The following is a 114,619-nucleotide window of genomic DNA, read 5'->3' as shown; positions in this document are numbered from 1 at the left end:
TTAGCAGCCGAGGAGAGAGAGGAAGGACAGCTGTGAAGACAACAGCTGGAAAATGAGTCGGAAGCACAGTAGCATGTTAGAGCATAGTGTAGAACTTGCCAAAACAAAATCTCATATAAAGCCGGTTATACGCACAACCTACATCGGCATATGTGCATCCAACTGTGAAGCTAGCTGTAGCAGAGTGTCAAGAAACTAGCGGGCCTGCTAGTGATAGTGATGGAGCCAGCACCTCCACACATGGAGATGTATCCACCCAGTCAAGGAGGCCTACTCCGCGACCAACAGCAGCGCAGTCTTCTATGGACCAGTTTATGCCAAAGTCTATGTCTGTATCAAAACAAGACCAAATTGATATTGCATTGGCTAAAATTATTGCCACCGATTTCCAGCCATTTTTGATCGTGGAGGACAGAGGTTTTAGAAATTATAGTTTCTCTTTATGGGGTAATACCCCCTGGTGTTTGGAGTTGTGGAAATAAAGAGAGAAATAGAGGTGAAAGATGATAAGGAGACTCTGTGCCCTCTTAGGTCAAATAAAAGGAACTGGAAAGGAAAGGGGAGACAGAGCAAGGTGCAGGAAGGAAACCAGAAAAGTTGAACTGTTATGAAAGATTATGTGGAAATAGGAAGACAAGTGTGAATGGTTTTGGTAACATGGGTTATCAATAATAGTGATATTTGATGCGATATACTGGAATAAGACATTAAGTCATCTGTATTATCTAGTAATACATTTGCAGACATTATAGTATAGATTCTAATACAAGGTGTTAAGTGCCGTGACTAATTAATTATTGTCAGGGGAAGTGGATAGCCCTACCTTGGAAAATACTTAATAGAAGGATTGGATTATAGAAGGGAGGGGTAAAATAATTAGCAAAGAGGTTACTAAACCTAAAATGAACTTTAAAATGTTTTAGTTCGTTTATGAACATTGTAATGGTTGGCAAAACCATCAGAGACAACCACAGGGCCCTGTGAACCCATGGGTGGGGCCTAATCAGGGATACTAGGGGTGCCCAGAGAATCCTACAGGGGAGGCTCAGTTTTCAATGATATCCACGAGAGCTGATCAAGAACTTATGCTGCAGGTTCAAATAGAGAACAGAGGCACACCCATGATGATAGATACTGGAGCCACTTACACATGTGTAAATCCAAATTATGCCTCTCATCTCCCCATGTCTGGCAAATATGCCAAAACTATAGGATTCTCAGGACAAACACAGTTAATTCCAGTGACGGCCCAGTTCGTTTAACAGCTGATGGCAGATCAGCAATACTCCCTATTCTAGTGTCAGAACAAACTCTGATTAATTTAAGGGAAGAGATGTAGACTAGTGAAGGTAACAAAATACAGTCATTTGGAGAATAAGAATTTCAAATTTGAATTGATTAAGAATTGGCTGATGTATTTTCTACATTAGGCACATTACAGGTTCATCTTAAAATAATAGATGTTTACTGAGTGTGAAGCAGTGGTTAGTGATAACAAATATAGTCATTGATAAGGAGGATTGATGTAAACATGATGAGCATTGACAGTATGTGAATAGTAATATGTTATTAGTACCTTTTAGTAATTTTAGTAATTTGATAGGCTGAAGTTTCAATACAAGGTTAAAGGATGAGTAGAGGGATTGAACCTTGACATTGGAAAAACTATTAGCTGCGGTTGAAAGCAAGCAGGTAGTGGGACATTTGAAGTAGAGGTATGAGAAACATTCTTTGACAGTTTTTGATTATTGTTGCTTGGTTTTATAGTTAGGTAACTTCAGTGAATTTGAGCAGGAAGCTAATGTATTATAAAATTATAATCTGTTTCCATTACTTGGAGCAGTGTCCAGTAATATACAAGCAGAATTAAATAAGTATTGACTGCCAAGCTGATAAGACAGCACCAACTTTTTGAAGGTTCTACATTTGTGAAACAACAGTTTTGTATTTTACTAAACTAATGCAACAGGATAAACTGATAGGATAACTGGAAAGGGGCTCTGGAATTGTTTATTTTAAAATGGGGTCAATTCCTCTTAATGGAACACTGTATTATCAGATGGGTCTTGAATAGAATTCTTGCTTCCAGGAAAAATGGAAGTCCAATGTATGTTAATTAAGGGAGACATAGGTGACCATGTCTAAAACAACTTTTTATTAGATGCCTAGGATCTTCAGCTGAGAAATTGCCTACATTTGCGACAGGAAAAAGTATTACATTTAGAATGGTTAACAGGAACAATCTAAGTGTCACGATCGTCGAAATAACATTCGGACCAAGGCGCAGCGTGATATGGGTTCCACATATTTTTATTCGTGAAACGCACAAAACAATAAAATAAGCAGCCGATACGTGAAGCTATGGAGTGCTCACAGGCCACTACACATAAACAAGATCCCACAAAAAAACAGTGGGGAAATGGCTGCCTAAATATGATCCCCAATCAGAGACAACGCTAAACAGCTGCCTCTGATTGGGAACCATACCAGGCAAACATATAAATAAAGCAACCTAGATTACCCACCCTAGCCACACCCGACCTAACCAAAATAGAGAATAAAAAGTCTCTCTATGGTCAGGGCGCAACAGTACCCCACCCCCCACCCCCCACCCCCCCACCATAATTTGCAAATAAATTCATAAAAAATCCTACAATGTGATTTTCTGGATTTTTTTCTCATTTTGTCTGTCGTAGTTGAAGTGTACCTATGATGAAAATTACAGGCCTCTCTCATCTTTTTAAGTGGGAGAACTTGCACAATTGGTGGCTGACTAAATACTTTTTTGCCCCACTGTACATACATACCAACATATGGATTTTCTCATGAGTCTCACCACAGTTTATAACCACTCAGCTGACAGTTCCAGTCTCCCCCAGATACTAGAGCTCTGGAGGGGCTCTCCCTGTCCTATCTTATCTCTCCAGATTTACAGCCAGGTCGGTTCAAACATAGGTTAATGCCCCTCTTCATTCTCTTTCTACACCCACATACATTCCTTTCTTCCTAGATCTATGCTACATAACCCCTTCCTAATGAACAAACATTATTTAACATTACTAAAAAGACAGGGTAAAATTATATTAGTTATAATTCTACGTTAAATGTATACATCATTTAGTCATTACTCATAAAAATCCCATAACAAGGATGTACCGGACTGGGAAAGCGCACTGGAGGCCTGGTGCGTGGAGCCGTCACAGGTGGCACGCACTTCAGGGCGAGTGCGAGGAGCAGGCACAGGACGTACCAGACTGGGGAGGCGCACTGGAGGCCTGGTGCGAGGAGCCGGCACAGGTGATACCGGACTAGTGGCACACACTTCAGGGTAAGTGCGAGGAGGAGACACAGGACGTACCGGACTGGGGAGACGCACTGGAGGCCAGATGCGTGGAGCCGGCCCAGGTTTCACCGGACTGATGACACATTCCTCCAAACGCCTGCAGTGCCGCATACTCCTAGCCAACTCCATTCTCTAGTATCCCTCCTCACACTGTTCCAACTAATCCCATGCAGGCTCTGGTACTCTCCTTGGGTCGACCGACCACCTCTCTATCTCCTCCCAGGTGGTCTCTGGCTCTCTCCGTTCACTCTCCTCCAATTTCTCCATCTTCTCCCAGATGGGCTCTGGTTCCCTCCTCAGCTCCGCCGACCACCCCGTGTCCTTTGGGGGTGTCCTTTGGGCTTCCGTTGTGGCCGCGAACCCCGGCGTCGACGCTGTCCTCCCTTCTCTCCTTGCGTCTGCCGCCAAGGAAGGCGATCCTGTCCTGCCAGGATTTCCTCCCAAGTCCAGGATAACTTCTCCTCCCTGGCACGCTGCTTGGTCCTGATGTGGTGGGATCTTCTGTCACAATCGTCGAAATAACATTCGGACCAAGGCGCAACGTGATATGGGTTCCACATCTTTTTATTTGTGAAACGCACAAAACAATAAAATAAGCAAACGATACGTGAAGCTAAGGAGTGCTCACAGGCAACTACACATAAACAAGATCCCACAAAAAAAAGAGTGGGGAAATGGCTGCCTAAATATGATCCCCAATCAGAGACAACGCTAAACAGCTGCCTCTGATTGGGAACCATACCAGGCCAACATAGAAATAAAACAACCTAGATTTCCCACCCTAGTCACACCCCGACCTAACCAAAATAGAGGATAAAAAGGCTCTTTATGATCAGGGCGTGACACTAAGGTGAAACAGATGTTAAATGTGTTGATTGGAAATTGGTCTATTAACAATACCAAAATATTTGTACATGATTATGACAGTGAGAGACCAATCATATAATATCATATGGGTGTGTACTGGGACTAAGGGTACTGCATGCTGAATAAAGCATGGGAAGGCCTGGCCATTTCTGTTGATTTTCGACAAATGGTTTAACACACACATACACCAGCACGCACATACACACCAATTTACTGGTTATGAATATGGGTTAGTGGTGTTGACACTGTGGGATTTATTTTGTATGGGGTGTTTTCAATTCAGTTTCACATTGGGTATGCAGGATGATGGGAATGTTTTTGAAAGGTATTTAAATGGTTTCAGAAGGTCAGGGAAAGAAGAGGGAGAGGAAATATTTTAATGGTGTCGATTACTTTCCTATGAGACCTGATCAATCTCATTAGAAATGATCGAAACAGGTGGGATTCAATTATAAAATGAATGAAAAACACCAGTCTCTATTCAAATCGTACCATTACTTTGAAATTCTATTATTTTGTTAGGAAATTATAAGGAGTTGTAATCTAAGCTGACTAGTTATTGGAATATTGTTTATTTTTTAACATGTTGTTTTTGAATCACGTGTTCAAAGGGACAATTGCCAGTTCCCTGTGGTTATGTAAATATACAAATATACTTTGTTCAGTCTGCATATAGAAGGGAAAATATATGTTAACAAGGGATGACAGTTACTCCAAATGGATTGTGATACCATGTATTGATGATTTCATTTTTTATTTTTGTTTCGATACAAATTTCACCAGATTGGGATTTATGGAGTATGGGATCCTAGGAGGGGTTAGGTCGATAACTTCATGATCTGGTAACTCTTCTGAGAGGTAGCCAGTAGAATAAAGGAGTTATCATGGAAGGTGACGTCAGATTGTGTCTTAATGCCTGGTAGGAATAATTTGACCACAAACAGTGTGTGTTCACCTCAAAGCCCTCCGTAACCGGCTGGAGAAAGAGCGTCAAGGGCGTGCAATACGACAGTGACTTTTAAGCACTTCTGAGTCTACACAATGCCAACAGTTTGGACTAAAGTATGCATTGAGTTACTGATCTGTCATTACCAGGCCACCCATGACAGGAAAACAGGGACAAAGGGGGCTGTAAATGAGAATAGTTATTACTTGTACTAAAAGTTTTATTTTTTAGTTTATAAATGTACATTTTAATAGGGATGATGTGTGCTAAAATGAGAAGTTTGAATTTGAGTTCAAGTAAGCACTAAGGACTATTATTAACTAAAACATTTTAAAACATTATATGAATTATCCAGCCCAAATTCATAAAATGTTTTAGATATGGTTTGGATAAAGCAAGAGAGAGTTGCTTTTGAACAGGTGAGGGTTATTGGCACTGTTTAAATGTATTAGGCCTAGGGAAGCTCTGGAAACGTTATCTCTAAATTGTTAGAACTTACTGGATGATAGCTTGGGTTAACATAAAGGTTTTTGTTTCTTTTGTTTTATTATGTCTTTATAATTGTAATGTTACATTGTATTGATAAACAGAGATGTCTGGGTGATAGAATACAAGTAATTGCATAAGGTTTATAGTCTGTATTTTGTAATAACACCCAAGGATGGAGATGAAGGAGACGGCATGAAGACCAGCATAACATGGACATAGAACGTAACGGATGGACGTTTCCCCCCAGTTTTAGTTGCATTAAGGAAGTTATTAAACAAATATTTATTTCGATTTTTTTCTCTTTTCTTGTTAAGTCAATGTGTTTTAAGGTTTTGTGGAACATGAGAGTGATCATTGTTCCAGAGGAGGGATTGATTTATATTGACTTAATGATTTGAGAATGTATTAGTATGTTTATAACTGTAGAAGTGCATTAGGAGTAGTGACTAGTGTGTTATGGGTTAGATGGAATGATATGTATGTTGAATATTCTTCCAACTCATTAATCTCTTTCCCAATTTCTAACAGCCGGCGAACACTTGATAGATTACGGGCAGTAGTTATTCTCACAGCAGTTGCCGAAGGGATCGCAATTGAAGGAGATTATAGGCACGGGTCATGTTAGTAGTAGCAGGGGTCACTTTAGTAGCATTGTTGGGATATCAGTTTATGAAGACTCATGCCACATGGATTGGTAACTGGTAACTGGGGGACCGATGGGAGGACAGGGGATGCGGTTATTCAAATGTCACAAATGATGTTGTCAGGAAATAACCCATGTGTTGCAGTGTGTATATCCTCAGGTAAAAGCAGAGATAATCAAGGGCGTGGGCTGAATTCCGGAGATTGAGGGAACATCCAGATACACCGGGAGGGGGTGTTGGGATAGATTTGGTCTGGTCCACACATACGGTACTCCTTACAGCACCTGCAGTGGTAAAGATTGTCATGTCTCTCTTCGGTGGGTAAGGTCCAGCTGCATAATGGATGAGCTTGAAAACACCATGTAATGGATGAGCTTGAAAACACCATGTAATGGATGAGCTTGAAAACACCATGTAATGGATGAGCTTGAAAACACCATGTAATGGATGAGCTTGAAAACACCATGTAATGGATGAGCTTAAAAACACCATGTAATGGATGAGCTTGAAAACACCATGTAATGGATGAGCTTGAAAACACCATGTAATGGATGAGCTTGAAAACACCATGTAATGGATGAGCTTGAAAACACCATGTAATGGATGAGCTTGAAAACACCATGTAATGGGTGAGCTTGAAAACACCATGTAATGGGTGAGCTTGAAAACACCATGTAATGGGTTAGCTTGAAAACACCATGTAATGGATGAGCTTGAAAACACCATGTAATGGGTGAGCTTGAAAACACCATGTAATGGGTGAGCTTGAAAACACCATGTAATGGGTGAGCTTGAAAACACCATGTAATGGATGAGCTTGAAAACACCATGTAATGGGTGAGCTTGAAAACACCATGTAATGGGTGAGCTTGAAAACACCATGACAGAGGAAGTGGAGCTAAAGAGAGAGAGACTAGATTCCACTGTAGACATACATGCAGATGGGTTAAATCTAGGAGCTACTTGCTATATTTGTTCATGTGAAAGTGGATAGATGTTAGGGTAATTGTACTCTAAACAACATGTTGAAGGCATTGATGTGAAAGCATACACAGTGCTGAGTTACCTCAGGAGGATGTAACGTTGATTAGGGATATGCACTTGCCTATCAGGTGATGTGCCTATTAGGTGGCAATAAAAAAGTTAAAATGACATGGCTTGGGAACACCTCTCAGAACCTGGGGCCGAAAGGGGAAGACTAGCCGAAAGTATGAGGAAGCTTCTTTAGGGCTTATTTTTTGTGGAGTCCAGCAGAAAAGTATCCTGGAGGCATAGAGTCAGGTGAAGAGAGAGTGGGAATTGTCATGGTCTCAGACTTCGGTTTTCATGAATATACTTATGCGTAACTTTCCACATTATTAATACTGTTATGTTTTGCAAGTCTTATGCTATCACTCACTTAGGAATCAGAAGTAGAAAGTGGAGAAACTAAAAGCAGCTCATCTGAGGTGAAGGAAGTCACCAGCTTCAGCTGGAATGGCATTTTGTTGTATGATTTGAGATGGAAATAAGATGGTGTATTGTGTAATCATAGAACAGAGGCCATACGTCTCTGAGTTTGAAAACCTCACGGAAACAGCCTGAACCAGGACCAGAGGATACACTTCCGGTGATCCCAGGGGACCAGGACTACATCCGAGTGTTCCGGAGGAAGTGGAACAAGCCAGGGCGAGAGGGTCCCTACGGTGTGGTCCTAGCAACACCAACAGTCGTCCAGGTGAAAGGAAGCAACATCTGGTACCATCTAAACCACTGCACCAGAGTCCCGGCGGGGAGAAGGAGAAGGTGACCACCGAGCCATGAGAATGTTGATAAACCAGGCGGGTGTCCGGAGGGAACGGGAGCAGTGCGCCAGGTAGGAGCCAAGATGTCGATGAGCCAGGAAGAAGCCGAAGGAGAGGTGGATCAAGGAGCATCTTCTAACAGCCAACAGATGCTCTCTCCTGAATATCCAGAGAGTCCAGGGATGAAGAGGAGGGACATGCCGGTTGCTCCTGATGACATACCTACTCTGGCAGATACCCCTGACAGAGGTGCTGTCCGAGGGGGCGGAGAAACAAAGACAGGAGAATAGGAAGGAGACTTTCTTACCATCAACTTCTCTGCCCTCACATGGTCTTTCTAACAGAGTGAAAACCAGGACAGATGAAGAACGGTAGAATGGCCTTGACAGCAACAGCGACAAACCTAGAATAAATTGTAAAATCACCTCCAACATGCACTAGTACACTAACTAAGTCAATGGAAAAACCACAAGAAAGTGGTTGATGCAGAAATTCTGGACATCTGTTAGCAACTGGTGTAGCCGCAATGAAGGAACTACCCCAGAATCAAACATTGACTAAATTTGTGTCTCTGAGGAAGAGTAATATGTTTAGGTATCATATTGAGAATGAAATTATAAGGGTTTAGGATGTTTAGTTTATTGATTATATTGTTTACTATTTTTCTTGTATTCAACTGAGATAACCTCAGGTAAGGCTAAGAAATGCACATGCTTTAACACTATATGTACAAGAAGATGTTTGGTCCTGACTCACCAGTGTGAATGAGAAACTGGAGCTAAGGTTGTTGAAATGAATGAAAGGTAGATTGCCTCAATAGCATTACAGAAGGTGCTCCCCTTCCTGGACATTTTTGTTGTGTGGAACTGTGACAGTTCCATAGTGGGGATTATGTGGGAGGATTTTCCAGTCATCTGGTATATCTCAGTAACTATACTATTCTCTTTGAAGTAGAATTAATAATCGATATAAGTTTAAATATTAGACATGTGTAAACAGAATGAAGGCTGAGCCCATGTGAGTGTACAAAGCTGGATCAACATCGAATTGACCATTGGACATGTAAAAAACAGAACGTAAGAAGAATTTGTGTGGATTAGGCAAGGTTAACCAACAAGACGTGTCTGGTCAGCAAGAGGTGTGCAGAGTCCTGGAACCCTTTCAGCAGGTCACTGTGGAGATCAGTGGAGAGAGGTACAGTAAGCAGTTATTACTACATCATTATTTAATCCAGTATTATATATGTATATTAGCATTAGAGGAGTATGTAGTATCAGTAGACAAAACATAAACCTGAACTAATAAGTTACTCCTGTGTAAGGGTCTGCCGCCAATCACAGCCAGCCGCCAGAGAGGAGCAAATGTAACCACAGGACATGTGACAGAGTTGATGGACACCCTGTGTTCATCAATGGACAAAAAGTTCCACCGAATGGAATATAATCACGTGCTATCAGAAACCGCAGCACTTGACCCTAGGTTTATTAAGAAGTTAGCCTTCAGTGATGCCAGAGTGAGTGATGAGGCTCTTCAAAGAATAACCTCAGCAGCAGGGAGGGACAGCCCCAGCAGTCAGCTGGCTCAGGCACCAGGGCAACAGGAAGCATTGCTGTGTGTTGCTGGTTATAACATGGCAATAAAGAAGAGAGAGAAAAGAGGGACCAGTTTAATGTTTTAAGTGGGATGCTGCAGTTTTGCACATTGTTATTCATTTTTCTTTGATATTGTGCAATATTATATTATTATGCTGTTCAGATTGTATTATTGTTGAATGGTTAGATTTATATGTACTTTGTTTATATACATGAAACGGTTATACTTTAAATGCAAATGTTTAATAGCATTCTTTTTCATAACAAACCTATGCATTTTTAAATATATTGTGGTTAAGGTAGAGTATGATTTCATTTAATAATTTAATTAGAATTGTTTTAACACCAATCATAGTCAAACTATCGCAAACTGTTTGACTTGAAAAAATATTAAACTATTTTTTTTTAAGTGTCGTTTGGGAGTCAAAAGAGCCAGCTCTTTTTGGTGAGCTGAGCCGAACGAGCCGGCTCACTGAAAAGAGCCGGAATGAAAAAAGGATTACAACAATGAGATGTATCCACCAATCCAAAGAAAAGATCGGCAGGAGCTAGGCAGCCCTCCGCGCCGCTTTGTGGACAACGACTTCCATTGTTAGGGCAACGAGACATGTATCTTATCAGTATATTCATAATCTTTGTACAATCTCAATTGCATACTGTGGTGGAAATTCAACACCAGGGACACCTGAAGTCAACATTAAATGAATCACTCTTTGTTATCAGTTAACTGTTGAGGTTACAACAAACACACATACAAAGTACAAGTCTGCCACAAGCTCCGCCAGGGTGGTACCTTCAGTACTCTTATATACTGCTACACAAAAATGCTACATAGGCATGGTTTATAAGGGTTGGTTCTTGCATGTGGCTCGTGGTAATGGTGGAGCGGAATAGGTGGAATGGTATCAAATACATCAAACACATGGTTTATATGTGTTTGATGCCCTTCCATTCGCTCCATTCCAACCATTAATATGAGCCGTCCTCACCTCAGCAGCCTCCACTGAGTTATGGATATAGATTCTCCCTATGTAAATTCAAATGGCAAAGGCCACTTTTCAGTACACTACACACTGACATCACACACAGATGCTCGCGGCTTTTGACTGCAGTATTTTGTAGATGTGCAAACAGCGATTTGCAAACAAGGAGAGAGAGAGCGAGAGAGAGCTCTGGGAGGTGGGACCTGTATCTTCTAACCAATTTGTTGATGGAAGTTATATGAATGACTAGAATAATCCACTCTGAACCCTGAAGCTGTATAATCGTATGAGTATGAAATTGATTAGAATTATGTATGACCATAGTCTCTACAATATGTCTATAAACCTTATTTGAATAACACATTGGTTGTCTGAGCAAGATTCAGTGCCGACCTTGGCTGGGGACACTGAGAGTCTCCCTATCTTGAGGGAGGAGGGGGAGTAAGTCTCATGTAATCCCCTTATCTTTGTCGGCTGGGTAGCAGGACATTGTGTGCTATGTTAGTGTGAATGTGTGTGAGTATGTTTGTGTGAATGTGTGTGCGGGAGAAGCCAGTATAAAATTAATTGTTTTGTACAATAGAGCAGCGTGCTCTCATAAATACATTTTCTGACTATTGTAGCTGGGCCTCCGTCTGATTCATTTCAACCAGTTTCTTACAAATTCTGCGTTTCAGGCTTAGTAATTAATTCAATTGGGTTTATGAACATTGAGAACATAATTCTCATGACAATTCAATTAGGTTTTCATAGACCAGCGGACTCTACACTTTTTGGTTGGTGACAGCTCACATGGGCCGTGTTGTGTGGCACAACCACCTGTCAAATCAACACAATGCTTTACCAGTTTACCGCTGAGACTGATTGTCAATGTCCACCAATGAATCCCAGCTGTTAGCTGTCATGGCAGGTACATTTAAACTAAAATGATGGATATACCGAGAAGACACATGTCCCTGTCTCTCCACCCTAACAATGGGAGTCGTTGTCCACGAAGCGGCACGGCAGGCTGTCTGGCTCCCACCTATCATTTCTTTTGATTGGTGGATACAACTCACTATTGTAATCCTTTTTTTAATATTCAATGAGGGTTGTTGACGTCAACCGCCAGTGTTCAATGCTATGCTACTAGCCTCATGCCATGTATTTGCATAGGCATCTCAAGACAATATAGTCCTCAAAGTTGTCGGGATGTTATGTGTCAGTACACTCATAACAACTTAATGAAACATTTATTAGATCAAATAAACCTCACGTAGCAAATAATCCATTCATTTTGGGGGGGGAACAAATTCGACACTCATTGGGCCTCTTCCTCTTCCTCTCTGGTTTAAAAGGTGAATGGTGCAGAAATCGCTCCGCCATTGTGAACTGCATGACATAGATAGGGGGAGATATAGAGAGTCTGGACGGGGTTGGGGTTCGGGTGGTGTAGTGGGGGGAGGAAAGGGAAGGGAAGTGGTGTCCAGGGCTCTATTTCACTTTCTTAGAGGAACAGGACTAATTGAGAGAATGTAATGTACAATAGGTAGGCCGTGACTGGCCCCACACTCCATTACAGTAAGTGGCTGTATATGCACCTTAAACTTGGATGCGATCCGCCAATCCAATCCCAAAGAAGAAGAATCTCTCTGCCATTTCCTCATTGCAAAAATTAGAATAGTTCCCCTAATTTCAGTTTATGTTACAAGACAAGCAAGTATGTATAGAGAATCATTTTAGCATCTAAACCGCTGTGAAATATATTTTACATAACCAACAAATATTGTTTTTTCAGCTGTTTGAAGCTGATGTACAAATCCAAAAGTAAGACGTAAAAACTAAATTTAAGAATGGGAAACATATAAATAGTCTACATAGAACAGATCTACTGCTTAGACTTGCTTTCAATGAGTGACAGATCTATAACTCACATTTCTATGTGAATTTAGTTGGGTCACCCAAAAAGTTACATATTGCAGCTTTAAATGTCTTTCTTTTATTGCTAGGTAGCAAGCTTTTCGGTTCTTTGTAGTAGATTTTTGGAAGCTATCTTCCAAGTCATTGTTATTAAGAGTTTGTAACTGTAATGTAGTCTGATACTAGCTACCAAAATCGATAAGGTAAAGTTATTTTGCAAGCAATTGTTAAACTAGCTAGTTAGCTTGATTCTGTGTGGAGCCACAGCTTGATAGCTAGCATAATCATTATTTATTTTTTTTATTCACCGGCTAACCTCGCAAATAACATACAGTAGCTCCCATGATTTATTGATCACCCAGAAGCACGACTAAAAGTAGAAGATAATTTAGCTTTGACATTGCCTGCATTCTGTGCTGCCCTTTGATTAATGTAAAACTCTATCTAAATAAACCATTTACAATTGTCTGTCCCCACTTTCCAGGCTGCAATCCACTCCCAGTCAGAGTGTCCGTTCAGGCCTCCGTCAGTCCGTTCAGGCCTCCGTCAGCTCCACAATGCCTTGGAGGCCGTGAAGGACATCCAGAACTCCCTGGCAGAAGTCAGCAATGACTGGAGGCAAAGCATCAACACCATTGAGACCCTGAAGGACGTAAAATATGCAGGGATGGCACACAATCAGCTAGCCTCAGCCGTGGAGAACCTGAAGAATATATTTTCAAGTATGTTCAGCTGCACCATTACATACCACTTAATTGGGAACTATTATTGTTGGCTTACATTGTATTCGATGTGACACTGTACAGTTGCAATGTATTTGTGTATTAATATTTCTTCTCCCTATGCAATGCCTGAGACTCTCCGTTAATGATAGAGCAAGCCAAGCTGCTGGAGGGCCACCACAAGCTGATGAACCTGGAGTGCTCATGGAATGACCTCTTGTACGATCAGTACCGGTATGGGCAGCAATAAACACGAACAACATCAACCTCATTCAAAACTACTTTGGCAAGGTGCAGGGCCTGTCGGATGACCTGGACAAGCAACTGTTGATAGTGCTGCAGAGCGTCATGGGCAAGGCTGGAGGCCACAGTGAGCGGTGCTTCTTCTTCAAACTCTACCACAACATGGTGTCCGTGAGGGTGCAGGAACTGGCTGCAGAGGACCTGACGGCCAACAAGATCGTGTCCCTCCTCACCTTGGTCCTCAATTAATACTTAATAAAAGTAAGTCTGTACTGCCCTCTCTGTTACTCATGTAGCTTTAGTGATATCTGGGCACTAGTCCAATCATACCTTTCTATTCTAATGTTGCTGACAGTGGTTTGAACTATACTGAACAAAAATGTTGGTCTGTCATGTGGTCTGTCATGTGTTGGTCTGTCATGTCTTCTCCGGCGCATTACGCACACCTGCACCTCATCATTTGCAACACCTGGACTTCATCACTTCCCTGATTATTTCCCATTTATTTAGCCCTCTTTTGTCATCAGGAGGTGTTATTGTTTTTTCTCTCAGATTCAGTACGTGTCCCATGTTTGTTCTTTTGTATCTGTTCAGTATTAAAACTCACCATCTGCACCTGCTATCTGACTTCCAGTGTATATGTTACATGGTCCAATGTTTCATGAGCTGAAATAAAAGATCCCAGAAATGTTCCATATGCACAAAAAGCTTATTTCTCTCTAATTTTGTGCACAAATTTGTTTACATCCCTGTTAGTGAGCATTTCTCATTTGCCAAGATAACACATCAACCTGACAGGTGTGGCATATCAAGAAGCTGATTTAACAGAATGAAAATTACACAGGTGCACAATGAAAGGCCACTCTAAAATGTGCAGTTTTGTCACAGAAGTTTTGAGGGAGTGTGGTGGAATATTGAATTCAAGTGAGAGAGACTTTGTCATTTCTTCAAACAATCATCTTTATTCAATATCGATTTATTATTGCAATGATGAAACCTTCGACCCCACACTCCCAAGTGTGTTACCGAGTGCTTAACTGATCATGAAAAACAGATGTTATAAAGAACCTAAAAATGCTTATTCAGCCTGGTTAAAACCTTCCCATTAGCCACCTTGGTTATTGTCAGGAGTTAACCTAGGGGTCATGATAGGGGCTGTACCAAATGTTTGATGTATTATAATAATTGATTACGCTTATGTTGTATTAATAGAAGGGGAGGGGTTATAAGACCCTGCCCTCCTTACATTTATAGGATCCTAGACTACAGATGAACAATATATATATATATATATATATATATATATATATATATATATATATATATATATATACATACATACATACAGTGGGGCAAAAAAGTATTTAGTCAGCCACCAATTGTGCAAGTTCTCCCACTTAAAAAGATGAGAGAGGCCTGTAATTTTCCTCATAGGTACACTTCAACTATGACAGACAAAACGAGAAAAAAAATCTAAAAAATCACATTGTATGATTTTTTATGAATTTATTGGCAAATTATGGTGGAAAATGGTATTTTGGCCCATTCCTCCATGCAGATCTCCTCTAGAGCAGTGATGTTTTGGGGCTGTTGCTGGGCAACATGGACTTTCAACTCCCGCCAAAGATTTTCCATGGGGTTGAGATCTGAAGACTGGCTAGGCCACTCCAGGACCTCATCTTTTTTAAATGGGAGAACTTGCACAATTGGTGGCTGACTAAATACTTTTTTTGCCCCACTGTATATATATATATATATATATATATATATATATATATATATATATATATATATATATATATATATATATTCATTATATAGGTTTAGTATCGTTCCATAGTTGTTTTCTAGTCTCTCTGCCTCTTATAAAGAGACCCTTCTGAGAAATGTGTGACTGAGACAGAACTCTGCAGGGAGTGTAGGAAATAAGAGACTAGTCAGACATTCCACAATAAATCAACTTTATGGCGTGGACATTTATTGCCTAGGCCTTAGAAAACACTGAAACTATTGTATCTCTCTTGCAAGTTTATATATCTGTGTATGCATGGGCTTGGTCTGATGAGTAGAAGGTAATGACGTATGCAGTGACATCACAAGGGCTGGACTTCGGGTTTAATAAAATAACTTGGGACCTTTTATATTTTGCAGAACTTACTCGGAAACATGCGTTATGTTCCTGTTATCAACTTCTGTCTGCAATTGCATTAACAAAGATTTCTGAATGATTTAATTAAAGATATTGTCATATTGCTAATTTCACCAATGAGCCAATGATTGACAAGGAACAAGGAAACGAACCCCAACATTATCTACACGGGATGTTGTTTACTTCCAACCCGGCTTAGTTTCACAGATGCCAGAATGATGAGACAATGAGGGATTGTTCTAAACTCCTCCAGGCTCTCTCTATCTTGGGTCACACACACCACATCTTGTCTATGGAATATCAGCTTTTTTATACCAACCAGTATAGAGTACGCTGGTCTATGAAAATCTCATCTAATTGGTTAGAAGAAACAACGAACATATCAAGACTGTTTCAAGGAAAGCTTTTTTCCATTTACGTAACATTGCAAAAATCAGAAATGTTCTGTCCAAACATTATGCAGAAAAATGTATCCATGCTTTTGTTACTTCTAGGTTAGTCTACTGCAATGCTCTACTTTCCGGCTACCCGGATAAAGCACTAAATAAACTTCAGTTAGTGCTAGCCTCCCTACACTGGCTTCCTGTTAAGGCAAGGGTTGATTTCAAGGTTTTACTGCTAACCTACAAATCATTACATGGGCTTGCTCCTACCTATCTTTCCGATTTGGTCCTGCCGTACATACCTAATCGTACGCTACGGTCACAAGACGCAGGTCTCCTAATTGTCTCTAGAATTTCTAAGCAAACAGCTGGAGGCAGGGCTTTCTCCTATAGAGCTCCATTTTTATGGAATGGTCTACCTACCCATGTGAGAGACGCAGACTCGGTCTGAAGACTCATCTCTTCAAAAGGTCCTATGACTGAGTGTAGTCTGGCCCAGGAGTGTGAAGGTGAACGGAAAGGCACTGGAGCGACGAACCGCCCTTGCTGTCTCTGCCTGGCAGGTTCCCCTCTCTCCACTGGAATTCTCTGCCTCTAACCCTATTACAGGGGCTGAGTCACTGGCATACTGGTGCTCTTCCAAGCCGTCCCTAGGAGGGGTGCGTCACTTGAGTGGGTTGAGTCACTGACGTGGTCTTCCTGTCTGGGTTGGCGCCCCCCCCTTGGGTTGTGCCATTGGGGAGATCTTTGTGAGCTATACTCGGCCTTGTCTCAGGATGGTAGGTTGGTGGTTGAAGATATCCCTCTAGTGGTGTGGGGGCTGTGCTTTGGCAAAGTGGGTGGGGTTATATCCTGCCTGTTTGGCCCTGTCCGGGGGTATCATCGGATGGGGCCATAGTGTCTCCTGACCCCTCCTGTCTCAGCCTCCAGTATTTATGCTGCAGTAGTTTATATGTCGGGGGGCTAGAGTCAGTCTGTTATATCTGGAGTATTTCTCCTGTCTTATCTGGTGTCCTGTGTGAATTTAAGTATGCTCTCTCTAATTCTCTCTTTCTCTCTTTCTTTCTTTCTCTCCCTCGGAGGACCTGAGCCCTAGAACCATGCCTCAGCATGATGACTCCTTGTTGTCCCCAGTCCACCTGGCCGTGCTTCTGCTCCAGTTTCAACCGTTCTGCCTGTGGCTATGTTCACTGTGATTACTATTATTTGACCATGCTTGTCATTTATGAACATTTGAACATCTTGGCCATGTTCTGTTATTATCTCCACCCGGCACAGCCAGAAGAGAGCTGGCCACCCCTCATAGCCTGGTTCCTCTCTAGGTTTCTTCCTAGGTTTTGGCCTCCCTAGAGTGTTTTTCCTAGCCTCTGTGCTTCTACACCCGTATTGCTTGCTGTTTGGGGTTTTAGGCTGGGTTTCTGTACAGCACTTTGATATATCATCTGATGTAAGAAGGGCTATATAAATAAATTTGATTTTATTTTATTTGAAGAAACATGTCCCACCACCCAGAGCTCCTGCTCTTTCTCTTTCTCTCTCTCTCTCTCTCTCTCTCCTCTCTCTCTCTCCTCTCTCCCTCTCTCTCTCGCTCTCTCTTTCTCTTTCTCTCTCTCTCTCGCTCTCTCTCTCTTTTTCACTCTCTTTTTCTCTCTCTCTTGAAATTGACATGCGCAGGTGTACAGATGCACTTATTGCTTTCAAATAGTTTGCAAATGCGATTACAACTACACATAACTTTTTTCATGTTTACAACTCATCAGTTACACATTTGAAAAAATTGCGTTTACAACTATACATATTTTCAATTTGCTCCATTCAAATTGTGACAACTTCCACATGCTTGATTTTCTCATCTTTCATTAAAATAAGAAAAGAGTATCAACCTCTGATACAATAAACATTGCAACGTATTAAACAGTAATCCCTCATCAGGGAACATACAGACTACAGAAATACATACAGTGCAGTTCATGCAAAAACTATATTCACAAAAGGATAATGAACAGTGCAACTCAGCTGCCATTGTGGAAATTATTCTGATTCAAGTTTCAAGTTTTATTAGTCTTATGTGGCTTACGGGATAAGCATTGTATACATCGTCCAACGAAATGCTTACCTGTCGACAATGCAACAACAATAAGAAATAATAACAGATAAGATTACAAACATAAATGGAATGGCAGTAGAATAGAAAAATATATTTTAGCATAGGTATAATACAGGAGGGCACAATTTAGTGTCCAATATTTACATGTGAATTATGGAAGGGGGGGATGAGGGCAAGCGTATAAATCGAGGAGTATAATAAGAGTCTGGCAGTAGCAGCAGTTGTGATTTGTGTGTAGCATGAATGTATATGTGTGGGTATGTTTGTATGAGTGAGTGCATGTGTGCTAAGGTGCAGAGAATCAGGGGGGTCCTTTATGATGCTGCATGCTTTCCTCAGGCACCGTTTCGAGTAAATGTCCTGGATGGGACGGAAGCACGGTCCCAGTGATGTACTGGGCAGTCTTCACCACATGCTGGAGGGCCTTGCGGTAGTGGACGGAGCAATTCACGTACCAGGCCGTGATGCAACTGGTCAGGAGGCTGTTGATGGTGCAGCAGTTGTATTTGGAGAGGATCCGAGGTGGCATGCCGAATTTCAGTGGTGATCATCTTGTATTATACACTGGCCTAGCTATTTTTTCTGTATCTCCCAAATAAACCAAAGTTTGTTGCTAATTTAACTGACATCCCTAATTTAGGCTAAGGAATTTATGCTGTATATCTCCAGCATGGTGTTGTGGCAGAATCAGAATTCTTTAGGTAACATTGATGTTCATAAGCATGCTTATGTGGGAAAGTTACTTGGGCCCAGAGAGGGGAGAGGTCGGGTTAGTCTTATCTGTGAATGTGTCTGTAACTATTCCTAAACCATGTGAAGGGATGGTGTGATAAATGGGGAACCAGTTAGGTGGCTCCACAATGTCTGTGTGCCAGTCACTCCTCTCCGTAAGCTTGTCCAGGAGGGGGTGTATTTGAGATGGGAGTATCTAGAATTGACAATTGATATATGCCATTGGGTGAGGTAATGTTTTTGTCCTAAGTGGTACCAAGAACGAGATAGGAACCTCGTCTAAGAGGGCAAACGGAACGATAATTTATAGCTAATGTTGTCTGGCTATAGGATAACCTTTTACCAGAAAAAAAGGAGTCTTTGTGTAATGTTCCTAAGATCTGTTATTTGTCATGTAAGTTTAGAGGGGTGTGTCTTGGCTATAAATTATACTAAGAACTGTTTTGTAAGCACTCTCAGAGAATTCATTTATAGACACTGAATTGATCTGAGAGTCACAGGGCTATGGTGAAGCTCATATAATTAAAGATGGACTTTATGATAACTCTTGTGTGTGACTTGTGTGTGGTTTGCTCTCTCATGATTTGGTAATACAGGAAATTTCCATGACATTATGGTGAGTGGCAGAATGTCAACTCTCTCCAGCACATGATTTGTGAGGGCCTCTCTTTTGTGGGGGGCTCTCTTCTTAATTGGTGATCTGTTCCTCTTGATAGGTGGAGGTTGAGATGGCTCCGTAAGGGTCCACCACTGTCTGAGCGCAGCACACCACCGTCAGTAGCAGGAAGAAGAAGAGGAGGGCGAGAAAGAAGAGAGCAAAGCCCAGGTCCACCTCCAGCTTGGACAGAGTGGGAGTAGGCTGGTGCTGGTTCATGTGACTTAACGAGGTACGGGTCAGTAGTAGGTTGAGAGATGCTTGTATGCTTGTGTTACAGGTTCCAGGTGTGGGACGCCTTAGGCAGATAATAGTTGTCCTGGATGAACAGGATAAATTAAGAAAACGGAGAGTTATCTGCTTTTCCTATGACTTGTCTTCCAATGTATATTCACTGTATGTTGAGATCAGTTCCCAGGTAAGTTGTCGTCTTCTCAGGTAGGTAATGACTTGTTATGAAATTGCAATGCAAATCATATGATTAGAGGATATCTCATTAGATAAGCTTAAGTGAACACCACATTGGCTCCCGGTGTCCTCCTACGGGAGAGGAAACATCACTATCAGTCTAACCTGAATCAAGCACACTCACTGGCGCTGAGGTGTACATGTACCCTCGTTAATTTTTGCTCAGTGAAACAAAGAAGACATACATTCATACAAACATATTCATACAAACATACTATTTCAAACAGTGCTAAGGATTTAAAACTCACAGTCCCTGCTTATGTCTTTCGTATGAAGAAATGACACCTGACTCTCCGTTGTTTCACCAAACTTTTCATTACCTGTCTGAACCCCTTTCAACATGAACCTAACCATCAAAGCTCTCAGGGATCTCTCCATTTGAGCTCCTCCCTTAAGTTCTCTTATTGCTTTTTCTTATATTACACTGTCCCTCTATTACAAATCATCCTCCCACAATCAGAGGAAAAATTAGCACTGCACAAAACAGTCCTCTACACATACACATGCAAATAGATACACACTCGGGGACACACACATCCGTGGGCACACGCGACATCCCCCAGGTGCTAAAGCCTTTATAAATAGTTTCACAGGAGTTGAATAAGGGTCCCTGCAGTTCACATGTGAATCAAATACCACCATCCTTTGTTTCCCTGTCAGGAAGACCTTAACCATGGTCACCTGCTAGATTCAACACCTCGATAACTCCAGCCACATCAGGCGTCAATGTACGTGCCTTCATCACGGAAGATTGAAAGGTGAATAATGAGGCAGGGAAGGCTTGACGCGAATGAAGGCAAAGATTGAGGAGGCGCAAGAGACAGAGGCGTGCGTGACGTTGGGGAGTGTGTGCCAGAGAGAAAGACAATACACTGTAGCCGGGGGCATGAACAGGATGAAATTGAGATTGCTTCGGTTAGGCTGCCAGTCGAGAGGAACGATATACAGTATACAGTAGAGGCTGAGGGTGCCGGCATGAAGTGATCTCGATCGTATGCAATGAACTGAGGCCTTTAGGCTGCAGCCAAACAAAGGGAGCAAGAGGTAAGAGAGAGTATGGTATCTAGTTTCATTGACATATGGATAAGAAAAAATATCAAAACAATAGTCTTCAATAGTCCAACCACTATCTTTTGGCTAGATCGGCATCTACTCAATTTGCCACTCAAATGCGGACAAGCATTTCATACTTGACTATACCATTGTTAGGCAGGCCTAGCCTAAGGATCCAAAACGTGTCTTATCTGCCCCACTGACTCCTTAGCATTTATGTGCATACTTAATCCTTAGACTACTGGAGCCACCACCAACAGAGAAACATTACTCTTATCTTCAAAGGAACAGTAACGTTTGGTCATGCAAACAAACCCAGAATAACATGGCCAAAGGCATATTCATTCATTAATTCATTCCTCCATTCTAATTAAAATGTCTGAAATAGCCCAAGTACAAATAAAGTAGGTAGAAAAGGGGCAGTAATGTTGGTGAATAAGTGACCTCGTCCCCAGGCTCAATTGCTTAGCATTTAGGTTCAACAGAAAAAGAGAGCCAGCTGGAGGATGAGCTTAGTGAAAAAGATCATTTGATCCACAAACTGTATGGAGGACTAGTAAGAGAAGATTGGGAAGGCGGAGGCAGCAGTGATCATTCACTAAAGATCACAGCTTATTTTATTGTCCTAATGTGGGCCAGCTACAGTCATATCAGCTGGTGGGGGGGGGGGAAATCACCTTCATTTGGAGAATCTCAGTTGCATACTCCTCACGGTCACGCTCCTTGCATCCTTCTCAAAACCCTCTGGCTTTCTCTTCCTGAGGTACCGACCCTCTGACCTTCTCTTCAAATCAAATGTATTTATATAGCCCTTCTTACATCAGCTGATATCTCAAAGTGCTGTACAGAAACCCCCAAACAGCAAGCAATGCAGGTGTAGAAGCAAGGTGGCTAGGGAAAAACTCCCTAGAAAAGCCAAAACCTAGGAAGAAACCTAGAGAGGAACCAGGCTATGAGGGGTGGCCAGTCCTCTTCTGGCTGTGCCGGGTGAAGATTAGAACAGAACATGGCCAAGATGTTGAAATGTTCGCAAATGACCAGCATGGTCAAATAATAATAATCACAGTAGTTGTCGAGGGTGCAGCAAGTCAGCACCTCAGGAGTAAATGTCAATTGGTTTTTCATAGCCGATCATTCAGTGTCTCTACCGCTCCTGCTTTCTCTAGAGTTGAAAACAGCATGTCTGGGACAGGTAGCACGTCCGGTGAACAGGTCAGGGTTCCATAGCCACAGGCAGAACAGTTGAAACTGGAGCAGCAGCACGGCTCTTCCAATGGGTTTTGAGAAGGATGTGACCCCCCAGCTGACATGACTGTAGCAGGCCCGCATTAGGACAATGACACTATAATTAGTACGAGGAATTAGGAATGGAACGCAGACGGGACCATTCAGTCATTTTACCTAATTTCTACGGTTTGTACTTTGCTTTGAACTAGAGAGACAAAACTTATAAATAAAGAAATAAATCACAGGAGACGACCATTAAATTCACAATAACCTTTATCCTATCTTTGCAACATGACAAAATAAGAAACTAGTTGGGGAAAAGCTAGGGATAGGGCTTTGCGCTAAGACATGAAGTGAAGGGGAACAAAGGACCTGTTACAGCACTGCAGGGAGATCATATGCATCCCAAATGGCACACCATTTGGGTCTAGTCAAATGTAGTGCACTATGTAGGTAGTAATAGGGTGCCATTTGGGACATACCAAATAATCCATATTGGAGAGTTGAAAAAAGAAAGATAGCGCAAGATGGTAGACAGGAAATTAAAAAGAGACATGGTGAGAGATATATATATATATTATTTTACACGTAACATAAGGCACAGGCAAAACTAAAACATACTTTGGTGTCCATTTTATTTTAAAAAAACGTAATGAATTGAACCAAACGCTTTACAAAGAAATGGAAAAGGACTCCATGAAAATGAAATAAATAGGAAATGAAAACTGTAGTGTAATTGTAAACCCCAATCATAATCCAACTGACTGTATGGCCTGGACGGTCATTTTGCTTTATGTTGTATTGGGTCTATGCTGACCCATAACTGAAACCCATAAAGTGCCTCTTTGGATGAATGGGCAGAAAAAAAAACAGATTTTAATGAATATATTCTCCTCCAGTCTGGTTGAATTAAGTGTTGGACTGGTTTGGGTAAGTTGGACCATTTCTCTGAAATGTGTCTGGATAAATGACTGGACTTTTTAAATAAAAAAATAAAACAAAATCAAATCTGACAACTAAAAAGTTATTTTCAAAACATGAACATTTAAAAAGTATTATTTCAAGCTGTGTGCTTTCTGCTCCCCAAGAGCCATTGCATTTGGAGACCGGCATAAACTAAGACAAATATCCACACAATGCAAACCCAACTCGTCAGCTTTTAAACCATTAAAACAACTTAATTATTAACCGCCATATTTTTTTCAACAAAATCTTAACCAAGAACATTAACAACAATGGCACATTCCAGGTTGAATAAGAATGCCATGGCAACAATAGTAGTGCCTGATCCAATAACAAAATGGCAGGGGCAAAAACCAATGACAAATTTTCCATTATCGCTACTGTATGCTTTAGTGGTCTGACATGGTGATTTGAACACTTCTACTGACCTGTACCATGCTGTGGTCATTAAGAGCACCTCATCTCTCTTGGCAGTTTTAAGTGTTGGCACATTGCATGTCATTTACCTCAGTGTGTCATTATTTGGGAAGGGTGTCAGTGTACTGAGAAGGCAGCATTTGAACAGTCAAGTTTAAGTCTAGCAATACTCAGAGCGGGGACCCAGGACCCAGTTTGGGGAAACTCTGCCTTAGTGAATGATTTGCAATGTAAGGACTCAGAACAGTAAGAAATAGAGGGGGATGGATAGAAATGATAGGGAATAACAGTTTGTTGCTAAGGCACTGGACAGCTCAGACCATGCACACAGTTTTACTGTGTGTTTGGGTCCATTGCAGTCTTTCCTGAACTCTCCCCTCCCTCCTTCAACTAGTGTGATCTACAGAGCAGTGAAACCCATCTGGGCCTTGTAAGGAGTGTGATCTTTAGCATTATTTGTGTATATACCATTCAGTGGTGTGTGTGTGTGTTTGTGTGTGGCTTTTCCACCATCTATTCTGCCATACTTTGGCCTCATGGCCTGAGCCACATGGGAGTTGTTCTTCCCCATTCCTGACACATCCTCCTTGGTCTCTGTAACAAATCACTCCATTTTGCTGTGGTGGTGGTTGTTGTTAAGCACTGTGTGGCCATTGCCATTCTGCACAAAGCCATTTTTTGTTTTCTCCCTTTTCTCATGGTCATCATCCTCCTCGTCTGACTCAGTCTCTTCCCTGTCGCTCCTCTCATCCTCAACGATATCCTGATGGGAGAGAGAGTGTACATTTAGGTAATTTTGTAAAATGTAGGTCAAATTAAGTTAAGGCAGAGGCTGCAGAGCCAACTTTTCTGGACCCCGCTTCCTAGCAGCTGGAGGTCCCGGGGCTTCTTCTGCGCATGTGCAGGACTCGACTTTACGCATATTCTCTGAACGTCCATGCAGCATCTGCATACCAACCAATCAGTTTCATGGGGATGTGTATTTAGATCGTCAGTTAAAGGCTACTTTGAAACTGTAGACTATAAGTCAACCACAACATTTGTACAATCTACATGAGTCATTGTATTTTAGAAAGACCTGTCGCTTCGTAAACATGCCTGGGCGAGAATAAATAATACTAGCAAGTAGGGTCGACCCCATTTAGTCGACAGGTCGATTGTTTGATCGATAGGCTTTAGGTCGACCAAGATTTTAGTTGAGCAGTGGCAAATTTATATATATATATATATATATATATTAAAAAAATGTATTGTACACAAGACACCGGTCTGATTCACACCTGTCTCCGCCTGTCAATCAGACAGGCGGAGGCCGTGGGGAAGGCACACCAGTATCACCAGTAGTACATTTACCATGAATTCCCATCATTTCTACAATGTTTGGTTACGGTAATTTCTGTTAATATATTGAATGCATTATTACAACAATCTTAACATTGCAGGAGTGGACACGTTGTTTGCAGAGTGCACAACCTAAGCTACACTTGTGAGAAGTGGCTTATTTCATTCCATTTACAAGTTGTCAATTTATTCATTGTCTTTTGTTTGGAGCGCTCCTGTCAATTTTGAGTAAGGACACACACCTGATTTGACTGGAGACTGGAGTGTCGGCCTTCTCGCCCGCTCCAATTTCACTCCAGTAGCACTCACTTCACCAGCACAGGTCATGACCGCCCCAGCATGCATTTGTAGTCTACTTGTGTGCTGCTAATAGCTCCATGCTTTAGCTACTGTCATGGAGTTCGCTAAATATTTTCATAATGAAACTGATAAAACACACAGGTGCTAAAAGGTGACTTACAAAGATGAGGACCAACAGCAAGAGAGGGAGTGCAGTGATGTCGTGTCCACAACTAAATAATCATTGTGGAATCTGAAAAGACACATATCCTGAAAGCAGCATGGCGTACTTACTACATGCACATGCTAAAAGAAAGGAACTAGGCGGGTAGATCACTAAGTGTGTCATTGTAGCAACGTATTTAGAAACAAGAAATCAGATCTCTTAAACGTGTCATTCATTTTTGGTCTATTATATTTACAAGAGGCCAAAATAGATTTTGGACCAATAGGCCCTGCATATTCCCACGTTCAAGCTTTCCATTTTGGTTGTGTTATTTTGCCTAAAAACAATCAGGCCTACCTATAGAAAAATAAAATAAACAACTCTACATCTCTGACCAGCCTGGCAAGAGTGGCCAAAAGGGTGTTGAGCATCCCCAGTGGCTCTGCAGGTGTGGAGATGATATTCTCTGCTGCTGACCTGCTCTCCAGGGACCAGACTGGCCAAACTAGTGTTTCTAAAAATGAATTTAAAAAGGCAAGTCATTTTTCATTTAATTTGTATTTCCTTATAAGTAAGTCACAGCCTATTAGCACAATTTATAGACTATAATAATTTAATACAACAAAATGTTTAAATGCAGAGTGCCCTATGTCCCTACCAGCCTATTGTGTCGCACTCGAAAATGCTTCACAAAGTATTTTGTTGTAGGCTATAGCCTTGAAATAAAGCCAAAATAATTCATTTTCGTTCCTTCTTTAGGCTCCCTGTCTGGCTCCTGACCTATTTAATATGACATGTAGTCATCTTTATTCAAATAATTTTTATTCAAATCCATATGGTTTGGTTTAAATGCTTCAAAACCAAATGGTAGCTCCAGGTAGTCAGAAAAACAGATGGGTGCAGTTAATTTTTATTTTTCCGGTGAGCGCGGAGTGGTTTTTAGCAGAGCGGTTGGAAAGGAGCTTGTGCACAGCTCCACGAGCAGGATTTCCAACATCACAACTCAGCTCACATGCTCTGGTGGGAGGAGTAGCATGTAACAGTTTTTTTCCCCCCTTCTTCTGTTAAGGATATATTGATTTCTGGCTCCCACTTTAGTCATTTGTGTGTCATCATTTTTAACTGCAGTGCTTAAAACATCAGACAAGCGCAGTACCCTACATATAATAGATATTTTCAATCATAGGGTGTGTGTCTAGATATGTATTTTATTTGTCATGGACAGCACTACTAGCAAGCAAGCATCACGACAGACATATCAGCAATGGAATAATTATACAGACAAAGTAGCCCTACTAAACAACACCATGTAGACAGACAAAAACAACCATATGGCCTCAGCAAAGTCTAAAGGAAATAACTAGATTGAACAACAAGAAGACCGTGTCCCCTTTTTGGTCAGTGGCAGCAGGAGGAAAGGAAGAGCGGCCCTCAGTTTCTTGCAGTCTCCCCCCGCTGAGACTGACCAGAGGCAGGTGCCATCAACCCAGTAAAATAAAAACAAGCAAATGATATTCATTTATCAAAATCAAATCAAATCAAATTTTATTTGTCACATACACATGGTTAGCAGATGTTAATGCGAGTGTAGCGAAATGCTTGTGCTTCTAGTTCCGACAATGCAGTAATAACCAACAAGTAATCTAACTAACAATTCCAAAACTACTGTCTTGTACACAGTGTGAGGGGATAAAGAATATGTACATAAGGATATATGAATGAGTGATGGTACAGAGCAGCATAGGCAAGATACAGTAGATGGTATCGAGTACAGTATATACATATGAGATGAGTATGTAAACAAAGTGGCATAGTTAGTGGCTAGTGATACATGTATTACATAAGAATACAGTCGATGATATAGAGTACAGTATATACGTATGCATATGAGATGAATAATGTAGGGTAAGTAACATTATATAAGGTAGCATTGTTTAAAGTGGCTAGTGATATATTTACATCATTTCCCATCAATTCCCATTATTAAAGTGGCTGGAGTTGAGTCAGTGTCAGTGTGTTGGCAGCAGCCACTCAATGTTAGTGGTGGCTGTTTAACAGTCTGATGGCCTTGAGATAGAAGCTGTTTTTCAGTCTCTCGGTCCCAGCTTTGATGCACCTGTACTGACCTCGCCTTCTGGATGATAGCGGGGTGAACAGGCAGTGGCTCGGGTGGTTGATGTCCTTGATGATCTTTATGGCCTTCCTGTGACATCGGGTGGTGTAGGTGTCCTGGAGGGCAGGTAGTTTGCCCCCGGTGATGCGTTGTGCAGACCTCACTACCCTCTGGAGAGCCATACGGTTGAGGGTGGAGCAGTTGCCGTACCAGGCGGTGATACAGCCCGCCAGGATGCTCTCGATTGTGCATCTGTAGAAGTTTGTGAGTGCTTTTGGTGACAAGCCGAATTTCTTCAGCCTCCTGAGGTTGAAGAGGCGCTGCTGCGCCTTCTTCACAATGCTGTCTGTGTGAGTGGACCAATTCAGTTTGTCTGTGATGTGTATGCCGAGGAACTTAAAACTTGCTACCCTCTCCACTACTGTTCCATCGATGTGGATAGGGGGGTGTTCCCTCTGCTGTTTCCTGAAGTCCACAATCATCTCCTTAGTTTTGTTGACGTTGAGTGTGAGGTTATTTTCCTGACACCACACTCCGAGGGCCCTCACCTCCTCCCTGTAAGCCGTCTCGTCGTTGTTGGTAATCAAGCCTACCACTGTTGTGTCGTCCGCAAACTTGATGATTGAGTTGGAGGCGTGCGTGGCCACGCAGTCGTGGGTGAACAGGGAGTACAGGAGAGGGCTCAGAACGCACCCTTGTGGGGCCCCAGTGTTGAGGATCAGCGGGGAGGAGATGTTGTTGCCTACCCTCACCACCTGGGGGCGGCCCGTCAGGAAGTCCAGTACCCAGTTGCACAGGGCGGGGTCGAGACCCAGGGTCTCGAGCTTGATGACGAGCTTGGAGGGTACTATGGTGTTGAATGCCGAGCTGTAGTCAATGAACAGCATTCTCACATAGGTATTCCTCTTGTCCAGATGGGTTAGGGCAGTGTGCAGTGTGGTTGAGATTGCATCGTCTGTGGACCTATTTGGGCGGTAAGCAAATTGGAGTGGGTCTAGGGTGTCAGGTAGGGTGGAGGTGATATGGTCCTTGACTAGTCTCTCAAAGCACTTCATGATGACGGAAGTGAGTGCTACGGGCGGTAGTCGTTTAGCTCAGTTACCTTAGCTTTCTTGGGAACAGGAACAATGGTGGCCCTCTTGAAGCATGTGGGAACAGCAGACTGGTATAGGGATTGATTGAATATGTCCGTAAACACACCGGCCAGCTGGTCTGCGCATGCTCTGAGGGCGCGGCTGGGGATGCCGTCTGGGCCTGCAGCCTTGCGAGGGTTAACACGTTTAAATGTCTTACTCACCTCGGCTGCAGTGAAGGAGAGACCGCAAGTGTTCGTTGCAGGCCGTGTCAGTGGCACTGTATTGTCCTCAAAGCGGGCAAAAAAGTTATTTAGTCTGCCTGGGAGCAGGACATCCTGGTCCGTGACTGGGCTGGATTTCTTCCTGTAGTCCGTGATTGACTGTAGACCCTGCCACATGCCTCTTGTGTCTGAGCCGTTGAATTGAGATTCTACTTTGTCTCTGTACTGACGCTTAGCTTGTTTGATAGCCTTGCGGAGGAAATAGCTGCACTGTTTGTATTCGGTCATGTTACCAGACACCTTGCCCTGATTAAAAGCAGTGGTTCGCGCTTTCAGTTTCACGCGAATGCTGCCATCAATCCACGGTTTCTGGTTAGGGAATGTTTTAATCGTTGCTATGGGAACGACATCTTCAACGCACGTTCTAATGAACTCGCACACCGAATCAGCGTATTCGTCAATGTTGTTGTCTGACGCAATACGAAACATGTCCCAGTCCACGTGATGGAAGCAGTCTTGGAGTGTGGAGTCAGCTTGGTCGGACCAGCGTTGGACAGACCTCAGCGTGGGAGCCTCTTGTTTTAGTTTCTGTCTGTAGGCAGGGATCAACAAAATGGAGTCGTGGTCAGCTTTTCCGAAAGGGGGGCGGGGCAGGGCCTTATATGCGTCGCGGAAGTTAGAGTAACAATGATCCAAGGTCTTTCCACCCCTGGTTGCGCAATCGATATGCTGATAAAATTTAGGGAGTCTTGTTTTCAGATTAGCCTTGTTAAAATCCCCAGCTACAATGAATGCAGCCTCCGGATAAATGGTTTCCAGTTTGCAAAGAGTCAAATAAAGTTCATTCAGAGCCAACGATGTGTCTGCTTGGGGGGGGATATATACGGCTTTGATTATAATCGAAGAGAATTCTCTTGGTAGATAATGCGGTCTACATTTGATTGTGAGGAATTCTAAATCAGGTGAACAGAAGGATTTGAGTTCCTGTATGTTTCTTTCATCACACCATGTCACGTTAGTCATAAGGCATACGCCCCCGCCCCTCTTCTTACCAGAAAGATGTTTGTTTCTGTCTGCGCGATGCGTGGAGAAACCTGTTGGCTGCACCGCCTCGGATAGCGTCTCTCCAGTAAGCCACGTTTCCGTGAAGCAAAGAACGTTACAGTCTCTGATGTCCCTCTGGAATGCTACCCTTGCTCGGATTTCATCAACCTTGTTGTCAAGAGACTGGACATTGGCAAGAAGAATGCTAGGGAATGGTGCACGGTGTGCCCGTCTCCGGAGTCTGACCAGAAGACCGCCTCGTTTCCCTCTTTTTCGGAGTCGTTTTTTTGGGTCGCTGCATGGGATCCCCTCCGTTGTCCTGTTTGTAAGGCAGAACACAGGATCCGCGTCGCTCACTCAGCCCGGCCTCACAAGCAATACAACAACTGATATATTACCAATGTTGAAATATATCTGATGGTCTGAGGAGAACAATGCATTGGCAGGGCAATTCAAGCATAGCCAACATATGGTGGTAATCTATTGGGCCTAAAGCCTACTGAACAAACCCATTGCTACAGTAATGTTTTTAATAGGTTAATGTTGCATAGGCTTAACATGATTTATTTTAAACATGTCAAAAACATGTTTTATCTGAGCGGTAGAACTCAGCTTGCCTTTTGACTCAAAAAGTGATCTTGACTCATAAAAAGGTTGGTGACCACAGTCTTTATATCCACCAACCAATGGCATTTCTTAAAGTAGGTCAACCACTAGAGGGATATTTTAAACCTACAAATTCAAGTTTTATGTTTGTGCCGTTGTGTGCCAACATTGCATCGACGCATCCTTGACTAGGCTACTAGCACCAACCAGGGGTGAAAGTAAGGCGGTATGGCAAAATAAATAGTGGTTTACCGATATGCCATATTGGTAAACCGTGATCCTATAATGAAAACAAAAATGTCAAGAAAGCTGTAAGCTATTACACCATTATTTATCATTACTGCGTGTCAGAGGCATGAAATGTGAGCAAATGGACTTGAAAACAGGTGGTATAGTCTACAGTCCAAAATGCGATGTGGTTCGAAGAGAGCACTGACATTTTGCCAAGGCAGTTATGAGTGGCTGAGACGCGCAAGGATAGCAGTTGACGCATAAATCCTGGCCTAATGACAATCGCCAAATGTCAGTACACTTTTTGGTGTTTTGTGTAACAACTGTTTGGAGGCTGGTAATATGTTGCGTGTTGTTGAAGGGTAGCCTAGTAAAGAAGCCCTTTGAAGTGATTGTTTATGCCATAACAAAAGGTACGACGTTTTTTTTTTAAGCCGCAGTGCCTTTAAAAATGATTAACATCCCTTGACTTATTCCACATTGTTGTCACAGCCTGAATTGAACATTGAATAAATATTGGGTAAGTCTAAGCGCTTTGCCCACAAAAGGTACAATATTTGCACATAATTTTTTTTTTTAAATTCTTCAAGCTCGGTCAAATTGGTTGTTGATCATTGCTAGACCGCAATTTTCAAGTCTTGCCGTAGATTTTCAAGCCAAAACTGTAACTAGGCCACTCAGGAACATTCAATGCCATCTTGGTAAGCAACTCCAGTTGATATTTTGTTCTCTGGCCCATGACAACACTTTTACAATTGCTTCAAACTTGCTTCAAAACAAACATTTTCTCTTTGCCCCATGGCAAAATGTGCAGAATTGCAGGAAATTAAGTTTTTTTTGCTGTCAAGAAAATGTTTTTGCTTGCAAGGTGGTGGGTGGGCCACTGCGGCCACTCTTCATGAGTTCCGTTTTTTTGTGGAACCCACCCCCATCAAAGTTGCCCATCCTGAACTACAATGTTGCTTATCCATCCTCAGTTGTTTTCTGCTATCATAGCCATTAAACTCTTATTGATTTAAATCCCTGAGCGGCTTCTTTCCTCCGGTAATTGAGGTAGGAAGGATGCCTGTATCTTTGTAGAGATTTTTTTTTTCCAACTACCAATAGGTGCCCTTCTTTGCAAGGCATTGGAAACCCTCACTGGTATTTGTGGTTGAATCTGGGTATGAAATCAGGGACTTTACAGATAATTTTGTGTGTGGGGTAAAGAGATGAGGTAGCTATTGAAAAATGTTAAACTAACTACATGTCTTTGGTTAAAAAAAAAGTTTACCCCTTTTTCTGCAAGTCCCGTACGGACTCGGGAGAGCCGAAGGTCAAGAGCCGCGTATCCTCCGAAACACAACCCAACCAAGCTGCATTGCTCCTTGACACAATGCCCACTTAACCCCGAAGCCAACCGCACCAATGTGTTGGAGGAAACACCGTACACTTGCGATCTTGTCAGCGTGCACTGAACCTGGACCCCCACAGGAGTTGCTAGTGCGCAATGGGACAAGGACATCCCTGCCGACCAAACCCTCCCCTAACCCGGACGATGCTGGAACAATTGTGCGCTGCCCCATGGGTCTCCCGGTCGTGGCCAGCTGCGACAGAGCCTGGACTCAAACCCAGAATCTCTAGTGGCACAGCTAACACCGTGATGCAGTGCCTTAGACCACTGAGCCACTCAGGAGGCCTAAACACTATTATTGCACACAGAGTGAGACCATGCAACTTGTTAAGATTATTATTTATATTTTTTACTCCTGAACTTATTTAGGATTGCCATAACAAAGGGGTTGAATACTTATTGGACTCAAGAAATGTCTGCTTTAAATTAAATTACATTTGTAAAAATTTCCAAAAAAATAATTCCACTTTGACATTATGGGGTATTGTGTGTAGGCCAGTGACCCAACATTCGGAATTGTATCCATTTTAAAATTCACAACTAAATGTGGAAAAAGTCAGGGTGGGAATACTTTCTGAAGGCACTGTATATACACCCCCCCCCCCCCCCCTCTCTTTTACACCACTACTACTCGCTGTTATCATCTATGCACAGTCACTGTAATAACTCTACCTACATGTACATATTACCTCAGGTTACCCCGACTAACCGGTTCCCTCGCACATTGACTCTGTACCGGTACCCCCCTGCATATAGTCTCGCTATTGTTATTTTACTGCTGTTCTTTAATTACTTGTTACTTTTACTTCTTATTCGTATTTTATATTTTTAAACTGCATTGTTGGTTAGGGCCTCATAAGTAAGCATTTCACTGTAAGGTCTGATGTATTCGGCACATGTGACTAATACAATTTTATTCAATTTGTTTTATTTGATAAATGCTTCATGAGCATAGTTAAACTGTGTTGTGTCAGAATCAGAATTCTTTAGGTAACATTTATAAATAAGATGTTTGATTAATTTTCATAAGCATGCTTATGTGGGTAAAGTTACTTGGGCCCAGAGAGGGGAGAGGTCAGGTTTGTCTTATATGTGAATGTGTCTAACTATTCCTAAACCATGTGAAGGGATGGTGTGATTAATGGGGAACCAGTTAGGTTGGCTCCACAATGGCTGTGTGCCAGTCACTCCTCTCCGTAAAGTTGTCCAGGAGGGATTGTATTTTTAATGGGATTATCTAAAATTGACAATTGATATATGCCATTGGATGAGGTCATGTTTTGGTCCTAAGTGGTACCAAGAACGAGTTAAGAACTTTGTTTAGGAGACCAAACTGAACAATAATTTATAGTTAATGCTATAAATTGTAGGATACTCCTTTTTCAAGTAAAAGGTTCTTTGTGTAATGTTCCTAAGATCTGTTATTTGTCATGTGAGTTGAGATAGTATAATTTATAGCCAAGACACACCTAAGAACTGTTTTGTAAGCACTCTCAGAGAATTAATTTATAGACACTGAATTGATCTGAGAGTCACAGGGCTATGGTGAAGCTCATATATAATTAAAGATGGGACTTTATAATATACTCTGACTTGTGTGTGGTTTGCTCTCTCATGATTTGGTAATACAGGAAATTTCCACGACAACTGTCATACCACATTAGAACCCAAAATACAAGCTTATTTCACACCAATGTGTATAAGCTAAATAAAAATCTAAATGTAAACAAACAGTAATAAACATGGTTAAAACCAAAACAATTATATCATGGATGGTCAGTCCTTGCATCCATAACCCCGTCTATGAATTTGAGAGTGGCTACATTTCTCCAGGCCCATCCCTAAACTTTTTACCAAAACAGAGGTGGGGTGTCGCTTTGTTATTGTTTCAATGGAGGACGCTAGGTTTAAGTTAGCTAGGTAAGACAACCACATCAAAATAATTGCAATGTCAAACAGTAGGTTTACATGTACAGTTGGGTGATAGAAAGTAGAGCAGTTTGACATAGGGGTGGGGTTTCCCAGACACAGATTAATCCTCACCCTGGACTACAAAGCACATTCAATGGAAATTCTCCATTGAGTTTGCTTTTTAGTCCTTAGGGGCATTAGGGTTTTCTAAAGCTAGCCAGCTTCAGTTAGCTTCATATTCCAGAGCCCTATATTACGTACGTAGTTTGAGTACCTTTTTCTCCACTCCCATCGATAAAATAATTTGCACACAAGTTTGACTATACGTGAAGATTCAAATGCATTCTGTCATTACTAAATGTGCAACGTGCTAGGTATTTTTAACACGACTATTTTTGAACACAAAAAAAAACATTTGGCTAATAAAATATTGAATAAGTTGTCTTACTCAAATTAAGGTGATGGATGATGATGCAACCTTTGCGAAAGGTAATATGATTTTATTTGTCCTCAACTCGCAGCTCAGACATTTCATTCAGGATAAATAGAGTTAGCCCTGAGTTAACCTGCCCGGGAGCAGATTAGCAGATTGTGCAGATTGTGTTTAAGGTTATTGTCCTGCTTAAAGGTGAATTTGTCACCCAGTGCATGTTGGAAAGCAGACTAAACCAGGTGTTCCTCTTGGATTTTGCCTGTGCTTAGCTCAATTCCTTTTCACCCCCCCCCCCAAAAAAAAAATGATGGGTATGCTATGGGTGCTGGGTATGCTATGGGTATGCTGATGACAAGCATACCCATAGCATGATGCAGCCACCACCATTCTTGAAAATATGAAGAGAGGTACTCAGTGATGTGTTATTTTGGATTTGCCACAAACATAACACTTTGTATTCATGACAAAGTTGATTTCTTTGCCACATTTGTTTGCAGTCTTACTTTAGTGCCTTAATATAAACAGTCTTCAGTCTCTTGTCTTCAGTCTTTTAGGTTAGTATTGTGGAGTAACTACAACAGGGATGGGCAACTGGGGGCCTTTTTGTAGGCCCATGGACCAATTAAAATAACGTTTAAAAAAAAAGATTGGTATGTTAGTCTAGCGTCCAGCTATCTAAACTTGTAGTGAGCATGGTAAAATTACCGACCAGGGTGGGGTCCATTGATCATCAGTTATCATATTAAAAACCGCACCCTATTGCCTCCACCCTATTGCAAAATGTGTAGAATTGCAGGACATCAGCTGTAAAACTGATATTTTGTTCTCTGGCCCATGACAACACTTTTACAATTGCTTCAAACTTGCTTCAAAACAAACATTTTCTCTTTGCCCCATGGCAAAATGTGCAGAATTGCAGGAAATTAAGTTTTTTTTGCTGTCAAGAAAATGTTTTGCTTGCAAGGTGGTGGGTGGGCCACTGCGGCCACTCTTCATGAGTTCCGTTTTTTTGTGGAACCCACCCCCATCAAAGTTGCCCATCCTGAACTACAATGTTGCTTATCCATCCTCAGTTGTTTTCTGCTATCATAGCCATTAAACTCTTATTGATTTAAATCCCTGAGCGGCTTCTTTCCTCCGGTAATTGAGGTAGGAAGGATGCCTGTATCTTTGTAGAGATTTTTTTTTCCCAACTACCAATAGGTGCCCTTCTTTGCAAGGCATTGGAAACCCTCACTGGTATTTGTGGTTGAATCTGGGTATGAAATCAGGGACTTTACAGATAATTTTGTGTGTGGGGTAAAGAGATGAGGTAGCTATTGAAAAATGTTAAACTAACTACATGTCTTTGGTTAAAAAAAAAGTTTACCCCTTTTTCTGCAAGTCCCGTACGGACTCGGGAGAGCCGAAGGTCAAGAGCCGCGTATCCTCCGAAACACAACCCAACCAAGCTGCATTGCTCCTTGACACAATGCCCACTTAACCCCGAAGCCAACCGCACCAATGTGTTGGAGGAAACACCGTACACTTGCGATCTTGTCAGCGTGCACTGAACCTGGACCCCCACAGGAGTTGCTAGTGCGCAAATGGGACAAGGACATCCCTGCCGACCAAACCCTCCCCTAACCCGGACGATGCTGGAACAATTGTGCGCTGCCCCATGGGTCTCCCGGTCGTGGCCAGCTGCGACAGAGCCTGGACTCAAACCCAGAATCTCTAGTGGCACAGCTAACACCGTGATGCAGTGCCTTAGACCACTGAGCCACTCAGGAGGCCTAAACACTATTATTGCACACAGAGTGAGACCATGCAACTTGTTAAGATTATTATTTATATTTTTTACTCCTGAACTTATTTAGGATTGCCATAACAAAGGGGTTGAATACTTATTGGACTCAAGAAATGTCTGCTTTAAATTAAATTACATTTGTAAAAATTTCCAAAAAAATAATTCCACTTTGACATTATGGGGTATTGTGTGTAGGCCAGTGACCCAACATTCGGAATTGTATCCATTTTAAAATTCACAACTAAATGTGGAAAAAGTCAGGGTGGGAATACTTTCTGAAGGCACTGTATATACACCCCCCCCCCCCCCCCTCTCTTTTACACCACTACTACTCGCTGTTATCATCTATGCACAGTCACTGTAATAACTCTACCTACATGTACATATTACCTCAGGTTACCCCGACTAACCGGTTCCCTCGCACATTGACTCTGTACCGGTACCCCCCTGCATATAGTCTCGCTATTGTTATTTTACTGCTGTTCTTTAATTACTTGTTACTTTTACTTCTTATTCGTATTTTATATTTTTAAACTGCATTGTTGGTTAGGGCCTCATAAGTAAGCATTTCACTGTAAGGTCTGATGTATTCGGCACATGTGACTAATACAATTTTATTCAATTTGTTTTATTTGATAAATGCTTCATGAGCATAGTTAAACTGTGTTGTGTCAGAATCAGAATTCTTTAGGTAACATTTATAAATAAGATGTTTGATTAATTTTCATAAGCATGCTTATGTGGGTAAAGTTACTTGGGCCCAGAGAGGGGAGAGGTCAGGTTTGTCTTATATGTGAATGTGTCTAACTATTCCTAAACCATGTGAAGGGATGGTGTGATTAATGGGGAACCAGTTAGGTTGGCTCCACAATGGCTGTGTGCCAGTCACTCCTCTCCGTAAAGTTGTCCAGGAGGGATTGTATTTTTAATGGGATTATCTAAAATTGACAATTGATATATGCCATTGGATGAGGTCATGTTTTGGTCCTAAGTGGTACCAAGAACAAGTTAAGAACTTTGTTTAGGAGACCAAACTGAACAATAATTTATAGTTAATGCTATAAATTGTAGGATACTCCTTTTTCAAGTAAAAGGTTCTTTGTGTAATGTTCCTAAGATCTGTTATTTGTCATGTGAGTTGAGATAGTATAATTTATAGCCAAGACACACCTAAGAACTGTTTTGTAAGCACTCTCAGAGAATTAATTTATAGACACTGAATTGATCTGAGAGTCACAGGGCTATGGTGAAGCTCATATATAATTAAAGATGGGACTTTATAATATACTCTGACTTGTGTGTGGTTTGCTCTCTCATGATTTGGTAATACAGGAAATTTCCACGACAACTGTCATACCACATTAGAACCCAAAATACAAGCTTATTTCACACCAATGTGTATAAGCTAAATAAAAATCTAAATGTAAACAAACAGTAATAAACATGGTTAAAACCAAAACAATTATATCATGGATGGTCAGTCCTTGCATCCATAACCCCGTCTATGAATTTGAGAGTGGCTACATTTCTCCAGGCCCATCCCTAAACTTTTTACCAAAACAGAGGTGGGGTGTCGCTTTGTTATTGTTTCAATGGAGGACGCTAGGTTTAAGTTAGCTAGGTAAGACAACCACATCAAAATAATTGCAATGTCAAACAGTAGGTTTACATGTACAGTTGGGTGATAGAAAGTAGAGCAGTTTGACATAGGGGTGGGGTTTCCCAGACACAGATTAATCCTCACCCTGGACTACAAAGCACATTCAATGGAAATTCTCCATTGAGTTTGCTTTTTAGTCCTTAGGGGCATTAGGGTTTTCTAAAGCTAGCCAGCTTCAGTTAGCTTCATATTCCAGAGCCCTATATTACGTACGTAGTTTGAGTACCTTTTTCTCCACTCCCATCGATAAAATAATTTGCACACAAGTTTGACTATACGTGAAGATTCAAATGCATTCTGTCATTACTAAATGTGCAACGTGCTAGGTATTTTTAACACGACTATTTTTGAACACAAAAAAAAACATTTGGCTAATAAAATATTGAATAAGTTGTCTTACTCAAATTAAGGTGATGGATGATGATGCAACCTTTGCGAAAGGTAATATGATTTTATTTGTCCTCAACTCGCAGCTCAGACATTTCATTCAGGATAAATAGAGTTAGCCCTGAGTTAACCTGCCCGGGAGCAGATTAGCAGATTGTGCAGATTGTGTTTAAGGTTATTGTCCTGCTTAAAGGTGAATTTGTCACCCAGTGCATGTTGGAAAGCAGACTAAACCAGGTGTTCCTCTTGGATTTTGCCTGTGCTTAGCTCAATTCCTTTTCACCCCCCCCCCCCAAAAAAAAATGATGGGTATGCTATGGGTGCTGGGTATGCTATGGGTATGCTGATGACAAGCATACCCATAGCATGATGCAGCCACCACCATTCTTGAAAATATGAAGAGAGGTACTCAGTGATGTGTTATTTTGGATTTGCCACAAACATAACACTTTGTATTCATGACAAAGTTGATTTCTTTGCCACATTTGTTTGCAGTCTTACTTTAGTGCCTTAATATAAACAGTCTTCAGTCTCTTGTCTTCAGTCTTTTAGGTTAGTATTGTGGAGTAACTACAACAGGGATGGGCAACTGGGGGCCTTTTTGTAGGCCCATGGACCAATTAAAATAACGTTTAAAAAAAAAGATTGGTATGTTAGTCTAGCGTCCAGCTATCTAAACTTGTAGTGAGCATGGTAAAATTACCGACCAGGGTGGGGTCCATTGATCATCAGTTATCATATTAAAAACCGCACCCTATTGCCTCCACCCTATTGCAAAATGTGTAGAATTGCAGGACATCAGCTGTAAAACTGATATTTTGTTCTCTGGCCCATGACAACACTTTTACAATTGCTTCAAACTTGCTTCAAAACAAACATTTTCTCTTTGCCCCATGGCAAAATGTGCAGAATTGCAGGAAATTAAGTTTTTTTTGCTGTCAAGAAAATGTTTTGCTTGCAAGGTGGTGGGTGGGCCACTGCGGCCACTCTTCATGAGTTCCGTTTTTTTGTGGAACCCACCCCCATCAAAGTTGCCCATCCTGAACTACAATGTTGCTTATCCATCCTCAGTTGTTTTCTGCTATCATAGCCATTAAACTCTTATTGATTTAAATCCCTGAGCGGCTTCTTTCCTCCGGTAATTGAGGTAGGAAGGATGCCTGTATCTTTGTAGAGATTTTTTTTTCCCAACTACCAATAGGTGCCCTTCTTTGCAAGGCATTGGAAACCCTCACTGGTATTTGTGGTTGAATCTGGGTATGAAATCAGGGACTTTACAGATAATTTTGTGTGTGGGGTAAAGAGATGAGGTAGCTATTGAAAAATGTTAAACTAACTACATGTCTTTGGTTAAAAAAAAAGTTTACCCCTTTTTCTGCAAGTCCCGTACGGACTCGGGAGAGCCGAAGGTCAAGAGCCGCGTATCCTCCGAAACACAACCCAACCAAGCTGCATTGCTCCTTGACACAATGCCCACTTAACCCCGAAGCCAACCGCACCAATGTGTTGGAGGAAACACCGTACACTTGCGATCTTGTCAGCGTGCACTGAACCTGGACCCCCACAGGAGTTGCTAGTGCGCAAATGGGACAAGGACATCCCTGCCGACCAAACCCTCCCCTAACCCGGACGATGCTGGAACAATTGTGCGCTGCCCCATGGGTCTCCCGGTCGTGGCCAGCTGCGACAGAGCCTGGACTCAAACCCAGAATCTCTAGTGGCACAGCTAACACCGTGATGCAGTGCCTTAGACCACTGAGCCACTCAGGAGGCCTAAACACTATTATTGCACACAGAGTGAGACCATGCAACTTGTTAAGATTATTATTTATATTTTTTACTCCTGAACTTATTTAGGATTGCCATAACAAAGGGGTTGAATACTTATTGGACTCAAGAAATGTCTGCTTTAAATTAAATTACATTTGTAAAAATTTCCAAAAAAATAATTCCACTTTGACATTATGGGGTATTGTGTGTAGGCCAGTGACCCAACATTCGGAATTGTATCCATTTTAAAATTCACAACTAAATGTGGAAAAAGTCAGGGTGGGAATACTTTCTGAAGGCACTGTATATACACCCCCCCCCCCCCCCCTCTCTTTTACACCACTACTACTCGCTGTTATCATCTATGCACAGTCACTGTAATAACTCTACCTACATGTACATATTACCTCAGGTTACCCCGACTAACCGGTTCCCTCGCACATTGACTCTGTACCGGTACCCCCCTGCATATAGTCTCGCTATTGTTATTTTACTGCTGTTCTTTAATTACTTGTTACTTTTACTTCTTATTCGTATTTTATATTTTTAAACTGCATTGTTGGTTAGGGCCTCATAAGTAAGCATTTCACTGTAAGGTCTGATGTATTCGGCACATGTGACTAATACAATTTTATTCAATTTGTTTTATTTGATAAATGCTTCATGAGCATAGTTAAACTGTGTTGTGTCAGAATCAGAATTCTTTAGGTAACATTTATAAATAAGATGTTTGATTAATTTTCATAAGCATGCTTATGTGGGTAAAGTTACTTGGGCCCAGAGAGGGGAGAGGTCAGGTTTGTCTTATATGTGAATGTGTCTAACTATTCCTAAACCATGTGAAGGGATGGTGTGATTAATGGGGAACCAGTTAGGTTGGCTCCACAATGGCTGTGTGCCAGTCACTCCTCTCCGTAAAGTTGTCCAGGAGGGATTGTATTTTTAATGGGATTATCTAAAATTGACAATTGATATATGCCATTGGATGAGGTCATGTTTTGGTCCTAAGTGGTACCAAGAACAAGTTAAGAACTTTGTTTAGGAGACCAAACTGAACAATAATTTATAGTTAATGCTATAAATTGTAGGATACTCCTTTTTCAAGTAAAAGGTTCTTTGTGTAATGTTCCTAAGATCTGTTATTTGTCATGCGAGTTGAGATAGTATAATTTATAGCCAAGACACACCTAAGAACTGTTTTGTAAGCACTCTCAGAGAATTAATTTATAGACACTGAATTGATCTGAGTCACAGGGCTATGGTGAAGCTCATATATAATTAAAGATGGGACTTTATAATATACTCTGACTTGTGTGTGGTTTGCTCTCTCATGATTTGGTAATACAGGAAATTTCCACGACAACTGTCATACCACATTAGAACCCAAAATACAAGCTTATTTCACACCAATGTGTATAAGCTAAATAAAAATCTAAATGTAAACAAACAGTAATAAACATGGTTAAAACCAAAACAATTATATCATGGATGGTCAGTCCTTGCATCCATAACCCCGTCTATGAATTTGAGAGTGGCTACATTTCTCCAGGCCCATCCCTAAACTTTTTACCAAAACAGAGGTGGGGTGTCGCTTTGTTATTGTTTCAATGGAGGACGCTAGGTTTAAGTTAGCTAGGTAAGACAACCACATCAAAATAATTGCAATGTCAAACAGTAGGTTTACATGTACAGTTGGGTGATAGAAAGTAGAGCAGTTTGACATAGGGGTGGGGTTTCCCAGACACAGATTAATCCTCACCCTGGACTACAAAGCACATTCAATGGAAATTCTCCATTGAGTTTGCTTTTTAGTCCTTAGGGGCATTAGGGTTTTCTAAAGCTAGCCAGCTTCAGTTAGCTTCATATTCCAGAGCCCTATATTACGTACGTAGTTTGAGTACCTTTTTCTCCACTCCCATCGATAAAATAATTTGCACACAAGTTTGACTATACGTGAAGATTCAAATGCATTCTGTCATTACTAAATGTGCAACGTGCTAGGTATTTTTAACACGACTATTTTTGAACACAAAAAAAAACATTTGGCTAATAAAATATTGAATAAGTTGTCTTACTCAAATTAAGGTGATGGATGATGATGCAACCTTTGCGAAAGGTAATATGATTTTATTTGTCCTCAACTCGCAGCTCAGACATTTCATTCAGGATAAATAGAGTTAGCCCTGAGTTAACCTGCCCGGGAGCAGATTAGCAGATTGTGCAGATTGTGTTTAAGGTTATTGTCCTGCTTAAAGGTGAATTTGTCACCCAGTGCATGTTGGAAAGCAGACTAAACCAGGTGTTCCTCTTGGATTTTGCCTGTGCTTAGCTCAATTCCTTTTCACCCCCCCCCCCCCCCCCCAAAAAAAAAAAATGATGGGTATGCTATGGGTGCTGGGTATGCTATGGGTATGCTGATGACAAGCATACCCATAGCATGATGCAGCCACCACCATTCTTGAAAATATGAAGAGAGGTACTCAGTGATGTGTTATTTTGGATTTGCCAAACATAACACTTTGTATTCATGACAAAGTTGATTTCTTTGCCACATTTGTTTGCAGTGTTACTTTAGTGCCTTAATATAAACAGTCTTCAGTCTCTTGTCTTCAGTCTTTTAGGTTAGTATTGTGGAGTAACTACAACAGGGATGGGCAACTGGGGGCCTTTTTGTAGGCCCATGGACCAATTAAAATAACGTTTAAAAAAAAAGATTGGTATGTTAGTCTAGCGTCCAGCTATCTAAACTTGTAGTGAGCATGGTAAAATTACCGACCAGGGTGGGGTCCATTGATCATCAGTTATCATATTAAAAACCGCACCCTATTGCCTCCACCCTATTGCAAAATGTGTAGAATTGCAGGACATCAGCTGTAAAACTGATATTTTGTTCTCTGGCCCATGACAACACTTTTACAATTGCTTCAAACTTGCTTCAAAACAAACATTTTCTCTTTGCCCCATGGCAAAATGTGCAGAATTGCAGGAAATTAAGTTTTTTTTGCTGTCAAGAAAATGTTTTGCTTGCAAGGTGGTGGGTGGGCCACTGCGGCCACTCTTCATGAGTTCCGTTTTTTTGTGGAACCCACCCCCATCAAAGTTGCCCATCCTGAACTACAATGTTGCTTATCCATCCTCAGTTGTTTTCTGCTATCATAGCCATTAAACTCTTATTGATTTAAATCCCTGAGCGGCTTCTTTCCTCCGGTAATTGAGGTAGGAAGGATGCCTGTATCTTTGTAGAGATTTTTTTTTCCCAACTACCAATAGGTGCCCTTCTTTGCAAGGCATTGGAAACCCTCACTGGTATTTGTGGTTGAATCTGGGTATGAAATCAGGGACTTTACAGATAATTTTGTGTGTGGGGTAAAGAGATGAGGTAGCTATTGAAAAATGTTAAACTAACTACATGTCTTTGGTTAAAAAAAAAGTTTACCCCTTTTTCTGCAAGTCCCGTACGGACTCGGGAGAGCCGAAGGTCAAGAGCCGCGTATCCTCCGAAACACAACCCAACCAAGCTGCATTGCTCCTTGACACAATGCCCACTTAACCCCGAAGCCAACCGCACCAATGTGTTGGAGGAAACACCGTACACTTGCGATCTTGTCAGCGTGCACTGAACCTGGACCCCCACAGGAGTTGCTAGTGCGCAAATGGGACAAGGACATCCCTGCCGACCAAACCCTCCCCTAACCCGGACGATGCTGGAACAATTGTGCGCTGCCCCATGGGTCTCCCGGTCGTGGCCAGCTGCGACAGAGCCTGGACTCAAACCCAGAATCTCTAGTGGCACAGCTAACACCGTGATGCAGTGCCTTAGACCACTGAGCCACTCAGGAGGCCTAAACACTATTATTGCACACAGAGTGAGACCATGCAACTTGTTAAGATTATTATTTATATTTTTTACTCCTGAACTTATTTAGGATTGCCATAACAAAGGGGTTGAATACTTATTGGACTCAAGAAATGTCTGCTTTAAATTAAATTACATTTGTAAAAATTTCCAAAAAAATAATTCCACTTTGACATTATGGGGTATTGTGTGTAGGCCAGTGACCCAACATTCGGAATTGTATCCATTTTAAAATTCACAACTAAATGTGGAAAAAGTCAGGGTGGGAATACTTTCTGAAGGCACTGTATATACACCCCCCCCCCCCCCCCCTCTCTTTTACACCACTACTACTCGCTGTTATCATCTATGCACAGTCACTGTAATAACTCTACCTACATGTACATATTACCTCAGGTTACCCCGACTAACCGGTTCCCTCGCACATTGACTCTGTACCGGTACCCCCCTGCATATAGTCTCGCTATTGTTATTTTACTGCTGTTCTTTAATTACTTGTTACTTTTACTTCTTATTCGTATTTTATATTTTTAAACTGCATTGTTGGTTAGGGCCTCATAAGTAAGCATTTCACTGTAAGGTCTGATGTATTCGGCACATGTGACTAATACAATTTTATTCAATTTGTTTTATTTGATAAATGCTTCATGAGCATAGTTAAACTGTGTTGTGTCAGAATCAGAATTCTTTAGGTAACATTTATAAATAAGATGTTTGATTAATTTTCATAAGCATGCTTATGTGGGTAAAGTTACTTGGGCCCAGAGAGGGGAGAGGTCAGGTTTGTCTTATATGTGAATGTGTCTAACTATTCCTAAACCATGTGAAGGGATGGTGTGATTAATGGGGAACCAGTTAGGTTGGCTCCACAATGGCTGTGTGCCAGTCACTCCTCTCCGTAAAGTTGTCCAGGAGGGATTGTATTTTTAATGGGATTATCTAAAATTGACAATTGATATATGCCATTGGATGAGGTCATGTTTTGGTCCTAAGTGGTACCAAGAACGAGTTAAGAACTTTGTTTAGGAGACCAAACTGAACAATAATTTATAGTTAATGCTATAAATTGTAGGATACTCCTTTTTCAAGTAAAAGGTTCTTTGTGTAATGTTCCTAAGATCTGTTATTTGTCATGTGAGTTGAGATAGTATAATTTATAGCCAAGACACACCTAAGAACTGTTTTGTAAGCACTCTCAGAGAATTAATTTATAGACACTGAATTGATCTGAGAGTCACAGGGCTATGGTGAAGCTCATATATAATTAAAGATGGGACTTTATAATATACTCTGACTTGTGTGTGGTTTGCTCTCTCATGATTTGGTAATACAGGAAATTTCCACGACAACTGTCATACCACATTAGAACCCAAAATACAAGCTTATTTCACACCAATGTGTATAAGCTAAATAAAAATCTAAATGTAAACAAACAGTAATAAACATGGTTAAAACCAAAACAATTATATCATGGATGGTCAGTCCTTGCATCCATAACCCCGTCTATGAATTTGAGAGTGGCTACATTTCTCCAGGCCCATCCCTAAACTTTTTACCAAAACAGAGGTGGGGTGTCGCTTTGTTATTGTTTCAATGGAGGACGCTAGGTTTAAGTTAGCTAGGTAAGACAACCACATCAAAATAATTGCAATGTCAAACAGTAGGTTTACATGTACAGTTGGGTGATAGAAAGTAGAGCAGTTTGACATAGGGGTGGGGTTTCCCAGACACAGATTAATCCTCACCCTGGACTACAAAGCACATTCAATGGAAATTCTCCATTGAGTTTGCTTTTTAGTCCTTAGGGGCATTAGGGTTTTCTAAAGCTAGCCAGCTTCAGTTAGCTTCATATTCCAGAGCCCTATATTACGTACGTAGTTTGAGTACCTTTTTCTCCACTCCCATCGATAAAATAATTTGCACACAAGTTTGACTATACGTGAAGATTCAAATGCATTCTGTCATTACTAAATGTGCAACGTGCTAGGTATTTTTAACACGACTATTTTTGAACACAAAAAAAAAACATTTGGCTAATAAAATATTGAATAAGTTGTCTTACTCAAATTAAGGTGATGGATGATGATGCAACCTTTGCGAAAGGTAATATGATTTTATTTGTCCTCAACTCGCAGCTCAGACATTTCATTCAGGATAAATAGAGTTAGCCCTGAGTTAACCTGCCCGGGAGCAGATTAGTTCTGAAGTATTCGTTGCCATAGAAATGTACCTGGCTAAAAGGTGAGCCACGTTCGTAGTACCGGTTACCGCGAGTTGAACGCAGTTACCTTGCTAACTCCTCAAACCACATACGTAGTATAGGGCTCTGGACTAGGCTCAATCTCTGTCCAGGAAACCACCAGTGATTAGGTTTGGGAATACATACATTTCCAGGTAGGAACTTGATGGCCATGCGCAGGATGAGGCCAGCCCAGAAGATGTGCAGACACTGCAGCACAAACAACAACCCGTTGAAGAAGTAGAACCCAAAGAAAGGGGGATAGAGGGTCAATGGGTACACCCACGTAGTATGTATGATCCTGGGGGAAGAAACAGACAGATCCAGTCAATACAGATCTACATTAGCAGTCAAAAGCATTTTTGACAAAGACTTAAGCAAATCACTAGAATGCATTGTATCCTGTATCACTGACAGAAAATAATACTTCACACATACGGAGGCAGTTTCCCAGACACAGATTAAACCTAGTCCTGGACTAAAAAGCAAGCTCAATGTAAAAGCTCAGTTGAAAAGGCTTCTTAGTCCAGGATTAAGCTTAATATGTGTCCGGGAAACTGCCTCTAGGAGGCAGATGAGTGTCATCCAAGATCTGAGCGTCTTACCAGAAGGGGAGTATGACAAGGCGGGTAAGGATGAACACAGCTGCAAACAGGATGAAGATGTAGTTGCAGGTCTTTCTCCATCCTGCATAGTTGAACATCTTTGCTGACTTAAAAAGGAACAGGAGAAAAATAAGGAAAAATAAATAAATAATAAATATATGGTTGCTGTTTTCTATATTCTCCTCTAGATGGCAGGCTTAACAGTATGACCAGTTCTGTGAGTAGAAATTCTATATGCAGCATTTATTATTATAATAATAATACAATGACTTTCTGTACAGAAATAACACTCACTCTTCTATACTTATCATGGAATGGATATACTTTCTTTAGGATTGTAATGGTGAAATAGCTGGATGCCTTTTTGCTTGACATTGTATTGCATTGTTGGGGAAATAAGATTGGGTATGGCGGAGGGCTGTACCTCCAGTAGGTAGTCTGAGGCATCGTGCACCAGCATGATCAAAGTCCCGGCACGAATGTAGTTGACCAACCACGAAAAACTGATCAGCAGAATAGTGGCCACATGGTGAACAATCTGCTCCTTAAAATCCTTGAAGAGAGCGAGAGAGGGGGAGTTTGTCAGTTATGCAAATGTTTAGTTTACTTTGTGCACTGCACATCAGCTTCAGTCATAACAGAGGTGGTGGTAGTTCCTTTTAAAATCTTGTTGAAACTGGTTCTGATGGATATGGCACCATGGTCGTGACATTCCTCGCTCGTAACTTGATCATCGAGTTTCTTTTGGATGCGTCGTTCTGAACTACAGTTATTTTAAAATTAGAGCTTTAACACTGCGGAATATCAGCAAAACGTTCAAAGATTTAAATGTCTGGAGGGACACCTAAGCTACGGTTACAGACACCTGGTTTCAACACTGAGTCATGTAGGTCTCAAATGTTTCCAATGATCCAGGTTTATTCGACAAAGTCAATGTCACGAAAATGTGTCATGGAAATGGCAGCTATAGGAGAAATTATCTTTTTTTTTAATCTGTTCGACAGGGGTTGATTTTTCTTTCGTCTAACTTTCTTCGTGACAAATGGTAATGGAAACTGTTTTCAAATAAATGATGATTAGGGAATCATTTTGAAGGTAGGCCTATGCATGGCACGTGGTTATAAAGAGTCACCACATTTAATTCTAAATGCCTACTGTTTGCTCAATTTTTAAAAATGCAACTATAAAAATAAATGTTTCTTTGCAGGACAAAGACTGTCTTGACTTTCAAGAATGCCTGAATGGCTTTGCCTTGCTTTTCTGGTTGGCTGGATGCAAGTTTCACCAGCCAATTATTTCAGCTTTACAGAAGAGCAAGTTTCACCATGGTTTGCACATGGTAAATTAGTACATACGTGCATTCTATCCAGGCTGGCCTTCGCGGGCAACTTGAGACATGTAACAGATAGTTGGGAAGTCATACAGGCTGACGCTGATTTATTAATGTGCAATTTTCATAAATGGAAACACTGAGTGCATGTAGCCATGTGCACTTTACAATTACAACTCAACTAAAAACCCTACAAAAAAAAGCCTGAACAAAAAACAAACAAGCCCAATTTGGAATTCCACTGCAATTACAGCTAACTTAATGACACCATTGTTTTGGATCTGCCCCATTATTTCATTGTGTCTGTCAAATCAACCGACAAACAGGACTGGATTTCAGACAAGTCTGCTAACTGTTTTGAAGAGTTGCCCCCTTTCATTTGGACTCGCCGGCTGGAAAATAAATACGTCTGGAGAACATGGTCAATCAGTCTCCACTGCCATACCTTTCCACAGTGTGCCGGTCACACATTAACCCACAGATTCCCTAGACAAAATAACACCCCTCCCTCCCTAACTTAGTTGTGATTCCCTAACTGACATTTGCCGAGATATGGTTAGCTGTCTTATCGCTCTCTCTGCCCTCTTGACAACAATCTCTCCTGTTACCACTGTAATGGTACTGAGTGTAAATTGTCGATGTTTCTGAATTAGGCTCCACTTACTTTGCGCTTGACATCCGTTGCCACACTGAATAGTAGCGAGATGTAGAATCCCAACTCAATCATGTAGTACCAGTACTGAGAAGGCAGCAGTGGCTATAAGAGGGAAGAACAAACATTGAATATAAAAAATATGGTATTTAGCAGACACTTCTAAAGCTACTTAAAGTATAGTGCATGCTTACATTTTCATAACATTCATAAAAGGTGTCTAGAAATACCAAACTGGAATCTTCAAATCAGGCAGCTCATTGAATTTGATAAACAAGCATCATGTACTGGGAACCTTAGAAAAATAATTTGCTTGTGACTCTCCCATATTGTGGCAGACACTGACTTTGTAAAGATTTTAAACCAACTAAACATTTAAAACCAATGAAAATTTAGAGACCAACAGTCTTATAGAAAAGTGGGTGAAAACAGGTGGCACAGAATGTACATACCAGTGTGGGGAAGCCATTCCACATCTCCTCCATGTCATAGAACCATGGTTTCTAGGAAGAGATTTCAGTGTCAAACACAAAATGGCACACGCAAAGGTATAAAACATTACAAAGGCAAAGCATTGCTAGAGAAAATATATGCCAACAGTAAAATGGTGATACTCACGTCAATTAGGGCACCCAGGCCAGCAATGAAAGCAAGAACGTAAAAGGTAAATCTCCAACTGTAAGAGAACGCACAGCAACCTCAGAAACCCCATTTGAACAGAACACAATTTCACACAGCTCACAACAATTTCACATGTTCACACAACAGATCGCCAATAAACTATGGCTCCTTCAACTATTCAAGGGAGCTTATATTTTGATCAGGTGAATAAGACTCACGTCAAATCACGGTAAAGACAATAGCAGGTACTTTTACAGAAGGCACATAACATGTTACACAGTAGAAATACGCCCACATCGGAAATAAATAAATAAAGGTTGTTTAATTAATTAAAATGTGGACAAGTGCAAGTTCCATTCAACCATGTTCATCTGCTCCGCTACTATTCATTTCAGTTAGCGGTACTATACTTTCTTTGCTAAAACAATTGATTTCAACCATATTCAGTACAGAAATGAGTGTAGCCTCTGACTGTATAACCACAGATAGAAAAATAAGGCTTGTGGGTTTGCACTTGGCTGCTAAGGGTACCAGGCTTCCCGGAACTTCTTGATCTGGCTCGGCCGTTCCTGGTTCCTCCGCCGTCGGAACCACCTCTGGACCTGCCGCACCGAGCAGGCCGACTGTTTAGTTAACTCCTCCACTGAACTCTGACAGAGAGAAACAAGGGTTAAGAGCAATATACACTTAAATTAAAGGGATAATCCACCCCCCCCCCCCCCCCAAAACAAATACAAACATGAAACTCCTGTCAATTTGCTGAAGGCCTATGTTTCATTAGTGTACCAACGCAGTGGCTTTGTGGTTAGTGTCTGCCCTGAGACCTTAAAGTTGGGAGTCCAGACTGCAAATAGGGGGTAAGGCCCTGAACTAGACTAACATCCTGTTCAGGGGGTGAACTTGTACATCAAGCTGCCTTTCGCTACAGAAACAGGCTCTTATGAGTCATTCCAGATCACACAATGACTTAACCTCGATGTGGTCTTTCTGTGAAATCCGGAAATCCTGTAGGAACGTGTCCTAGCTACCTGGTTCACGCTTTTAAAATAATTACCTGCACTCCAGATCGCCAAATCAGCCAATAGATGGTGTGGGTGGGTATACTTGACGATATGAACGGATGGATGTGTTCTTGACGTGACGAAGTACATAATATATTTCGCTTAGATGTGCTCAATCTAAACAGTGTCCCAAATGATTCAACTCAGGGTTTGTTTGTAAAGTCACTGTGGAGTGCCCGAGTGTGCTCAGAGTGCGCTCTGGGCGTTCGTAAATTCAGAGGGTTGTCAGATTGTCCAGTAGGGTTGATCTGAGCGTTCTGACCTCACAACGGCAGTCAAGCACCTAAGCTAACTTACTGAAGTTGTCTAGATTGCTAGCTACTTCCAGACACGAATGAGAGAACACCTCCCTCTGACCATTTTACTCACCTTAGCCGAGCTGGTTAGGTTGTCTACATGTTATCTAGAGCATTGGTGACTAACTGTGCTGCTGGCAACAATTATTTGTTGTTGTTGTTGTTGCCAACAACGTTGACTGACACCCATCGTATTCAACGAGTGTTGCGCGTTTGCAAATTCCTCAGGTATTTTGCTCCCTGGCACACTCAGACGAGAATGCTCTGAAACCGGAGTTGATAGCCAGAGTGAATTTACGAATGCACCCTCAGTTTTTCCAAGTACCATCTTGCAATGCGCTGTGTGTGTCTGTGGGAAACGGCTGTTGTTGCCATAGCAATGTACTCTGCACTCGTTTGTTCAGGTGATTTTACAGCTAGCTAGCTACTTCACCTACTGATATTGACTTTGGTATTATTGTGTGTAGTGTAGCTACGTTTGCTAACTAGCTAGCCAACCAGCCCAGAGAGAGACATGTTTTGTAGTCGACTTCAACTGCAGATTTCAAATGACTTTCACATTTCTACCAGCCTTGTTATAACAACAAAATGTGTTCACAAAAAAAATTGTTTTTACATATTAGTGTTATTTAACACAGTTAATCATAGAAATTAATGGTTTGGGCTGGATTATCCCTTTAAAATCTTATGTGCTACTGTCTCCTTCAATTATTGTTTTACTTTAAAGTGTGCTGCAATTTTGAATTCACTTTAAATAATGGTTGATTTAACGTAGTAATCGTGCATGGATTTGACTAAGGAGTTGTGCAGTGTTTGTGTGAGCTATTGAACTGTGTGGTCATTTGGATTTGGTCAGTGGAACTGTATGGTAGTTTACTACATGTGGGATTAGGAAGGTGTTGGCGTTTGACCCCAGTATGTAGCATTACAGTTATGCTGTGCAATTACCTGTGAGGGGAACTTTGATGCATTGCAGAAATAGGATTCCAGTGTGGTGTTGGGAGCAGCTCTGACACGCGGTTTCTCCCTCACTCTAAGTAAAGAGGCAAGTTGAACGGCCACGGTCCTGGATAGTCAGAGGAAGCAAAGGAGGAGAGGAAAGTGTTGTAGGGACTGTAAATCAGTTATGATGGTTGTAGTGAACACAAGTCAACAAGGCTAGATGAACAGGAAAACGAGATTTGAGCAATACTGGTTAAAAACAACAGCAAACTAATGGAACATAGCAAGGCCATTGCAAAGTGAGGAGGGGCAGGAATAGGGGGTTCCTACTTCTGACCAAGGATTCTTGGTCTTGGGCCTGGAGTACTGACCTCTCAAATATCTGTCTTATAATCAGGAAGCATACTGCGATGGGGAAGATGACCCAGAGATCCCTTCCTTTAGCGAAGACTTGGCCATCCCGGTCCTTGAGGTTGGCCCAACCCAGGCCCGCTGGGAACCACAACCGGTCCTGCCAGATCCAGTCACTAAGCACTCTAAGCCAGGTCAGCATTCTGAGAAAGAAAGATTCAGACAAAGGGGTAAAGGGACAATGCTTTTTTGGTGTCAGGTACAGTCTGACGTCAATACATTTTTGTTAGATCACATACCAAAATAAAATCCAAAACGATTCAAGTAAAGGAAAACTGCCTCAAATATTTGTACGGAATGTATTGTTGTGTTAGTGAATTTAAAATGTGGGGGTGTCGTGCCAAATGGTGTCCCCCTGCCAAAAAAGTATCCCCCCGGCTTCACAATGGGATTTGATGAGTTCTAGCTTCTGTTGCTAGGGCTGTTCCTAGAACAAAATTCTGACCGGATTACGTAATGAACCAAAGCGTCTGTTGCTATGCTGGTTGCTTGGCTCTCATAGCGGTCCGGAAGGATGGAGGACGCGGGGAGTTCTAGTTCCATTTCGCCTCAGTCCGCGCAAAATTATTACCTCAGAATTGCTCTCCAAGGACGGTTGGTGTTTTTAACGGTGACAACCTGCCTACTACCTGCTGCTTCAAAGGATTGAAAAGATGGGAAAGAGAACACTTTCTTAAACATATATGTCTTTATAAGAAAATATTGTTAAAGAGGAATAAATCATTTAAGCTGTTTTTAGACTGACGTTGTTAGCTAGTGTACTTATTTACCTCAGCCTGCCTAGTCAGCTAGCCAGCTAGCAAGCCAGACAGTTTTATTTAGCTAACGTTAGCTAGCTAGCTACTGTTTAAATATCATTAGGTAAAAGAGGATTACTATTTGCATCCATAACTTTTATGCGATAATTTGTGATGTGATTATTATGTCATGTTGATCTTGGTGTGCTGGTGCATCCATCCATATTTGCATAGTCACTCAGCCATGAAAACATGAGCGAGCTGGTGACACTTAATACACTGACAACCTTATCTGACCAATCAACATTTCCAACAATGCGTTGGCCTGGTGTATAAGAATGTATAACACAATCTACAGATGCTTCAAACACCTACTGCAGGACTTCCTGACATTCCCCAGATGAATCCATTAGCGTTCTGAATACAAGCTTTGACAGTGCAGAGCAGCTGTTGTGGCATAGATGCAGCCATTGATACTAGTTGAGTGGGCAAGATGCTGTGTAGGTTTAATTAAAACACAGGCAATGCGATATGCTGTGAAAGACTCAAAGCCAATATGACATCACTGCTACTGTCATTACTGGCAGGTTTACTCGTTTTGTTAGAAATGGCGTATAAACAAGAGGGCCTGATTCTCATTTTACTGAGGCACCTTTGTGTCTTAAGTCTGTCAGAGGGCAAGAGGCCAGCATGACAACACTACCCGCTTGGTTATTTTAGAACACACACCGACTGTGACACTGATAGTTGTGCAAAGCCAGATCATCAAATTAATGCAGAGAGAGAACAGATCTGTGCCCAACATCACACAATCCTAGGCACAGGAGATGCCTTGTGTTTTTTTTTTTGGGGGGGGGGGGGGTATTTTCACTTACGATGACAGTTCTTGGTACAAAAGGGTTTAAGAGTACTCACATAGGGAAGCCTCCGTGCCAGCTACACTAGAGAGATGCTCCGAACAAACCAGTCACTGTGTGACACCCAGTGCCCCTCTCCTGTCTGTTGATTGATTGTTTAACAGGGATTGCATGCATGGACTTTGAACACTCCTATGCTTACTGTGAATTAATAGGGCTGTGGCGCTCTGGCGCCTTTGTTTGCACAGGAGGATGGACCATTCTTGCAGTTTTCAGAGAAAGCTGTTTTTTTTTTTTTTAAACAGTCGAGTATGTATGGGAAACATACTGACAATAGTATGCCACTAACTTAATTCATTGATGGAGTAGTTGGTCAGTATAGCACGGATATGCATGGTGTTTGTCACATTTGCTTAAAACAGCAGATCCTGGAATCTCCTTTAAATCAAATCAAATTTATTTATATAGCCCTTCGTACATCAGCTGATATCTCAAAGTGCTGTACAGAAACCCAGCCTAAAACCCCAAACAGCAAGCAATGCAGGTGTAGAAGCACGGTGGCTAGGAAAAACTCCCTAGAAAGGCCAAAACCTAGGAAGAAACCTAGAGAGGAACCAGGCTATGTGGGGTGGCCAGTCCTCTTCTGGCTGTGCCGGGTGGAGATTATAACAAAACATGGTCAAGATGTTCAAATGTTCATAGATGACCAGCATGGTCGAATAATAATAAGGCAGAATAGTTGAAACTGGAGCAGCAGCACAGTCAGGTGGACTGGGGACAGCAAGGACAGCTTTACCCTCCAGCTGACTTATGAACTTACTTACAATGTCAAAGGACATGGAGGGAAACTTCACAAATAACACCGCAAAATGAAACATTGTAGTCAGAGGGTGAAATGAGATGAATTGATTGAATACAGAGTAGACTGTCATCACCCCAGAGAGGAAACAATGTTGCGAGCATTCCAATAGTGTGTGCTTTTTGTGGCCTGTGATTTTAATGCAGGGAAACTGAAATCAATTTAACCTCATTTTTACCAGCATGTCACCTGTGCAACTGGAGGCGACAAAACTCTTGAACACCTTTACTCCACACACAAGGCTCTCCCTCACCCTCCCTTCGGCAAATCTGACCATAACGCCATCCTCCTGATTCCTGCTTATAAGCAAACAGGAAGTACCAGTGATGCACTCAATACAGAAGTGGTCAGATGAAGCGGATGCTAAGCTACAGAACTGTAGAGTCACAGTGGGGAGGACACTAAATGGAGGGCAGAGCACGCCCCCTCCACAAGACTATAGTGGAGCGGGTTGACAGCTTCAAGTTCCTCATTGTCCACATGACTAAGGAATTAACATGGTCCACACACACCAACAACAATGCCTTTTCCCACCCAGGAGACTGAAACGTTTTGGCATGGGTCCTCAGAGCCTCAAAAAGTTCTACAGCTGCACCATTGAGAGCATCTTGAATGGCTACATCACCGCTTGGTATGGAAATTGCTTGGCATCCGACCGCAAAGCACTACAGAGGGTAGTGCGTACAGCCCAGTACATCACTGGGGCCAAGCTCTGCCATCTAGGACCTCTATACCAGGCGGTGTATGAGGAAGACCCTAAAAACAGTCAGACTCCTGCCATCCAAGTCATCGACTGTTCTCTACTACTGCACGACAAGCAGTACCGATTCACCAACTCTGGAACCAACAGGAACCTGAACAGCTTCTATCCCCAAGCCATAAGACTGCTAAATAGTTAACCAAATAGCTACCATACTATCTGCATTGACAAGCTAATCACATACGCTGCTGCTACTGCTTATTATCTATACTGTTGCCTAGTCACTTTACTCCCACCTATATGTACATACCTACCTCAATTACCTCGTACCCCTGCACATCAACTCGGTACTGGTACTCTGTGTATATAGCCAAGTTACAGTTACTCATTGTGTATTTATTCCTTGTGTTATCTTTATTATTGTTGTCTCTGCATTGTTGGGAAGGTTCCGTAAAATAAGCATTTCACTGTTAGTCTACACCTGTTGTTTACAAAGCATGTGACAAATACAATTTGATTGGATTTTGATTGTGGCCTGCAATGTGGGACGATCCTGCAATTGGGCTTTCCTACACCTGTAGGAACGCGCCCCCTCAAGCATCCCAATGTGGGCATCTGCTCAGTGAAAATTACTTTTAAGTTAATATTCTGTTAACTCATATCCAAATAATGTTGTTGACTCATCCTATACTTGTATGTGGCCAAAGCATAAATTGGAGAAAAAACACTTTTTCAAACCCCTCCTCAAACTTGTATCTCAAACAGCCCTTTTCAAAAATGCTTCCTATTTCCTCTTAGAAAATGATGTAATCTCCCCCAGGAAGGTGAGCTGTCCAATCAGTCTACTTGCACAAATATATATATCACCTTTATTTAACCAGATAGGCCAGTTGACAACAAGTTCTCATTTACATCTGCGACCTGGCCAAGATAAAGCAAAGCAGGGCGACAAAAACAACAGAGTAACACGTTCATTAACACGGTACTTAATTTTGTTTATCTGTCGGCCCCAGCCTCGAACTTAGGCCGTGTGTAGCTAACTGACACTCTACCCATTCATCGCCATCTACCCATGTTGTGGTCTTAGATGTTTACCCATTGTTGTCTTAGCCCTCCCAATCAACATCGGTGATTACTTTATTCCTCCCTCTAATGGCAATATGCCTTGTATACCGTTGTTTAGGGTAGCTCTCATTGTTTTGTTTTACTGCGGAGCCCCTAGTCCTTTTCTACATGCCTCAGTTAACTCCCTTGCCCCCCCCACACACATGCTGAGACAGTACATAGCTTAACTGGCACCTCCAGAGATGCAGCCTCTCTCATCGTCACTCAATGCCTAGGTTTACCCCCACTGTACTCTCACCCTACCATGCCCTTGTCTATGCATTATGCCCTGAATCTATCCTACCACGCCCAGAAGTCTGTTCCTTTTACTCTCTGTTCCGAACGCACTAGACGACCAGTTCTTATAGCCTTTAGCCGTACCCTTAACTCCTCCGCTGTTCCTCTGGTGATGTAGATGTTAACCCAGGCCCTGAGTGTCCCCAGGCGCTCTCATTTGTTGACTTCTGTAACCGGAAAAGCCTTGGGTTCATGCATGTTAGCATCAGAAGCCTCCTCCCTAAGTTTACATTATTCATTGCTTTAGCGCACTCCGCCAACCCTGATGTCCTGAATCCTGGCTTAGGAAGCCCACCAAAAATACTGACATTTCCATCCCCAACTACAACATTTCCCGTCAAGAAAGAACTGCCAAAGGGGGAGGAGTTGCAATCTACTGTAGAGATGGACAGAACGCCGCAGGCTTACTATCCAGGTCTATGCCCAAACAGTTCGAACTACTACTTTTAAAAATGAATCTCTCCAGAAATAAGTCTCACTGTTGCCGCTTGTTATCGACCCCCTCAGCCCCCAGCTGTGCCCTGGACACCATATGTGAATTAATTGCCCCCATCTATCGTCAGAGTTGGTACAGTTAGGTGACCTAATCTGGGATATGCTTAACACCCCGGCCGTCCTGCAATCTAAGTTAGATGCCCTCAATCTCACACAAATGATCAAGGAACCTACCAGGTACAACCCCAAATTCATAAACATGGGCACCCTCATAGATATCATCCTGACCAACCTGCCCTCTAAATACACCTTTGCTGTTTTCAACCAGGATCTCAGCGATCACTGCCTCTGCCAGCGTCCATTATGGGTCCGCGGTCAAACGACCACTCCTCATCACTGTCAAACTCTCCCTAAAACACTTCTGTGAGCAGGCCTTTCTAAATCGACCTGGCCCGGGTATCCTGAAAGGATATTGACCTCACCCCATCAGTAGAGGATGCCTGGTTGTTCTTTAAAAGTGCCTTCCTCACAATCTTAAATAAGCATGCCCCTTTCAAAAAAATCATAACTAAGAACAGAAAGCCCTTGGTTAAATCCAGACTTGACTGCCCTTGACCAGCACAAAAACATCCTGTGGCGCACTGCACTAGCTTTGAATAGTCCCCGCGATATGGAACTTTTCAGGGATGTCTGTAACCAAAAAACACAGTCAGTTACAAAAGCAAAGGCTAGCTTTTTCCAAACAGAAATTTGCATCCTGCAGCACTAATTCCAAAAAGTTATGGGACACTAAAGTCCATGGAGAAAAAGAGAACCTCTCAGCTGGCCACTGCACTGAAGCTTGGAAACACTGTCACCACCGATAAATCCACGATAATCGAGGATTTCAATAAGCATCTCCCCACGGCTGGCCACGCTTTCCACCTGGCTACACCAACTGACCCAAGCCCCCCCTCGCTTCTCCTTCACCCAAATCCAGACAGCTGATGTTCTGAAAGAGCTGTAAAATCTGGATCCCTACAAATCAGCTGGGCTAGACAATCTGGACCCTGTCTTCCTAAAATTATTTGCCGCCATTGTCGCAACCACTATAACTAGTCTGTTCAACTTTTCTTTCATATCGTCTGAGATTCCTAAAGATTGGAAAGCAGCCACGATCATCCCCCTCTTCAAAAGGGGGAGACACTCTAGACCCAAATTGTTACAGACCTATATCCATCCTGCCCTGCCTTTCTAAAGTCTTCGAAAGCCAAGTGAACAAACAGATCACTGACTATTTAGAATCCCACCGTACCTTCTCCGCTATGCAACCTGGTTTCCAAGCTGGTCATGGGTCACCTCAGCCCCGCTCAAGTTCCTAAACGATATCATAACCACCATCGATAAAATACAGTACTGTGCAGCCGTCGTCATTGACCTGGCCAAGGTCAATCACCGTATTCTTATCGGCAGACTCAAAAGCCTTGGTTTCTCTAATGACTGCCTCACCTGGCTCATTAACTACTTCTCAGATAGAGTTCAGTGTGTCAAATCGTAGGGCCTGTCGTCTGGACCTCTGGCAGTCTCTATGGGGGTGCCATAGGGTTCAATTCTCGGGCTGACTCTTTTCTCTGTATACATCAATGATGTCGCACTTGCTGCGGGTGATTCTTTGATTCACCTCTACGCAGACAACACCATTCTGTATACATCTGGCTCTTCTTTGGACACTGTGTTAATAAACCTCCAAAAAAGCTTCAATGCCATACAACAAACACTCCTTCCATGGCCTCCAATTGCTCTTAAAACGCTGGTAAAACTAAATGCATGCTCTTCAACCGATTGCTGCCCGCGCCGGCCCGCCTAGCATTACTACTCTGGACAGTTCTGACTTAGAATATGTGGACAACTATAAATACCTAGGTATCTGGCTAGACTGTAAACTCTCCTTCCAGACTCATATTAAGCATCTCCAATCCAAAATTCAATCGGCTTCCTATTCCGCAACAAAGCATCCTTCACTCATGCTGCCAAACACACCTTCGTAAAACTGACTATCCTGCCGATCCTGGACTTTGGCGATGTCATTTACTAATTAGCCTCCAACACTCTACTCAGCAAATTGGGTTCAGTCTATCACAGTGCCATCTGTTTTATCACCAAAGCCCCATATACTACCCACCATTGCAAACTGAATGCTCTCATTGGCTGGCCCTCAATACATATCCATCACCAAACCTACTGCCTCCAGGTCATCTATAAGACTTCACTAGGTAAATCCCCGCTCACTGGTCACCATAGCAACACCCACCCGTAGCACACGCTACAGCAGGTATATTGCACTGGTCATCCCCAAAGCCAACACTTCGTTTGGCCTCTGCCAATGACTGGAACGAATTGCAAATATCACTGAAGTTGGAGACTTATCTCCCTCTCTAACTTTAAGCATCAGCTGTCAGAGCAGCTTACTGATGGCTGCAGCTGTACACAGACAATCTGTAAATAGCCCATCCAACCAACTACCTACCTCATCCCCATATGTTTTTTTCTGCTCTTTTGCACACCAGTATTTCTACTTGCACATCCTCATCTGCACATATATCACTCCAGTGTTAATTTCTAAACTGTAATTATTTCACCACTATGGCCTATTTATTGCCTTACCTCCTTACTTCATTTGCACATACTGTATACATAATTTATATTGTGTTATTGACAGTACGTTTGTTTATCCCATGTGTGTTGTTTTTGTCGCACTTGTCGCACATTTGCTTTAACTTGGCCAGGTAGCAGTTGTAAATGAGAACTTGTTCTCAACTGGCCTACCTGCTTAAATAAAAGGTGAAAAAAAACATGTACAGTCAATAACAATAGAAAAGGAAAATAGAAAAATATATGTACAGTGTGTGCAAATGTAGAAGAGTAGGGAGGTAGGCAATAAATAGGTCATAGAGGCGAAACAATTAGAATTTAGCATTAATACTGGAGTGATAGATGTGCAGATGATGATGTGCAAGTAGAGATACTGGTGTGCAAAAGAGCAAGGAATAATATGGGGATGAGGTAGTTAGTTGGGTGTGCTATTTACAGATTGGCTGTGTACAGGTACAGTGATTGGTAAGCTGCTCTGACAGCTGATGCTTAAAGTTAGAGAGGGAGATAAGTATCCAACTTATGTGATTTTTGCAATTCGTTCCAGTCATTGGCAGAGGCCAAAGGAAGTGTTGGCTTTGGGGATGACCAGTGCAATATACCTGCTGGAGCATGTGCTACGGGTGGGTGTTGCTATGGTGACCAGTGAGCGGGGATTTACCTAGCAAAGACTTACAGATGACCTGGAGCCAGTAGGTTTGGCGACAGATATGTATTGAGGGTCAGCCAACGAGAGCATACAGGTCGCAGTGGTGGGTAGTATATGGGGCTTTGGTGACAAAACAGATGGCACTGTGATAGACTGCACCCAATTTGCTGAGTAGAGTGTTGGAGTGTCAGGGGGTGCTGCAGCACCCCTCCTTCCCGCAGCTATGGTCCTAGCTAGCTAGCTAGCTACCTACAGGTGTTGCCCCTGAAGGCGGGGGCGAAGGTCACTGTCTATCTGTGTCCTAACTAATTAGCTACTGGTGTAGCCCGCTGCCTCCCGCCAGCTACTGTACCGGAGTCTAGCTTAAAAATTGACCAATAGAATTGGACCCAATAAAGAGGGGTTCCTGCGAATTAAGGAACGCTCCGAATTGCGGGCCGCAATCACACCCTTCTAAACATTTCCGGTAACTTTCCTTAGGGTGTGGGACCTTTTACGTTTCATCAGCTGTAGGTTATAGCTCGTTATAGGCTATTTCCTACACAACCAAAGTAAACCAAGGACGTCCAAAACATTCGTTTTCACGATTTTCTTCTTTCCAAACTGTTATTGTGCGATAGTTCGTGGCATTTCAAACCATGACCTTCATTTATCGCAGCGTTCCTAAACAAACATCACCACGAGATCAGCACATAGCCTATTCGTACAAACTCAAGTTGACAGGAGTTTCTGTCATCCTGAATTATTTGAAAACATTCAAGTATATTTATCTGTGTGGCAAGTGGGTGACAAGTTTGCGGAAAAGCCATTATAGGCGCGCATCTTCAGGGGACTAACTATCCAGGGGAGAGTGAATGTTAAAATACTAACAATGCGAGGTGAGTAGTCCAACGTAGCCTGTTTTAAAATGACAATTGCAAGAATTCAAACAAAACTTTTATCACATCTAGTTCCATATAACGGTGGGAACTTACCTCCGTTTTATCTTTCACGCAGGTAGGCCTATTCGCCGCAGTGTGAAAAGGCGGAAACTGGTATATTGCTGTATGTCTCCTATAGAATAAGCAATTGAGCTCTATGCCGACGACGCCATCAACGATAATCCAAATTGATTATGAAAATTGGTTGGAGTCTGCATTGAAGATTATTATCCGGCCACTCGATCATCGCCAATTTCCTGCATTTTCGCGGAAAATGTAATGCTTCCCCTTGGTTTGTAGAACTTTCTCTCTTATGAAATACTTCTACTTTTTGTTGGGATAAGGGCCCGGAACAGTTATTTTACATGCTCGGAGCAATATGGCAGATGTTTGCCGGGAACGGGCGTCGGTTAGCCCGGTTTCTTATTTGGACAAACGGAATGGGAGTAGAAGATGGTAGAGTAGGAGCACTGAGGTAAGGGTAGGAGTCGGGACAATGGGCGTGGCAGGGATCAGGCTATTTAAAGTGACGTTGTACGGCATGCGAAAACGCCTGGACTTGTTGGGACGCATCTGCCAAACCCTAGCACAGTCGAAAGGTTATCCTTTATGTTGACCAGATACACTAGTGCCGGCTCTAACAATGAAAATACATTTCTTCAAAAATGGAAGGCAGTTGTCAAGGAGGCAAATTCAGGTGGGACCATTATAGCCAATGAGAAGGCGTGGGAACAGGCACACCAGTTTCCACTAATTACCACAGCCCCCCCCCAAAAAATCATGAAAACAAACATTTTCTTTTTGGTCTTAATTTAGTTTTAGGTTAGCAATGTCATTAAGGTTAAGTTTAAAATCACATTTTAAGTAGATACATTGTAGAAATGGGCGGGGTTTGGCTAACTAGTGACTACCAGACGATTACGTTTTTTTCTCAAAGTTGCCAGGATGTCACGAGTCCGTCCTAGTTATATCCATACACTCGTAACAACCTACTGATTGCGACACTTCTATTCCATCAAATAAGTTTAAAAAAAATAAGCCATTACATTATTTTGTTAACCAAATTCAAAACTCATTGACCACCGTACAAATACTCATCTCACCGTGTGAACAAAAACGAAAAATGCCACCTGCTGGAGAACAGATTTTGGGCCCAATTATCCCTCTCACTTCTTCTCTTCCTTCTCTGCCACAGTTCAGTTTTGAGCCTTGGCTACATCAGATAGGAAGAGGCGAAGCGAGAGGTTTTACTCCGCTCAAAATCTGTCGAAGAAAAATAAGGTAACGAAGTGAGAGATTTTTTTTGTATGGAGGTCAAATGGGTGTGTCGAATTTTGTCAACAAAAAAACATTTATCTCTATACACCGTTCACACGCGTATAAGCCCTCTCATTGGCTAGAATGGTCCCACCTGATCTCCTCCCCTCCTGCGTATTTCCATAACAGGCCATCTTTGGCTTCATGCACTGACCTGTGTACATTTTATCTGAAGATCTGCTGAGTATCTTTGGGGCTGACCTGTAATAAATGACTATGAAACAAATTGTTGGTGTTCGAGCTAGAATGAATCACATTATTAGACAAAATCTTTAAATTAATTGTAGCCTATTATCTAAGCAGCAATTAACATGACAACTCAAACTAAATTATCCCACTGCTCTCTTTTGCTACATACTTTAGTCAGACTACCATCATTGAAGTGGTTTATAGTGAGGAGGGGCGTTGTACAAAACAAAGTCATCAGCAATTGGATCATCTCTAACCAATCAGAGTATCAAAGCCAATTATTCATTTTCAAACTGCTGCTTTACCAGCATAGTCTGGGTAGACAGACAAGGCTGCAATATAAGTGACAAAGCAGGGCCTATAGCTCTACTTAGATTCCTGTAGGCCTACTTTGTGCATGGTTTTAGCTTAGAATGGGTTATGGATAGGGGACAATTTTTCACCTTTACGTGGTGATACTTCCTTATTTCTCGATTTGTAAGGGACTGGTGTCTAATAAACGCATTTTTCCAGTTGCAGGTAGAAGTCCGATAACAAGGAAATATAAAGAAGTGGCACTGCATCACAGTGCGTGAGGCGTCACTACAGACCCGGGTTCGATCCCAGGCTGTGTTACAGCCGGCCGTGACCGGGAGACCCATGAGGCGGCCGGCGCACAATTGTCCCAGCGTCGTTTGGGTTAGCAGAGGGTTTGGCTGGCTGGGATTTCCTTGTCCCATCGCGCTCTAGCAACTCCTTGTGGCGGGCCAAGCGCCTGCAAGCTGACTTCGGTCGCCAGCTGGATGGTTTTTTCCTCCAACACATTGGTGCGGCTGGCTTCCGGGTTAAGCGAGCAGTGTGTCAAGAAGCAGTGCGGCTTGGCAGGGTCGTGTTTCGGAGGACGCATGGCTCTCGACCTTCGCCTCTCCCAAGTCCGTAGGGGAGTTGCAGCAATGGGACAAGACTGTACCTACCAATTGGGGAGAAAAATGGGTAAAAGTAAAACATTTAATAAAATTAAAAATAATACATATACACTTTTTGTACAGAGTGAGAAATGCCTGCTGCATGTTGTGTATAGGTCTTTGTTTGTGTTGTTTAGTTTGTGCTGTGTGACATGTTATCTTCTCCTACACATGGCCACGTTGCTTAGAAATGACTAGTTCCATCAAAATTATATTTTTCAGAATATTCTCAGGTTTTTGGAGTTCCTCCTGGATCTAGAAACAGATGTTTATAAGACACTGATTCCTTGCAAATCAAGAATGAAGAAAGTATTACCAGGTTAACGTTGGTTGAAAATAAGTTTGCCATGCTTTCAATGGACCATCGGATCGACCTCCAGTACAAACTAGTTTAGCTATGCCGCTGGAGGTTCGATATAGATGCGTTAGGTCTAGGCCAATGGGAATCTGTGTTGTATACCCCTAATACTATAATCCCACATTGTGTCTTACTATATTGCAATGGGGTCTTTTCACCTCAAAAAGCACAAGAAAGAGGCTTGACACCCCTATCTCAGATGATTTTGAAATTGTTTCTGTTGTTAGAAACAGATAAGATTAGCATTTCTGCAACAATTTTGTTGAAGTATAATTTGATCTCTGAAATTAAGATAATTGATTGCACCCAAATTGGCCACTTTAATTTATACAATTAATGTGGGAATGGCGTGGGTGGTCCATGGTTGGCGTCTGACCATTTCTTTGGATTCCTCATGTCTTACTCATTGTTAGAAAAAAGTTTGCTCCAAATACAATTTTAGGTACAGTATTTATTGAATATCTGAATCCTGTAAATTAAAATGGTCAATTTGGGCGCAATCAAGTAGCTGAATTTTTCAGATCAAATTATATTTCAACAGAACAATATTGCAGGAATGCTAATCTTATGTGTTTCTAACTACAGACACAGTTTCAGAACAATTTGAGATGGTGGATGTCATGATTGACATGGAACCACCCAATGGGGAAGTAGGGGTACTAGAGTAAAGTGAAAGCCAGAAAATACATCTTTCAAGGTATATAGTTACGGACAAATATTGGCACCCTTGCACTTTTCTTTTGTCTTTTTCTTTTTTTCTTTAACCTTTATTTAACTAGGCAAATAATTCCTTATTTCTTCTAAAATAAGTTGAAATTGAAAATACAACTTTTGGTCAAATTTTCAACATTGCAAAACCTATTTTATTTTTGTAAGTTTAAGATTACAATTTTGAATTGAGAAAATAAAGGCAAATGGCTTGGACAATATTATCGGCACCCCGTAGCTAGTACTTGGTTGCACACCCTTAACCATGACAACTGCAGACATATGCTTATTGTAGCCATCAATGAGCTTGCTGCACATTTCTACTGACAATTTGGCCCACTTTTCAACACCAAACTGATCAAATTATTCAATATTTGAGGGTTGCCCTCCACCAACTGCAGTTTTCTGATCTCGCCATAGGTTTTGGATGTGATTCAGATCTGGACTCTTAGCTGGCCACTCCAAAACAGTCCAGTATCTCTTCTTAACGATTCCTGGGTGCTTTGTGATGTGTTGGGGGTCATTGTCCTGCTGGAAGACTCACAGCCTTCAATGGAGACCCGGTTTTTAGACTCTGGGTTGAACATTGGACTACAAAACACCTGATAATCTGCTGATTTCTTGTACATGTTCAAGACCCCCAGTATCAGAGGCAACAACAAAACACAACAGCATTATCAAATCTCCCCCATCTTTGATTGTAGGGAGGGTGCATTTGTTGGCATTTACTGTATCTTGGCCAAAAGATGTGCAATCAAGTATTAGCTCCAGGGTAACAATAACTTAGTACAATCTATTTTCTTTATTTTCTCAAATCAAATTGTAAACTTAATCTTACAAAAATACATTTGGTTCTGCAATGTTTCAAATCCAACAACGTGTGGAAACCAAACATTTTTTCAATTTCTTATTTAAGGAAAGTGCAAGGGTGTCTATATATTTGGCCGCAACTGTATATATAAAAACCCACAGCTCTCTGTTACACACCATGCACACATCATTTTCGAAATTGTACTTTATTTTTCTTAAAGACATATGTTTTAAAACAGCAATTTTAGAGAATAAATAATGAAACAGTTATGATTTTGATAATTACATTTATGTAATTACAAATTCTACAATACGTGTATCCATAGTCTTGTACTGTAGACCATAGGAATATTCTATTTTCTAAAATAAAAAATAGCCATATCTCCCACTTCAATTGCATAACAAATACATTAAAAGTAAAAAATTAAGATACAAAAATTCCACCCAATTCCCATCCCTCACACCCCTATGCCAATAACAATAGTAGTGGTTGTAATAACTTACACATTTTTTCATTATTTGACTCCATTTAAAACAAAGATATGTACAGTGAGAAGAAGTTGATTGTTCTTCTTGCTTAATTACTCCTCGTCTTTAATTTAAAATAATAAACTAAATCTACATACCAATTCGACCAATGGTAATCATACAAAATAGCATTTTTCCCCCAATAAGGTTACCATCCCACTTCTCCATCCCATACATTGCCCTTCCCTCTTAAGTTATGGACCACAAACCACACTATTCAGTGAAACCCTGTTCATTAGAATAAGTGATATTATTTTTCATGTAGACCTTGTATCTGACAGTACAGTTTGTACAGTACCAGTCAAAAGTTTGGACACACCTACACATTCAAGGGTTGTTCTTAATTTTTCTATTTCTACATTGTAGAATAACAGTGAAGACATCAAAACTAAGAAATAACACATGGAATCATGTAGTAACCAAAAAAGGTGTTTATCAAATCAAAATATATTTTAGAATTTAGATTCTTTAAAGTAGCCACCATTTGCCTTGATGACAGCTTTGCACATTCTTGGCATTCTCTCAACCAGCTTCACCTGGAATGCTTTTCCAACAGTCTTGAAGGAGTTCCCACATATGCTGAGCACTTGTTAGCTGCTTTTCCTTCACTTTGCAGTCCAATTCATTCCAAACCATCAATTCGATCATGAAGGCCTGACTCATGCAGTCTCCTCTGAACAGTTGATGTTGAGATGTCTGTTACTTGAACTCGGTAAAGCATTTATTTGGGCTGCAATCTGAGGTGCAGTGAGGTGCACTCTAATGAACTTATCCTATGCAGCTGAGGTAACTCCGGATCTTCCTTTCCTGTGGCAGTCCTCATGAGAGCCAGTTTCATCATAGCGCTTGATGGTTTTTGCAACTGCACTTGAAGAAACTTTCAAAGTTCTTGACATTTTCCCGATTGACTGACCTTCATGTCTTAAAGTAATGATGGACTGTAATTTCTTATTTGAACTGTTCTTGCCATAATATGGACTTGGTATTTTGCCAAATAGGGCTATCTTCTGAATACCACCCCTACCTTGTCACAACACAACTGACAAAAGGAAAGACATTCCACAAATGAACTTTTAACAAGACACACCTGTTAATTGAAATGCATTCCAGGTGACTACCTCATGAAGCTGGTTGAGAGAATGCCAAGAGTGTGCAAAGCTGTCATCAAGGTAAAGGGTGGCTACTTTGAAAAATCTCAAATATAAAACACTTTTTTGGTTACTACCTGATTTCATGTGTTATTTCATAGTTTTGATGACTTCAACATTATTCTACAATGTAGAAAATAGCAAGAATAAAGAAAAAATGTGAATGAGTAGGTGTGTCCAAACTTTTGACTGGTACTGTACATAATGACTGAATCCAGCTGTGGAATGGTATGTGTACTCCGAACCACCCACCACATATGTTTTATTCTGTTGTTGCTGATTTTTAGATGATACATATATTTGATCTTATTTTTCGAGAAGTGTTGTTGCTCCTTTGCTATACGGTTTGGGCGAAACCAAAATGCTGGAAGTAGTTTCTTGATAGAACTCATATATTCCCTGGGAGAGAGAGACAGAAAGAAAGAGAGAGGATGAATACAAATATTAAAATAGTTTAGATTAGCATATACAGTGGAGTCTGAAATTATTGACAGCCTTGATAAAGATGAGCAAAAATGATTGTATAAATTAAATAATTCTAACACTGAGCTGTATTGTATGCTCAAAATAATGGGGAAATTATATTATTTTATACTAATACAGTTGTTCAGAGAAAGATTTAGTTTAACAAGTAATTCTTTTTTTCCTCAGAATGGTAGGGGTCAAAATGATTGACACGTTTTCAATACCTCACTTTGCGAGGATAATGTCGCTGAGCCTTTTTCTAAAATGTTTTATGAGTTGGAGAACACATTGGGAGGGATCTTAGACCATTCCTCCAATCAGAATCCTTCCAGATCCTTGATATTCTTTGTCTGCGCTTATGGACTACTCTATTCAATTCAAACCACAGGTTTTCAATGGGTTTCAAGTCTGGAGACTGAGATGGCCATTGTTGAATTTAGATTTTGGGGTCAATTAACCATTTCTTTGTGGGTTTTGATGTTTACTTCAGTGCTTGGGGTTATTGTCTTGCTGGAAGATTCACTTGTGGCCAAATTTCAGCCTCTTGGCAGAGACAACCAGGTTTTTGGCTAAAATATCCTGGTACTGGGTAAAGCTCATGATGCCGTTGACTTCTTTGACAAGGCCTACACGTAAAGCTATTTTGTTTCAACTGGTCCTTGAGCCTTGTTAAGTTTAACGGCATCATAAACATTACCCAACTAGGCAAACCTGGCTACCTCTGCCAGGAGGCTGAAACTTGTCCGCAAGTGGATCTTCCAGCAAGACAATCACACATCTAAATCTACAAAGAAATGGTTAAATTTGCCAAAAATCTCAGGACTTGAAACCCATTGAAAACCTGTGGTTTGAATAGAAGAGGGCAGCCCATAAGCGCATATTAATGATATCAAGGATCTGGAAAGATTCTGTATGGACGAATGGTCTAAGATCCCTCCCAATGTGTCCTCCAACTCATAATTATTTTTTTTTAAAGGCTCAGTGACGTTATCCTCGCAAGGTGAGGTATTGAAAGGTTTTGAAAACAGGTCTGTCAATCCCTTGAACCCCTACCTTTTCTTAAGAAAAAAAGTATTACTTGTTAAACAAAATCTATTTCCCTGAGCAGTATTAGTATAAAATGATTATTATTATTTATTTTTTTCAAACATTTTTGGAGCATAGAATATTGATCAGTATTTGAATTATATATTTTCTACAGTAATTTTTCCTCATCTTTATAAAGGGTGTCAATCATTTCTGACCCCACTGTATATTTAATATGTTCAAACTCTTCAGTGTGGGAGAAACATCTTCAAACACGTTGGTTACACAGATATCACATGGATGTCCTCATTTTTCACTAAACAAGCACGCCTAGGGTACATGCAACTCATACAGTGACAACCATACTGCTGCATTGATGTGCATTTCTTATTTAAATATTTTTTTTGTCTTGTTTTGGCAGGCAAATAAATTCCAAACATGCACAATAGGAATTCTGGGAGATATTTTTAATACTCTAGTCCAATGTTAAATCTCATTGACCAAACAATTGAGTCAAAAAATATACATTCCTATTAAATAATTAAAAAAGATAACAGAGGACGATTTTCAAACTCATCCTCTAAAATAAGCAGTTATATCACAGGTTGCACATGAGACCGTAGCCTATGGCTTCTTGTTTGATTGGAAATTTGTAGTAACCCAGAATTCCTACAGAGGAATGCTGTACCTCAGTCAGCAGCAAGTGTGATGTGTCACAATGACAACATACAATTTTACCCCAAACTCTCACATGAAATGTTAGTGTCTCACTTGGTACACACACAAAACCACACACACTACTTTATTTATTAATACACACAAGTACTTTATGTGGATCTGCACAGGTACACATATGCACACAGCATCATTATGTCACTAATTTGTAGGTAGGCTACACATACTTATTCTCACAACGAGTCATACCAAAAACAAACAAAGTTCAGGCACAAAGTCACTTGGATTCAATTACAACCTCACAAAAACCCTGTGCTCCCGGAAACTAAAACACCAACCAACTAAACATATGTAAGAATGATAATCATGACAAACAACAAAAAGGAAACTAATCAAAAACATAATCCATCAAAGGAAATATTTATATCCATGTTTGATTTTAGGGGTAATGCTTAATATTGCTCTGCGCAATAAAATACTTATATTACAAAAAAATATAGTAGCATGTCATGATAATCAATTGCTTACAAAATCTTGAGTACAGTGATAGTATAATTGATCAGTGTTTGCAAAACAGGACAAAATAATAGAGGAAACTCACAATGCACCAAACACAATTCATGGTCGCCACAGCAACTCGCCATGCAGTTGAGCATGGTGAATAAAGGCAACGGTCAAAAATAAAATTGCTAATGGCAACCATCACAGGCAATATTGCCACAGCAACCAACACAGGCCAATTAACTTACAACGCTGTGAGAGGAAGGGGTTTTTAGCGGTTGCTAGGCAACCATAGCCACGTAGTCTCCACGATATATGTATGGACAGGACAGTCTTGACTGTGGTATGATGTTTTTTCAGGAAAATGACATATGACACAGCACAAAAACAATAAATAAAAAGTACAAAATAAATTAATAACGTATAATAGTTATTGTCTTCAACCCAATCATACAACACTTGTTATATTTGTCTGGACTATTTAAAATCTACTTTTGAATAATTAAACATTTTGTCAACCCTTTTGTCATGGCAGTGTTATGGCCATATCTCAACAAACCAAGTAGTCCTATGATTTTGTCTAAATGTTTTAAACAACTACTGCTTTTAGAAGACTGTCAACTCACTCACATGTGGATCTGGGTCACTTACACTATATATACAAAAGTATGTGGGCACCCCTTCAAATCAGTGGATTCTGCTATTGCAGCCACAGCCGTTGCTGACAGGTGTTTAAAATCGAGCACACCGGCATGCAATTTCCCTAGACAAACATTGGCAGTAGAATGGCCCGTACTCAAGAGCTCAGTGACATTCAACGTGGCACCATCATAGGATGCCACCATTCCAACAAGTTATTTCGCAAATTTCTGCCCTGTTAGTGCTGCTCCGTTCAACTGTAAGTGCTGTTATTGTGAAGTGGAAACGTCTAGGAGCAACAACGTCTCAACCGCAAAGTGGTAGGCCACACAACCTCAATGAAAAGGGCCGCGTAGCACGTCTGTCCTTGGTTGCAACACTCACTACCGTGTTCCAAACTGCGTCTGGAAGCAACGTCAGCAATAGAACTGTTCGTCGGGAGCTTCATGAAATGGGCTCCCATGGCCAAGGAACCACACACAACCCTAAGATCACCATGCGCAATGCCAAGCGTTGGCTGCAGTGGTGTAATGCTCGCCGTCATTGGACTCTGGACCAGTGGAAACGCGTTCTCTGGAGTGATGAATCAAGCTTCACCATCTGGCAGTCTGGCGGAGGAATCTGGGTTTGGCAGATGCCAGGAGAACGCTACATGCCCCAATGCATAGTGGCAACTGTTAAGTTTGGTGGAGGAGGAATAATGGTCTGTGGCTGTTTTTCATAGTTCAGGCTAGGCCCCTTAGTTCCGGTGAAGGGAAATTTTAACACTACAGCATACAATTACATTCTAGACGATTCTGTGCTTCCAACTTTGTGGCAACAGTTTGGGGAAGGCCCTTTCCTGTTTCCGCATGACAATGCCCCCGTGCACAAAGCGAAGTCAATACAGAAATGTATATTTGTCATGATCGGTATGGAAGAACCTGACTGGCCTGCACAGAGCCCTGACCTCAAACCCATCTAACACCTTTTTGGATGAATTGGAACACCGACTGCGTGCCAAGCCTAATTTCCCATCATCAGTGCCCGACCTTGTGGCCGAATGGAAGTCCCCACAGAAATGTTAAAACATCTAGTGGAAAGTCTTCACAGAAGAGTGGAGGCTGTTGTAGCAGCAAAGAGGGGACCAACTCCATATTAACGCCCATGATTTTGGAATGAGATGTTCGACGAGCAGGTGTCCACATACTTTTGGTCATGCAGTGTATTTTATCACAGTTGATCATTTTAATACTGATCTTCCACAAAATTAAAACATAAAATTCTCCCTTTATCCCATAATGCCCTTAAGACACCGAAGCCAGTTCCACTGCATTTTTTCATTGTTGCCCTCTAATCAGATTCTGATTTAGACCTGGGACAGCGGTTGGGTGCAATTCATTCTCAGGTAGAACAGAAAACCAGCAGGCTTCGGCCCTCTTAGGTTATAAGATGAATAACCCTGCCATAACCTACCTTTAACAGTTTCCACTCCCTGTCAATCGCCCTGACCATCCATCTCACCCTTCATTCTCATCCCACCTTGCTCACCTCATTTAGTAGGGTCGGTTGGCATCCTTGGGCCTCTTAAGCTGCACCTTGAGTCTCTTCATGCCAATCTGGAAACCATTCATGGCCTGAATTGCTGTCTGAGCACTGGACGGGTTGTCAAAACTCACAAAACCTGAAGAGAAGCAAACAGTTATAGACAATTCTGTGAAAGTATTAATACTACAAGAAGGGAGCAATCCTTCCCAGCACTGCCTCCTCAATATCATCATTGACTATTCCCTATGGGCCCTGGTCAAAAGCAGTGCACTACATAGGGTACATCGTGTCATTTGGGACGCATTCGTTGTCATCGCCGTCACTCACCAAAGCACTTGCTCTGATTGGTGGCACGGTCAACAAAGACCTTTGCTGAGATGACGTTGCCGAAGGGGATGAACATTTGCAGCATCTCTGAGTCAGTGAACTCCTGAGGCAGGTGATAGATGAAGATGTTACACCCCTCAGGCCCTGAGAAGAAGAATACAGTGCAAGGTTAGACCATCAAGGCTCCCTGAGGGGTTCTTACGTGACTTGAGATTATCAGGATGAGGTAGTGATTGAGGCAGTGTAAACTTTGTGGGAAACCAGCTTTGAAAATAGTCAAAAGTGAGAATTCATAGGAGGGAGGACAAGTAGGTAGAAATTACCTTCTCGTTGCTGCAGTTGCTGAGGCTGCTGATGTTGCTGTGCAAGCATTGTGTGTTGGTGTGGGAATGGCTGCCCTACCATTCCATAGGCAGCAGGGTACGTTGCTGTGGGTGTGTTCGCATAAGTAAACATTAAGGACTGTTGAGAGGGCATTTCAAACCTAAAATTTCCTCTGGGAAATTTTAAGGACTCAAGCGGACTCACTACTGTCCCACCTGTGTAGTGCTGCATCCCTGCGTACGCTTGCTGAATAGGATCCAAAACTGGACTCTGAGCTGAGAGAGAAAATCAAAGAGAAAAATAACAGCATGATTTATCAACTGCTGTACAAACAATCTTTTTGGAGGATGAGTACATGCTCTAAATGGCATTGAGTGCCGTGCACCAGGATTCTTAGTAAACAAACCAAAATCCTAGTTAAGGTTCATTGGATTACATTTTCATAATGATACTCTTGACTTTCATCAGATTGAGTGAGATACCTTGGTAAGAATGAACTCCATTGGTGTACAGGGTTTCAGATGCTGACTGTCCATTGGGTGGAGCTGGCACTGGAGGGTAGCTGAGTGGTGGAGGCAGAGCAGGCACTGGTGTGGCTGTCATGGTGGGTGGAGTGCTGGTCCCTGCACAGGAAGAGCATTCGGGGACAGACAGACATGGTCAAACAAACACAATAACAAATGCAATAAAATAGTATCAAAGGCAGAAATATATGGGGCAAAGACTCTAGAAAAACAAAATATATACTGTATAAAGAATAAAGAGAAACTGTGAGACGAGCAGAGAATCCTGTAGGAGGGGATGAAGTGGTGGAGGATGGGAGCTTCTTATTACCTGAGGTAGTGAGTGATGCGATGGGCGTGGCCATGAGGCTGCTGGGGTTGAGGGCAGCCAACTGCTGCATGGTGATGGTGGATACAGGAGACAAATACGCCGACTGGGCCACCAGAGCCTGCTGCTGCACCAGCTACAAAGAATAAAGAGAGAAAGAGGGAGTCCTTCGATGTCATTCACTGTCAGTATGCGTCCCAAATGGCACCATATTCCCCATGTACAGTACATTCGGAAATTATTCAGAGTCCTGGACTTTTTCCCCAAAAAATGTTACGTTACATCCTTATTCTAAAATGTATGCATTTTTGCAAATGTATTAAAAATGAAAAGTATTCAGACCCTTTACTCAGTACTTTGTTCAAGCACCTTTGGCAGCAGTTACAGCCTTGAGTCTTCTTGGGTATGATGCTACAAGCTTGGCACACCAGTATTTGGGGAGTTTCCCCCATTCTTATCTTCAGATCCTCTCAAGCTCTGTCATGTTGGATGGGGAGCGTTGCTGCACAGCTATTTTCAGGTCTTTCCAGAGATGTTTCGTCGGGTTCAAATCGGGGCTCTGGCTGGGCCATACAAGGACATTCAGAGACTTGTCCTGAAGCCACTCCTGCATTGTCTTGGCTGTGTGCTTAGGGTTGTTGTCCTGTTGGAAGGTGAACCTTCTCCCCAGTCTGAGGTCCTGAGAACTCTGGAGCAGGTTTTCATCAAGGATCTCTCTGTACTTTGCTCTGTTCATCTTTGCCTTGATCCTGACTAGTCTCCCAGTCCCTGCCGCTGAAAAACATCCCCACAGCATGATGCTGCCACCCACCATGCTTCACTGTGCCAAGTTTCCTCCAGCTGTGACGCTTGGCATTCAGGCCTAAGAGTTCAATCTAGGGTTCATCAGACCAGAGAATCTTGTTTAGGAGCAAACTCCAAGCAAAGTCTGGCCACTCTACCATAAAGGCCTGATTGGTGGAGTGCTGCAGAGATGGTTGTCCTTCTGGAAGGTTCTCCCATCTCCACATAGGAACTCTGGAGCTCTGTCAAAGTGACCATCGGGTTCTTGGTCACCTCCCTGACGAAGGCCCTTCTCCCCCGATTAGTCTTGGTGGTTCCAAACTTCTTCCAGTTAAGAATGATGGAGGCCACTGTGTTCTTCGGGACCTTCAATGCTGTAGAAATGTTTTGGTATCCATCCCTAGCTCTGTGCCTCGACACAATCATGTCTCGGAGCTCTACGGACAATTCCTTCAACCTCATGGCTTGGTTTTTGCTCTGACATGCACTGTCAACTGTGGGACCTTTTCTAGACAGGTGTATGCCTTTCCAAATCATGTCCAATTAATTGAATTTACCACAGAGGTACCCCAATCAAGTTGTAGAAAACATCTCAAGGATGATCAATGGAAACAGGATGCACCTGAGCTCAATTTCAAGTCTCATAGCAAAAAGTCGGAATACTTATGTAAATAAGCTATTTCTGTTTTAAAATGTTGAATACATTTGCAAACATTTCTAAAAACCTGGTTTCGCTTTGTCATTATTGGGTATTGTGTGTAGATTTATATGGATTTTTTTTAATAAGGCTGTAACGTAACAAATTGTGTAAAGTTAAGGGGTCTGAATACTTTCGGAATGCACTGTAGTGCACTACTTTTGACCCATATAAGAAATTGGGTGCCATTTGGGACATAACCATTTTACTACAACTAGTGTGTTGGCCTGCGTATTACAATCTCTGCATAATGCCTGTGTTTGGGGTTCAGTACTACTAGTACTCACTACCTGTGTGTAGGCATTGTAAGCCCCGAGGTGTAAGGTCATGGGACTGATGACCCCCAGCTGGGACGCCACCTGCTGCATGCGCCTTATCCCTCGCTCTTTCTCAGAGTCGGCGAACTTCACCACCAGGCTGGAGGAGGCACCCTGCAGGGAGAGATTACAGATATTACACAGCAAAAATGACACACATCTCTGTAACCAAATTACCTATATCACCAACACGAGGACTAATGAGGGCATTCCACAAATATGTTCTCAACTCCAATAAATTACAGTAGGCCATGGAGTGTTTGTGTAGGAGGAGGTCTGACGGTAGCAGTGTTTAACTGTTGATGAGTCCCTATGTTGAGTGAGTGAGTGAGTGAGTGAGTGAGTGAGTGAGTGAGTGAGTGAGTGAGTGAGTGAAAGAAAGAGAGAGAGAGAGAGAGAGAGAGAGAGAGAGAGAGAGAGACTGACCGGTAGAGTGCGGCTCCCATGCAGAGTGCTGATGGCTGCCGCAGCCTCTACGTTGTTCTGGTACTTCACAAAGGCACAGCCTACAAAACATGACACATCGTCAAACCCTGGCCTCCCCTCACGTGACACAACATATCCCTAGAAAATGCATCAGACAATCGGCGCTTCATTAGTTATAGCTGCGTCATTGCTTCATCAATCATAGCTCATAAACCACGTTGACCAATATTAACTATGACCTATAAAACATATTGCATCATTATATTCCCCAGGTCTTTGCTGTACATTAGAATATGTTCTCAGTCAACTTACCTGGTCCACTAATAGTTAAATAAAATTATGAATTAGTCATACCTCGTACAACAAACACAGAAAATTAAGCATCCATCTTTGTAGTGGTATGAGTTTGGATGTGACTGATTCCTGGCCTTAATGGTAATATTTTAGTGGTGTTGATGTTGTGGTGTTGATATAAGGCTAGACGTTGTAGCGGTCAGTGTTGCAGTAATGGTGTTGGCTACCTTTGCTAGTGCCGTCAGGCCCGCGGAGCACTGTGCACTCTTCAATGCTCCCAAACTCCTCAAACATCTTCCTCACGTCGGCATCCGACTGCTGCTTCCCCAGCATGCCAACAAACAGCTTCCTGTCTTCTAAAGGGAATGTGAGGTGAGGGGCCAAAACAGGAACGAAGAGAGAGGAAAATGGACAGACAGTGATGGAGAGAAGAGCAGAGAGAGTGGTTGGTTGAGGCCAGTAATAGGTAGAGGCAAAGGGCATAGGAATTAGAATGTAATGATTTAATGATTGAGAGAGAGAGAAAGGATAACATGTAGGTAAAGAGAAAAAGTTATGATACAACACAAGAACATGCTCAGGAATTTGCACCTTGTTTCACTTTATAAACCCAAATGTGTTAATCAATCAGCTACATTTTTAATTGGATGTTGTTACAATATATATAGTATATTGACGTCTGTGAATATGGTGCTATAACCCTGCTATATATGGAAAAGGCCACCAGAGTTCAGTATCAATAAACCTGCTGCACAAAGAGCATGAACTGGCTCAGACTGGAATGCTCCTTCGTCATCCAGTTCTGTATGCTAGGTGACAATGTCTTTGAGGTCATGAAAACAGCAGTTGAAATCCTTATTATATTTACTTTCTTTAGTCTGGCACTTAAGAATAATTGTACTTGAATATGGGGGGGGTTAGGAAGAATTTCTAGAAGTGTTATTTAGAGGCAGGTGGTGCTTAGCAGCAGTGACGAATGGGTATTTTTGTTGAAGCTGGGCTGAAGCCATTTCAGGGTTTAGTCTTGATTGTTGTTTAAAAAAATGTAACACGTTAGACAGGTGTTTTGGAAAGGTGTTGATTGAACAGTTGCAATTCTCTTCAGGTGTTGGTTGAACAGGTGTTGCTATGGAGGGGTGTCTCTTACCCCCTCTGCCCTCGCTGTCTGCTGGCTTCACTTGAATGGGCCGGTTCATCTGAAATAGAAAGCCCACATTACATGGTCCTCTTATCCCAAGGCACATCCATAATTATGAAGATTCTTGTTTATTTGCTTTACATACAGTACCAGTCAAAAGTTTGGACACACTTACTCATTCAAGGGTTTTTCTATATTTTTTAAAACTATTTTCTACATTGTAAAATAATAGTGAAGACATCAAAACTATGAAATAACACATATGGAATCATGTAGTAACCAAAAAAGTGTTAAACAAATCAAAAGTTATAGTTTATATTTTGAGATTCTACAAAGTAGCCACCCTTTACCTTGATGACAGATTTGCACACTCATGGCATTCTCTCAACCAGCTTCATGAGGAATGTTTTTCCAACAGTCTTGGAGTTCCCACATATGCTGAGCACTTGTTGGCTGCTTTTCCTTCACTCTGCTGTCCAACTCATCCCAAACCACCTCAATTTGGTTGAGGTTGGGTGATTGGGGAGGACAGGTCATCTGATGCAGCACTCCATCACTCTCCTTCTTGGTCAAATAGTCCTTACACAGCCTGGAGGTGTGTTTTGGGTCATTGTCCTGTTGAAAAACAAATGATAGTCCCACTAAGCGCAAACCAGATGGGATGCCGTATCGCTGCAGAATGTGGGGTAGCCATGCTGGTTAAGTGTGCCTTGAATTCTAAATAAATCACCAACAGTGTCACTAGCAAAGCACCCCCACACCATCACACCTCCTCCTCCATGCTTCACGGTGAGAACTACACATGCTGAGATCATCTGTTCACCTACTCTGTATCTCACAAAGACACGGCTGTTGGAACCAAAAATCTCAAATTTGGACTCATCAGACCAAAGTACATATTTCCACTGGTCTAATGTCCGTTGCTCGTGTTTCTTGGCCCAAGCAAGTCTTTTCTTCTTATTGGTGTCCTTTAGTAGTGGTTTCCTTGTAGAAATTCTACCATGAAAGGATGATTCACTCAGTCATCTCTGAACAGTTCATTTTGAGATGTGTCTGTTACTTGAACTCTGTGAAGCATTTATTTGGGCTGTAATCTGAGATGCTGTTAACTCTAATGAACGTATCTTCTGCAGCTGAGGTAACTCTGGGTCTTCCTTTTATGTGGTGGTCCTCATGCGAGCCAGTTTCATCATGGTTTTTGCGACTGCACTTGAAGACATTCTTGAATTTCTTTAAATTTTCCGGATTTACTGACCTTCATGTCTTAGTAATGATGGACTGTTGTTTCTCTTTGCTTATTTGAGCTGTTGATGCCATAATATGGACTTGGTCTTTTACCAAATAAGGATATCTTCTGTATACCGCCCCTACCTTGTCACAACACAACTGATTGGCTCAAACGCATTAAGAAAGAAAGAAATACCAAAAATGTACTTTTAACAAGGCACACCTGTTTATTGAAATGAATTCCAGGTGACTACCTCATGAAGCTGGTTGAGAGAATGCCAAGAGTATGCAAAGCTGTCATCAAGACAAAGGGAGGCTACTTTGAAGAATCTCAAATATTAAATATATACTTTTCTGGTTACTACATGATTCCATATGTGTAATTTCATAGATTTGATGTCTTCACTATTATTCTACAATGTAGAAAATAGTAAAAATAAAGAAAAACCCCTTGAATGAGTAGGTGTGTTCAAACTTTTGACTGCTACTGTACATATATTGTGTATGTATGTAGAACTCAAGAAAGGGCTGGAATATGAGCTGGCCACTCCCTCGGCTTCTAATGAAGCCCTGCCCATCACCCTCCTGGTTTACTGTTCTTCCTTTCCTCTCTTCTCATTCCCCATCAATTATATTCCCTCCCAGAGAATGAGTGTGTCTCTTACACACACACACGCACACAACCACACGGGATTAGGCAAGTGATAAGATTAAGAACGCTCGCTGGCTAATCCGGATTACAGAAGCACGCTGGATTAGAATGGTGGGAGATTCTGAACAGAGAGAGAGAGAGAGAGGGAAGGAGCTGTAGAGGAATGGATGGAATCAGAGTAAGGAAAGAGCAACCAAAACAAATAAGGAAACAGACAACCTTTCACATATCATAAAAACACAATCCACAAAAACTACTTTTGTGGACCAATGACACAATCATTATAATGATGCAGGTCTAGCTAGGCACTTCAATATTCTCTTTCACATGTGTGGTGGTGCACTGAGAAGGAGAGCAGGTGGAGGATGCAGAGAGGACAGTGATTGGCGAGGAGCAGAGCAGAGTCAGTGTGTTAATGGTGGCTTAATTAAGGTCTTAATTATGGAGCTGGTGACATTTGAGTCAGTCACTGATCCTTGTCTCTGATTGATCAGCCTTGATTGGTCACCAGGAGACAGTATTGATCGGTGCTGGTAGGGCCCTTGCCATCTGCATGCACAAACATCATCACCAGCAGGCCTTGGGTTTTCTAGTGGAGTGTCCCATTGATTACGACAATGAATTAGATGACCATGTGGATTAAGAAGCACCTGTTTACCGGGAAGGATTGAAAACAGTAATCAAAATCCATTTTTACGTTGTGAATGTTCCCGGGAGTCAGTAAATAGAATAGAATTTTGTGCTCAGAGGTGATGTTTTTCCACACGCCTCAAATGTTCGGCAAAGTCAACTTGGATAAAGTCATCCACTAAATGAGTTGCGGAATAAATCCTAATTTGCAACGGGTGAAAGACTACTGTATTAAAACACAGAACAAAGCCAAAAGATCACATCTTAGCCTACACTTCGACTTTAACGACACAACCTAATCATGATACAACAAATGTCTCAAATCGAATTTTAGGATATAATGTTCCCTGAATAAAATGTTTGAGCATATTTCATATAAACGCTAGGTTAGTCTATCTATGACTTGAGTTCTTCCACGGTTACCACGGTTGTGATAAGGAGATGAGAAGCGGAGCAAATGGCACAAGATAATGGAATTAGATTATAGTGGAGAAGTGGAGGCCAACAAGGCAGTGGCACTCGAGGTCGACACGACAACCAGCCCTGCTAATCTGACAAAGTCTGCACCTCGCATTGCGGTCTCCATGACAACCTTGTGATGAGATCCACAGCAGGTAAACAAGGTTGCCCAGAACATTGTGCGTAGGAGAGAAAAAGAGATGGATGAAGGAGAGAAAAAACCTATGAGGAATAAAGGGTGGTACTAGGTTTAGAGACGCTGGGATTATTAGATATGTCGTGAGGGAGAAAGGATGCTTGGGGGGGGAACTGGAATTATAGGGACAAAAGGACAAGGGTGGTGCCTGTTGCATTTAATTGCTGCCTCAAGGGCAGATACTGTAGAGACCAAGAAAATGTCTGCTTCTATTACACTGTGCAAGCCCAGCCATTTTAATATTTTTCTCTTCTATATTTTCTATTTTTCTGCAAATCAACAGGCTCATTTTAAAAACACAGCACAGATTAAACCCGGCCAAAGGCCAAACCCGCCCTATCTGTGACCCAATTTAGCTTTAAATGTTCATGTTGTCCTTTTTCAAATCCAAATATACAGAGACATTATGATTATTATTCAAACTCAACAAACACAGTGGCACAAACACAATGTCCACATAGGCAGTCTTTGCACACATACACTGTCTGTTCCTGGCAGTCTCTTATGTATAGGCACTCTCTTGCTCACATTGACATGAGCACACAGTTAATCTTTCCCTCTGTGATGCCAAAAAGGATTTCACTAGGATTACAGTATGAGATATTAAATCCATAGATTATCCAATCAAATCACAGCAAGACCCCTCCCCCACACCTGACCCCATCCCCTCAATGCAAACACACACATCACCCTACTGATGCTTGTGCACACACACACACTCAGACACACACTTGCATTTATTGAGCAGTGTGAATGTGGGATGGGAGATGATAGGAGAGACAGGGTGTGTACATCCCTGTTAATCACATTCTTCCCTCCTTTCAGTGTGTTAATGGTGATGGGGGGGCAAAATGACTATTTTTCTCCCTCCTCTCCATCACACAGCACTGGTCATTGCATCACACCGGTTACCTAGCAACCTGGCATCCCTCGTCCCCACCGTCTCCTGGCAACGAGACCTGGGACCATAATCAACCTGCCACCCCATCCCCCCCTCTTCTCTCCGCTCCCTCATCTCCCCCTCCACATCACACACACACACTAACAGAGATACTGTAGTGTACAGAAAATACATTGGTGGAAATATAGGCTATATCTATTCGCAGATGCAAACAAAAAGAAACTCACACAGACATAGAAAAACACTCGCACAAAGAGATGAACAAAGTAACAAAGGCAGGCGCAGAAACAGAGGTACAATCCCAAACAAAGACAGGAAATCTCCTACGCACACACACACACACATGCCAACAACCTGTTATCAAAGTCTGTTTTCAGTATGTAACTGTTACTCCTCCCTAGTCATGCTCGGTCTGTCTATATATTCAAGGCTCTCTGGGGTTGGGTCGTACATAGAAATATAATCCCTATTGTAGAATTACTAAACAGTTATATTTCTTTGGGGTCATACAAGAGGAAGAGAGAGAAGTACCACAATTATTTATGCTACTCTTTCCTCTAGCTGCTTTTCTTCATCAGAAGATGCACAGTATATCTCTAAAAGTAGAGTTACACTACATGACCAAAAGTATGTGGACACCTGCTTGTTGAACATCTCATTCATAAATCAAGGGCATTAATATGGAGTTGGTCCGCCCTCTTCTGCTATAACAGCCTCCACTCTTCTGGGAAGGCTTTACACAGGATGTAACATTTCTGAGGGGACTTACTTCCATTCAGCCAAGAGCATTAGTGAGGTCGGGCATTGATGATGGGCTTGTCCCAATTCATCCCAATGGTGTTAGATAGGGTTTGAGGTAAGGGCTCTGTGCAGGCCAGTCAAGTTCTTCCACACCGATCTTGACAAACCATTGCACGGGGGCATTGTCATGCTAAAACAGGAAAAGGCCTTCCCCAAACTGTTGCCACAAAATTAGAAGCACAGAATCATCTAGAATGTCATTGTTTGGAACTAAGGGGCCAAGCCCGAACCATGTAAAACAGCCCCAGACCACTATTTCTCCTCCACCAAACTTTACAGTTGGCACTATGCATTGGGGCAAGTAGCGTTCTCCCGGCATCCGCCAGACCCAGATTTGTCCGCCGGACTACCAGATGGTGAAGCAGGATTTATCACTCTAGAGATTGTGTTTCCTCTGGTCCAGAGTCCAATGTCGGCGATCTTTACACCACTCCTGCCGACACTTGGCATTGCCCATGGTGATCCTAGGCTTGTGTACGGCTGCTCGGCCATGGAAACCCATTTCATGAAGCCCCCGACGAACAGTTATTGTGCTGATGTTGCGACCAGAGGCAGCTTGGAACTCGGTAGTGAGTGTTGCAACTAGGGTTGCAAAGGGTCGGTACCTTTACGGTAAATTTCCGTAATTTGTCTGGAAATTTTCCATGGGAAGTTAAGCCCGGGAATTTGGGGAATTTTGCTTAAGTTTATCAAAAAAGTTAGCTTATAACAGTGAATCTTTTTTTGTGGGATACACATAAGGCAATTCTAGGTCCTGTGGCATATTTTGGTTAAACTATCCCCAATTCAATGGAATTGCAACCCTCTACATGCACAGTGCATTCTTCCATCACATGTGCAGTGCACTCTTCCATCACATGTACAGCTGATAGTCAAGATCTTGCACACTAATGAGATGGTATTGAGCCCGCATTACTACACTGAGCCAAGGACTACATGCTTTCTGGTACGTTTTGATTACAATACTGGGTGGGGTGAATATATTTTTTATGACATACATGATTTTCTGTTAACTAGTAAATAGTAGCCTACAGCAAAGTGTGTTTAAATCATTTCTAACTTGTTAACAATTTCTGCTAGTTTGTTTTTGCTACCATGTGTGTTTAGCTTGCTTGAGCCTGCTAACTGAGGAGTGTTAATTCACCTGTTTCTATTCATGTTTCATTTTAAAACATTTATCTTACAAAGGAGTTGTTTAATCTAACTGATTAACTATTTATTTAACTATTTTTTTCTCTAATCTTTACAGGACAATGCCACAGGCACTATCTGATGTGTGGAGACGTTTCACTGCAGCTAATGTAGAAGGAAAGACTGTGTACATTTGCAAATACTGTGCCAAATCATATGTGAAGAATGTAGTCCTACCCTCACATCACACCCATTGGCTGTGCTGCTCATGCAATGAATCTGCTCCTCAAGGACATCATGGCACTGAAAGCAATGGATACACTCTACAAGAGAGCCAGTGAAATGGTTAGGTATGTGACGGGTCATCAAGTTATAGCAGCAATCTACCTCACCATGCAAAGTGAGAAGAATAGAATAAGAGAACCACATTGAAGCTGCCCAGCAACACCCGCTGGGGTGGTGTTGTCATCATGTTTGACAGTCTGCCGATATGGACAGCCCCATCAAGGGGATTCTCCTGGAATATGTATTTTGGGAGAGAGTGGTAAGCTGCCTGAAACTCCTGAAACCTATAGAAGTAGCCATTGCACGGATTGAGGGAGACAATGCCATCCTGTCTGATGTTCAGACTCTGCCTGCAGATATAAGAGAAGAAATCCGTATCGCCTTGCCCTCTTCACTGTTGCTCCAAGCAGAGAATACTGCAGTTCTGATATACATCAAAAAGTGTGAAGACTTCTGCCTGAAGCCCATACACGCCGCAGCTTACATGTTGGACCCCAAGTGTGCTGGCAAGAGCATCTTGTCTGGTGCAGAGATCAACAAAGCCTATGGTGTCATCACTACCATGTCTCACCACCTTGGCCTGGATGAGGGCAAGGTTCTTGGCAGTCTGGCGAAGTACACTTCCTAGCAAGGGCTTTGGGATGGAGATGCAATATGGCAATCATGCCAACATATCTCCTCAGCCACCTGGTGGAAGGGACTTTGTGGATCTGAGACTCTTTACCCTGTTGCCTCCATCATCCTCCAAATCCCACCAACATCAGCCGCCTCAGATCGCAACTGGTCCTTGTTTGGGAACACACACAGGAAAGCACGCAACAGGCTGACCAATACAAGAGTTGAATAATTGGTGGCCATCCGGGCAAATTTGAGGCTTTTTGAGCCTGACAACAAGCCATCCTCAACAAGATTGGAAAGTGACAGTGAAGATGGGGCCTTGGAGTCTGATGTTCAAGAGGTGGACTTGAGGAGGTCCAGGGAGAAGACATGGAAGCCTGAGAGGAAGACAACCAAAGCTTTAGTTTCTAGACTATCATTTTACAGATTTTTTGGAGATGCGATGGATCATTGGGGATCATTCAATATTCCCTTTCTATTGTTGTTCAGTGAAATCATCCCATGTGAAGAGTCAACTCATTTAATTAAAGTTCAATTCGTAACTAAATCGATTTGTTTTATTTCTATTGGAAGGATTTAATCATTTGCAATTATGTCTACTTGATGATAAGGTCAAATGTTTATGTTGCTGTCTCCATGTGATATGGGAAATACAGTGCCTTGCGAAAGTATTCGGCCCCCTTGAACTTTGCGACCTTTTGCCACATTTCAGGCTTCAAACATAAAGATATAAAACTGTATTTTTTTGTGAAGAATCAACAACAAGTGGGACATAATCATGAAGTGGAACAACATTTATTGGATATTTCAAACTTTTTTAACAAATCAAAAACTGAAAAATTGGGCGTGCAAAATTATTCAGCCCCCTTAAGTTAATACTTTGTAGCGCCACCTTTTGCTGTGATTACAGCTGTAAGTTGCTTGGGGTATGTCTCTATCAGTTTTGCACATTGAGAGACTGACATTTTTTCCCATTCCTCCTTGTAAAACAGCTCGAGCTCAGTGAGGTTGGATGGAGAGCATTTGTGAACAGCAGTTTTCAGTTCTTTCCACAGATTCTCGATTGGATTCAGGTCTGGACTTTGACTTGGCCATTCTAACACCTGGATATGTTTATTTTTGAACCATTCCATTGTAGATTTTGCTTTATGTTTTGGATCATTGTCTTGTTGGAAGACAAATCTCCGTCCCAGTCTCAGGTATTTTGCAGACTCCATCAGGTTTTCTTCCAGAATGGTCCTGTATTTGGCTCCATCCATCTTCCCATCAATTTTAACCATCTTCCCTGTCCCTGCTGAAGAAAAGCAGGCCCAAACCATGATGCTGCCACCACCATGTTTGACAGTGGGGATGGTGTGTTCAGGGTGATGAGCTGTGTTGCTTTTACGCCAAGCATAACGTTTTGCATTGTTGCCAAAAAGTTCAATTTTGGTTTCATCTGACCAGAGCACCTTCTTCCACATGTTTGGTGTGTCTCCCAGGTGGCTTGTGGCAAACTTTAAACAACACTTTTTATGGATATCTTTAAGAAATGGCTTTCTTCTTGCCACTCTTCCATAAAGGCCAGATTTGTGCAATATATGACTGATTGTTGTCCTATGGACAGAGTCTCCCACCTCAGCTGTAGATCTCTGCAGTTCATCCAGAGTGATCATGGGCCTCTTGGCTGCATCTCTGATCAGTCTTCTCCTTGTATGAGCTGAACGTTTAGAGGGACGGCCAGGTCTTGGTAGATTTGCAGTGGTCTGATACTCCTTCCATTTCAATATTATCGCTTGCACAGTGCTCCTTGGGATGTTTAATGCTTGGGAAATCTTTTCGTATCCAAATCCGGCTTTAAACTTCTTCACAACAGTATCTCGGACCTGCCTGGTGTGTTCCTTGTTCTTCATGATGCTCTCTGCGCTTTTAACGGACCTCTGAGACTATCACAGTGCAGGTGCATTTATACGGAGACTTGATTACACACAGGTGGATTGTATTTATCATCATTAGTCATTTAGGTCAACATTGGATCATTCAGAGATCCTCACTGAACTTCTGGAGAGAGTTTGCTGCACTGAAAGTAAAGGGGCTGAATAAATTTGCACGCCCAATTTTTCAGTTTTTGAAAAATTTGTTAAAAAGGTTTGAAATATCCAATAAATGTCGTTCCACTTCATGATTGTGTCCCACTTGTTGTTGATTCTTCACAAAAAAATACAGTTTTATATCTTTATGTTTGAAGCCTGAAATGTGGCAAAAGGTCGCAAAGTTCAAGGGGGCCGAATACTTTCGCAAGGCACTGTATATCCAATGCAAAAAACATCTACATTTAAATGGTATTAATATTAATTTGCATATATTTCCGTTAATTCCCATACATTCCCACAGAAAGTTTCCACCTCTGAATAGTCCCCAAAATGTGCAACCCTAGTTGCAATGGAAGAGAGACCATTTTTCCGCATTCTGTGAGCTTGTGTGGCCTACATTTCGTGGCTGAGCCATTGTTGCTCCTAGACGTTTCCACTTACAGTTGACCGGGGAAGCTCTAGCAGGGCAGAATTTTGATTAACTTACTTGTTGGAAAGATCGTATCCTATGACGTTGAAAGTGCCACGTTGAAAGTCAATGACTTCTGTTGTCATAGGGATGCGTCTTCATTTTTGTAGGTTTAGTCAGTTTAATTCCACCAAAGTGCAATATGTACAGTGGCTTCGGAAAGTATTCAGATACATGTGCAAACATTAAAAAAACTAAAACAGAAATACCATATTTATATAAGTAATCAGACCTTTTGCTATGAGACTTGAAATTGAGCTCAGGTGCATCATGTTTTCATTTATCATCAGCTGTTTCTACAACTAGATTTGAGTCCACATGTGGTAAATTCAATTGATTGAACATAATTTGGCAAGGCACAAACCTGTCTATATAAGATCCCACAGTTGATAGTGCATGTCAGAGCAAATACCAAACCATGAGGTCGAACGAATTGTCTGTAGAGCTCCGAGACAGGATTGTGTCGAGGCACAGATCTGGGGAAGGGTACCAAAACATTCTGCAGCACTGGAGGTCCCAAAGAACACAGTGGTCTCCATCATTCTTAAATGGAAGAAGTTTGGAACCAGCAAGACTCTTCCTAGAGCTGGGCACCCAGAAAAACTGAGCAATCGGGGGAGAAGGACCTTGGTCAGGGAGGTGACCAAGAACCCGATGGTCACTCTGACAGAGCTCTAGAGTTCCTCTGTGGAGATGGGAGAAACTTCCAGGACAACCATCTCTGCAGCACTCCACCAATCAGGCCTTAATGGTAGAGTGGCCATACGGAAGCCACTCCTCAGTGTAAGAGCCAGTTTGCAGTTTGTCAAAGAAACCTAAAGACTCTCAGACCGTGAGAAACAAGATTCTCTGATCTGATGTTACCGAGACTGAACTCTTTGGCTTGAATGCCAAGTGTCAGGTCTGGAGGAAACCTGGAACCATCCCTACGGTGAAGCATGGTGGTGGCAGCATCATGCTGTGGGGATGTTTTTCAGCGGTAGGGACTGGGAGACTAGTCAGGATCGAGGCAAAGATGAATGGAGCAAAGTACAGAGAGATCCTTGATGACGACCTGCTCCAGAGAGCTCAGGACCTCAGACTGGGGCAAAGGTTCACCTTCCAACAGGACAACAACCCTAAGCACACAGCCAAGTCAATGCAGGAATGGCTTCGGGACAAGTCTCTGAATGTCCTTGGGTGGCCCAGCCAGAACCCGGACTTGAACCCGGGAAAACATCTCTGGAGAGACCTGAAAACGCTCCCCACCCAACCTGACAGAGCTTGAGAGGATCTACAGAGAAGAATAGGAGAAACTCCCTAGATACAGGTGTGCCAAGCTTGTAGCATTATACCCAAGAAGACTCAATGCTGTAATTGCTGCCAAAGGTGCTTCAACAAAGTACTGAGTAAAGGGTCTGAATACTTTTGTAAATGTGATATTTCCGTTTTTAAAATGTTTATAAATTAGCAGACATTTAAAAAAAAAAACGTTTTTGCTTCGTCAATATGGGGTATTGTGTGTAGATCGATGAGGAAAAAAATACAATTTATTCAATTTTAGAACAAGGCTGTAACATAACAAAATGTGGAAAAAGTCAAGGGGTCTGAATACTTTCCATTGGATTAAACGCTGGCCTAGTGCGCCTGAGTTAACAGAGCCTGATGAGTTTTATAATAAGAGCCGTTTTCCACACACAAACACGTACCCCCACCCTCTCTGTAACAGATGTCTGTATTTAAGATGATTAACGCACTGCCTCGTCCCTCAACCCCCAATGCCACCCGTTGCTCATTATGTCAAACGTCCATTCATGTCTTACCCCCTCACAGTGTTGTCGTACTCAAAACCCTAGAGTACGGTCTCCAGACCACATATTTAGTATCTCGGTGTCGGATACGTTTGAACTTGGTCTTGACTCAGTCTCGGACAGTGAGGACTTTGTGATTTCTTCCCGAGAACAGCGGAGTAGAAAACTCAGTTATCAGAGCATAAAACCGCTTCGCCAGGCCAAATATATACATTCCTTTCTTAAAACAATATCTTAACAGCCTTTATATCTATTATAGACATGTTGCACAGTGACGAACCTATAGGCCTTCAGTGTGTGACAGGTTCATGATTCTGAAAGGACAGCAATCGTAATACCAGCGCACTCATGTAGGAGAGTGCACTTTCTGTAAAACACGAAGGTCCGGTGGTGTAGTGAATGGTAGACGCAGGTATGAACCATATACCCACTTTTTTTCAGAGGTTATTGCTTATATTCACTTCTTAATCCATAGTGATGCGTATCAAAGTAGTGTAGTGGAGGAATACGATTGATCAATTATGACGTACAACAGAGACATAATGCACAAAGTAACCTACACAATTGTAAAGCACGTGAAATATATATACCACACGTTTCAGCGGAATATCATCTGCAGGCAGCAAGAGTGGGCAGCTCTCAACTGTTTTTTTTGCATGGAACAGCTCACAGAAGAATGACATCGGTAGCCGGTAGGGTAGGAAAGACGTTTAAACTTATGATATCCAGTGGTGACCGGTCATTCGGTGTTTTGAGCCTCACCTAGATTGGCACCTATTTAGCTTGCCTGTTTTGCATGTTACTTTGGCATTAATACCTGTCTCATATCAGTTTGCAAACAATGTAAAATCAAATAATCATCATTGAGTTAATAAAGCTTTTGTCTCTTTTTTTCTTTCTTGAGTAAGGCAGCTCCAAAATGCAGTTGTTTCAGCCTAGCTCATTGCTTTCTGTGGAGGTGGGGCATCCAGTGGAACATTTGGAGCTTATGGGGTTGGTAATGTTTTCTAGTTGCGCTGTGATTGGCTCAGTGTTCTGTCACTCATGGGGACACTACATCACCGCCAAGTCTAAGTGTAGGGCTTGAAAATTCAAAACCCTTGGGTGCTGCTATAGAGTTACATTAGAAGTACCCATCCAATAAGCCTCAAGGTTATTGGCGACAGATAAAATGACGTCAAATCACATTATATCTACAGTAGCTTAGATTGGACTAATCATGTCAACATCATACTTTCTAAATCTTAGCTAGCAAGCTAGCATTCATCATCATGAATCAAGCCGACAATCTACTGGCAAATCCTTTTCAATCCTTGTCATATGAAGATAAATAATTAAGGGACATTTTAGATAAAATATATCAAACAACAAGTTGGAAATTGGAAGGATCAGTGGCTAACTGCAAGCACTGCAAAGCAATCACTAGCCTGCTATTCAGTGGAGTGGGTGTGTGGTTCCAAGTCTGGGTTTAAGGGTTTCTTTCGGGGGTAAACATTCAAGGGTAAACATTCAACATTGGCCATGCTGTCAATCCAGCATGACTTCTGCTCGCTCAAAACAACTGGAAACTCGGAACTGGGAAATCTGATTACAGTGCGTTAAAAACAACTGGGAACTCAGAAAAAACGAACTCCGACTGCAAAAATACGTTTTGAACGGTCATCCAACTCGGAATTGCAAGTCGGGAACTCGGGCCTCTTTCTAGAGCTCCGACCTGAAGATCATTGACGTCATCATGATTTGACCTTCCGAGTTCCCAGTTGTCTTGAAAGAACCATAAATCCAGAGAATGCCAGACTTTAATGACAACATTTGATGACAAAATATGCCCACGAAGGACCGCCATGCCACCTTCCTGTTCAAGTGAGCACAACAAGGTGAGTCCAAAAATGTATTGTATGCTGCTATATAAATGATGTAACATGTATACTGTAGCTAAGAAAGTAATACAAAGGGAATGTTGTGTTGTAAGCTGTTAGGTGTTGGTGGTGCATATGTAGCCTATAGCATATGTAGCCTATAGCCTATAGCCTAGAGAAATGTCATCATCGAATATTGTAAGAGCTTTCTTTCTCTGTTTATGTGCCCACTTTATTTATCCTACGGTTTTGACTTGGTGTACCGGTAGAATACTGTAAGAACGGCCCATGTTATGAATCCTGTCACTGTACATTACAAAGGTGCTGAATAAATAGTTATATTGACTACGTCTGTCCTAGCTCGCTCATTAATGTCTTAATCAAAATTACGGATTGCCTCTTATCTGCTCGTCGTCCCCTTATGCCATAGTGTGTACATCTCAATTGTCAGTAGAAACCACATTGTTTCAATGTCAGCCATATCTGCTATGTTTTTTTTAAAGGCAGTAAATGAGGCTGAATGAACTGTTTCGCTGCCAGACAAGGCTCTGCTGATAGTCAGGTGTAGCAGTGGTAAGGTGTTGGGACTGCTGTTGAGACAGCTTTATGTAGGCCGTAACAGTTTGTGGGCACCGTCTGTCACCATTTTAGTGCAATTAATGTATTGTTTAGTGTTGTGGCTTTGCTGGCATGCATTCATTTTTTTGTTTTTTTGTTTGCCCAACCAAGATTTACATGCTAAAATCGCCAGTGATGATATCTACCAGTAAATGCTAACTAAGGCAACAATGGGTTTTCAAGTGTTGGTTAGTAGGCTATTTGTGAAGCGCAACTGTCATCATGTGCTGTTTGCATCAGTGGCGTAGACATGGTTTAAGCATTGTTGTGGACTTAGACCATCACATTTTTGTATTTTTTCTATAAATTAAAAAGTGTGATTTTGAGAGTGAAAATCTGAAAAATTGATAGGAAAACTCGTAATTTTGGGGGGCAAAATTAGAGTATACCCTCTTCTCCAGGCTCCACTACACCTCTGCATAGGACCGATGGAAAGACAGCAATCACACACAGCATGATGTTAAAGCACCACTGCATAGGGCCGATGGAAAGACAGCAGTCACACACAGCATGATGTTATTAAATCCCCACTACACCACTGCATAGGGCTGATGGAAAGACAGCAGTCACACACAGCATGATGTTAAAGCACCACTACACCTCTACATAGGGCCGATGGAAAGACAGTAGTCACACACAGCATGATGTTATTAAAGCACCACTACACCACTGCATAGGGCCGATGGAAAGACAGCAGTCACACACAGCATGATGTTAAAGCACCACTACACCACTGCATAGGGCCGATGGAAAGACAGCAGTCACACACAGCATGATGTTAAAGCACCACTACACCACTGTATAGGGCTGATAGAGAGACAGCAGTCACACACAGCATGATGTTAAAGCACCACTACACCACTGCATATCGCCGATGGAAAGACATCAGTCACACACAGCATGATGTTAAAGCACCACTACACCTCTGCATAGGGCCGATGGAAAGACAGCAGTCACACACAGCATGATGTTAAAGAACCACTACACCACTGCATAGGGCCGATGGAAAGACAGCAGTCACACACAGCATGATGTTATTAAAGCCCCACTACACCACTGCATAGGGCCGATGGAAAGACAGCAGTCACACACAGCATGATGTTAAAGCACCACGACACCACTGCATAGGGCCGATGGAAAGACAGCAGTCACACACAGCATGATGTTAAAGCACCACTACACCACTGCATAGGGCCGATGGAGAGACAGCAGTCACACACAGCATGATGTTAAAGCACCACTACACCACTGCATAGGGCCGATGGAAAGACAGCAGTCACACACAGCATGATGTTATTAAAGCACCACTACACCACTGCATGGGGCCGATGGAGAGACAGCAGTCACACACAGCATGATGTTAAAGCACCACTACACCACTGTATAGGGCTGATGGAAAGACAGCAGTCATACACAGCATGATGTTAAATCACCACTACACCACTGCATAGGGCTAATGGAAAGACAGTAGTCACACACAGCATGATGTTAAATCACCACTACACCACTGCATAGGGCTGATGGAAAGACAGCAGTCATACACAGCATAATGTTAAATGATAAGCAGTCCATAAACTCTGACGTAGGTCCCAATCATAATACAAAAACACAACCATTAAGCATTTCCCAATCAAAATGTACAATTATTACATCCCATTGCAAAACAGATTTCTCATTTAGCACACAAAGTAACCGGTGACCTAAAGTTTAAAGTGGAACTGACAGCGTTTTAACTACTTTGCAGAAATGAAACAAACAGACAATAATAGTAAAAAAATATCAAATTCCCAGTTTATGCTACAAAACCAACTTAAGAGGTTTTAAAAATAGGTTCTATTTGACTCAACATTCCATGACGTACGCTAAGTCATTGTTGGCAGAATAGATGGATGCAGTTCAATGCATTATTAATATAATTCACCAATACATTTCTTGGTAGTCCAAAAAATATTGCTGTCAGGTTGTAAATCCAGGCTGGCCTGGTACATTGTTCGCTGCCTCCATTCGGGATGCACTATTTCAGTTTCAATGACTCAATATTCTGGCCAAAAATAGACAAATGTATCTAAGGCTGGGAATGTCAATACAATCAAACTAAGATGAGAAAAAATAAAGACCTTCCTGACCTCTCAGAGGGGATCAGCAGGCATTTCAGATTACTCTGACGTTTTTCTTGCGCTGAACCTAATGATTTATGAAAACATGCTTGGTGGGTCGATGTCCTCATTACGGTTTTACAGACGTGTTTGATACTTTATGTGCACACTTTATTTGAATATTTAATGCACAGTGTTATATTTGGTAACAGTTACTTGTTTTCTCTTGACTCCAACCCCATTCGATACATGGATGTGGTTGTAGCAATTTCTACATAAGGGTGTTAATGAAAAAAACTCACAAAAGCTCTGACGAAGGCTGATATGTAAGAGCTTATTAAAGAGCATTGATACTAGCAAGAGCAGTGTGCGGGTTTCTTATTTTTTCTCATCTTATTCAACTGTTACCATGCACCTACAACAAAGACAGCTCAGATGAGCGAGTGCCTTTTGAATACAATCAAACTAACAAGGGCAATGATCACAAGTCAGTCATAATTTGTCTAATATGCTAGTGTATCTATTTATGTAGCAAGCTAAAATCAGCGAGCCTAACATTAGCAAGATAGCTAGCTGCTAGTAGGATGTCATGTCATGCCCTCATATCGTTTTTCAGTGGCTATACACAGCTAGAGATCCAGGTGTCATTTGGTTAGCTAGCAAGAACTTGAATAACTGTTATCCAGTTAGCATATCTCGGTGTAAACCCTGTCCAACAAAAACTGAAGAGATTAAATTAGATCATTGAAAACAATAATATTATTATTATTATTATTATAATAATTATTTTATAAATCCTTAGCCCTTCTTTGAAGGCCAATTGTCCCCGAATGTGTTTGGGTTAGTAATAATTTGTAGAGTGGCTCTATTGTCCCTCAACATGCCTTTATTCACTATTCTGAATGTCTAAAGAATCCACATGCTGTTCTGAAATATGAACACAGAAATACTGGACATTTTGAACTCTTATTATGGTGGTGATGTGACAAAATTACAACATGGTCTTGAATTGGACTGCATTTCTCTGGTCTCGGTTTTGACTCTGTCTCACACCCCTTTGTCCCATTCCTGGTCCCGGTCTTGACTGGGACTTGATTTGCGTCGGTCTTGGTCTTGAATTGGTCTCGCTTTAGGTGGTCTCAAACACAACACTGCCCCCTCCCCCACCCTTCTACCCATACCCCCCCCATTCATCCAATTTCTCTTCAATTCACACCCATTTACCTTCCTCATAAATTGAATCTATTCTACATTCATCACAACATTCTCCTCAAGTGACAGCTGTTGAGCCTTTCTACAGTGAGGTGAGTTTTCACAATATCTGTACCATCCCTTGGCTTGCACAAATTGATATCACACACGCACACTTTGATAGATCAATCAGACATGTGTGCTCAGATATGCATTCATTATTATAATCATCCCTGCTCAGACTACTCACTGTTTTTTATGCTTACACACATGGACACACAGCACACAGAACAAATAGGCTATCCTCACAGGCATACTGTGTGCATGCTCAATTGTTAGTGATACAAATGACTTCATTTTCAGACTATTCACAAAATAATGCGTCTGACTTGTCATGGCAGAGTAAATGTCAAGCTTAGTCAGATGTTCCAACTAAATATTTTTTAGGGATAACGTATTTTCTTTATAAAGATCTTAAAAAAAAAGCTCTGACAAAGCTGAATAAACTAAAGTGATACTGGCAAGAGCAGTGTGCAAGTTTTTATTCCTTTTATCTTTAACTTCAACCCAGATCTCTGGATGTTTTATTACCTGTCATACCCCCCCCCCCTCCCCCCTTCAGCAAATCAAGTCAGTCTGAACACCTGCCCTCCCCCTCCCCAACTAAACACACATACAGCTTACATCCTCCTCACACATGTACAATCTCACTGTGCCTTACGCACGCACGCACGCACGCACGCACACACACACACACACACACACACACACAATCTCTGGAGACATGCAATACATACAGAACAATTAAGTGTATATACATTTCATTATTAAAAAAAATATTGGAATATCATTCACAGGCAGGTTTGATTAAATCCATCATTACCTGGTTATTTCTGATTCTGATTTCTGATTTCAGTGAAGCAGAGATACACTATCATAATAAAGCATTGAAACAAGCATTTGACCCTTATCAGTAGGGATGACCATTGTGAAAGCACATCTCTAACTCTGATAGAGATAGAGGGGATAGAGGAGAGGGGGTATATAGGTTACATTTTTGGGAATGGGGAGTAATTTTCAAGTTGGCCCATTTCATGTCTGTGTAGTCATGTTTATCTGCCCAGACTTTACCTGTCTCAAGCCACTGTAGTAGAGATGCTGACCAGACACACCGGGATGGCAACAAAACAGAATTCAGACAGCAAGGGATAGCAGCGGGGAGATGGAGAGATAAAGATAGAGCAGACAGGAAGACATGAGTACAAGATGGGCAAAGGAGGAGAGAGAGTACAGCTGCAGATTCTTCTTTGTGCGTCTTTTTCCCCTCACTGTCTACAACCTCTCTCTTCCTCCGTGTGTGAATGTGTTTTGACACCATTCCTCTGCCTCCATGTCGGTGAGCTTTGAGACAGATTGTCTCTCACCTGAAATTAAACACACGGCCAGGTGCCACTCAGATCACACCATCTGTTCATCCCGCCCTCCCTCCCTTCACTTTCCCCCCCCTCTCCTTCTTACTTCTATATCTGCTTTTAGGACGCAGCTTGTGTATAGTGAGGACAACTAAAAACCTTAACATTTTCCACCATGGCAGGCAGTGTATAGCTCACTAGATACAAAGGGATGTTGAATATAAATGCACAGGGAGAAAGATAATGACATCATTCAGCTTTATGTATTCAGAAGCGCATTGGTGTATTCGCGTCTTTCAATTACTTTCATGTCATTTCTTTGTAGCGTCAGTGACAAGAGGATGGTGAAGTTAATTATCTGGCAATGCAGGTGGTATTAGATGATGATTACACCACAGCTGGGAGTTGGGGTGAGGATACTACTTGTTTAGGGGGTGGTAGTCAGTGTGTAGCTAAGGAGGTGGTTTTCATCATTGCGGAGGTTAAGATAGGGGACACGAGGGGGAGGTTGTTCTCGGGCGGTTGTACAAGACTTGGGTGAGGAGGTCTGGGAGGGGAGTCACTGGGGAGACGGAAGAGAAGGTTTAGTGATGAGGAACCTGCCTGCTGATCTCCTCTGAGAGGTCAGGAGGGTCAGCCTAATAATATGATTTATATTGCTGCTAGTGCTAACTACCTCTCTGGCTTCCAGACGCCCCTACTAAAACCCATACTCCCTCACTGTCTCAGCGTACCAGTAAGCATTAAAACACAACAAAGAATACAACTCAGTAAACCTTAATAAAAAGAAGAGGGAGATGAGAGGAAAATATTCAGAGACTGAGTGAAGGAGGACCAGAACCCTATAGGCCCTGGTCAAAGTTAGTGCACTATATAGGGAATAGCATTTGGAACATAATACTAGTCTGTTTCTATAGAGACTGCAGAGAGAGAATGCCTGTCACCTCATAATCTGCTCCATAAATGTCACTTGGCAGCACACTTGCTGCGTGGTTATGCTCATCAAGCTGCTCTAATTTTGATTTGAATGTGTGACGAGAGAGAGAGAGAGAGAGAGAGAGAGAGAGCAGGATGACTAAGGCGCTGACTGGATGCAGCATGTACAGGGAATATAGGAAAGCCACCTCTGACCTTCCTCTTGGGCATATCAACTCAAAGGGAAATGGAGCTCACATGTCAGAGTGAGTTAGTTTTTCTGTGGCACACTGTTGTGTGTCTGTGTGTGTAGTTCAGTGAGGTAGAATGCCACTTGTTCCGCATTTTGCTCATGGGAGTGTCCGAGTCCCAAATGCGACCCGGTCTTTCTATGTAGTACTAGTGCACTCATTTTGACCAGGGCCCATAAGGCTCTAGCCAATAGTGCACTACATAGGGAATAGGGTGCCATTTGGAACTCCACCAGTGTGTGCTGTTGAACGTCAGAGAGGGCACTCACCCCTGGTAGCGTCTTCTGCTCGTGCAGTGCATTCTGGGCTTTGAGTGCAGACTCTCGTTCGCAGTATGTCAGGAAGGCACAGCCTGGGGTAGGATTGAGGGTACATTATACCATTAAACATAGGATGTATTTGTATACTGTGATACAACAGTGGACAAAGAGAAATTGCAGCAGGTTGCACTGTGATTTTAAAGGGGAAGTTGTTGTTTTTCCACCAATTCTCTATTTTTTATGTAAATGGCATGTTAAAGAAGGGTCCAGACACCTTTTGGGTTATTTCCTGTTTTTGAAAAACTTACCCCAAACAGCAAATCACTTCCTCATCCTCTTTGTGTAATTTGGAGCCCCCAGAAAAAAACATTAACAAAGGCTCCAAAAACACCCAAATACAGTGCCTTCAGAAAGTATTCACACCACTTGACTTTTTCCACATTTTATTGTGTTACAGGCTGAATTTAAAATTGATAGTAGTGTTGATTCGATTTTTGAATGACTACGTCATCTCTGTACCACACATACAATTATCTGTAAGGTCCCTCAGTCGAGCAGTGAATTTCAAACACATATTCAACCACAAAGACCAGGGAGGTTTTTCAATGCCCCGCAAAGAAGGGCACCTATTGGTAGATGAGTAAAAATGAAAAAAGAAGACATTGAATACTTCTTTGAGCATGGTGAAGTTATTAATTACACTTTGGATGGTGTATCAATACACCCAGTCACGACAAAGATAAAGGCGTCCTTCCTAACTCAGTTGCAGGAGAGGAAGGAAACCGCTCAGCGATTTCACCATGAGGCCAATGGGGACTTTAGAACAGTTACAGAGTTTAATTGCTGTGATAGGAGAAAAATTGAGGTTGGATAAACAACATTATAGTTAAAAAATATATATTTTTTAATTTAACCTTTATTTAACTAGGCAAGTCAGTTAAGAACAAATTCTTATTTACAATGATGGCCTACCGGGGAACAGTGGGTTAACTGCCTTGTTCAGGGGCAGAATGACAGATTTGTACATTGTCAGCTCGGGGATTCGATCCAGCAACCTTTCGGTTACTGGCCCAATGCTCTAACCTGCCGCCCCTGAGTTACTCATATAGTTACTCCAAAACGAATCTAAATGATAGAGTGAAAAGAAGGAAGCCTGTATAGAATAAAAAACATTCCACTGCAAAAAATGTGGCAAAGAAATTAACTTTATGTCCTGAATACAAAGTGTTACAGTATGTTTGGGGCAAATCCAACACAACACGGAGTGCCACCCGTCACATTTTCAAGCATGGTGGGGGCTGCATCATGTTATGGGTATGATCGTCATCGGCAAGGATACAGAGTTTTTTAGGATAAAAAAAATTGAATAGAGCTAAGCACATGCAAAATCCAAGAAGAAAATCTGTTTCAGACACTGGGAGACAAATTCACCTTTTTCCAGGACAATAACCTAAAACACAAGGCCAAATATACACTGGAGTTGCTTACCAAGATGACATTTCTGAGTGGCCTAGTTACAGCTCTTACTTAAATCAGCTTGAAAATCTATGGCAAGACATGAAAATGGCTGTCTAGCAATGATCAACAACCAACTTGACAGAGCTTGAAGAATTTTATAAAGAATAATATGCAAATACTGTACAATCCAGGTGTGATAAGCTCTTAGAGACTTACCCAGAAAGACTGTAATCGTTGCCAATGGTGATTCTAACATGTATTGACTCAGGGGTGTGAATTCTTATGTAAATGAGATATTTCTGTATTTCATTTTGCAAAGATTTCTAAAAATGGGTTTTCACTTTTTCAACAACCTGAAAATAATATATATATATATACTAAATAATATATATATATTATAACATAGTTTTTGTGTCTCAAAATCATTGTAATCTGGTTAATGTTAAAAATCTAAATGAAAATGATTCAAATATAAAATTCAACCAGAGAGCACACTTAGGTCATGGGAAAAGGTTGCACTTGACCGTTGCACTTGAATCATTCCCACGGTGATGGCTAGGCCTGCTACGTTATAACATCACACACTATTGCAGAAACTTTGATAATACAGGCCGCAATTGATATGTTGAAAACAATGTGGCAGAGGCACAGAAACTCACATCAATACCTTTGTCAGATAACACTGTTAAATGAAGAATTTATGCTATTGAGGAAACTGACTGAACAACTCAAAAACTCCCCGGCTTATGCTCGCCAAATGGACGTTAGCGGTGAGGGCTGAGATGCTCATGCATTAGATGCCCATGCATTGACTTTTGTCTGGGGATGCTATTTCCGAGGACATATTGTTCTGTCTCACGATTCCAGAGCATGAAACGATATAGGGGATGTTGATGCTGCGTGGCTATATTGACGAAAAACAGATTACATATGGGATTGAATGGTGGGCTTTTGCGCAGATGGGGTTTCATCTATGGCGGGATGGCGGGCAGGCCGGTCGGCCTCTGCACTCTAGTTATGAATGTGTCTCCCTCTGCCATATGGACGCATTCTATGATACACCGAGAGCAACTGATGGCAAAAGAGCTGAGCACAGAACTGGGGGATGTACTGCAGCAAGTAACTTCAATTGTAAACTACATCAAACCACATCCACTGCACGCACGCCTGTTTGCAAAACTATGTGGAGATATGGGATCAGAGCATGACAATGTTCCATTCCACACCAAGGCTTGGATGTTATTGAGGGGCAATTTTGGAAAGATTTTTCGCATTGAGAGAGGAACTGTTGTTTTTCACAATATATGTAAATGCGCCTTGGCATAGTATCCACAAGCGTCTGGCAAGAGCAGTGTGCAAGCACCCCATGCTTTCATTATACTTTGTATCACTCATTTACTCAAGTGATTCCTTTATTTTGGCCTGTAGAATGGACAGAGAAGTATCGCTCGAGATGAAACAAAATGGAAAATACAATTTCATGACACAACATCTAAAGACCTGCATCACCACACTGAGAACTTTGCCAAGGACATATTTGGGTGTTTTTGGAGCTTTTGTTCATGTTTTTTCAGGGCCCCCCATACTAGAGAAAGGGGGATACCTAGCCAGTATGTCACGCCCTGACCTTAGAGATCCTTATTATTCTCTGTGTTTGGTTAGGTCAGGGTGTGAATCGGGTGGGAAATTATATGTTTTCTGTTTTTTTGTTTTTGGCTGAGTGTGGTTCCCAATCAGAGGCAGCTGTCTATCGTTGTCTCTGATTGGGGATCATACTTAGGCAGCCCTTTTTCCCACCATTATGTTGTGGGATCTTGTTTTCTGTTTAGTTACTGTTGCCTGAAATAATTCAGTGTTTTTGTTATTTTGTTTGAGTGTTTTTTAAATTAAAATCATGAACACTTTCCACGCTACGCTTTGGTCTACTCTTTCTAGCACCAACGAGAGCTGTTACACAGGACAACTGAATGCATTTAACCCAACCCCTCAAAAAATGTGAGATCACAAAAAAGGTGTCACACCCTAATCTGTTTCACCTGTCTTTGTGCTTGTCTCCACCCCCATCCAGGTGTCGCCCATCTTCCCCACTATCCCCTGTGTATTTATACCTGTGTTTTCTGTTTGTTTGTTGCCAGTTCGTTTTGTTAGTGAAGCCTACCAGCGTTTGTTCCCCTGCTCCTGTCTGTTCTTGCTCCTGTTTTCTAGTCCTTTCTGGTTTTGAACGTTCTGCCTGCCCTGACCCTGCCTGCCGTTCTATACCATGCCCTACCTCACTGGATTATTGACCCCTGCTTGCTCTGACCCTGTGACTGCCTGCCATTCTGGACCTTTTGCACCCTATCTGGATTACTGACCTCTGACTGCCTTTGACCTGTTGTTTGCCTGCCCCAGTACTAAAAATAAACGGTGGTTTCTTCGACACTGTCTGCATCTGGGTCATACTTGAAACCTGATAAAAGGTATCTGGACCATTCTATAACATGCCATTTACATTAAAAATACAGATTTGGTTGTAAAAAAGAGAACTTCTTCTCTATAATGACACCCTATTCCCTATATTGAGCACTACTTTTAACCAGAGCCCTATAGGTCCTGGTCAAAAGTAGTGCAATACATATGGAATAGGGTGCCGTTTGAGACGTAACCAATTGGGTCAGCTGGTCCAAAGACAAGCTGGCAGGTGCACTTATGAAATACATTTATTTATAGGCTGGCCATATCTGCCAGTGGCCATACACCTGTTACATAGATAGCATAGCCTAAATACCCTCAATCATATAGCCTAAACAATGTCTCATGCCTGACAGCTGGACTATGCATTGTAACTTACAGTAAATGTCCATACTAAGGAAATAGGGATTCAATGCACAGTGTGGGAGACAACGTATTTCTATAGAACTGTGCATTATATAATCAAGTATTTCCCGTGCGCTCTACAGCATAGCCTACACAGTAATTGTTTCCTCTCCCCTTACCTTTGTGCATCCCCGTGTATTTGTCCTTTATCACCGTCAACTCATAGATCTTCCCGAACTGTTCAAAGATGGGTTTCAAGTCCTTCTCCTCAAGATTTCGGGGTATCTGCCCGATGAAGAGCTTGATTGCATCGGCCTCCTTCATTGAGACAGTGTGGGATTGGAGCAACCCGTTGCGCACCGAGGATGGACACTGAAAAGGTGGTGAGAGGGAGCAGGAAGAACCTATAGCTCTTTGGACGAGTTAGAGATGACGGGGAAAAAAATTCAACTCCGTCCTGGAGACGAGGAGAGGGACAATAGAGGAACAGATGAGAAGAAGAGCTCTAGACTAAATTATTAATTACTTCTTAAATGTATAATAACTTTCATTTTCTTTACAATTTTTGAAGAGCAGGAGCAATCAGGTGTAGGCTGACTAACAAAAACATCACGGTCACCAGTTGGTATAGCTATGCAAAATATATTGGAATGTTGAAATTATAATGAATTGCAATTATTTTTACCTATAATGTTTGGTAATCTGTCCCCAAATTTGATAAATTGATTATAACCAATTATGTTCTGACTCAGATATATATATATATATATATATATATTATATATATATATATACACATACACACACATATTTGTTTAAATATTTACATGAATGCAAATAAACATAGACATCGAAGTAGCCTACTCCTTTGTTCAACCGTCTATCGGTCTAAACTGCTGGTTTAAACCCATAGGCTATACTGTCACGTTGTGTCAACGTATAGCCTCTTCGGTCCCTTTGTCAAGATGGGGTGACAATAACAATGATTTGAACATAATCTGTAATTTTACACCACGTCAATAGGACAACAAAATAATCACCTACTATTTATCTATGATCCTCCTTCGTCTTAAGGTTCGTTGCTAGCTGAATCCCCCCTTTCTCCTCTGTCCCCTATCAAATCGGGTTTCTTTTCGGTTTGTGTCTATTCTCCAGTTCAATTCATTTGTCTAATGTAGGACCCCTCTGATTCCGTGCCTTGACAAGTTACCCCCAAAAGAGCGCACGTAACAAATCGAGCGACGTCCTTCTTTATCTATAAACATGAGCATGTGATGCTTTACCCAATAGTTTTTGGGGTGTTATTTGTGTACAAACCCTGTTTACCACATTAAATACACACAAATTAGGATTTTATATAATAATGACAACCTCTGGGATTATTCAAGCGGTTGGTGGTTATCAGGATAGACTCCCTATGATCCAACACAGGAAATGGGAGGTTATTGCTGCCGCTCGCTCCCGCATTGTCTGGCTCTCTGTCTGTCTACTTAGTTGCATTTGACGTCGTAAACCGGTGTCTCCCTCCCGTCGATCTATTGCTGCCAAAGGGCCAGGGTTCGTTCGGGTCTGAAAGCGCGCTTTTGACTGCAACTACAGTATTGCTTCCGAACTACTGAATTACGGCTGTTTAAGACAATTCACATGTATTACCCTATAGAGAAGTAGAGAGATATTGTCCCAACGATGCCAGAGATGCGACCCAGTCGTTAAATATTTTTGTTCTAACGGTGCGTTCGTAAATTCCCTCTGGAGTGCCAGAGAATGCTCAGGGTGCGCTCTGGGCATTCGTAAATTCTGAGAGTTGTCAGATTGTCCCTTCTTACATTCAGAGCGCACACTGGATGTGGACACTGGCCGAGTAGGGTTGACCCGAGCGTTCTGACCTCAACCGCAGTCAAGCACCCAAGCTAACTGGCTAACGTCGGCTAGCTTGCTAGATACTTCCAGATACAAATGAGAGAACACCTCACTCTGACCACTTTACTCACCCTAGAGCTAGTCAGGCTGTTTTCAAGCTATCTAGAGCATTGGTGACTGTAACTATGCTACTGGCAACAATTTAATTATGTTTTTTTGCCAGTGTTAACTGTCACCGGTCATATGTTTGTAAATTCATCAATTAAAGGCCCTACATGGTCAATCCAAAAACTGCAGTGGACATACAGTATTTACTGCATGCTGCCTATGCAGAAGTCAGAGCAAACATTATTTTGGGATTTAAACAGCAGAGCTGTTGTCAAGGAAGTTGTCAAGGAACTGAGTTTGTGTTTATACAGGACCTCCCACCGCCACCTACCATCAACCAATCATGTCAATGCGGCGATATACTGGATCCCTCTGCATTATTAAAACATTTGAGGGCACAGTGATGCGGTACTGAGATCAATTTGCCCTCTGCATGCCTCCAGAGGCTCCACAATTGTGTCACACCCTCCATACGGAGCCTCCGACCACATTTTCGATTCAAGCATAAATGTGCTTTTATTCTGCAATCTGGCACACTCAGACGAGAGTGCTCTGAAATTGGAATAGATAGCCAGAGTAAATTTATGAACGCACCCTAAATCTATGGACCCAGTCGTTCATTCTAAGTGTTCCATTGCCATAATGGCAATGTTCGTATCCCTTGCTTGCTAGCTAGCCAGGCAATTTTGGCTAACGCAGTCACTTGAAACAGTGTAGCCAGAATAACAGCAAATTATCTGCATCTGCGTTTGTTTAAACTGTTTTCTAGTGATTCTTTTGGGGATACATCCATAACAATGAGCTAATAATGTGTGATTTCGCCATGTATAGAACATTTGCTCTCTTGCCAGGCCACTTCTCAGAAGAGATAAACAACTACACAGCTAACACAATCAGTAACTGTGTGTGGGTAAAATCAATGGGAAAGCCAGAAAAAAAGCCTTATTACAATCTACAGTGCATTCGGAAAGTATTCAGACCCCTTGACTTTTTCCACATTTTGTTACTTTACAGCCTCATTCTAAAATGGATTAAATTGCTGTTTTTTCTCATCAATCCACACACAATACCCCATAATGACAAAGCAAAAAATGTTTTTTAGACATTTCTGCAAATCTATAAAGAAAAAAACAGATATATGACATTTACATAAGTATTCAGACCCTTTACTCTGTACTTTGTTGAAGCACCTTTGGCAGGGATTACAGCCTCGAGTCTTCTTGGGATTGACGCTACAAGATTGGCACACCTGTATTTGGGGAGTTTCTCCCATTCTTCTCTGCAGATCCTCTCAAGCTCTGTCAGGTTGTATGGGGAGCGTCGCTGCACAGCTATTTTCAGTTCTCGCCGGAGATGTTCAATGGGTTCAAGTCCGGGCTCAGGCTGGGTCACTCAAGGACATTCAGAGACTTGAAGCCACTCCTACAATGTCTTGGCTGTATGCTTAGGGTCGTTGTGCTGTTGGAAGGTGAACCTCTGCCCCAGTCTGAGATCCTGAGTGCTCTGGAGCTGGTTGTCATCAAGGATCTCTCTGTACTCTGCTCCATTTATCTTTCCCTCAATCCTGACAAGTCTCCCAGTCCCTGCCGCTAAAAAACATCCCCACAGCATGATGCTGCCATCCACCATGCTTCACCGTAGGGATGGTGAGAGGTTTCCTCCAGACGTGACTCTTGGCATTCAGGCCAGAGTTCAATCTTGGTTTTATCAGACCAGAGAATCTGGTTTCTCATGGTCTGAGTGTCCTTCTGGTGCCTTTTGGCAAACTCCAAGTGGGATTTCATGTGCCTTTTTCTGAGGAGTGGCATCCGTCTGGCCACTTTACCATATAGGCCTGATTGGTGGAGTGCTGCAGAGATGGTTGTCCTTCTGGAAGGTTCTCCCATCTCCACGTAGGAACTTTGGAGCTCTGTCAGAGTGACCATTGGGTTTTTGGTCACCTCCCTGACCAAGACCCTTCTCCCCCGATTGCTCAGTTTGTCTGGGCGGCCAGCTCTAGGAAGAGTCTTGCTGGTTCCAAACTTCTTCTACTTAAGAATGATGGAGGACACTGTGTTCATGGGGACCTTCAATTCTGCAGAAATGTTATGGTTCCCTTCCCCAGATCTGTGCCTCGACACAATCCTGTCTCGGAGCTCTACTGGCAATTTCTTCAACCTCATGGCTTGGTTTTTGCTCTCATGTGCACTGTCAACTGTGGGACCTTATATAGACAGGTGTGTGGCTTTCCAAATCATGTCCAATCAATTGAATTTACGACAGGTGGACTCGAATCAAGTTGTAGAAACATCTCAAAGAGGATAAATGGAAACAGGATGCACCTGAGCTCAATTTTGAGTCTCATAGCAAAGGGTCTGAATACTTAAATAAGGTATTTCAGTTTTTTTTTTAAATACTTTTACAAAAATGTCTAGAAACCTGTTTTCGCTTTGTCATTATGGGGAATTGTGTGTGGATTGATGAGGAAAAAAATACTTAATACATTTTAGAATAAGGCTGTAACGTAACAAAATGTGGGAAGTGGTCTGAATACTTTCCGGAGGCACTGTATGTGTTGTGATAATTGCGTTATTTGATCTATAACCTGTTAGCTCATATGCCTTCCGACCGTGCTATATAGGCCTAAGGTCGAGACAATAAGGAGACACAGTGGCAGGATAAATTCAACCACACCTTTGTTTCATCACAAAACCGGAGAGCAACCTCTGTTCAGTGGCGTCCATAAAGCATATTGCAGGTAACAAAGTTACATGACCTGCTTGAGCAAGTTAATGTTTCAGACATTTTCAGACTACTAAACAGCTATTGATTTAGAATCACGGAGAGTTAACGGAAGTCACAAAGAAAACAGGAGCTGCAATTCCAGCACCATTTCAACATCATAATTTCAACATAATCAAATCACCTATGTTTAGTCTAATACAATGACAACTAAAATATACCAAAAACAATTAAGTCCAATGTAAGCTAAATAGGATGTAGCTGTCCATGGTTCTGATTTATGTATGTGTGTGTGTGTGTGTGCATGCATGCATGCATGCGTTTGTGCAAAAAGAAAAAACATGTTGACTCACCCTACAGTACATCTAGAGAAACGCCAATGTCATCGGTCTATGACTGTTATACAGTACACACTTTAATTTTTTGCTGTCCTAGGCTACCTGGCTAAAATGCTTGCTCGCTAGCCTAACTTCCTTTCATGGGCAATGTTAGCTACTTGAAAATAAAGGAGTGGCCTCCCGGGTGGCGCAGTGGTTAAGGGCGCTGTACTGCAGTCCCAGGGTTCGCGCCCAGGTTCTGTCGTAACCGGCTGCGACCGGGAGGTCCGTGGGGCGACGCACAATTGGCCTAGCGTCGTCCGGGTTAGGGAGGGATTGGTCAGTAGGGATCTCCTTGTCTCATCGCGCACCAGCGACTCCTGTGGCGGGCCGGGCGCAGTGCGCGCTAGCCAAGGTTGCCAGGGGCACGGTGTAGCCTCCGACACATTGGTGCGGCTGGCTTCCGGGTTGGATGCGCGCTGTGTTAAGAAGCAGTACGGCTGGTTGGGTTGTGTATCGGAGGACGCATGACATTCAGCCTTCGTCTCTCCCGAGCCCGTACGGGAGTTGTAGCAATGAGACAAGATAGTAGCTTCTACAACAATACCACAAAATTGGGGAGAAAAAGGGGTAATATTAAAAAAAATATATATATATTTTAAATAAAGGAGAGGGGCACACTCTAGGAGCTCAGATGCAAAAATGTTATTACCAACGTTTCGACAGTCTTCATCAGGGTATAATCACAAACACCGCAGGGTGACTTGTTTATATAGTGTCAAAAGACAATATAGACACAAAAGACACTAATCATGGCCAATATCATTGGTTAATTCTCATATTAAAATGGCATACAAAGAACAGCATACAAAAAACAAATGGATAGCATACGATCATACATTTATTTTAGACTACACAAGCTTACAAACAATTACAATGGCAAAAGTCACAATAATGGCTTCAGATCAACAGCTTGGCTGTCGAAACATTGGATATTACATTTTTGCATCTGAGCTCCTAGAGCTCCTAGAGCTCCAAGTTTTCTACTCCGCTAGCCAGCACCTCGCCTAAATAGGCGTGCGTTTCTTTTTCTTCTAGATTGCAATGTTAGCTACTTAAAATTAGCCTTCTAGCTACATACTGAACTTCCAACATCTCAGTCCATGGGCACAAAGTATGAATTTATGGTTGGATCAGAATTACCGTTGTAATCATTGGCCAGTATGGAGAATTAAGTAAAGTGGCGTGTCCAAATCCCTATCTCCATCCATGGCTAATTTAGGAAAAGGGCCAATTTTTTGCGAGCTAGCTAGCCACCTGAGGACAACAACACAATGAGATGCAACAATTCAAGTTATTTCTGTCATTGACGCATTTTTTTTGATGCGATTCAGATTCAGATCAACTTTATTATCCCACCAGGGGGAAATTCATTTGGTCATGTGCTTCTTCTTTATGTTGTAAAAGCGTTACATGGTCGCTGCCCATATCATTGCATAATGCAGAAAATACACAAGACTTCAGGGGCTTTGCTTTAACAAAGTTAACCATTTTCACTGTAGTGTCCAAAACGTCTTTCAAGCTGTCAGTTATTCCCTTGGAAGCAAGAGTCTCTAGGTGGATGCTGCAGTGTACCCAAGTGGTGTTGGGAACAACTGCTTGCACGCGTATTACCACTCCACTATGTCTCCCTGTCATGGCTTTTGCACCATCAGTACAGATACCAACATCTTGATGCCACAAAGCCATCCAGTACTTTAAAAATATCCTTTCATGTTGTCCTGGTTTCCAGTGGTTTGCAGAAAAGGCTGTCTTCCTTAATTGACCCCCAATAAACGTAACAGACATATACCAGGAGCTGTGCCAGGCCCACCTCGTCCGTTGACTCATCCAGCTGTAACGCATATAATTCACTGGCTTGTATGCAAAGCAGTAATTGTTTCAAAACATCTCCTGCCATGTCACTGATGCCTCGTGAAACAGTGTTAATGAAGGCACTGTCTGTATAGTTTTTTTGGGCCTTTTCCCCCAGCATTGTCCCAGCCATATCTGCTGCAGTAGGAAGAATTAAGTCCTCCACAATAGTATGGGGCTTGCCTGTCCTGGCCACTCGGTAGCTCACCATATAAGACCCTTTTAGCCCCTTCTAATTAATGGTATCTGTTGCTTTTATACTACTCGAAAGTCATCTTTATTCTCCCTCAAACTCTGGTGGCTTATTTTTCAAATAGTCATGTTTCGTTTCTCAATGTCTGCTCAAGAGTGAAGGTTTTCCACGAGAGAGTAACGGTTCATGTGAATTATTTGACTAGGCTACCTGTATTTAACATTGTGTTGTTATTTCGCTGAACTTTAAATGGTTTAATTTTATTTTTGGCAGTGAAACGAGGCTACTCAGGTGAGAAAAAAAACTCACCCAAATGTATAGCGCCGTTGGAAAATATAAATGTACTGTTTGAAACTGTGAAAACATATATATTTAAAAAAAATGTGAATCCCATTTTTATTTGGTGTACCCCAGTTTTGGAATACCTGGGCTAGGCTTACAGACTAGAATCTGGGTTTAGGATTGTAATTCAACTTTGTCATGGTTTGGTTAGCGAGATGCAGGTAGCCTATAGATCTTGATAGCCTAGGTAAGAAGTCAAATTAACGATTTAGCAGCTTGCTTATTTAACATGAACAGAGAGGTGGTTGAGGTAAGCGCTTCTGCTGCCCAATACCCTGCTGGAATAGGTTACTGAGGATGGGGTCGTAATTTCAATCACTCAATCATATATTAATAATATGGATATGAACTGAATAGGCCTATGCTTGTCAACAACAGCCATTTTTATTTTACCCATAGCCTAATCTGATTGACCCTTACCTTCAATCTAAAGCATTCTAACAACAGCTGATCGGCAATTGAGATATAACTGTGACCATGTTCACAATTGATAACTTCCAATTTCATGAACTAAACATGGCCATTAATAATTGCATAATAACACAAGGCTACAACAACAATAAACTGAAGTTATAGGCTATTTATTAAATCTGCCTGCCAGCTCCAGGTTTTATAAATTTTATTTTCACCTTTATTTAACCAGGTAGGCTAGTTGAGAACAAGTTCTCATTTACAACTGCTACCTGGCCAAGATAAAGCAAAGCAGTGCGACACAAACAACAACACAGAGTTCCACATGGAATAAACAAACATAGTCAATAGAAAAAAAGGGAGGCTACACAAGTGGCACAAATTGATTTGCAATGACTCCAGTGGTATCATAATGTCATATTTTTTATTGTATGAAATGGTGGGCTACAGTATCCTACATATGCGTAGAAATCAATACACTCTCCATATTCAATGTCAGCTTCATTGTGGACTTTTCCCCATATCAGAAGCACGCAAGGGAGTTCCATAACTTCCATTTAAAATGTCCACCTGCGCAGTGCTCGAGACCTAAGAACTGAGTGTGCGTAAAACCCTTCGCTTGATATGGTTTTCCATAAGCAAAGTCGACATTAGAATGCAGTTTAAACAACCTCCGAGCAAATGTATCTCATAAAGTCTTTTTTCTGTTGGAAATAGGTGTCTCCATAATGCCAATCTAAATAGCCTACCTACAACTGGTAAAAAGTTATCATGACTTGCGCTCGTACTGCTTCGTCTCCCCTCACTCACGTGACTCAGATGTCTGCTGCAGCGCTGACTCAACACACACATTTGGGGAGTGATTCAGGCCAGAATTCAGCCTTTTGAAGCTAGTGATATCTCTCGCCATGTTCCTTTACTTCTTCCATGAATTAACATGGACTGTCAATGCAGACAAGTGTTTTTCAAAGGCCTCAAACTGCCAACACGTCACATTCATGTCACGTGACAGGACACGTCATGTAGACGTAGTGTTCACGTTGTGTACACGTGACACTGAGACGTCACGTGTCAGTTTGCGTGTAAATTTATTATGAAAGACCTCTCCACTGTGTAGATATGCCTATTTGTCAAATCAATATGGACACAAAGGCTTCTTTGTTGGAGGGAGCCCTATTCAGAAATAAGAGGTAGCCTAGGTCTCTAGTGGTGCGTTCAAAACACCTGGGAACTCAGCAATCTCCGACTTCAGTGCGTTCATGAAAAACAGTTTTTAACGGAATTCCAATTCAGAAACTTGGGCATCTTTCTCTGACTTTATAAACCTCAAAATCGAAATCGCTATTTGTATCTAGTCTCTTAATAATGGTTCATTATAGTCACACTTAGTGGTTGATGTAAGGTTCGCTACCTTGTCTAGATAGATCTTCCAGAGACGCACAGTGCCTGTTGCATTTATTCACATAATTATGGAGTCAGATGGAGAACTTTAGTTTTATTATATTGAACATAACTTCTACATAATGGTTGCATCATTTCCTTCAAACTACATAATGGTGACCCGCAATCAGTCGATGGGGGCTTTATACCTCACCTATTTTTTTAAGGTTAGGTTTAGGCCTATTCCTTGTAAAGATCATGCTATGTGAGTATATTAATAAAAAAATGTCTAGAAAGGAGGGAATGTGTGTGTGGCGAAGACACTAAAAGGCATTTTCTGTCTCCCGACAAATCGTTCACATTTATGGTGTCATTGTGTGAATTGTTTAGGCTACCCTTTATTAATGTTGATCAATTCCCTGTTATATCACCACCAGTAAATGTTGACCATTAATTCCATTTTTTATACTCTAGAATGTTGGATTTACTGTAATTTATGTTCATGCAATTCAAACTGATCAACAAGTTTTGTGTTATTTCATAACATTTTCTTCATTGTTTTTTGTTGTTGTCGGTCTTGTTAATGTAGAGTGATCAAACATGCTTCCGCACACATAGAAGGCTACTTTGACTGCTTGCAAATGTGTGCTAAAAGGGGGGATGTTTCATAGTATTTCTGATGATCTTAACTCACCACCACCAACAAACATTTTTTTCCCCAGACAGCCATGGAACCACCACTGCATTATAGGCCTACACTCAGAAAAAAAATGTGTTTTCTAAAACCTAAAATGATTATTCCGCTGTCCCTTTAGGAGAACCCTTTTTGGTTCCAGGTAGAACCCCTTTAGTGCCTAGGTAGAACTGGGTTCTTACTGGAACCCAGTTCTACCACCCGAGCCACTGCCTGTTCACCCCGCTATCATCCAGAAGGCGAGGTCAGTACAGGTGCATCAAAGCTGGGACCGAGAGACTGAAAAACAGCTTCTATCTCAAGGCCATCAGACTGTTAAACAGCCACCACTAACACTGAGTGGCTGCTGCCAACACACTGACACTGACTCAACTCCAGCCACTTTAATAATGGGAATTGATGGGAAATGATGTAAATATATCACTAGCCACTTTAAACAATGCTACCTTATATAATGTTACTTACCCTACATTATTCATCTCATATGCATACGTATATACTGTACTCTATATCATCGACTGTATCCTTATGTAATACATGTATCACTAGCCACTTTAAACTATGCCACTTTGTTTACATACTCATCTCATTTGTACATACTGTACTCGATACCATCTACTGTATCTTGCCTATGCTGCTCTGTACCATCACTCATTCATATATCCTTATGTACATATTCTTTATCCCCTCACACTGTGTACAAGACAGTAGTTTTGGAATTGTTAGTTAGATTACTTGTTATTACTGCATTGTCGGAACTAGAAGCACAAGCATTTCGCTACACTCGCATTAACATCTGCTAACCATGTGTATGTGACAAATAAAATTTGATTTGATTTTGATTTGAAATACTTCTACCTGGAACCAAAAATGGTTATCATTTGGTGACAGCCAAAGAACCCTGTTGAAACCCCTTTTTCAAAGAGTGTACTCAAGTTCAACCTTTTCAGTTTACACCATTTTATTCTGTACTCAAACACCTGCCTGGTATTCAAGATAACACGCAACATAGCACCATCACCTTTGAAGGTTTTCATCAACCTCTGATCAGATCTAAATAGCAGTGTTCCAGGGTTACTGGAGCATCCTCAAACGAAAAAAAAAAGGAGACAAGAGGGCACCCCACATTCATTTTAAATCCCATGGGGTCTTTATTTTCATATGCTCTCTCACACATTACTATCTCCTTTGCCATCTTTCTTCCATTTATGGCATTTCAACATTGACAGAGGGGCACATCACACGTCTTTTCTTTAAGATCCTTCCATCCACACACACACGTAGTATTTTGCTTACATTTCTCACATTTTAGGTGTTCAGCGGAGGGCTTGGATGGATCATGTTGCACTGAGATGAGCACATGTACAGTCCTGTACAGGGGTATGTATGTAGTTGAACAGGAGGAGAGGATGTGTTTGCTTGTGGAGGGAGAGCAGTGGGGGTGGTGGATGATTGGTTGCCCTGGCTCACCCACATCTTTTTGACTAAAAGAAAGATCGACTTAGAAATTAGTTCGACATTGCCATAGTTTAACAGCTGAAAAGCCTTCAGTAACATGCTCCCAGAGATAGCAAGACATTCAGTATTCACTGAATGAAGTAACCTACCCATGCCCATATACAATTTAATTCATTCAGTAAATAAATTATACTACAGCACATTCAATTAAGTTATTATTGAAGACTATAGGCTACTCCTGTATGTATCTTATACACAGTGGAGGAAAAAGTACCCAATTGTCATACTTGAGTAAAAGTAAAGATACCTTAATAGAAAATGACATGTAAAAGTGAGTCACCCAGTAAAATAATATTTGAGTAAGTCTAAAAGTATTTGATTTTATCAAAAGCATCAAATTCCTCAAATAAGCATCAAATGTAAAAGTATAAATCATTTCAAATTCCTTATATTAAGCTGGGTGCAAAAGGCACCATTTTCTTGTTTTTTAAAAATTTACTGATAGATAGGGGCACACTCCAATACTCAGACATAATTTACAAACAAAGCATGTGTGTTTAGTGTGTCCACCAGATCATCAGTAGGGATGACCAGGGATGTTCTCTTGATTAGTGTGTGAATTGGACCATTTCCCTGTCTTGATAAGCATTCAAATAACGAGTACTTTTGAGTGTCAGGGAAAGTGTATGGAGTAATAACTACATTATTTTCTTTAGGAATGTAGTGGAGTAAAAGTAAAAGTTTAAAAAATATATAAATAGTAGAGTACAGATACCCCCCCAAAATACTTAAGTAGTACTTTAAAGTATTTTTTTACCTAAGTACTTTACACCACTGCTTATACAATACTGTAATCAGTACTGTGTACCATCCACATTTACACTTTAATTTATCAATTAGATAAATAATACTAGCACCACATACAGCACCATTATTATAGAATAGGCTACTCCTGTATCCACACTATAATAGGATACGCTTATGATTTCATTGGTCTTGTCAGGCATGATTTTAAGTCTTCAACTGAAGTTGTATGTTTTCCCTCGTTTCCCTCCATCAGGGAAAAGTAGTTATGCATTAGGGTATGAATGTGTAGGCCTACATGACAGTGGAAAAATAAACCCATTGCTCCAGCACACAATGGCATGTAGGGGTAGTGTATTACAATGTAGAATATGTATACAGTGCCTTCGGAGAGTATTGAGACCCCTTGACTTTTCCCACATTAAATTAAGTTACAGCCTTATTCTAAAATTGATTAAATAAAACATATTCCTCAGCAATCTACACACAATACACCATAATGACAAAGCTACAAAAAAATAAAGAGTAGAAAAAAAAAAAAAAGAAGAGGCACAGTTCTGGGGAAGGGTACCAAAAAATGTCTGCAGCATTGAAGGTCCCCAATAACACAGTGGCCTCCATCATTCTTAAATGGAAGAAGTTTGGAACCACCAAGACTCTTCCTAGAGATGGTCGCCCGGCCAAACTGAGCAATCGGGGGAGAAGGGCATTGGTCACTCTGACAGCGCTCCAGAGTTGGGAGAACCTTCCAGAAGGACAACCATCTCTGCATTACCCCACCAATCAGGCCTATATGGTAGTGGTCAGATGGAAGCCACTCCCCAGTAAAAGGCACATGACAGCCCACTTTGAGTTTGCCAAAAGGCACCCAAAGACTCTCAGACCATGAGAAACAATATTCTCTGGTCTGATGAAAGCAAGATTGAACTCTTTGGCCTGAATGCCAAGCGTCACGTCTGGAGGAAACCTGGCACCATCCCTACGGTGAAGCATGGTGGTGGCAGCATCATGCTGTGGGGATGTTTTTCAGCGGCAGGGACTGGGAGACTAGTCAGGATCAAGGGAAAGAT

At 41.7% G+C, this 114,619-nt stretch overlaps 2 protein-coding genes across 5 annotated transcripts; both read right to left on the bottom strand.

The window, feature by feature from the left end:
• Nucleotides 1–22,541: 22,541 nt before the first annotated feature.
• LOC139373317 (ceramide synthase 2-like) lies at nucleotides 22,542–61,783 on the bottom strand. The gene is made up of 11 exons (XM_071113704.1): nucleotides 61,343–61,783; nucleotides 52,060–52,242; nucleotides 51,695–51,812; nucleotides 49,921–50,039; nucleotides 49,387–49,444; nucleotides 49,221–49,271; nucleotides 48,781–48,873; nucleotides 47,211–47,339; nucleotides 46,787–46,893; nucleotides 46,329–46,482; nucleotides 22,542–24,429 (listed from the first exon to the last, which is right to left on the bottom strand). Exons 2-11 carry the CDS (start codon nucleotides 52,239–52,241, stop codon nucleotides 24,271–24,273), a joined length of 1,170 nt encoding a protein of 389 aa, XP_070969805.1. The 5' UTR covers nucleotide 52,242; nucleotides 61,343–61,783; the 3' UTR covers nucleotides 22,542–24,270.
• A 4,021-nt stretch (nucleotides 61,784–65,804) lies between these two features.
• LOC139373316 (CUGBP Elav-like family member 3) lies at nucleotides 65,805–110,202 on the bottom strand. 4 transcript variants are annotated; one of them, XM_071113701.1, is made up of 14 exons: nucleotides 110,024–110,202; nucleotides 101,527–101,804; nucleotides 97,103–97,185; nucleotides 77,270–77,318; nucleotides 76,350–76,478; nucleotides 75,829–75,908; nucleotides 75,373–75,516; nucleotides 73,609–73,741; nucleotides 73,257–73,397; nucleotides 72,990–73,049; nucleotides 72,774–72,878; nucleotides 72,451–72,594; nucleotides 72,127–72,259; nucleotides 65,805–67,689 (listed from the first exon to the last, which is right to left on the bottom strand). In XM_071113701.1, the coding sequence occupies exons 2-13, from the start codon at nucleotides 101,669–101,671 to the stop codon at nucleotides 72,132–72,134; spliced, it is 1,341 nt and encodes a 446-aa protein (XP_070969802.1). In that variant the 5' UTR covers nucleotides 101,672–101,804; nucleotides 110,024–110,202; the 3' UTR covers nucleotides 65,805–67,689; nucleotides 72,127–72,131. The 4 variants fall into 4 exon arrangements, with proteins under 4 accessions (XP_070969802.1, XP_070969803.1, XP_070969801.1 ...); XM_071113702.1 differs by having other exon boundaries at nucleotides 75,376–75,516; nucleotides 110,024–110,163; XM_071113700.1 differs by lacking the exon at nucleotides 110,024–110,202 and having other exon boundaries at nucleotides 72,774–73,049; nucleotides 101,527–101,796.
• Nucleotides 110,203–114,619: the final 4,417 nt, after the last annotated feature.

The sequence above is a fragment of the Oncorhynchus clarkii genome, chromosome 18, assembly GCF_045791955.1.
Source record: "Oncorhynchus clarkii lewisi isolate Uvic-CL-2024 chromosome 18, UVic_Ocla_1.0, whole genome shotgun sequence".
NCBI lineage: Eukaryota > Metazoa > Chordata > Actinopteri > Salmoniformes > Salmonidae > Oncorhynchus > Oncorhynchus clarkii.
The sequence above is the reverse complement of the archived record's forward strand: the minus strand, read 5'-3'. Positions and strand labels throughout refer to the sequence as shown.

Coding starts and splice junctions, on each gene's coding strand:
- LOC139373317 (XM_071113704.1), bottom strand. CDS start 52,241: ATGCTGACCTGGCTTAGAGTGCTTAGTGACTGGATCTGGCAGGACCGG. Junction 50,040..51,694: donor CATCAAAGTTCCCCTCACAG/GTAATTGCACAG, acceptor TCTCTCTGTCAG/AGTTCAGTGGAGGAGTTAAC. Junction 46,483..46,786: donor CTTGTCATACTCCCCTTCTG/GTAAGACGCTCA, acceptor TTCTTCCCCCAG/GATCATACATACTACGTGGG.
- LOC139373316 (XM_071113700.1), bottom strand. CDS start 101,671: ATGAAGGAGGCCGATGCAATCAAGCTCTTCATCGGGCAGATACCCCGA. Junction 72,595..72,773: donor GCAACTGCAGCAACGAGAAG/GTAATTTCTACC, acceptor TCTTCTTCTCAG/GGCCTGAGGGGTGTAACATC. Junction 72,260..72,450: donor CAATCAGAGCAAGTGCTTTG/GTGAGTGACGGC, acceptor GCTTCTCTTCAG/GTTTTGTGAGTTTTGACAAC.